This window comes from Elgaria multicarinata, chromosome 3 (assembly GCF_023053635.1).
Source record: "Elgaria multicarinata webbii isolate HBS135686 ecotype San Diego chromosome 3, rElgMul1.1.pri, whole genome shotgun sequence".
NCBI classification, from domain to species: Eukaryota; Metazoa; Chordata; class Lepidosauria; order Squamata; family Anguidae; genus Elgaria; species Elgaria multicarinata.
Window position 1 is genome coordinate 26,106,307 of NC_086173.1, and position 144,179 is coordinate 26,250,485.

General features: G+C 45.0%; 1 protein-coding gene across 2 annotated transcripts; it reads right to left on the bottom strand.

Moving 5' to 3' along the window:
- Window positions 1-2,822: 2,822 nt before the first annotated feature.
- On the bottom strand, window positions 2,823-69,194 carry CTDSP2 (CTD small phosphatase 2). 2 transcript variants are annotated; one of them, XM_063119694.1, is made up of 8 exons: window positions 68,668-69,194; window positions 17,433-17,581; window positions 15,861-15,899; window positions 12,152-12,253; window positions 10,605-10,661; window positions 8,461-8,553; window positions 7,160-7,345; window positions 2,823-5,842 (listed from the first exon to the last, which is right to left on the bottom strand). In XM_063119694.1, the coding sequence occupies exons 1-8, from the start codon at window positions 68,729-68,731 to the stop codon at window positions 5,717-5,719; spliced, it is 816 nt and encodes a 271-aa protein (XP_062975764.1). In that variant the 5' UTR covers window positions 68,732-69,194; the 3' UTR covers window positions 2,823-5,716. The 2 variants fall into 2 exon arrangements, with proteins under 2 accessions (XP_062975764.1, XP_062975765.1); XM_063119695.1 differs by lacking the exon at window positions 15,861-15,899.
- Window positions 69,195-144,179: the final 74,985 nt, after the last annotated feature.

A 144,179-nucleotide genomic window follows, 5' to 3' on the forward strand; every position in this document is an offset into this window, starting at 1 on the left:
AACTATATCCATCAGGTCATCTTGACATCCATTCTTTTAAGTCATGCCTGGATGGTCCTCCCTCTCTTTCCTCCTCACCCCCACTCCACCCGCCCCTTCCTCTGCATTCCTTCGACCACCCATAAATCAAGCAGCACTTGCCTGGGTTTGCTTCTCCCGGCCCAGGGTTGAAGAGCACAAGCTGTCAAGCAGAGCAAATGGGCTCCTCCAGCACTAAGTAGCACATCAGTCCAGAGGATCCAGACCCACTCACTAAGATTTGCCTGCATTTGCATCTTGCCTACATATCAGCTGCCTGGGCCAATCATGGCCAGCCTAGCCCAGTGGATTGGATTAGTTTAGGGAAAGTAGCTATTTGTTTCTCTTGACAGCCCTGAAACGTGAGGAGATAGAGATGCCAAGGCTGCCTTCTAGCTCTCCCCCCACCCCCCATGTCTACCGCACCCATTTCCCATTGATTTTTCTTAAGTGCAGCGGTATATCAATAATTCAACAAAATGGGGGGCAGCAGAGGATGTGGACCTAACCACATTAGAGTGGTTTGCTCGGAACTGAGGAGCAAAGGAAAGATGGTAGAATGAGGCAATGGCTTTGTCCTTCAGGGGGAAGGAGTCAGCAGTCAGATAGGATGGACATTTTCAATGCTTCCAACAAATATTTAACTGGTGTGCAGAATTTCAGGTGTTTCCTTTACCCACTGAGCTCTGGTAATGAAAGCAGTAGGGTGGCCACTTATGTATAAAGAGGACACAAAAGTGCATGAAATTTAGAGGTAACTATTATAGTATAAATAGAAATATAATGCGTCTCACTACAGTGAGGAAGACAGCGACCTGTGCTCTTGCTCAGTCTGCTGCCATTACTGTTCAGAAGCAACAAGGCCCTGCTGTCCTTCTTTATGGTTTGTTGACTTAAAACCAGAGATGGTATGGCCAACCCATGAAAGAGAGGATGTCTTCATATAGAGGACTGTCCTTTTGACAGTTCTTCCAAAAGAGGGCTGTCCTCTGTAAAGTAGAACACCTTGTCACCTTAGCAGGAGTCAGGAACCCCTGGCCTGTGGGCCAAATGTGCACCTCCAGGCCATACAGTCCACACCTCTGGAGTCTTCCCAACCTAACCCTCTCACTGGCCTTTCTCCAGGTTATTGACATTATCTACTCCACCCCTCTCTGTCCCCCCAACTACAAAACCAATGGAGAATGTCTGGATGCAAATGACCCCAACCCCTGTCTACCTGTTGTATGCTGGACAAAGTCACATCCATAACATCACCCATGTTTATTTCTGGCCCCAACCATTGCTGGAATGCAGACCCCCTACAGACTCAACTAAGGTAATTTGGACCTCAAGAGGGAAAGTATCCCCACCCTGCCATATAGGGCTGGCTCCAGAGAGTGACAAAGTCAAGCATTTGCTGGGACCTGAAGGACTACATAGGGCCCACTGCCCTGGTGTTCTCACTTTAAAATGGACCACCCAAGAGGCTGTGACAGGGAATAAACGGTTTGCATACCTTGCCTCTTTTCTAGGCCAAGGATGGCTGTCTTGCCAAAGTTACCACCAGCAATCAACCAATCAGTCCTGGAGCCAGTCGAGTTATACCCAATCCATTCCTGCAGCTGCTCAGAGTTAGTTTGCACCTGTACGCTCATTGTTTGAAGACCACAATATCAAGGGATGACTTGTGTGAACAACGCTTCACAGCTCAGAAACACTGCTGATAGATCACATCACATTACTTATCTCACCTAATTCTGAAGATAAAAATAACTCCTGCTCTTTTCTTGCTATCTCCATGAACATTTGGGTGCAATCCAGAAATGTGCCTACCTATATGTTATTCCGGGGTGAGCAACTTGTAGGCAAAAACATCTGGGGGACCACAAGTTGCCAATCTCTGCCTTTGAGCCTAATAACACACCCACATCGCTGACTGCTTACTTCATAACTGGCAGCTGAATGTGCAAACTGACTCCCAAGAACAAGAATTTGGAGTGCTCCTGGGTGACATCCAATGCTCTTTGTGGCAATTTATTTTCCTAAGCATGTCATTGACTGATGTTGGAGTCATCATGCGTGAACCCGCCCTGTCTGCAGAATTTGTGGGGCATGCTTCTTTCGGCAGCAAGGGAAGAAAGTTTTACCTCACGGATTACCTGCTCAGCCACAAAAGGCTATTCTTTCCGGGCCCAGTCCACTCCAAGGCTTGAGGGGGAAACATAGACATATACTTAGTCTTTTTTTATTTCTTTAATTGCAGTTAATACAAAGATTCCAAAAATAGAAAGATCGAAACGGCAACAGTGCCGGCTTCAAGTTTTGGGATTCATTTATTTTTTCAATTACAACAAAATTAAGAAACAAACAAAAAACCCAGCAAGTGAGGACATGTGACAAAGGCAACTGATGTTTTTACACTTGTATGAGGTGGGCGGAGAAGGGGAAAACCCACAGCTCTTGCTACTCAAAAGCCACCAGTGACCACTCCCTATATGAAATGGGGTCACCAAACATAACTGGATACAAGAGGTACAGCAAATATCAGTATATGTGGTGGCTTAGTGGGGAGGGGAGTTGTGGGGCACCCCTAAAAGGCACATCCCTGGTTAAGTGCTAGGGGTGCCTCTAGGCTGGTATTTTACCTTCATCACCAGCTGGGTTTGATCAAGGCACAATCCCAACATTGGCAATTGGACCCAGGTATCAGTATGGCTATTAAACTAGACTTACAAGCCTGACCCTCAGACTGGGAATGTGCGCTAGTGGGCAATGTGGCAGTGGTCCCCTTAGAATAAATTCACACAACCAATTTCCCCCCCCCCCTCCAACAGGATTGTCTGACAGGATCCATCACCAGAGATATTCCAATTCCACATGACTTTCAGCAAACAAGTTTCCACAGCTTGATCAAACTGTGGGGATATCCCAAGTTTATCGTGTTCTGGCCTCCTTCAGATGAAACAAATTCCACCCAAATCCCGACATATAGGGAGTGCAACATTTTACCCTGCAATGTGGGGAGGGAGGAAAAAAATGGCCGTCCCAATCCAATGTTTGGGGCTGAAGAGAAATGAGCAATTCTGGTGCAAGTGTAGAGCACAGCCTTGGGGGAGTGTGGAAAAACAGGAGTGTCATTGCTAGTGTAACATTTTCACCTCAGGTGGAGGGTTCTGAAGCTTAGCGCAGTGGAGGAACTGACAGCCAGTTTTACATTGAAGGGCCACACCAGCCAGCCCCTGGCAGAGAGCACAAAGAGGTGGTGGAGGAGGAGGAGGAAGAGGGGGAGATGATTTCTCCTCAGCTGCCAAAGGGCAAAGCTGTGCTCATGGACTCAACCAGGAAGGAGAAACAAAGAGGTGTTGTTCTTTCAAGCATTCATTATCTTTGCAACCTTCAGCTACGTGATTAGCATAACATGTAGCCTGGCTCATATTGAAAGTGAGGCAAATAGTGGGAGGGAGGAATCAGCAGCAGCAGCAGCAGCAGCAGCAGCAGCAGCAGCAGCAGCAGACGCCTTTCAGGTTGAGGCCTACCCTCACACACCCAGGCCAACTAGCAGCCAATCAGCAGATTTTTAAAAAATGATGAAACAGCACATCAAGCAGGACATTGGCCAGGCTAAGCGTTGCCTGCTCACTCAAGCAAAAGCGAAGCTTGAAGCTTTGGTCCTTTTGCCCTTCCCAAACAGGATGAGATGACATATAACCCGCCCCGCCCCCAGATCCAAGCCAATGAGGCAGCACCAGAAATAAATAAGAAGAACTCTGAAAAATCCCCTCCACCCCCAGCTAACTCCACAATGGTTAAACATGGCGTCACTTGCAATGTATTGCTTATGGGAAGGAAAGGGAGAGAAGCAAGCTGACTTAGTTTATCCATTTGGTTGTCCCCACCATGGCATTTGGAAAGCATTTGTTCACAGCATGTTGAACGTGACTAGGGAGGGAAGCGTACCATACCAATGGGAGGAGGAAGGAGAGAAAAGAGTGGCAGCCGCAGCTCCGTGTTATATAAATATTAAGAAAAACCCTGTCTACGTTTGGTTTCTCAGAGCTGACGCCGCCTGAAAATGCTGAGGGAGAGCATGGTGAAAGACCCGAGCTGGCCCAGCTACTTCGCCAGGGCTGGTTCCCAGGAAAGCTTGATGAGAAAGAGGCCACAGTCACTTGCTGTCCGGCAGCTGCAGGGCAGAGAAATGTGAAGGCAGTCGTAAAGTCTCCCCTCGCTCCCCCGATAACATGACACATAGCAGGCTGTGTACACATATGAAATAACGGCCCCCCACCCCACCCTACCCCAGCTTCTATTATGCTAGTCCATGATTCCCTGAGGCCACCTGAGGGGCTGGGCTTTCAAGTTATGGCGACAGAGCCTAGAACGAGTCCTGAGTGGGAAGCCAGGTTACATTTCTGGCATGACTGGGAGCCATTGAGGGAGGTAAGCCACCTGTGCACCCCACCCCCCAAAGTCGCATCCTCCTATCCTTCAGGCTAGCATTCACACTGAAAGGGAGTGAAAGAGTGGACAGTGCTGAGGCATCCCTGTTGGTTTTGGTGTGGCCTGCCAATTGGGTGCAGTTTAAGGCAAGGATGCTGCCTGGTCCCCGAGAAACAAAACTAGGCCAGAGTGCAGGGACATGGGCAACTTTGCCATGTCGGTCCTAAACCAATATGGAGTGTGGGGTTTGGGTGGGCCAGTGGACTTCACCTTAGGCCTTATCTATGCTGTGTCACTAATATTAGAGGGGATGGGATTGCAAGGGTTGCTCTCCCTTTGGAGCCTTGCCTTTTGCCCACAGGCATAAGCCAGTCACAAGACAAGGTCTAAAAACATGTTAAAGGCTTTCCAAAAGCCAATGGGAAAATTAGGGCCCAAGACCCCTGAAAACATGGGCTTGACTAGTCTGAAGCGAAAATGCCGGAAGGGAGCAGGACAAAGGAGGCCTCACAAAATGGCTGTGCTAGAGAGATTTCCTTTTTCTAGCCACGTATCAAAGGCAAGGCAAGGCTTTCCTCCAAGACGTCCAGTGGCCTGAGCAGTTGAAGGACAGCATCCCACCTGCCAACACCTGGCTAGGACAGACAGAAGTATCTGAGAGCCAAGAGGAGGTATTCTTGATGCCCTGCCCTGCCTGAGAGATGATAAGGCGTCAAATATGCTGTGTCCCAGTAGGGCCTGGGTAATCAGCACTCTCAGCATCTAAAAGGGAGTGGGGGACATATAGTTTGTATGTTTGTTTTTCGTTTTTAAAAAAGAATGGGCCAAATCATTTGGCATTGCTTTAGGGTTGCAAAGGGAGAGGGGGTACAAACAGCCTGAGCTGCCCAAATACAACCAGAGCGAACCATCCTGCAGCAAATGGAGGAGGGGCAGGAGGAAGCAGAGCCCTGGAGAAAGGGTGCCTCCTCTGGGTGCTCCCTGTGTCCTCACAGTGCATAGATACGAGTGCTATTGGGGGATGGGGTGTCCAACGTGGATGTCCCTGCTTTTGGTGGAAAGGCTAGAGGCTCTGGCATCCAGCCATACCCTGGTTGGAAACCGCTCTGGCACTGCCCAATGGGTTTAGGCCAGGCAGGTTATTGCCTCCCAAAGTGCTTGCATCTGCCTTGTAGTCAGGCTATTGGGAACAATCGCACTGTTCCCCTTCCCTCCTGGCCAATACTGAAGGCACTGAGTGAAAAAGTTCCCCTGTGGGCGTAATGCAAGGAGGGCCTTAGGGTGCCCTCAGCTGGCCAAGGCTGGTATAAACATCCTCTGCTTCACTCAGCTCCTCAAAGATAGGGATCAGGTTCAGCAGCTCGGTGTCCGCCATGTCATCGAACCAAGACTGGACTGGCACCTACAGGGAAGTCAGAAGCACAAAGAGACGTCAGTCAGGAACACTGGGGTGGGTGGGCATGTAGGCAGGGCACAAAGGCATAACATTTTGGAAGAGTTTGAAGTAACAAAAACCAAGAAAAAGTTAGGAACTTGGGAGTGGAATTAAAATGCTTCAGTAATTACTTGACTCCTGGCTAAATCTCCCTGGATTTAGGAATAATATGAAAAGTCAGATTTCCCCTCATAATCACGCATGTACAAAGGAGGCCAGTTTTTTTAAGAGAACAAGCTGCAAAATGAATGCATTCAGGAATATATCCCAAAATATTGTGGTACAAAACTTAATTTTAAAGAGTTTGCAAAATTTAACAGTCAGACTATACTAACTGAAAAAAATAATCACCCCTTATTATTACAATTACTGTTGCTAATAGCCATCTGTGAGGCTTTTCAAGTGTTCATACCCCTGAGGAATAAATGAGCTCTACAGCCCAATGTTACAAGAACCCTTTTTGACCTGGAGAGGACTGAGGACTGTTTGGAGTTGTGAGAAAAAGCGGGTAAAATAACCTCAAATGTTAAGGGGAAAAGGACGTGGTACAGTCTTCCTGGGACTATGCCACTTCAGAATGCAGGTGTGTGCTGTGGTGGGGTGTGATCCCTCACAATAAAACTTCTCTGCATGTGGTAAAATACCCTGTCAGGAAGCAGAGTTCCAGCTTAGGCAGGTAGGCAAAGGAGAGGGACAGAGAAGAGGGCACCTCTGGCATGGGGCCTGAGAACCCCTTGCAATGCAATGAAGAAAGGACAATGCTGGTATTATCTGGTCATCTGCATTGTTGTTGTTGTGGTGGTGGTTACTAGTACTACTACTACATTTAAATACCACCTCATCTGCTAAAAAGCCATCAAGGTAGTATACAATGGTTTAAAACACAAACACTTTAAAACATTAAAAACAAGAACATAACTACTGCTACTGCTATACAGTGCCCTGAACAAGTGCTATCTCCCAAGAAGCCTTTCTCCTTCTCTCTTGCTCAGGAGACAATGTCTCTTTCTGAGACAACCATCTGCCATGTCCTGCAGGATGGACAATGGTAAGAAGAGGGAAATTCCTCTTTACAGAGGTCACCTCCCAGCTGCTATTGATGTAACTGTACTTCTTTCCTTAACTAAAACTAGTCCAAAAGGTGTTTAACCAAAACTCTTCTTATGAGTTAAAAAGCCTTTATGACTTGCCTACTAAGGCAAGTTAACAGGCAAGCTCAGCTACTTCTTAATCTCCAATCTCACCAATAATAACCATTTACGGGTGACCCCAAGGAATGCTCACCGCATTCTCCGGATGGAAGATGTAGGAGGCAGGAGAATTGTCCAGGATCAGGGTTTTCCGTAGATCACGACCTAGCCGGCTGAGGTCCTTGACATAACAGCCCTGGTGGAATACGCATGACTCCCGGAAAAGGCGGGTTCGGAAGACTCCACACTTGTCCAGCAGGTCAGTTACTGGGTCAGCATACTGGGCAGAATGGGGTGTATTATTAGATTGGGGCACAGCATACAAGTAAAATATATAAACATTGGGGGTGGGGGGAAAGAGAATCAGAAAGCTAGCAGGGCTCTGTGAGTTCTACCCACCCATAACCAGATCATGCAAATGCAGAATTTGAAATCTGGCATAGATTTATTTTTATTTTATTTTTAAAAAATATTCAAATATTTATGGATTTTGAGATCAAGCTGAAAATATATCAATGATGTCTTATAGAAGCTCAGATGCCAGAGAGGGGCTGGGCAGAATTTCCAGTGCTCAGTTGGTGCGGAAGACCTCTGTGCTCTGTGTGGTTCCTCACTCCTCCCCAGGGCGGGGAGAAGCAAAATAAACTATGGAAAACAAGCAAGTATATGCAAAAATGCTAATTGTATAATTTATTCAGGTAGCAGTATTTAGCATTTTGAGGGCATTTCTTTTAAATGCACAAACAATACAGAGCTCTGAAGGTCTAGCAATTCCCCCAAAAGCTTAGGCCAAGACACAGCTGCTACCAAGAAAGTCTAAAACTATAACCTGTCCACAGGGCCGGCCCTACCATGAAGCAGGAGGATGCTGGTGCAGCAGGTAGTGGAGTATGGGAAGAGCGGTGCTCTCCCCCTTCAAAAGGTCTGCTGCTTCTTGGTCCTGCCGGCCACCTGCATGGAGGGCTAGCCAGCCAGCCACACAGTCAGCCAGCAGGACCAAGAAGCAGCCGCTTCCTCGTGGGCTGCGCCTTCCCTCCCGCTCTGCTCGTGCGCCTCCCAACCCTGCCCACCTGCCTGGCTGCTGTCTGACCAGCTTACTTTTCTTTGCGCGCTGGGTAGGCGGGCACACATCCATGTGCAAAGAAAACGAACCTAGCCGGTGTGCAGTTGAGGCACATGTGCATACATGTGCAAAGAAAAGCGGGTGGCGGGTAGATCAGTAGGGAGGGGAAGTGGCAGTAGGTCCCAGCTTCGGGCAGCAACTTGCCTTGGGCCGGGCCTGCCTGTCCATCTCACAAGATGGAAGCAACATGACATCTTCCTGCCCATTTGTGCCTTCGCTGCAGACAACTTTCCAAACCCAACTCCAGGTTAGACCCTCCTCATCCCTCTCACCTTAGCCAGGCTGGCAGTGAACAGCACACACTCAAACAGCTCCCCCATCCGCCTCAGGAACTCATCTACAAATGGCCTCTTCAGCACATACACCTAGAAGTTAGCAGCAAAGGTGAGGAGATGCCACAGACAGGTTACTTATTTATATCTATAACCCACCTTACAGCTGGAATGACAGGCTACAATGGGGGGGGGGACTTGAGTCTGGCATCACGTTTGCTAAAGCAGGCCACTGCAGGGGACATTTGTAGGGGAGAAGCAGTAGGTGGGAAAGGGATGCTAAACCCCTTCTCTGCCCACCGCTTTTCTCCCACTGCTCTATGTGCTGAGCGCCACAGGGGACACAAAATATGGATCCAAGCAACCTGCTGTGTATTATCTATGAAGGAGGCTCACAAAAATGGACAAAGGAGAGATACGACATTGGGCCTCCTGCATCTGGATTACGGGTGCTTCTAGATGATGGACTCCTAGCACTACCAGTTAGAAGGCATTGCTCAGCTATCCTGTTTCCCCCTTCCTCCTTAATGGATTTTCTGCAGTAAGAAAAAAAAGGGGGGAAGGTGAGGCAGGAAAACATCTCTCCCAGGCATTCAATGGCATATGCTGAGTTTTAACTGACTCCAATAGCTTTGGCCTGGCTGAATGTTTAAAATTTGTTTTAAATGTTAACTGTTTTTTATGCTTTTATGTTTTTAAATTTTGTATATTGATTTTTAATGTTCAGTCTTTTTAATCCAATCTTTTTAATCTTTGTAAACTGCCCAAAGAGCTTCGGCTATGGGGAGGTATATAAATGTAATAAATAAATGAATAAATAAATGAGTGAAAGGTGTTGTCGCCTACATTTCCCATTAAATTCTGTGAATGAGGCAGGGCAATAAAAGCCTCGTCTGCAAGCACCCTTACTCTTTTTGGCTCAGTCTTCAATTTCCCATTGCCAGTAGCTCTCCACTCTTTTGGGAACTAGCTGTGTGGACAGTGTTCTCATTATGGAGAATGCTTTTCCAATTCACTGTTTCCTGGCAATTTGCAGGTTAGTGTCGTGTTTCTCAAAACCTGCTGCCTTCTTGGGAGACAATAATGAAGCCTGCTAAGTAATCCACAAAGCTTTAATTAAGCAATAAATATCTCTTCCCACCTGAAGAGAGTCTAATCTCTTGGAACTTTCCCCTAGGCAAAACTATGCAAAGTAAGCGAGACAATTGTCCTTTCTTCTGACGTAATACGATCCGGGCCAACTTTCTCTCGCTTTCCTTTCACTCCGCCCATTTTAGTCTGCGGCGTACTCTAACATAGGCTAACCTGTCCATGCTCTCTCCTTCGGAAGAATGTTGGCTTCTCACTGACTGTGTATTGTTTGCCCTTAAGGGGATAAGCTCTGGAGAGGGTTCTCCCCCACTGGTGCAGGCTAGCCAGTTTCTGGCCCCAACTCCTCTACTTCAGAGTCTGATTCTGATTGATCACCTGAAACACCTTCTTCCAACCCAGGGGGAGCAGGGCTAGACATGACAGTTAGTCTCTTCAGTGATAACACCTCCCCACCACCCCCACTCCTATTGTTCATCCTTTCCCACAGCCAACATCCTTTTAACCTGAGTTAAAGGATGCAAGTAAAATACTGCAGAGCGAAATAACGCCCGCCCTTGCTCACAGATACGGAAGTAACTGCTCTTTTGCATGGTTTAACTAACCCTAATGCATTCTAATGAAAATAGCTGCAAGGTTGTGTGTTAATAACTGCGGCAGACGTTGAAGTGAACGGAGTACAGAAGCAAGCATAACTAGCCTTCCTCAGGGGTCCCCAACCATCTTTCATCCGGCTGCACTTCTCTTTTCTGAAGCTCCTGCTGCCACGCCATCCATCCAAGCTGTTCCTTCTAGTATCTCCATGACAAGGGGCTGCCTCCTGAAACAAGTAATCAAGAATAGGCCGTGCTGCCTGGTAACAGCCTATCCTGGATTACTTGAACCAGGCCGAAGCCTTCACAGAAGGGTCTTCTTCCTCTTCTCCTTCGCAGAACCCAAGTGGAAGGTTCTTGGCTCACGAAATGGGGCCAGCCACTCACTTCCAGGACAGATGCTAATGAGAAACCAAAGTGGCAAGCAAACAAACAAAAAACCCTCCCCCAGTTACAGCTTACCTGATGGGTCGTCCCTTCTATTTCGACAGGCACTATGAAGTCGGCATTGTTGATCGGCTGAAAAAAATTTTTTTTAAAGGTACAAGTTAATTTCAGAAGTGAACCCTACACAATTCTCCCCCGCCCCACTGATGTTCCTACCCCAGTCTCTGTAAATAATTGTCAATCTGCTTCCCAAACCTCTCTACAGAAATAACATTCTTGTCACGCATTGAGTTTTGCTTCTGTTTCTATTGCTAAACGATACATTTGGTCCAATTTTTGAATGACTGCCATGACCATATCAACCAGAGGTAGGAAACCTGGTGCCCTCCATTTTTTTAAAAAAAACTTCAACTCCCATAATCCCTTACTGAATGCGGCTGATGGGAGTTGCAGTCCAAATCATTTGAGGGCATCGGGTTGCCTACCACTGACTTAAATGATACACCTAACAAGCAAATCATTGCTTAGTCAGGGAAGTAATCATTTAATCTCTCCTACTTCTGTTTACCTATTCAGACCTTTTACAGATTCTTCAAATTTGCTGGTCAGGATCAATGATACAAATCTAAAATGTGCTGGTATTCTTAGTATTTTGGCCCCCGCCCCTTTTTCCCCACCTATCACTCCAATGTGTCCCCCCAAATGCATCTCCAAAATAGAATTCAAACCTTGAACTGAAATAGTATCCCCCCCACCCCACCATCCGATTTAATGGCTCAGGTGGTATCCAACTAGTGCTCCTCCACCAGCAGATTAATTGGTTCACGTGGCATTCAACTGATGTCCCTCCACCACAGTGCTTTCCACGGCAGCTGTGGAGATGGGAGGGACAGGGGAAATATCCTCCTTCAGATTTCCCCTCCCGAGGTCATAGGAGTGTCTTTAGCCTCAGGAGGGGAACTCTGCAATATCCAATGGTCCCTGGCACGCTCTCCCAGGGACTATAGGATTGCTTTAATTTCCAAACATAGACCTGTCCAAAAATGTGGAATCAGTAGGGATGCCATGAGTGCCTGACTGGGTCCGGGAGTCTGGCGGACACCCCTCCTCTGCGCCCAGCCCCCACAGACCCAATCGGGTGCTCCCGACATGAACGCGGACCCCACCCGAGTGCTTGCAAGGCCCCGGCGCCTTTATCCTTGTGTCAACGGGGCCTTTAAGGCCGCTATGGGCACAGGGAGTGGGGTAGTGTGCAATTTACGGAGGCTCAGGAAATTACGCAACTCCCCCGGATGCGTCAGTGGTGGTCGCCAAAACACGTACATGATTTCAGCATGCCAGCGGGTGGCTGCCGGGCACTCAACGGGACCTTGCAAGCCTCTTCTGAGGCTTGCACGGCCTGGCGAGCAGAAGCAGGCAGTTGTGGCGGCAAGACGAGCATGGGTGAGTTCATCTACCCTTAGGAATCAGTGCCTTGGAAAGCTTGTTCCACGAAACTAGGCCATCCCTTTCAAGCAGAGTGTCCCTTTCCCCCTCTATGCCCTTGGCATTTCCATTGTCAATGTGCCTTGCCCTCCACCACCTGCCCTCGCAGAAAGTAGGAAGCATTCCTAGGGTTTCACCTTGAAGGAGCTGTGCACTAAGGTCTCATCCAGATCAATCACCACACATATTCGGCCCCGATCTTGCTGAGTCACCTCAGGGAGAAGGCACGTCCCAGGAATCTAGAAAAATAGCAGCAAACTTAGCTACCATCAACACAGTGAACCATGTTACTGGAGGTATATTTAATAAACATGATACTCAGCCTTTTGAAATGGACTTAGTTTTAGCAACTTATCCAGCTTAGTCTGCAGAGAAGGATGGCACAGGCAAAATGACTAGGAATTGTATACATAAACTTTCATGTGGCCTAAGGCTCCAGTCCTCATGGATCCTTCTCTCCACAATGAGCTTCATCCTGTACTTTTCAAAGTCCCACAAAAGTTGTAGGATGTCCATAGGGAAGGCTGCCCCTTGGAGGCCCGAATGGCGCCAGCACTGACTTTGTTCCGGTGCCAAGTGAAGACATGGCTTTTTAACAAAGCTGTTGATGGCTAAATTCATCAAGCTTGCACATTGTTTTAACTGTTTTAATACATTTTACTGCTTTTAAATTCTATATTGGTTTTAGCTTGATTAATGGTTTAATTTGTTTTTAGCGGTGTATATTTATTGTTTTATATTGTGTCATTTCATCTGTATGCTGCCCTGAGATCCTAGTGATATAGGGCGGGATACAAATGTTTTAATAAACAAATAAATAAATAATCCAAAGCTGCTGTCAGACCTCAATTAAGCCACAAATTTGTGGGGCTTTGTTTTTCTTTTTTTGTAAATTAGGCTGATGGTTAAATTAGAGTGATGGTCAAATATAATTTTTTAATTGTTTATACTGCAAGGCTACAACAATATAGAGACGATACTTTAGGCCAGTCTTGCAAACCATAGATCCTCAATACCTTATTCTGATATACCCTTGTCCAAACTCAATAATTCCAAACATGTCAACGATAAAAGATAGTGACAGGTTAAAAGCCATTTGTGCTAGTGACAATCACAAGATAATGTGGCAGGACATTCTAGACTCCATTCCATTCTGTAACCTTTATAAATATAACGTAAATGGCACCATGCATGTCATTCTACATATGGATGAACATCAGACTTTTAGTAAAACAGTATTATGATTGTTCCTGTTTTATTGCCAATCCTGTTTCTAATCACTGATTTTGCCTTGAATTTACATGCTGAATTGATGTCTTCGGTAAACTTTCTACTGACCCTAAGTTCTCTTTCCAGGATAGACACAGCAGGCAAACACATTTTTATTTAGATATATCTTTAGTTCATAAACTGACTTGTAAATATATTGCAATTGGTTTAAACTCTTTTTATTTATTAAATTGACGTTTTCCCTGCCCAGTTTTATGGGAATTTTAAACTTTGTTATTGCTATTTTATTTTAATTGTATTATATTATGTTATATTTCATTGTAATTATATTATTGCTGTTTGGTGGAAAGGTAGGTTACAAATCTAAGCTGTAAATAAAAATATGAAAAATGAGGGAAGGGGAGCGTTGTTCCAATTCTGCATACACGATACTCTGCAACAATACTCCCCTCCCTCATTTTTCATATTTTTATTTATAGCTTAGATTTGTAAGCCACCTTTCCACTAAACAGCAATAATACAATTGCAATGTAACATAATATAATAAAATACAAAACCCTCAACACAAACTCCTCTTTTATTCATGAGGAGACTTTGCTGCTTTCTTACAGGGAGACATTGTTCTATAGATTATTCCTACATAAATATTACAGGACTACCTTAGCTGAACAGATCTTTCTGGTATGGAAGGGTGGTTTTAAAAGAAACAAATACTTGAGGATTTTAGTACCTGAGAAATGCATGTACCAGATCTGGTCAAATGAAAACCACCTTGCAGGGTAGAAAGATGAGTTAAAAATTCTAAAAAATAATAATGAATAAATAAAAGCCACCGGGCAGGCGACTTTAAATTGCCCCAGATGGTAGCTGCCTCCAGGTGGCAATGGGCTCCTTTCTCATGTGGCTGCTTGCCAAGCAGATTGGGCAATATTCTTCTCCCTGCTATAATCCTTTTTTACAATCCTATGACACCAATAATGCATGGTGGACTGTTGTGTGTGCGTGCGTGTGTGTGAATAGCTTCTCATGTAGAGGCAGCTATCACCATGTGACTGTTTAGTGGGCACCTGCTACAAAAGAGACTTTACAGTGAGGAGGGTGCAGTAGTTTGTGTTCAAGGGGATGCACTGCAACTCCCAGACAGTTTGTGAAAACGTCACCACAACAGGGCCTCCTCTACCCTGTCTTAGGCTGCCTCTGTGGCCTAGTTCATGCACAGCAGCAGATGAGCTGGTAAAGCTCTTCTTGGGGGCTGTCTATATGCCCTGTAAACTCTATGGTGGCTGCTCAGTGGCACAGCGCCGTTTACATGACACAACTGCCAATTTGCAGCCAACATGGGCTTTTCAGGCAAAACGGTACAGTAAAAAAAAGCTGGGTTTTCCGTTTGCTGTGAGGTCATCACCTCCTTCCCGCCATCTGTTGGTGGTGACCTCGCTTCGCACTGAGGCTGGAGGGCATTCCATGGGTGGCCCAAAGCCCACAGTAGGCCAGGATGTGTGGGAAGGTCGGGCAGGGGGCGGGCCCGATGAACCTAATGACTGCCAGCACTGTTCAGACAACCCACGCTCCCTCCTTCAGTGGAGTCTTGCTGCTCCCACCCCACGGCTGCAATGCCGCAGGGTTTTCAACAAATGAGTGGCAAAGCAACACCATCTAGACGCTCTTCTGAGCGTGCCATTTCTGACTGCAGGGTGGGGGAACGTACGTGCATAATTTGTCTACCTAGAGAAACAGACATCAAGAAGACTTGCAGCCTAGCCTTCTCCTTGTCACGCTAGTTTTATATTTGCAAGACACTCCCTTCCCTGCAAACGGGGCAACATTCATCTATGCAATCCCTCACCTGCAGCAGGAAATGGAATACCCTAGGAAGAGTTTTGCCAACTCATCTGCTATTTGTATGAATTAGACCTGTGACTGATCTCTCTCTCACTCTGCCTCTCCCTTTCTAGAAAGCAGACCAAAAGAGAATCCCACTTCAGCAGGGCAGGAAGACAGATTTGCTTAACAAGTGAAATATTGTTTTCCCACCTCACTCATACATACAAACATGAACATACATGATCACATAGACACACACAAGGCAGGACTGTGCATACATTGTGCATCCAAGATTATGCCACGCAAGCATGGAATTGGGTATTTAGTGCACAATTTGGCATCCTAAGAATCAAGATTAAGTTAGTCATGATTAAATCTCACTGAAAACATTGGAACACTAAAAACAGTGGGATTTCAGTTAGCCATGGCAAACTTGTTCCATTTCTTTCAGTGGGAATTAGTCATGGCGGCTAACTTTAGCTAAACTGTGGCTAACATGGGCAATCCCTGCTAAAGTTTCAGCAGCCATATTTGAGGGGCAGGTATAAAAGGCAGCGATCAAGATGTGGGGCTTTCTCTGCGTCACTCTTTGTTTCCTATGGTGAACAGAATAAGAAATGTGCCAAGTAACCAATAATGAGCAAATTTGCTTGCCCTTATTTTGATGGCAGAATCCGCCATTTGAGTTCATCTCAGTTGAGAATTGTGCGTGCAACTTATACGCACAGGGTAAACACAGTCATGTCTAGAGAAGAGATACAGATCTCCCTCAACTTTGTAACAAAAACGTACCTGGTAAAACTGGTATTGAAGACACTGCAACAGATCAGACTAAAACGGGGGGAAAAAGAGGAGAGCAAAGATGTAGGCATCATGAAAAAGGCGAGACTGTCATACTACCATCAGAGATCTCAGCAAGCCTCGGGATTTACCCACCAAATTTTAAGGAAGCTAATCCTAAGGGCTGCTTCACACATGACACATTCCCAGCCCAGAGAGTTCTTCGGTGTGGGAACAGTGGTGGGAGTGAACGTGAACGGCCAGGTACAAAGTACCCGCATAAGGCACAGAGGTGGGACTACAGGTTACAAAAGTTTGGATTTCGTTCTAGAATGCTTTTGAGGGAGGTGGGAAGAGGGCTTCCATTTTAAAGAGAAGTTGCCTGACTCAGCTCTAAATGGGAGCCAGGCTGTTTCCCCTGCTCCTTAATTCGAAGTGTGTGTGTGGGGGATAGGTGGCAGAAATGCAGTGGTGAGGGAAATGGCGCTCTGTACATGATCAGAGGCATTTTCTTTTAGTATGTAACTTAATATCTATTAAACAGTGGGGAGGGCACATCTATGGACAGGAGGCAATGTGGCTATATATATATATATATATATATATATATATATATGTGTGTGTGTGTGTGTGTGTGTGTGTGTTTAAACAAGGGATGGGACCATAACACCAACATATCTACAAGAGGTTTTTTTTTCTACATACACAACTGTATAGTACGGGGAAGGGCAACACACAGGCTACATGTGGGGGGGGGCTGGCCTTTTTTGAGGTCCAACTAATTTGCAGCTGAAATTAGGTGGTGCAGGGGAGCAAAAAGAAAGAAAGAAGTGGTGATTTTGCTTTAAACGAGAAGTATGGGGAGCACTCACCTTGTTTTCAAGCAAAAATGCCTGGTGTGTGTGTGTGTGTGTGGTTTTTGTTGCTGCGGCACAACTGAATTATAGAGGTGCAGGCCCCTGACCCACAGAATTTGCCCACCCTTAATATATAGAAAACAGACTCAAGCTCACTTCTAAATCATACATGTTGGCATTTCACTGTATGTGTTCACACCGGGCTATGACTTCCCAGCCACGTACAAAGAGTGAAATGCACATATGTGCAATCATTGTAAGGGGTGTAGCGCTATTTCCTACATGGCAGCACTTCCCCTAGAAACATGTAACATGTGAAACAGCCCTAAGAGCAATTGCTTCCAATCCAAAGCTTTATCTATCTCCCTGCTGAATTAATTTGAGAGGGAGCCAGTTAGATGTAAATAGAGACTCAAAAGGATTATTGTGAACACTCTAGTGAGTAGGGAGACTACTTGCTTGAAGTTAAGGAGTTAGATGCAGGTAAGAACAGGGTCGCAAGAAAGAATAATTTACACGCACAGGGACACTCACACAGATAGAGACAATTTCAGCATTTCAGTGGCTGGTGGCCTAGGACAGAATTTACATCCTTATGAGGCACACCTTAAATACAGGATGCCAGAATAAAAACAGAATCTGCAGAAAAGTGGCTCTGACTCCACTAGTTCTGCCTGTTAAACTCTCTGGGTGTATTCAGCGATCGATGGCATCAGCATTTGCTTACCTTGGCAATGGTGCTGGTCTCCTCCTTATGCGGGCCATGCTCTCCACCAAAGGCTGACTGCCCGACATTCTGTGCACGGAGGCAACAGAAAAGAGCCTTGAAGATGTTCCGGCCACGAGGCTTCTTTGGGGAGGATTTGGACACCAAGACTGAAAATGGAAGAACAACCACAAAACCTTCATTAAGACCTTTTTGCACTCACACATAGCTGAAACATGGGGTGGGGGTGGAGGGGATTTTGACTGCATCTGAGTAGGTGCTTGTGAGTTCTCAAGTGGGTAAACTTAAGGCCCTGAGGAGACGTAGTTCTGTACAGCAGGGGTGGGCAGAATGTAGATTTCTAGATATTTGGGACTTCAGCTCCCAGAAGCCCCTGCCAGCATGGCCAATGGAGCATGTTCAGAGGAGGGCAACCAGGATGATTAGGGGTCTGGAAACAAAGCCCTATGAAGAGAGATTGAAAGAACTGGGCATGTTTAGCCTGGAGAAGAGAAGATTGAGGGGAAACATGATAGCACTCTTCAAATACTTAAAAGGTTGTCACACAGAGGAGGGCCAGGATCTCTTCTTGATCCCAGAGTGCAGGACACGGAATAATGGGCTCAAGTAACAGGAAGCCAGATTCCGGCTGGACATCAGGAAAATGTTCCTCACTGTTAGAGCAGTACAACAACGGAACCAGTTACCTAGGGAGGTTGTGGGCTCTCCCACACTAGAGGCATTCAAGAGGCTGCTGGACAACTATCTGTCAACTATGCTTTAGGGTGGATTCCTGCTTTGAGCTGGGGGTTGGACTTGATGGCCTTATAGGCCCCTTCTAACTGTACTATTCTATGATTCTAGGTGCTGACCAGTAGGGGTGGCTCCTCTCCTAGAGCACATATTGAATGACCCTGCAAGCAAATTCACCCTCTCCAAACTAGTTCTGTACAGTAGGGGTGGGCAGGACGTAGATTTCTAGATATTTAGGACTTCAGCCAAAACATCTCCTTTCTGCCCACCCCTACTGTACAGGAAGTTGTTTGGCATTCCATTCCTTGGGTACTTTACTTGCCCATGTGGCATTTTTACCTCTGGTTGGGTATCAGGTATTTTGCTGGAAAAACCAGGTGTTTTGAGCTGGGATGTATGGTAATTTGTTTCCCCCTATTCTAACGCCTTTTTATGATCTGACAGGTTCCACCTTCCTAATATAGCAAAAGTCTTGCCCCCGATCATCAAAACTCACCCTAGCTCTATTCCCCAGCCAGATTTTTTTTTTTTTTTAAAAAAAATCATATTGGCATAGAGTCAAGAAATAAATATATGTTTTTAAAAGCCCGTTGCTTTCTACTCTAATTGGCAGCATCCCTCCACTGTTTCAGGCAAAGCCCTTTCAGAGTTGTTGGGAACTGAACTGGAAATCTCATGGCCTGCAGCTGGGACCTAGACAAGGGAACTCTCCAGAATGTGGGCATCGTGATAGTACTGCAAATTTTTTACAAAATAAGGACACAGAAGACTGCAGTATGGAACAAAGGCAACCCTGTTTAACACTGTGCAAGTCTGACTGCATTGGCTGAACTCAAAATGGCTGCCGCCCTTGGTTTCAGGTTCACTGCTGGCATTCCCCAGAATGTTCCCCTCCCTGTACCTCTTCTCACAGAACATAGTGGTGTGTGGTTTTTTACTATCATTAGAGTCTGGACTCAGGCCTCAGAGCTTTCTTCAGGCTCACAAGGGAAACAGGGCATCCAATATCAACTCAAGCAATTGGCAGGGAGCAGTATCACCTCATTGGCAGTTGCCTCTGGATTGGTTAGCCGAAGGTTAAATACTAAGAGCCCAGGTTTCTCCTGCTGACTAGTCAGCAAAGCAGCATCTTCTGCCCGTTGCCCTTTTGGCTCTAGCTTCCTCAGCATCAGCTCTAGCAACTGACTGAAGAACGTAACCTGCTAGGGTTTGGGGGACAGGGTATGATGAGCCCAGCTTGGCCCTGCCGGCTCCAAGCTCTACTGCTAGTGATTATTTTAAGCAAAGATTCAAAGTATTGATCCTAGGACATGGATCCCCAACCTTTTGGGGCCAGTGGGCACATTTGGAATTTTGAGTGTGTGTCACGGGCACTCGTACAAAATGGCTGCCATGGCGGGCACGGTCAGTGGCAAAACATTCATTTCTCAGAAGGCATACTGGGGAAATGAAAAGAAAAGTAATTTACCCAAGATCCTTACTACAAGGCAGAGGGGATGTGAGCTTCAAACCGCAAAGTCATTCTTTGGAACCCAACTAAAGATGACTCTGGAGGGCAGTTCTTTGTTTTACAGTATGTCCACCTCTGGGGTTAATTTCCTTTCTTTTTTTTAAAGCGATAAAATAAAAATCAAGAAGGGCAGGGAGCTTGTGGAGCACCAAGAATGTCCATGGACACACTGGTATCCATGGGCACATGCTGGAGACCTCAGTCCTACAACATGGCAATAATGTCCAAAGCCTTCTTCCCCTGCCTGCATCTTTCCACTTGCCTGGGAGATCTCTCCCTCCCCACAAGAACATCTCATAACGTTTCAGGGATCCATGAGATCTTATTATCTTTTGTTTGGCTTGCCCTAGCCCCAACTGAACTGTCTTTGTCTTTCCCTATCAACTCCTACAAAGGGCTACTGTTGCATCAGCTCCTGTGCCAGAGGAACCCAGTAGGAACTGTTGTTTTTTATACTGTTGTTTTTATGTTTCTGATGTTTTTTAAAATTTTGCATACTTTTTAATGTTTACCATTTTTAACTGTTGTAAACCGCCCAGAGAGCTTCGGCTATGGGGCGGTATATAAATGTAATAAATAAATATATAAATAAATAAATAGGCATCCTGTGGCAGATCTGTATGTACTCAATGCTAAAAATATAAAGTCCTTTGCCAAGATAAGAACCAAATTCTGCAATCTGCAAAGAAAAGCAACGTAAAAGGAGCAAATTTTCTTGGTCTTATTTGCATAGATTCACTGAGCGCTGCTTGCTGTTTCGCATAATTTATTCTGGTTTTTCTAGCCATGGGAGGACAAGGACAGTCATGCCTACTAACATCTATTTTACTATAAGATCAGGCTGCTCGTTACACCTGGGGAGGCCAGGTGCAGTATTGACACCTGGCACAGAGAATACAAAATACCAAAGGGACAAACGTTTGCAGAGTTTAAAAGGATGTTTACTGTAGAATGGGATCCAAGAGAAACTGCTAAAAAAAGGAGCTGAGACGGGGGGGGGGGGGGGAGTAGGTATCAGCACAGATGGCTTCAAATGTGAGATTCATATCGGATATCAAGAAAATTGGTTCTAAACAGCTCTGTCAGTTTTGCTTCTCAGCCCATGCAGATTGGTGCATTCATTATAAGAGGCCATTGGTGAAGGTTTCAACAGCTCTTAGCAGTTTATATATAGAAGCGGTAATTTCTGGTTTAAAGCCAAATAATTCTTCAACTTAAGTTCTGAGGCCTTGATCCAGTTGCCTCCACCTTCAAAGCTGAGCTCAATGGCTGTTGGGAACAGGGTCTTTTCCAATGTGGCACCCCAAATTTCCAAATCCCCTTCCCAGCTAGATTTGACAGGTGCCAGATATAAACATTACTCTTTGCCCAAGCTTTTGGCAACACCTGATACTTAGATTATGTTTTTGTCATTGTTAGTTGTTTGATCTGCTTCTTGTTTCTTACTTCCTCATTTTACTGTAATATATAGTGTTATTATTATAAGTTTTTTAGCTGCCTTAGATAAAGTGACCATATGAAAAAGAGGACAGGGCTCCTGTATCTTTAACAGTTGTATTGAAAAGGGAATTTCAGCAGGTGTCATTTGTACATATGGGGAACCTGGGGAAATTCCCTCTTCATCACAGCAGTTAAAGCTGCAGGAGCTATACTAGAGTGACCAGATTTAAAAGAGGGCAGGGCCTCTGCAGCTTTAACTGTTGTGATGAAGAGGAAATTTCACCAGGTTCCCCATATATACAAATGACACCTGCTGAAATCCCCTTTTCAATACAACTGTTAAAGATACAAGAGCCCTGTCCTCCTTTTCATATGGTCACCCTACCTTAGAGACCTAGGTTCGGAAGAAAAGGCAAGAAAATAGGTATTGAAAAAACACCTCATAAGAAAATTAAAAGTTTAAAGTAAAGTGAATGAATAAATTAAATTAGAAATTACATTAAGCTTTTTAAAAGGCACAAAATGGCATCAAAGCAGCCTTGAAACTGAGAAGATCAAATCATTGCTATAAATCAGCAAAATGTCAGTGTTTTTCAAAATCACCAGCTGCCTCAAAGCATGGCCTCTAGTAGCAGGACCCAGGAACCTTACTTGACATCCCAGGGCTACAAAACCTTTTTAGTTCTAATAGTACGTCTTATGCACAAGGTTACTGGCCAAGAGAGCTGCTGGCCTGTTCTCCGCTGTGTTTTAGCACCACCACTTCAGACGGCCAGATGATGGTTTCGCAACTATCAGCTCAACAGGGATCAGGTGACACAAGCACCCAACAGCTCCACCCAGGGAAGGGCCATGGATTAGTGGCAGAGCACCTGCTTTGCATGCAGAAGGTCCCAGGTTCAATCCCTGGCATCTTCATGTAGGGCTGGGAAACTCTGGAGAGCCATTGCTGCCAGTCAGTGTTGACAATACTGGGCTAACAGGACCAGTTGGTCTGACTTTATATAAGGCAGCTTCCTCTGTTCCCATCTGGTCTGGTTGATGACTCTGCCTCTGGCCTGGCTCCTCAGCGTGAGCTGCTTTGGGACTGCCCTTTTCTGTTTGCTTCAAACCGCAAGCCCTGACTCTACAGCTAGGGTTGTAGAAACTCCAGGTTTGGGAAAACCTGGGATCATTTGGAAGGCAAGGCGACAGTGCAGGCCAACACATCCAGTATTGCTCTGCCAACTGATAGCCATATGGAAAGGCAGACAGGGCTCTTGTGTCTTTAACAGTTGAATTGAAAAGGGAATTTCAGCAGGGGTCATTTGTAGGCATGCAGCACTTGGTGCAATTCCCTCTTCATCACAACAGTTAAAGCTGCCCTCTTGACCAGATACAAAAGAGAACAGGGCTGTGATAAAGATGGAATTTCACCAGGTTTACATGCATACAAATGACACCTGCTGAAATTCATTTTTCTATGCAACAGTTAAAGATACAGGAGCTCTGTCCTCCTTTCCACATGGTTACCCTAAGCCTAGGCCTGTTGTTTGAGGCTTCAGAATCTCTCTGCAATCATGTGGACTAGAGACTTTTTTTAAAAAAAGCTTTGATATTCAGAAATTCATCACTTTCTAAATTCTGTATCATACTCTGTACACAAGTAGACAGACTATCCCTGGGATTAAAACACTCTGGAAATGAAGCAGCACCCTCCCCCCACTAACCCATAAACATATCTAACTCCTTTATGCGTTCCATAAGTCAACTACGACCTGTGGGAAATCGCCTCCTTTTGTTAGTGTGAAACCAGCAGCCTGTTCAAAGAATGAGGGGGTGAGAGGAAATATTGTTTCCATTTGCCACAATGATGAGAAGTCACCAGCAGGTGGCAATAAAGGCCCACAAATCTATATTATCCATCCCTGTACCACCATTACTAAAGAGGTTAGAAAGACCCAATGAACTGGGTTACACACACGCATACACGGCAGGGATCTGCTAACTGAGGAGGGTGGGGTGGGGAGAAACCTAGAAAGGGTATGCTCAGATTTGACATGCATTTGGCTGCAACCGCTGCAGCCTATTCAATTTCACTGCAGACAGAACACCCAGATTGGATAAACAACAAAGAGGAGGCAGGAAACCATAAGGTCTCCAGTGGAAGGAAACTGGAGAATTTCACAAGAAGCCAGCAGGCAGCCCACCCAAGGCAGGGCTTGGCACGCATGACATTTTTTTGCAGCCTTCCCTCAAAAGGAATTTTGCCATCTGTCTCTACAGTGATTTGCCCCCAGAGCATTCGTTCCCAAGCAGTGTTACAGGGTTCCCTGGCATCCCTCAAAAGCTCATCAGGGGTTTCCTAAATGGGATGATTGGTAATGGTGGGTAGACAGCGTGACCAATCATCTCTTAAAATACATGGTTTCAGGGGACCACTGGGTGTGTTCTAGGACAGGAGTGGGCAGAATTCAGGCCTGCGGGATTGATGTTGTGTTGTTGATTTTTTACTAGGATCCCCAGAGCCTGGTGCAAAAGACACACACTTAGAATTAAACCATTCTGATTCCAGGGATTTGTTTTCTGTGTATGAAAACTAAGCAGAGCTCCAAGGCCTGCCATGCACAAAAATTTTCTCCTGGTAACCCCCAAGCTTCCTTCCTTTCAGCAGTATAATTTAAGGCCAAGAAGTCATTTTCTTGTTGCTATTGTTCAACACCCAGGTGACAAAAATCCTTCCCAATCTATCTCCTGCGCACCCCTGCTCAAGGGCACATTCCAAGTTTATGCAGGGTAACAGTGAAGCTCAGACAAGCCTCACCATAGCCAGCACCCTTCATTAACTATGTGCATCCTAGAAACCCTCCCAGAATCCTCTGCATGCAGCATGCAGAAGATCCATGAGCAGACAGGTGGGAGGTTCTGGGCAGACAAAGAAATGTGGCTTGGAAACTAGAAAGGGACTTGCTTCTCCCTTCCCCACAAAAGAGATTATCCCTAGGTGCTGCTTGGGGACTTCTCATTCCTTCTCTTTAAGGCAGCCTTTCTCAACCTGGCACTCGTGCTGGCTGAGGATTCTGGGAGTTGTGGTCCAACATATCTGGAGTGCACCAGGTTGGGAAAGTCTGCTTTAAGGTGTAAGAGCCATTGCTTATGTAGCCAAAATGCCACCACGAACATACAAGGGGAAAGTACAACAACAACAACAACAACAACAACAACAACAACAACAACGACAACAACGACGGAGGAACCTCTAAACATCCCAATAAGGACCAGCTGAAAACCAGCTGGGAGAGCAAAAAGAATGGGGTGGTTGGAATCCTGTAGCACAGTACTCTACACTGCAACATTTTGTTGCAGGCCTCCCTTGTAACTCCCGAGTTTCCCTTCAGGGGAACTACAACAGTCAAGAGGTTATACATTTATACAAGCTGAGAGATGGCGCCAAACTTAGATGGAGGATTGGGAATACAAATAAAATGGCGGGCTGGAACTCATCTCCTGTGTAGGCTTGTTGCCTTTGGGAATGGCCTAGCAACATTGTTGCGCATGGGTAGAGACCAGAGGTGCAACGTGAACAGGGCGAAGCAGAGAAAAGGCTCCATGTAGTATCTCCGCCTTGCCCCGCCTGCCAGGAAAAGCCCCAAGCACAAAGGTTTGGTTTGCAAATAATGTTGGACGGATGACAGTAAAAAGTGAAGGAGCATTAAGGAGGAGTATCAGGGCCACAGCCTGCCATACACATGCCTTGTTACGACAGAGGAGTCCAGCAGAGATCATTATCTGAAACACAAATGTCCCAGGAGCATTTCCTTGCTCAGCTGTGGATTCCTTTGTGCCTGGATCCTGGGTAGGTGGCATGAATAGAAGTTCCACAGTAAAATGTTGCACGTTCAAAATGGCGTCCACACACGCTTCACATATGTCACAGCCTCACCCATGGATTAAATAACCCATGATGGGCTTTTGTGCCGTGTGAACAGCCTCATAGTTTATTATTCCAGTACCTCAAAGATAAGCTAAAATTCATTTATTTGTATTTCTTGATCCTATTCTGCTCTTATTTTGCTGTCATTTTGAAGGATTCCTCTGCAACCCACGAGGGCTAGAAATCTTTTTTTTTTTTTAAGAGAGAGAGAGCTGAGAATCTCAAAGGCATTTTTAAGACCACATGTTCCTGTACATTGCATTAGAAATTGACTATTGTCATATGCTAGATGCTTATTTTAAAAACAGGCATCTTCTTCATTTTATTGGAAGGCTGATTATTTTTAGGGGCTATACCTGCCCTCCTTAAAACCAGGGCAATTACAGTGCAATCCTACATTTATCTGCTCAGGAGTAAATCTCATTGAGTGCATTTGCCCTTCACCAGCTGCAATCCCCTTGAAAATTGCCCCTGCAGTTTAGCTGAGAAAAACAACAACGTTCCATTTCCATGAATGGACATTTATGGCTCTGGGGAATAGATTTGCCCATGCCTGGCAATGCCCCTGTGCTTAGCCACTACGCTTCCCTTTACCTCAGCCTTCCAGATGTGTTGACTACTGGCTGGTGGGAGAATATTGGGAGTTGTGGTTGAAGAGATCTGGAGGGCACCAGGCTGGGGAAGGCTACTCTAGCTGTTAGTAGAATGATGGAGAAAATGCAGCAGATGGAGCTGACCAAGGATTACTGCACTTTAAAAGGACACACAACGTTGCATTCTTTTCTAATGCTCCGTTTCAGTCAAGCTTGGGCACAAATGGAGTGCGGAAAGGGGATACAACATTGGCTTCAGCTGCTGCATTCCTCTGCATTGTTGGTGAGCTACCAGAGTGATAGGAAAGGATCTCTCTAAAGGGCTTTTTTTTTTTGAAAATTCTGCATCAGAAAACACAAAGCCTGCAATTAGAATAAGTGACCCCCCCAATCGGGCTGTTTGCCTTTCTCCCACCCCACCCCGCCCACCCGCCCGCCCCGAATTAATTCTGAACATACCTTCCCACTGCTCTCAGGGTGGCTCTGAGGATCAGACACACTTTCATTCAATTATCTACTGCTCAGGAATTTAGATTTATAACACAGTGAGGAGCATGGGATAGAGCAATGTAGAAACATGCCCATCCTACAAGCTCTGATGGTTGCTTCTGGATTTCCACGGGACAGTTCCAGCGTATCCTTTTGCTTTCATATGATGAGCTTTGGAAGGATTCCCTTGGATGGGAATAGACATGTTTCTGACAAATCAACCATGTAAACGTGATGGAAGACAATTCTGCAAACTGGGCCTATCGAGAAACACAGCTCACAAGGGAGCATCTTTTGAGCAACTTCCAGGAATGACCCATTGCAATTAGTAGGGATAAAGGGATCAGTCTATTTCTGGTAAGAATGTCTTCCTTCTTAGGTGCACTCTGACCTGTTTCTTCATTCACCTCCATTTTTTCCAAATCATTTAAATACACATTTTCTCACAAAATATCCATTTCTAGATCTATTTGCTCTAGAACATAGATTTTTTAAAGAGCACTTTGAGTCAAGAATTGCACTGCAAAATTCAGATAAGTGCAAAATGTATTTGTGTGTTTAAAGTAGTTTAACCCAGCTCTTTAGCCAAAAAGGCTCCCAGAACAGATTACAAATATCAGTACTAGGACAGTCACTGCCCCCAGGCTTACAATCTAAAAGTCATGGCAGACAAGGAAAAGGGGATGGGGCAGCAGGAGGAAAAAGTATCTGAAGGATAACTGGATTCTGATCCTCACCTTAGTCTGGGAGATACAATTCAGTTTGAATCAGAATTCACAAAGATCAAATTCTTTGAACATCCCTACCAATGAAATATCTGTGTGTGCATTCAGCCACATGAAGCATCTACCAAGAATTCTGTGGAGGGAAGATGCTACATTAGAGCAGGCAACAGCTAAAGTAGCACAGTAGCTAAGAGACCAAGCCGTGAATCAGCATGTCCAGATTTTAAGCCTTTCCTTTTCCATGAATTTAGCCCTGGAATGAACTCATGCAATAGAATAAGGTGATAAAATGGACTGAAACCTTTCAGAATGCAGGTAGATGATCGGTTTTCAATGCGCTGCTACCTCAATAACTCCCTGCAAATAGAAACCAAAGCAGGCAAAAAGCTAAGCATGAGCTTTCCTCTCTGATGTGCTAGTTTTCTTTTTGCAAGGAGGCAGGTTGCTGTTGTTGTTTTGAACAACTCTAAATGGCTATACAAATGCTGAATAACAATACATTGTTTGCGTGTCTTCTCTACCACCATGAGTGCTAGAAACCTGCTCTCTCTTTTAAATGATGAAAGCTGAGATTCAAGAGTTTTGCAAAGACGGTAGTCATACTTACTCTGCGAAACATGGAACGATCTTTTACAGGCTGGTAACCAGGCCCCTGTTTGTGTATCAGCTTATGGAGAGGGATGGAACAGGAAAGTCTATGGGCACGTTCGGATGACACTTTAGTCCACAGAATGTGAATAGTCCACTCCACGGATGACTATTTGCATGTCGCACTTGGGCAACACAGAAGTAGTGCTCCATGGAGTAGAGTAGTCACACTCTGTTGAGTAGTCACCTCTCCCCCGTCCCCCTCGCCTTTCCCACTGAATGGCGGCGCTGGTTCCTGCTTACCTTATCGGGGCACCACCATTCTGTGGGGAGGGGCGCAGTGGGGAGAAGAGACACAGCGGACGGAGACGCACTGTGGCCGTTGCTGGAGCGACGGCAGAGGCGACGCATGGATCCCTCCTCAAGTCAGGAGATGGGATTCCTCCACCACCACTTCTTTCTCCAGATACAGCCACGGCACGTTTTTTGCAGTGGCGGTCGCTGGAGAAAGAAGTGGCAGAGGAGGAATCCCACCTCCTGACAGGTAGTGGAATCAATGCTCGGTCGCTTCACCTCCCCTGACAGAAGGCGGGATTCCTGTACTGGAGCTTGACGACGTCCTGGAAAGGACCCACTAATTTCCATAAATGACCAATAATGAGTGTACAATAAATTTCTCACGTAGAAAAGCCCATAATCCAAACCATCTGGAGGGCGCACCAGCTGGCGAAGTCTTCTCCATACTATGGAGAGAAGAGCTGTCCCCACAATCAGCTTGATCCACAGATGATCCCCTACTACACCCCAGCATCACCCTCATTCCAAAGCAGAACAACGTGCTCACAGGTCCCACTGTACCTCAGCTTCTTCACAAGATCATGGTCTAACATTCAGAAATACACACAGCAGCTGCTGATACTGGGCTTCACTCACGCTGGCCCTTGGAGGGCAAACGTTGCCCCCCTCCCTTCTGGATCTGGGCTTTGTTCATGAGAAAATGTTTGGAATGCTCTGTCAGGAATCCAAAGAAGAAAGAAGGGGTGGGAGAAAAGAGATGGGAGGAGGAGGAGATCCTAGGGAGAGGGGGATCTGCAAAAGCCCAGGAGTAGGGGGAGGAGGAGGAAAAGGAGGAGGAGTGGGCAGCACATAAGTCCATTAGTAGATTACTGGCCAATTTCTGATGGAGTACTATAAGGGCTCTTACAAAGAACTGAACTGAATGGACCTTGCTTTGACCCTGTTCTTAAGCCAGGGCTGGATCTACACTACTGCTTTAAAGCGCTTTATAACAGTTATAAAGCGCTTTAACTGCTTTAAAGCGCTATAAAACTGTTATAAAGCGCTTTAAAGCAATAGTGTAGATCCAGCCAGGGTGGATATTCCTGGTCACTTAACCCAGAGTAATTATGCCTTTCATTGCTAACTGACTTGACTATGCCCTCTTGCTTTGTAAACGTAACATGCACTAGTGCACCATCCGAATCCCAGTTGTTTGTTTGCTTGTTCAAAAAGACCTACCAACATAGGCCACACAACGCCAGAGTCAGCCTCCTTCTACCATCCCGTTATATAAAGTGAAGTCATCTTGCCTTCCGCTGTTTAAATGTTTTCAAGGATAACAAGAAAACCAGTTATTTACTCCACCATTGTAGAAAATATCCACTTTCAGAATTGCTGGTGCCCTTGACTAGAACCCCTAGAAATATTTATTTATATAGTGCTGACAGCATACAGCAGACTTCTCCAAGCCAGCACCTACCTGAGGCCTTGGACTGCAACTCCCATCCTCCCCAGACAGCATGCTAGCTGGCAATGATGGGGGTTGTAGTCCAACATATCTGGAGGGTGCCCGGTTGGGGAAGGCTGCCCTAGAGTTTTAATGGAAAGGCTACGTCAGTGGAATTTGTGTGTAACAGCTGGAGCCGTATTAGAACTGGAGGGAAGTGGAGAAGGACAGTCTTCCTTTCCCTTCTCCCATCGCCATCTCCTCCTCCTCTTCCCCCTTCATCACACCCTTGCATCTCCCGGCCAGCTGTCAGGAGCAGCTGAGGGACATCTGTTGCAGATAGCAGAACGAGCAGCGACCAGGAACCCTGGAGCCTGGTTCAAACCGAAGGCTAGGGAGGCCCAGACACACTGGCCCCATCCAGAGCCTTAACCGCTCTTTCCAAGACCTGTCTTGCTGGATTCAGAGCAGGGCGGAGGAGGCAAGCCCAGAGGCTGCTGAGATCATATCAGATCATTGGAACTAAATGGGAAGGAACACTCGGCAGCCAGGCAGGAGGACTGATAAGCACAGGCTATTCAGGGACTCATAGGGAATCTCACTCAAGCAGAACACCCCACCCCACCCCACCCCACAACTGCTCTGATTGCACTTGGCCAGGTAAAGGGGGCTGTGTCGGCCCTATGCAAAGAACACCCAAATTCTACAGGCTGTCTAGGTTAAGAGCGCTTGGCTGCATTTACCGTTTTTGCAAAAAAATCCTTCTGCTTCTCTCAGCCAGTGGGAAGAGCAAAGAGATCGCTGTGGAGCCAGCATGGTGTGGTGGTCAGAAAGTGTCAGACCATGACCCAGGAGATCCCAGCTCAAACCTCTTTCAGCTACAAAGCATGCTAGATGACCTAGGGCGACTCACCATCTCTCAGGCTATCCTATCTCAGACACAAACACCCGGCCACCCCAAGCTGCTGTTTCAAAGGGATTTTTAAAAACTGGGATTTTATCAGGGATCTCCTGCATTGTGACTGGGTTGTCTCTCAGGGATGGTCCCCACTGAGTAGAGCAACTGCAATCAGGCCTGGCCCAAAATATTTTTCTGCCTGAGGCAAAGAACAACATGGCTTACCCGCCCACTGTATGTTCAGAAGCAATTGAATCTTTCTACAGTATTAGTGATGGGCCAGAATCCTCCACCACACCTGAAGGCAGCAAGCTAGCTTAGGGGGCACAAGGCAGGCCACTGGGCACACAACTCTCTCCTCGAACAACCTGCTGCTGACTCCCACTATTCAGCACCTGAGGCGACTGCCTCACTCTGCCTAATAGTAGGGCCAGCCCTGGTAGCACTGCAACACAGCTTCTCCCAGAGGCGGCCCCAAAGACTCAGTTCCTCGATATGCAGGAGTCAGAAGCAGCACCATGTGTGCTTAGGAAAATAGACTGGAAATTCTGAGTCAGGACAACCTGAGTTCTTTCCCCCAACGTCAATTTCTGTGTATTTCCACAGGTTGGCTTCTTTTGAACTGTGGTCCTCCACTATTTATTTATTAAAACATTTGTATCCCATCCGAAATCATTGGGATATCAGGGAGGGATACAGACAAAATCAATTCAGACAGTGTAAAACAATAAATAATTTGCACAGCTAAGATTGAGTTGCCCCTCAACCGTGAAAAATAATCCCATTTTGCATCACCCTTGAGAAATGGTTGGGTTTTGCCCCAGTGATTTACTTAGAGCATTGTGTGAAGTAAAGAGCTTGAAGTTCATTTGAATGCTGGGAATCAAAGGGGGTGGGGGTTGATTCAGAAGACATCTTAAACCCTGCTGGTTGAGGCTTTTGGTTAAGCACCAGGGTTTAAGGTGCCTTGTGCGATGTGTTTTGCTAAACCCTGCTCACTCACTAACCACAGTCAGACCCCATCTGCATCAGGGTTAGCGGCTGTACCCATGGCTTAAAGTGTTGTGTGCGACAACACACCTCGTGGTTAGTGCTAACCCCAAAGAACCACAGTTTCGCTAACCACAGCCGTCTGAACAGGCCCAAAATCGTTTTAGAGTTGGGAGAATATACATCAGAGATGTTGAACCTCAGGCCCGAGGGCCAAATCCCAGTCCCAGCCCATTTCCCCCAACCATTTGGGGGGGGGGGCGGGTGTTCCCAACTTTTGTGAAGTTTTTCCCCATTCTGAAATGCCTCTCCTATGTGGCTTATTTACTTGCAGTAAGAGCTTAGAAGCTAAAATAGGCTGATATTTGGGTGTTTTGGCCCCACCTCTTTTGGTGTTTTGACCCCACCCATTCCTGGAATGTGTCCCCCTAGGATTTCTCCATGATGGAATTCAGCCCTTGGGCAGAAAGAGGTTCTGCATTTCTAAGCCACATGAAGAGGCTTCCCCACCCCACCCCCCATTCACAGGGCAGAGTGTTCTCGGCTGGGAGGGTTGGGGAGGAATACTTCAGGCCTGCGAGATCTCCTTGGATTTTTTAAGGGAACCATGCGATCCACCAACAGGAGCTGGATGCAAAGGAATGCCTTGGCAGGTGAGGTGAGCACACTTAAAATTCAGGTAGAGTGTACACCTGAGCACATGCTCAACCGAAGAATTTGTTTCCAGTACCACAACTGAGCTAACAGTCCTTTTGCATAAAAGTCTCTCAGACTTTCTATGTGGTGTAATGGTTAAAGTGTTGGAGTGGGACTCGGGAGATCAGGGTTCTAGTCCCCACTCGGGTATGAAGCTCACTGGGTGACTCTGGGACAACCACTGACTCTCACCCTAATCTACCTCACAGGGTTGTTGTGAGGATAAAATGAAGATGAGAAGGAGGATCATGTATGTTGCCTTGGAGGAACGGCAGGATAAAACTGTAATGATCTACCACAAATCACCAAGAGATCTATCAGGAGCTCCCGCTCTACCCTTGGCAATGCCAGCCCACCTTCTTAGCAATACCACATGACAAAAAACAGATGCTCGTTCAAAGATTGTTTTAGCCACTGTCAAACGACTACGCAAATGCAACTCTCAAATTGAGATATAGTACTGTCTGAAGCGCCTTGAGAAGAATCTATGGGGCGGCATCAATACCTCCATGTTAGCCTCCTGCAGCTTAGCCTTTTGAAACACACACATACGATCCGCTTGGCATCACCTGGGATAATGCTTTCATGTTAGCAAGGCCAAGTCTAACTTGGCTGAAAGAATCCAAGCCACGCCTGTCCCACCCTGGTGACCACTTCGCTGTTCTAGGGGCAGGTGTGCAAGTCCTTTGCATTACTCAACAAGACCACAAGATCAAGTGAGGGCCTGCACGCATGACAGAGGCCTTTGCTAGACCAGGCTATATCCTGGGCTGATACCCGGTATCATCCCTGTGCATCCAGATGACGCACAGGGGATCCAGGGATCAGGGAGGGATCATCCCTCCCTTGCCCCAGGATACAGGCCTACCCATTGGCCCCGGTTTTTCCTACGTTGAGACCACGAGCATATGGCCCATTTCCGCGGCTTTACCCGGCTCCCGGGAGCTGTGCCCATCGAGGTTAGGGTGGGGGGAGTGGGGAACTCTTTTTTTTTTTTTTTAAAGACTCACTGTTTGTCACTGGAGTGCTCCTGCGCTCCTGTCTCTTTAAAAAAAATGGCGGGCGCGACGCCTCTCTTTTTGAGGTTGTTGCGCCTTGCATGTAAAAGAGGGCGAGATCTCGCGTGATTCACAATGCGAGGTCTCCCCTCCTCTCCCCCGGAACAACAGGTAGGTCTAGCTAAGGCCTGAGCCAGCACTACGGCTAAGACAGCTCAAAGAGAACCTGTGTTTCACCCGGCAGTCACAAGGCTTTTCAACGGAGTTGGTTCACACATACAGTGACCTGCCTTTGGCGTAAATTAAGCACAGAGAATTGCTCCGCCATCTTGCCCTGCCGTGCAAATGAATGCATGCTCATCTGCGGGTCACCACCTCCCAGATCTCGTTGGCTCCAACCTGCAAGCAGCTCCTATAGAAAGGAAGCTAGAAGAGGCTGGGAGCAGGCTAGCCGACAGCTTCTGCTCAGAACTCCTTGCCTTGCTCTGTCCCGATGCTCCCCCAAGCCTGTTTGGTCTGTTGGATGGATCCCTACCCTTCGCTTTCCTCCTGATGCTGTCATGCCCACCCATGAGCTGGCTCACCTCTTGACAGCCAGGGATGCACAGGCATGTGTGCAGCCCAAGTCTCAAAGCAGATTTTCTCCCATGCTGTTTTCCCTAGGATTGTACAAATAGACTGCCCCGTGCCACAGCCATCCGTAAGTCTATAGAAGCAGCAGACATTTTTTCCGCTGGGGGCCACACTTCCTTGCAAATTAATTGGTCAGAGGGTGCACCTTGTCCATGGGCAGGGCTGAAGGCAGCAGTGGCCAGAGCCAAAGGTGGGTGGGCCACCCCTGTTCTTTCTTTTTCTGCCACCCCCTTTGTTTTTGCGCAGCGGGCAGCCAGGGAAGAGACAGGTTCGCTCCTGCCAGGGTTCTGAACAGATCACATGCACAGGGGCTTTCGAAATTATGCAGAAGGCTGCATGAAATTAGGCCAAGGGCCGCAGGTTGCCCACCCCTATAAGAACATGGGGAGCTGCCTTATACTGAGTCAGCACTGACTAGCAGTGGCTCTCCGGGAATTCAGGCAGGATTTTTTTTCCAACTCTATCTAGAGCTGACAGGGATTGAACCCAGGACCTTCTCAAGCAGAACCTGTGCTCTCCCACTGAGCCACATGCTGCCATATGACACTCTTCAGTGGATACTAAGGGCATGGCTAGACCTCCCGGCATTCCAGGAGGGAGGGGGGAGGATCTCACAATTTTCTGATTGCGAGATCCTCCCCCTCCGTCTACATGTGGCGCGCAACATCCTGGGAGGAAGAGGACGTCGCGCCCACCATTTTTGTTTTTTTAATTGAAAATAAGCGCACAAGCGCTCCAGTGACATAGGTAGGGGTTTTTTTAATTTAAAAAAGATCCTGCTCCCCCCTCCCACCCCTGATGGGCACAGAACTCCTGAGGAGCTCTGTGCCCCATGCCCGGTTCATGGCGGCTTGCGGTTACTCACGAGGAGACGGGACAAAACCAGGATGGCAGCCCACACCTCCCGCGGTCTCAGGATCATCCCGGGACCACGGGAAAAAGTGAGAAAAAAGTGTAGGGCAATATCCTGGGGAAATGCAGGGATCTTCCCTCCCTGCTCCCAGGATCCCCTGTGCGTCATGTGGACGCACAGGGATGATCCCAGGACAATCCCCGGGATATCGCCCCATGTAGATATGCCCTAAGAGACAGAGTCGTGAAGCTAGTTCTGATCCTGAATCTCCATCTCATTCATATGTATATATATGTATGTATCTGCATTTGTGTATTTTTAGTAGTTTGTCTGTGACCGTAATTAAGTAAATAAAAACAACAATATGACACATAGCAGCCTGTTTAAAATAGAGGCCATCCAGCAACTTCGTTGTCAGATTTATTTCGAACTCAGGTTTATCTTTGTTTCATTTTCTGTCCAACCGAACCATGCTCAGGACTTCACCCCAAGCTTACAGGCAATACTGGGAAAAAACTGCAGAAATTAGCAGGTCTGTTCAAAACTCACCCAGCTCTTTGCTCAAAGTAATGAATGTATAAATTAACACATGCCAATTTACTGCTGCTGCTTCTTTCTTTCTTTTTTACCAATGTAGTTCAGGGTTCATGTTTTATTCTGAACACATATTTTAGTTTCGCTAGAATTTCGAATGGGGAAAAAAATGGGTAGAGTGGTGACAGGAAGAAAAGGTGTGGATGAGAGGGTACCAGTTACCTTGAGGAGGCCATAAGCAAGGGACAGGGATGCATGCAGAAACTGGTCACTAAACTCTTTTTGTACAGTGGTATATCTATCAAATGCATCCTCAAAGCTTGGAATATTCCACTACAGAGAGCAGGTTCACCCACACACATCTACATCACTTGATTTCTTGTGGATGAACATCTGAAGCAACCCCACTGAAAAGTACTGCATCTGACAAGATGTGGAGCGATAGGATAAGCCTGTCTATGGCATGACCTGTGATAGGTGATTCACATATGCAAAGCGTAACTTGATCAAGTGACAGGCATGCATGCCAGGACCAAGCAATCAGTTGTGCGCTCTCTCACTCTCACTCTCTCTGGACTCAAACACCAGAAGCTACGTTTCAGATGGAATTTTGCATCTGGACAACAAGCATCACATTCATAGCCCTTGTCCTTGAATGCCAAACATTTTATATCAGCCTTCCCCCAAATGACCAGAGGATTGGTGGGAGATTCAGGACAGATAAAAGGAAGTACTTCTTCACACAGCACATAGTGAAACTGTGGAATTCACTTCCACAAGATGTAGCAACAGCCACCCATTCGGATGGCTTTAAAAGGGGGTTGGATAAATTTCTGGATGAGAAGACTATCCATGGCTACTAGTCAAGATGGCTATGTGCTACCTCCAGTATCAGAGGTAGTAAGCCTCTATACACCGGTTGCCAGAGAATACGACTGGAAGGGTGTCGTTGAACTCATGTCCTGCTTGTGGGCCACCTTAGATAGATAAAGCTTTATTGTTTCAACCAGTGGTTACAACAAGCACAGTAAAAACAATGGTAAAACAAATCATACATTCTGCAAGGAGAAATTTTGCTTGTGAATGGAGTGCTGGACTAGATGGACCCTTGGTCTGAGCCAGCAGGGTTCTTCTTACGTTCTTATGATCCTCTGAAAGTGAATACGTAGCTAATAAAATAAATGTCCTACTGCCCTTCCCTATTTTCTTTAAAAAATGGACGAATATATGGAACCTAAGAACAGTTAGCTGCAAGAATCCTAAAGGCTCCCTATCTTCATCCAGGCATCCTCAGGTCTACTCGCCATGCCTTCTGGTCAGCACCACACAGATCCCCTCCCTAGAGGATCCATTTCCACTGCCTGTTGCTTATCTTCTCCATACAACTAGGGCAATTGAGGGAAGAAGCCCGCCTCTATCCGTCCCAAGCCCTCTTTGCATGCCACCTTCTCAAACATCCATCCTGTGATGTGGGGTGGAAATTTTCCCAGTGCTTTATTTTTCCAAGGATCCTCCCCTCCCCCATTGCCTCAGTTCATTAGTAAAAATGAATGTGTGTTGATTGCAAATGTCCTATTAAGCAAGCTTGTCAGTTTCAAAGTTGAAGAGGAGGGCTAACGTTGTCCCTATTTGATCTCATTTTTTGATAGGATAACCTCCCTTGTGGACTGTGGGAATGCTGTGGACGTCATATATCTTGACTTCAGCAAAGCTTTTGACAAAGTACCACATGACATTCTGATTAACAAACTAGCTAAAAGTGGGCTAGATGGAACAACTATTAGGTGGATCCACAGTTGGCTACAGAATCGGACTCAAAGAGTACTTATCAATGGAACCTTCTCAAACTGGGGAGAGGCAACGAGTGGGGTGCCGCAGGGCTCAGTCCTGGGCCCAGTGCTCTTCAACATTTTTATTAATGATTTGGACGAGGAGGTGCAGGGAACGCTGATCAAATTTGCAGATGACACAAAATTGGGTGGGATAGCTAATACCCTGGAAGGCAGAAACAAACTTCAAAGTGATCTTGATAGGCTGGAGTGCTGGGCTGAAAACAACAGAATGGAATTTAATAGGGATAAATGCCAAGTTCTACATTTAGGGAATAGAAACCAATTGCACAGTTACAAGATGGGGGACACTTGGCTCAGCAATACTACAAACGAGAAAGATCTTGGAATTGTTGTAGATCACAAGCTGAATATGAGCCAACAGTGCGATATGGCTGCAAGAAAGGCTAATGCTATTTTGGGCTGCATTAATAGAAGTATAGCTTCCAAATCACGTGAGGTACTGGTTCCTCTCTATTCGGCCCTGGTTAGGCCTCATCTAGAGTATTGCGTCCAGTTCTGGGCTCCACAATTCAAGAAGGATGCAGACAAGCTGGAGCGTGTTCAGAAGAGGGCAACCAGGATGATCAGAGGTCTAGAAACAAAGCCCTATGAAGAGAGACTGAAAGAACTGGGCATGTTTAGCCTGGAGAAGAGAAGATGGAGGGGAGACATGATAGCACTCTTCAAATACTTAAAAGGTTGTCACACAGAGGAGGGCCAGGATCTCTTCTTGATCCTCCCAGAGTGCAGGACACGGAATAACGGGCTCAAGTTAAAGGAAGCCAGATTCCGGCTGGACATCAGGAAAAACTTCCTGACTGTTAGAGCAGTGCGACAATGGAATCAGCTACCTAGGGAGGTTGTGGGCTCTCCCACACTAGAGGCATTCAAGAGGCAGCTGGACAACCATCTGTCAGGGATGCTTTAGGGTGGACTCCTGCATTGAGCAGGGGGTTGGACTCGATGGCCTTGTAGGCCCCTTCCAACTCTGCTATTCTATGATTCTAGGATTCTATGATTTTTCAGGTGATTCTCCTAGCAAATATGTGAGGGAATATATATATATATATATATATATATATATATATATATTTGAAATACATGTATGTCTCAGTGTGAAATGGAACTAAATAAGTAATAACAAAAGTGAAGGTATCCCAACAGTCTTAATGGAAGAGAGTTGAACTCTGTTGAAATAGAAGAGGGGTTGTCAGCAAATCATGCACAGTTCTTTCTTTGGGTTGCTGAAACGTATTAGGGTGTCAATAGTTTTCAGTGCCTTTGTACATTCTTAAATTTAAACAATGTTAGGAAAGTACATGCTGGTGGGTTGTTGTTTTTTTAAAAAAATGTTTGCAAGTATTCCATGAAAACGTTCTAAGTAATAAAACACGTTAAATGTCCTTTAATCTTCCACTTCAAATTTTCAGGTCAAATAGTTGTGCTGTATTGGGACAAAAAATTAACATGATCTACTTTTTTAAAAAAAGCTTTGTTGTTTACTAAATACAAGTAAACAAATATGCTAAATTAGGTCTCTCTAGGGCAGGGGTGGACAACTTGTGGCTCTCTAGATGTCCCCTCAGCGCTAGCCAGCATGGCCAATGGTGAGGATGATGGGAGATGTAGGCCAAAACATCTCATCTAGGACATCAAAATGTTTTCCAATGTAAACTGAAAATTTCCCCATGCAAACAACTCTATGCAAATTATTATTTTTCTGATACAAACCGATTTTTTCCTATGCAAATGATCCTATACAACTTAACCTAATTTACATTGGAATTTTTTTCTGGAAATTTTTTCAAGTTATTATTTATTTATTTATTTATTTATTTTATTACATTTATATACCGCCCCCCAGCCGAAGCTCTCTGGGCGGTTTACAACAATTAAAAATAGTAGACATTAAAAGTATACAAAAAATTAAAAAAACATAAAAACAGTATAAAAACAACAACAGTATTCATTTAAAACAACAATTCTGGGGTCCATTAAAACAAACTTAACGTTATTAAATGCTGTTAAAATGCTGTTAAAATGCCTGGGAGAAGAGAAAGGTCTTGACCTGGCGCCGAAAAGATAACAACGTTAAAGTTTTCAGGGGGGGAAACCCATCACGGCTTCCACCTAAAGGGTTTCATGCAACAGACCAGCCAAGTTCGGTCATGAGCTTTAGAAAGCCAAGTTCTACCCCCACCCGCCCCGTGCTGACAGCCTCTTTTCTATCAACTTATCACTTCTTCAGAGGACAGTGCTGCCTCTCCCTCATACCACAATCAAGCGAGACAGTGAAGGGTGTATGTATGAGTGTGTGCCTTCTCTCAGGGACAGCAGCTAAGGATGAGATAGGGAGAATGGAATGCTGTTAGAAAGCCCATGCATGTACGCGCATGCCCATCACAGACACACAGGCACCCTGTGCTAACTCCACATTCACAAACAGACAGCACGTTTTATTCCTGGAGCTTCATCTTGACTTTTCAGTAGACTAGGAAGATACCAGCTAAAACTATGAATGCACAGTGTAAAGCCAGGAATGAGCAGTAAATAGATCTCCAGAGATTTTGGACTTCAACTCCCAGTATACTTGACCATTGGCCATGCTGGCAGGAGCTTCTGGGAGTTGAAGTCCAAAATATCTGCAGAGCAACTTGCAGTCTATCCCTGGTGAAAAGCCCTAACAATCACAACCCAATAGAATCCACTTATCAGGAATTCTAAAGAAGCGTTCTTTCCTAAAATTAGTTCTCCCTTCAATAGCTTATCCACCCATTTTGTTTCTCTCCTTCACCCAGCATTTCTACAGCATCAGGCAGTTCCATTTTGTGATTCCACAAGGCTAAACAGCAATGATGTGTTCCAATGTAGTCCAACACATCTGGAAGATACCAGGTTGGGGAATGCTGCTATAGGTTTTCAATAACATTCCAACTTAGATTCGCTGCACCAAAACAACTTGGCATCCAAGTTATGATTTCAAATGGCAAGCATACACTAACGATCCTCCAAACAGCTCTGAGCGCAAAAGGGCTAGGTAGATCAGGCCTCTATAACCTGCAACCCACCAAACTAAACACAGTCCATGAGCCCAGGGTAGAAGCACTTGTTAAAACTCCTGGGCTTTTGTTTGTGCCAGAACATGCGGGGTGGCCAATCCACCTTGCTGCGGCTTCTGGCATGTCACCAGGTGTCGCCCACATGTTTTCACACTTAACTGTACAACCTTAGGGTCTAACCAATTATTTTTTTCTGTTTTTTAAATTATCCACAAGATTCTGAATTCTAGACCCAAACTCTACATGGTGAAACTGCAGAACACACAGAGTTCTGCCTCCAACACTAAGTTTAAGCTGAAAATGGAACTTACTGCTTTCCATAATCATAAGAAACTTCTCCTACAGAAACTTCTCCTACTGAAAGGAGGTCATACAGGTCAGATTTCCCTAATTACCTTTGCTGGCATGGCTTGCAGTGTCACCCAAACACAGGCAACATGGCTTGTTCAAGTGGGCAGCAACCCTCAAATAACCCATGGGTTGTTGTTAGATTATTTAAGTGTCGTTGCCTCCACCTCCCAACAAGCCATGCCACCCTGGTTCAGATGATACAGCAAGCCGCACCAGTGAGAGTAATTAGGGAAATCCAGCTGGGATGTGCAATGGGAAAATAAAGTACAATGGCTTATTTCCCTCACTGCAACTGACTCATGCTGAGAGGCAACAGGAAACCTCCTTTGGGGCACACAATTCTATTGCATGATTCAATCACTCAATGTAGAGATATATCAGCACTGCTCCCCCTTAGAAAAAGCCACCTGCTTTGGATTCACCAGAAATTTTATTTGATTTCCTTATTTAGTAGCTCAGAATATTAGAGGAATTATTAGTTTACCAGGGCCTTTTCAGTGCTAATCCCTCATTTTCAGCATGCCTTCCCAAAACAGATTGGTGGAGAGACACCACATTGGTGTTCCCTCTGGAGGGTAAGTGAAGTCCTTTTTATTTGCTAAGGCTTTTAAGAAGCCATTTGTGTCTCTGTTGCTTTTCTCTCTCTAATTGTTTTTGCCAACTGTGGAGGTAGTGTTTATAGATTTTATTGGCACAGACCTGCTTTATACATGATTGGGGCAGACCTGAGCTTAAATTAATGGGTCTGCCAATATCAGGCATAACGTGAGCAAGGCCTATGGCTCAAACTTTCCCCTGAAGTGTCCTCTTTTCTTCTGCTTCTTCATTTCCAAAGCAGCTGGAGAGAGGCGACTCAACCTTTCTCTTCCCCCGTGCCATTTTTCAGGTGAAAAATCACTATTCCTGAGCTGCATTTTCATCTGTGAAGAAAAGATATTGGGGAATCCCATACCTTTAGCCTCATGGGTGAAAAAAGGCAACTTGTGACTAGAGATGTATGAAAAATCCATTTGGACAGTGACAACTCTATAAAAATTTGGGGGGTTTCTATGGTGGGAATTTGCACAATTTGGGGTGGGATCTTGAAATCTGCACAAATAATTTTTTTTTAAAAAAAATGGGTAATCTTGTGCAAGTGGGCACAATCACAAGTCCACCTGTCTATGTAAATACTTGTCAGTTTCATCCTCTCCACAAACTACTTTATTTGTGTTTGTGGTCAATGAAACAGGCTGGACGTCGGCTGGAGCGCAAATGGCGCAAGACTCGAAGTGAAGATGACCGAGCACGCTGTAGAGCGCATAATCGTGCCTATTGCGTGGCAGAGCGGGCAGCAAAGAAGGCTTATTTTGCTGCCTCCATTGCGTCCTCGAGTAGCCGTCCAGCGGAGCTCTTCCGGGTGGTCCGGGGGCTGCTAACATCCTCCCCAGCAAATGGGGCCCTGGCTCCGTCAAGGACCCGCTGTGACCTTTTTGCATCACACTTTGAGGACAAGATCGCTTCTCTCCGCAGCGAGCTTGACGTTGTTTTTAGTGCAGCTCCAGTTGAGGTGTCCGATGCCACCATCAGCCCAATTTTGTGGGATCAGTTCCAGTTATTGCGGCCTGATGATGTAGACAAGGTGCTTGCAGCAGTGCGGCCGACCACTTGCCCTCTCAATCCCTGTCCCTCCTGGCTTATAAAAGCAAGCCGAAGGGGTCTGACTGGGTGGGTCCAGGGGGTGATAAATGCTTCTCTCTGGGAAGGGGTGGTCCCTGCTGTCCTTAAGGAGGCAGTAGTGCGACCACTCCTGAAGAAGCCCACCCTGGACCCGATGGTATTAGGCAACTACCGCCCAGTTGCTAACACTCCTTTTTTAGGGAAGGTACTTGAGAGGGTTGTGGCGGAGCAACTGCAGGCACTCTTGGAGGATACTGATTATCTAGATCCATTCCAGTCTGGGTTCCGATCTGGTTACGGGACTGAATCAGCCTTGGTCGCCCTGATGAATGACCTTTATCGAGAGAGGGACAGGGGGAATGCAACCCTGTTAATCCTGCTCGATCTCTCGGCGGCTTTTGATACCATTGACCATGGCATCCTCCTGGATCTCGGGAACCACTCACCCACAGGGCTTCCGTCTTGCCAGGATTTAGTCTCAGTTTATTGGCCCTCATCCAGCCCATTACTGAGTCTAGGCACTGGTTCAGGACTTGCACAGCCTCACCTGATTCAGTTGTCACAGGGAGATAGAGCTGCGTGTCATCAGCGTATTGATGGCATTTAGCTCCAAATCCCCTAATGACCGCTCCTGGATCGACTCTGTGGGATGGGCATCGGAGGCACTGTTTTACAGTGGTTCCGGTCCTACCTACGGGGTCGTTTTCAGAGAGTAGCATTGGGTGACCAGTCCTCGGCCTCCTGGCAATTGAGCTCTGCCTCTGAAAGAACAGGTTCGTAGTTTGGGGGTACTCTTAGACCCGTTTCTGTCATTGGAGGCTCAAGTAGCCGCCACGGCTCGGAGTGCCTTTTACCATCTTCGGTTGGTTCGCCAACTACGGCCTCTCCTGGACAGGGATAGCTTGACCACGGTGGTACAGGCATTGGTAACCTCAAGATTGGATTACTGCAACACGCTCTATGTGGGGCTGCCCTTGAAGCTGCTCCGGAAGCTGGAGCTAGTGCAGAATGCTGCAGCTCGGCTGTTGTCTGGAGCTGCCCCTTTCCAGCATGTAACTCCTCTGCTGAGGGAACTGCACTGGCTGCCTATTCGCTACCGAGCCAGGTTTAAGGTTCTTGTACTTGTGTACAAAGCCCTAAACAACTTGGGACCAGGATACCTGAGAGAGCGCCTTCTCCCTTACCAACCTGCCCGGTCACTGAGGTCATCCGAGGGCCTGCTCCTGGTGGTTCCACCTAGATCCATCCTCCGATTGGAATCCACCAGGGGAAGAGCCTTCAGCGTGGCGGCGCCCCTCCTGTGGAATTCCCTGCCTCTGGAGGTCAGGCAGGCTCCGACCTTGTACTCCTTTCGGCGCCTCCTGAAAACATCTTTATTCCAAGAAGCCTTTTTTTTTTAACATGCAGCCTTGGATTTCTGTGTTGTTGTTGTTTTTTGCTTCTTTTTAAATTTTGTTTTAACTGTTTTATTCTGTTTTTATTTTCATTTTACCTTGTACACCGCTCCGAAATTTTTTCAATGAGGAGCGGTATATAAATATTCTAAATAAATAAAATAATAAATAAAATTTAGCCAAGCAGAGCCATATTCCATATTTGTCAAAGGATTTGTGTGTTTCATCCTCCACTTCAGCACTTTCGGGAGGGGTGGAATTGACAGGTTCTTTGATAAGAAGCTAATTTTTTTAAAAAAATTTTTTTACAAATGTCAAGAAACCCCCCCCCCAAATTTGCCCAAATTCTAATTTGTGTAAATGGTGTAACCTGGGGGGGGGGGAATGCACGAATTTTGTTTCAAATCACAGGGGGTGGGATCCACTACAGTCTGCCACCACTTACCAGAACAGAAATGCTACAGAATCCCATTGGATTTATAGAGAACAGAATTCCCAGTATTGCACATCCCTAGTGGAGAGTGATTTTGAGCTGAAAAATGGCAGGAGGGGGAAAGGGCTGTTCAGCCTCTCTCCGATATGTTTAAACACAATTTGGATTTTAAAAAAAGAAGTGAAACCTTGTAGGGAAGAATATGGAAGTCAATATAAATATATAGCTTCAGCCAAAGTCTCTGGCGTCTCTACTTACAAAGATAGAAGAGAAACCATGCAGGCAAACTATTCTACCCAATTGCCCAGCAAGTTAAACTAGTTTTGGGTGTTCCCAGCAACTAGTGCAAAAGCATTAGGATGATTTAATATTTATTTGTTTATTACATACTTATCCCATCCTTCCTCTAAGGAACTACAAAGGTGTTAAAAAAAATGGGGGGTTCTCCCGCAACACCCCCACATCATGCTCACAAGAACCAAGTTTCAGAGGACAGAAAGCCATTGGCCCAAATGTGCTTCATGGCCGAGCAGAAATTTGCAAGCTCTTGGCATATATTTTTATTAAAGTTATTTAATAAGTTGCATGCCACAACTCCAAAACCATCCGACAAGCATTGTGTCTTATGTTTCAAGCTGATTTATAATGCCTTCCCCGCCACACACACCTTTCAGTGTATCTTTATGGTTCCTCCACCACCACCGTCACCACATGTTTGGCTCCAGGGTACAATGCAAGACAGATTCCCCATCAACTGCCACTCCCCAAATCAGTCCGTGCAATCCAGACCAATGTGTCACAAAAAGTTCCAGTCACAGTTATGAATACTTTAGCACCGTTGAACTCTGGAGGGCTTGATCAAACAAACTCTGAATTTAGGATAATAGCTAGTGGGCCTTCCACCATCTGGTGCCCCCCATTGTGCGAGTTGTAGTCTGGTGGACATCAAGCTTGGGACTGGCTTAGGTCTATAAAGGAGGGGTGGGGAACTTGTGGTCTTCTGGATATTGTTGTACATTGCAGTGTTGTAGTGCAGCCACAGGGACACAACACCAGCCCTTTTTTATTAGCAGGGTCCCTGATTTTATTTTAATAATAATAATAATAATAATAATAATAATAATAATAATAATAATAATTTCTTGCCTGCCTCTCCATTTTGATTGAGGTGGGGAACAACAATAAACGATAAAATACATAATACTCCATTAAAACATAATATACATTGTTAAAAACATCCTAAAAAACATCCTAAAAACATTTTAAAAACATCTTAAAATTCCACTGGATAGGCCTGCCGGAAGTGATAAGTCTTTATAGCTTTCTTGAATGCTAGTAGACTGTTAAGTCGACGAGTCTCCTCCACCAGGCCATTCCACAGTCCTCACAACAACAACCCTGTGAGGCAGGTTGGACTGAGAGTCTGTGACTGGCCCAAAGTCACCCAGTCGGTTTCCATGGCTGAGTGGGGACTAGAACCTGGATCTCCCAACTCCCAGTCCAACACTTTAGCCACTACACTACACTGGCTCTCATCTGCCACCTCTCTCGGGACTTCCCTGTCACTTCTGCAATACGTGCAATCCTCACACTTTGCAGGGCAGCAGCGTAATTTAATGTTCCCTGATGTAATGCAAAGTATTTTGGAGTGGCCTAGTCTTGAATGGACAATTAAGACCCTTGAGCTTTACAAAAGATCTATGCCTGGCAAAGATGAAAACTATTACAACTGGTTTGTTGGTATGGATCAACACAGCTGCCTGCATTTTGGGCTCTCAGAATGGGCACCTGCACTTCAAAGTGCACTTCTTACAGGATGCACACTGGAAAACAAAAGGCTTCCCACAAGACAAGAGCCCAGATTTGTTTGGTCAAGAAAACCATAGTCAAGAAAAGATTAGAGTTGCCTGCAGCCCTCACTCCCTGCTCTCATTTGAAAGCATCCATTTGAGCATCATAATTATAATGCAAATAGGGGAGGGAACTCACTACAATGTATCTCTCTAGGACAGGTCTTGGTCACTACACTGCATAGCCTTGGTCACTACCCAAATGGCTGCATTCAGCTGGAAACAGGAAGCGCCAATCAAAATATATTGCAATTGAGGATCTTTGGCTAAAATGATATATTTGAATATGCATCCATCTGCATGTCAAGGGGTCCATACATTATGTCTGGGCCTAGCAGCAAAAAATATTTCTACTAGCCAGCAACAATATAGTAAAAGCAGAGCACATGCAGAGTGCTTTTCCCTTTCCACCCAGCAACTGGCAGTCTGCGCCTCCCACAGAAATAAGGAGATGGGCTACTGGTGCTGATAACATTAATTCTTATCAGCCTGCCCTTGAAGGTCTCTTTCTGAAAATTAATAATTGCCTCCACTTCCTTGGCAAGTCCTAGCACAACACAGCAAGTATCAGTTTTCCAAAGACACAGGCTTTCCTTCTCTCTGAAAGAAATCCACTTCAGATTTGTCTTCCTTCCTTGCAGCAGCTCCCCTTCACAACCCAGCCTATGTGTTTGCTTGCTTGCTTGTTATTATATTAATTAGGGAGCTTTAGCTATTGGGCAGTATAAAAATGCATTAAATAAATAAATAAATTCCAGATGAGGCTTCTATGGCACCATCACCTCATTCACAGAGGTCTAGAGACGGAGGTCCTGGTAATGTAGATGTCTACTCACAACCTTCCTGTGTTTTCTCATCACTTCTCCTGTCTAGTGCTAGAAGAGAAGCCCTCCATCTGGAAACACCCTCAGTCTTATATGGAAAAGGAGGAGAGAAAGAAACCAATTGCAAGTGGGTCTTGAGTACTGAGAAAGACAGCAGGGCTAGAGATGCTGAGAGAAGTAAAGGGGAGATTGGCAATTGCCCACCGCCTTCTCCCATTCACTCAGTCAGTCAATTTACAAAGCAAACCTTCATGACGTGCTTCTTTATTTTTAAAATCTACCTGCAACTGAAAAGCTGTCAGGAGCTTGTTGGCTGGAAGATATTTGGGTGGAATATATTCTCAGGATAAGGATGGATTCTGGGGATGTAAAGGTGGAGGATAGTGCTAGGGAAGGGAAGCAAAAAAGATGGGGACACAGTTTTGCACATGGAGAGGGAGAGAAACTAAAATGCAATATTGAGCAGCACCAAATTGAAAACAGTGCAGCCAGTTCCCAGTGGTATCCCAATCAGATCTGCAGTATTCCTGGAAAACAGAGAGTGGGGAAGGGGAATAATAAACCCTAACCAACATCATTCATAACAAGAAAACATAGACTCTCTCCCAAAAATCCACTCCCAAAAATCCACTCCACATTTTTTCTGGAAGCCTACTTTAGCCATTGTAATGTAACCTCCCTCCTTAAGCATTCTTGCTCTCCAAGACTTGCCCCAGGCCTGCTGGCGAGTGGGTTTGTTGAAGGTTGTGCATGCGGTCAAGCAGATCTGCAGAGTACAAAACAAACAAAAAAGTAGCTTAAGTCTCTCTGTTGAACATAGCCTCAGGAGAGCATGAAGTGAATTAAGAACCATTCAGTCTAGCTCAGTGGGGGCCCCCGTTCCCAACTTGCACAAAACCTTGGACAAGTCCCTTAATCAGATTCTGCAACTCCAGCTGGACATACGGCCACAGCACAGCTCTTCTTTGTAAAGCTTTTTGGAAGCCATGAATAAAATCTGTGTATGTTTATAGAGATGGCTGATAGGACTGGAGACGAAGAGAATTATAGCGCAAGTGCTCTCTATTGCGTTGAACTCATCTTGTCAGTTCTATCTTCTGATCTAGAAATAAAGCCTTCTTAGGTCACATTCACACAAATATTTATTTTTGCTTAACAGACACTCTTATTAGTCTGTATGTCTCTATGGGCTGCTTCACACATGCATGTGTGTTACTTGCTTTTTCTATACTACTATATATATTTGACCGCTGGCTCCTGAATGTGTGAACCGAGGAAACTCAAGTTCTGCTGGTGATGCTGTCTCTGTAATGGTCTATTCCAGAGATAGGCATCCTGGTGGCCTCCAGCTATCTTGGGACGACATCTCTCATAATCCTTGACCATTGGCCGTGCTGGCTGGGATTGATGGGAGTTGTAGTTCCAGGCATTTGGTCTCCTTCCTAGTCTATTCACACATGCAGGCCATCATTTGATGCTGCAGCCATCAAGAGATCAACATGCATGTGCGAGTAGTCCTAACTCGAATGCTGTTTGCACACATAAATAGTACAAGAGTACAACCTCTTTGCATTCTTCCCCTTCCCTAGTTGTGTCTGTTCATCTTAAGGTTTTTAGCCTGCTCTAACCAGCAGGCTTCAGGCCACAAAAAATCATACAGAAAAATGACATATTCCTACATTATCCCATACTAGGACAAGCTTGGTCACCAAAAGCCAAACCAGACATAGGGTGACTCACACATTATGGGTGGCATCCAATGACATTTGTGCAGCAGGACTTCCCCTTTCTTCCCCCCCCCCCCCCCGTTTCCAGGAACTTCTTGTGTGGGGGTCCCCCCTGAGAAGATTTGGGAGGGTAGAGCAGGAACCTGCAGGGAAGAGGTAGATTCCATTCTGCTGGCGGATGGACACCAGTGGATGGAAACTAATGCAAAAGCACAGGAGCATAAAGCATCCACTGTAATAACTTGCGATGGAAGGTGTCACACATACCCACCACTTGGAGATGTCCAGCCTGCCACCGCAGTAAGTGCCCACACATCTTCCCTTCTGTAAGTTATGCCAGAGGCATGGAAAAGAGGAAGCGTGACTCATCTGTGTCTAAACACACAAAGCTGCCTTTAGAGCACATTTGGGAAATGCTTGGGCTCAGACCAACGGAAAGGTGGCACATAATTGCGATACCACTTTTTCAAAACATTTTCAAAGATATTTTCAAAACGCTTGCACCCTTAATGCTTCCCCAAAATTGGTGTATCTGCTGAGAGTGCTAAATAGTTACTCTTATTAGTCGTTGGTCTGGGAGCTAACATGTTACTTTGCCACAAAGAATGACACCCTCACACGCAGTCACACACACCACAACAAAGTTGATGATGTGCAGAGCATTATTTCACACACACACAATTATACATTATATTATATTATATTATATTATATTATATTATATTATATTATATTTTTATACTACCCAATAGCCAAGGCTCTCTGGACAGATCACAATTAAAACCATAAAATACACCAATCGAAACATAATATAAAGCTTTAGGGTGGATTCCTGCATTGAGCAGGGGGTTGGACTCGATGGCCTTGTAGGCCCCTTCCAACTCTGCTATTCTATGATTCTATGAAAAGTTTAAAATCTACAGAAGCGTTACATTAAATGTGCAAAATCTCTTAAGATTTCCCCTTCTTTTATTATAGCAACCAGAGGCCAAATCCAATAGCACCTGGGTACGGATCCAGTCCATGCTGCCTGCCCATGATATTGAACATGATGTAAAAGTGCCACAGGAACCTGTGAGAAGTAATACTGGCTCCGGATTGAGACTAGATAGGAACGTGGGAAGCTGTCTTACACTGTGTCTGACCATGTTCCAGGCAGGGTTTTACCAGCCTTACTCGGAAATGCCAGGGATTGAATCTGGGACCTTCTGCATGCAAAGCAGGTGCTCCACCAACTGGACTATGGCCGCTCCCCAACTAGAACAAGCATTTATATAGCCACAGACAGGTACCTTCACACTCTAAAATGTGAAGTGGCCCCAACTGAGTCCACCTATTGGTTCTATCTAGCCCAGCAACATCACAGTAGCTCTGCCCAGCTTGAGGAGACCCAGAGGTGGCCCCCTACACCATGGCCTCCCCATTCATGATATCCTGGTCACTCAGTTCCTCCTCATAGTAAAAAGTGAGAGGGGGGAGGGGAAGGTCCCAGGCAGCATGAAAGAATCAAAGAGGTCCCTTTTCTGCTTTCTATTTTTCCACAGATCTTTCAGCCTGGAGCCGATACTTCCAGCAAGCTTTTGAAAACAGATGCAGAAAATGGGACCAGCTCAATCCCTTTCCACAGACCACCTGGTCAGTTATCCCCACACATAACCCCCCCCCCCCCCACAAACCTTGCCTTACCAGGTGGCAGCTGCAGTTCCTGCAGTGTCTGTCCTTTTCTCTTTAAAAAAAAACTTTGTCAGGGTGGATATGCTGGCTGCTGAATAGTAAAGCTCCAGACAGTCGTGCCTGCCATCTTCATTTCCCAGAATGCCTCTGGGCCCCACGAGGCTCTCTGGGAAATGAAGATGTCACGACCATATGGAGCTTCGATCTCCAGCACACACGACCTACCAAAGAGTTACAAAAAAGGGGGGAAACGTTGTGGCAATTGCCACTGACAGGACGCTGTCATTTCGGGGCCCTCCAAGCTGTGGGTCCCCAGACCAGTGCCCAGTGGTCTGCCCCCCACTCTGTGTCCACTCCAACTGGAAGAGGCTGTCTAATGACTCAGACGGAGGTATTATCTGACATCCTTTTCAAGTTGAGATTGCAGGGACTGAACTTGGGACATTATGTATGCAAAACACCTGCTCTACTGCTGAGCAATGGGCCCAATAAAACAATAAAGGTACCCACTGCAAACAAACAAACAAACCAGAACAACCTGCCACGTCTTTAATAAAAAAAACCAACAGCAGCTGCCTTCCCAATTAAAAGCCTTCCAGAACAAATATGCAGTTGCTGTACTCCAGGCCCTCCTCCTTGTGGCCACCTGTCTCACCTCAGGGGACAGCTGGACCCATGGCAGAGCCTCCCCAGAGGCTTGGGGATAAAACAGAAATAGTGACACATATTCTTCCCCTTCTAACCCTGTCTTCACTTCCCTCCTCTTCCTCTGTTGTCTCCCCTGTCTGAAGTTATAGATCAGCCTACCCGAAGCTGGCTCCCTGCAGGTGGGTTCGACTGCAAGTCCCATCATTCCCAGCCAGCAGGTCGGGGAAAGCTGTAACTCCCTGGAACATGGATCCATCATTTATTTATTTATTTATTTATTTATTGCATTTTTATACCACCCAATAGCTGAAGCTCCCTGGGCGGTTCACAAGTGCTATGCAAACGGATGGCACAAACTTATTATTAAGAACTTCTTGAAGTCTGGAAGGGCACATAGAGGAAGACGCATGTAGACATGCAAGGCACAGACTTTACAGGAGGGTTTCCCAACACGCACTGCAATGGCACCCACCAAGGGGTCTCCAATGTGGCAGCCACAGGCAGTCACAAAGCTGTAATTTTTTAAAAAAACCTGTTTTTAAAAAATATACTATGTTTTTTAAAAAATATAACACTGATGGTGCAATAATAATAATAATAATAATAATAATAATATACATACATACATACATACATGGATTTGTATATATCCATAGCAGTGAATACATATGAAATACCTATATAAAATACAACTTTCTAGCAACTATACATAGCCCTGCCATTTCTCTTCACCAATCCCTTTCCTTGCTATTTCGCCCCATTCCCCCGTCCCTAGCCGCCTTCTTTTGCTCCCTTCCTAGCCCTTAGCCTTGCTCTTTCTTTCCCACTCACCCCTTTATCTTACTCTTTGGCTATGTTTGGACAACACAATAGTCAATGGTGAGTTAATAGTCAACTCACAGTTGGTTATTTTGCGGGTACTCCCCACACAACAGGTTCCTACACAACTGTGGAGTGGTTGGAGCTGGCGTTGAGTGGACCCAGCCAACCCAGCCCTTCTCCCTGTCCTCAGTCCTCCCAGTGCTATACCAGCAGCCTCTGCGAGTTGTGCCAGCGGTAACAGAGCAGCCAGCATGGTTTTGGCCACTCTTGCCCAGGAACTCTCTAGCCAGCAGAGATAGTCCACTCAACCCTGCAAAATAGTCCACTCAGCCCGACAGACAACACGCTAACCAACAGTCTTGCAGATAGCCAACCCTGCAGAGAGTTGTGTTTCTCCATTGGTTATTTTGAGGAAATAGTCAACCATGGGATTGGTTTTGCCCAACAGACAACACAATAACCAACCGTTGACTACTCAACTAATGGCTGACTACTTAAGCCACCATTGGTTATCGTGTTGTCCAAACTGAGTCTCTCTCTCCACATCCACCCTCTAGCTTCACTGATTCTCTCCCTCACCTCTTTACCTCATTGTTTATCCCACCTCCTATCTTCCAGCCTTGCTCCTTCTTATCCCTCTACCCTTTTGCTGGGCTATTTCCTCCTCCCTCCCAGCCTCTAGCCTCGCTCTTTCTCGCTCTTCTACCCTCTTGACTTGCTAGTTATCTCTCCTGCCCACGTTCCAGGCTTGCTATCTCTCCCCACATCTTTTGACTAGCCAGGCCCCTATGGCAGCCATTATGTGACTAGCTACATCCTCCATGGGAGCCATTTTGTAGTCGTGCCCAAAGCAGTTTCTCAAATTCCCAAATGTACCCACTGGTCCATAAAGGTTGGGGACCCCTGGTGTACAGAACAGTCCTAAGAACAGAATTCAGTGAGTGATTAAACAAGCAATGCATTCAGAGAGGAAGCCTCTGATGCCACTGTCCCTAGCTAAATCATCAGCTCAGGAGATAGAGGTTTGTTTCCCACTGCTCCCACCAAACCCCTGCATAACACAGGGACAATTGCTGAAAGGTCAGCCCTTTCAGGTGCCACCACCACCACTTGTTCCCAGACTCACACAGGAATGCTCCCCTGCCCCAAGCTGTATTAAGCAAATTGCAAACAGGGCATCTCAATCATCCATCCATAAAATAGGCTAAGCAGCAGTGCCTTACAACGGTATTGTGAGGGCAAGTATAGTACAGGATGGCTGCATCTGGACAATCTTATATAGGCTTAGGGCAAAGTCTTTTGGCCATGTACACAGTCCATTCATGCAAGCTGCAATTAAACTAGTTAGTCTCATATTAACCTTAGTTTCCCCTTTCATCCAAACCAGGAAACTATCATTACCCGCTTTGGAACAAACCTGGATCCTAAGCCACGGTTTGAATTTGGTTTAGGATTCTGGGCTTGTTCCATAAGCCAGTAACCATGATTTCCCATTTTTGAAACACAAGGGGAAACTAACATTGATTAGAGATGTTGCAAAGGTAGGAGCAAAGGGGCTGCGAATCCAGGAAAAAAGGCTCATTTGTATCTCAGCAATCCAATATCACAGCAATGGCAACACCTTGCACCTTGCTTCCTTTTGCCATTGCCTGGGCATAATGCCTTATATTTAAAACTGTCAGAGAAAGCAGTTGATCGCTCTTCCGAGCCCATTTCTACACCTAAGGATTATCCCAGGCAAATGAAGGGATCGTCCCTGCCTGCTCCTGGGATCCCCTGTGGCCCTTTCTACACCTAAGGATTATCCCAGGCAAATGGAGGGATCATCCCTGCCTGCTCCTGGGATCCCCTATGTGTCATGTGGATGCACAGGGATGATCCTGGGACGATCCCGGGGGGAAAGGCAGGTATAGAAACGGCCTAAGTTAGCAAGAAAGATCCACAGGTTTTGGGCGAGAGATACCTCATCATTTCAAGGGATTTTGTTACCATTTTACCAATGCTACACTGGGTAATTTTATTCTAGTCCCAATGTCAAAGCTCTAAACATGGCATTACTTTATTGAGGTGACAGGCGATAGCTGGTATGAAGGGCTTAGTATTGCTGGTTAACAATCAGTAATGTCATGTGAACCCAAGTAACCTTTTCAAACGTGCAGCTCATTCTACTTGGACCATATGCAGCTTTCTGACAACCCTGGCAACTGGTCAATCCTTTTCTTCAGCCATCTCAGCCTATCACCAATTACTCGCTTCCTAGGAAGAGAACTTGGAGGTCTGCCAAAGTAAGAGCCTGGGCATATTCCAGCAGCAAGGCAAGTCTTCTTTTTTCTTCTATCTTTTTTAAAGTTAAACATGCTTTTAGTTGTAGGGGATGGATCCAAGGATATTTCTATAGTTCACGTTCAGTATTTTTATATTTTTAAACTGTCTGTCACCAGTCCTCAATGTACGCAACAGGATAAGAAACTAAAATTTAAAAGGAAATATATACCATTCTTGAGTGTAAGTATCAACAGTGTAGCTAGGGTGGAGAAATAAAGGCTCCTAACCCATGCCGGACAGAAGTGCAAATCATTAAATGATGATGCAATATCAAAATAATGTTAAATTATGTAATGTCTTCTTTTCTGTATAGAATACCTAAGCATGCTTTCAAGATGAAAAAGCAGAAAACACCTTTTGTTCAGGGCACAATCAGGCTTAGGGTGCAATCCTATGCATGTTTGGGCAGAAAACATGCATAGGATTGCACCCTGAGCCTATTATTGTATTTTATGGTTTTAATTGTTCATTGCCCAGAGAACCTTGGCTATTAGGCAGTATAAAATGAAATAAATAAATAAATAAAATAAACAGACCTACAATTCCCAGCCTTCCCAGCTAGCATTTTGTCTGTCTAAACATGCTTTGGATTGCACCCTTAGCGAGCAAGATCAGAGGACAGCTTCACAGCTTCTCATAGAATCATAGAATAGTAGAGTTGGAAGGGGCCTATAAGGCCATCGAGTCCAACCCCCTGCTCAGTGCAGGAATTCACCCTAAAGCATACCTGACAGATGGTTGTCCAGCTGCCTCTTGAATACCTGTAGTGTGGGAGAGGCCACAACCTCTCTAGGTAACTGGTTCCATTGTTGTACTGCTCTAACAGTCAGGAACTTTTTCCTGATGTCCAGCCGGAATCTGACTTCCTGTAACTTCAGCCCGTTATTCCGTGTCCTGCACTCTGGGATGATCGAGAAGAGATCCTGGCCCTCCTCTGTGTGACAAGTATTTGAAGTGTGCTATCATGTCTCCCTTCAATCTTCTTTTCTCCAGGCTAAACATACCCAGTTGTTTCAGTCTCTCTTCATAGGGCTTTGTTTCCAGACCCCTGATCATCCCGGTTACCCTCCTCATTGGCCCTCTGTCTGCAGCCTAACACAGCAAAGCCGATTCAGACAATGAATCTAGTATGTAAAAGTCATGCAAGAATGGGCAACAGGAGGGTTTGTATTGATGTTATGGCACAACAGCTTCTGAGCAAGAGAAGTCTGAGCAACGAGAACTTAGGCCTAAATCCAATAGCTTTGGGAATTCTGTTTCTTCTTCACCTCATTGTAGCCTCTCTCTCTCTCTCTCACACACACACACACACCCAAAGCTGCTGCAGGGGGTTTCCTAACCTCCTGGGCAGATTTAGGGGGTGCAGGGGACTGCAGGGCTAGGAGGGAACCATTCTGATAAGGAAGAAAAGATGGAAGATACATTGGCTCCGTTCAGACAGCACGCTAAACTATGCTGCTTAAACACAAAATGGTTAACGGAATGCATTAACGGAATGGTTAACGGAGTGGCTATGGCCCCGTTCAGACAACCAGGATGTTGTCTGAACAGGGCCATAGCCACTTGATCGATAGCATTAGGAGCCCTGCATATGGAAGCTTGTCATGTTACATGGACCAGGGCGGCCTAACTTGATGGAGGGGAAAACACTCCTCCAATAACCCATGGACTGTTGTAAGTAGCTTGTTTTGATTGTGTGAATCAGTTGACAGGTAGGCAGAGGGGCATGTGTATGTTTGCTTTATTTAGTTTAGTGTGCTTTTGGTTTGTTCATTTATTTGCAATATTTCTAGGCCGACTTTCAGGGCAGGAGCCCTCCCAAAATCTATTAGTGCCATAAAATCCTTTATAATAATAAAACAAATTGATACATAATGACACAGCCAACTTTCATACAAACAACAAAGGGCAGCATAAAACGTCTGTTCTAGACAGTACTAAAACCCCACAATGCAATTGCAGCTACAACCAGAACGGTCTGGTAAACATCATCAGGAGAAAGCTGGAGGAGAGAAGTAAATCTTCAGAGCCTTCCTAAAAGCCTGCAATGATGGGGCCTGATGGACCCCCAATGGCAATGCATTCCAGAGGTGCGGAACCTCTGGCATGTGTGTTTATACATACATGTAAATGCACCCAAAAGCAGACACAGTTATACAGGGAGGGAATATAAACAGTAAGGCCGAATGACCATGCAAGTAGTCTGTTTGCAATAATTCTATATAAAGCTTAATCATTATACAGGATAGGCTGTAGCCTTCTTGGTACCGGGAGTTCAATTACAAGAGAAGATATCCTAGGCCAAGCTTCCTATTATGCAAAGCATAATTGTAGTAGAATACAAATTTGGGCTACTACCATGCGGTGGGGGGGGGGGACGACATATGGCAGCTGTACTCCTTCAGGGACATTTGTGTCCCCATATAGAGAACAACATGCAGGACGTATCGTATGTAAAAGTAAATCCTGCTCCCAACTTCCAGTGCTTTAACCAATGAGTACAGAGGCACTGGGGTGACTGACAAGAACCTGGCACTGTTTGTTTAATTAAAGTGATTTGCAATGCCATTGTATGCCTACCCAGACGCAAGTCCCAATGAATTCAGTGAGACATCAGCCCTTTTCAGGTGTTCACCTCTGCTCATTCTCAGGATGCATGGAGGGAGGAGTAGGCCATGTACGCTACCTGTGCTCCCAATGTACTTCCTACATACTCACCAGGAGCAGATTCACACCTTCTCACCTTGAGCAAGAGATCTGGAAAAGGTGAGGGGAACCTCCAGCACGCTTAGAATCCTCCATGCCTTTGGGAACATCAGTCATGCAAGGTTCCCGATTGCTTAAAGCTGCGTTCCCCAACCTGCCACTATGCAGATGCGACTACAATACCCATCATCCCCCTACTATGCTGTGTTTTAATCCCCATATAACAGTATAAATAAAGGAGGAATTTGTATCCTGCCTTCTCCCTCACCCTAACCCCCACTCCATAAGGTGACTAGGGGCATGTCTACACCAGCCCTATATCCCAGGATCATTCCTGTGCATCCAAATGCCACACAGGGGATCCCGGGAGCAGGCAGGGATAATGCGTCCATTTTCCTGGGACAACCCTTTGGTGTAGAAAGGGCCTAAGAGCATCATAAAAAATATTTTAGAAAGTTATGTGCAAGAGCTAAAATCCAGAAATGGTGATAAAAGCCAAAGCCCTTGTATCAGAGATGCATACCAGTCTAGTAAAAGGCCACCAGGGGCCACCACTGAAAAGACCTTTCCTCTTGTAGCTGCCTTCCTAGCCTCCGTCCATGCTCATTCTCTGTGCAGCTTCCACCAACCTGGTGCCCTCCAGTTGTGTTTGACTGCAACTTCTATCAACCCCAGTGAGCATGGCCATTGGGGGTGATTGGGATAATTGGCCATGCTGGCTGTGGAATGACAGGTGTTATAGTCCAACACATCTGGAAGGAACTAAGGGGTATCTTGACAGTGTAGCTTTGCCGCTTGTTGGTGGAAACCCCAGGGCAATGCAGTTACAGGGTGGGGATGGCCACTACACCGCCAGTGTGGTGTAGTGGCTAAAGTGTCGGACTGGGAGTCGGGAGATCTGGGTTCTAGTCCCCACTCGCCCATGGAAACCCACTGGGTGACTTTGGACTCTCAGCCCAACCCAGTTGTGAGGATAAAATGGAGAGGATGATGATTATGTAAGCCACCTTGGGTTCCTTGCAGGAAAAAAGGTGGGATATAAATGGAATAATACATACATACATACCTCCACTGAGGGAGGGAGTGTAGGTTTTCCAGACAGTGCCAGCAGCCATTGGGCCTGCCCTCTGCCTGGTCTTCCCGCACGTCCCCCTAACCTACCATGGGCCTTGATCCACCCCTGGAATGCCCCCCAGTGTCGGTGCAAAGCAAGGCCACCAGTGACAGATGGCTGGAAGAAGGTGGTGACCTCATGCCAAAAAGAAAAGCTGAAGTAAGCCAGCTACTCCTTTTACCACGCTGTTTCACCCGAAAAGCCTGTGGTGGCTGCGAGTTGGCCATTGCGTCATATAAACGAAACAGCGACACTGTGCAGCCACCACAGGTTTACAGGGTGTATAGACAGCTCTCAGGTTGAGGAAGGGTGACTTAAAGGAAGCCAGCCCCATCCAGGCAAATGCAAAAAGTCCTCCCCTTCAGACCTTCCTCTCGACGTGCGAAGGTATGAGGCTGCAGCCAGTGGGGACAAGGGCACTGGGGGTCAGGGTAGGGTAAACACACGCAGCCCCACCCCTCCCTCCACACATATTTGGCAAATGCCTGAACACAGGGCTTTAGTCCCAGGCAAGGGTGGACAGCAACACGGCCACTGTAATCAATTACGTGACTTTAAACCTAGGAGGTTTGCTTGTGATCAAGGTTTTGCATTTTCTTATGTGTTTCCAAGCATCCCTTTAGGTTTTCACTACTGAAATATTTCTGGCTCGGGAACTCTTACAAGCCAACCTGCATTGGTGTGGATGATGCCAATAGAGCTTCGGATCCTGGGAGGTATAGAAATGTAATAAATAAATGCCTGGAGGAATTTATTAGGGATTTTTTTAAAAAAAATATTTAGTGGTATATAAATCTCACAAATAAAAAAGCCACTTGTGGGGGAGAGAGCAGGAGCGGTAAAAGAAACGAGGCTTTAGTACGAAGCAATCTGCAAGTCAGCATTTTTTTCATGAAGGTAACCCACCCAGCTTGCCTGTCAGGCAATGCTACAAAATGACATGCGTACAGAACTAATTTCTGTAATAATTACCAAGAGACCTGTTTTGCTGCCACTCATTCACGATAAACAGGTTCTCTCTCTACCTCTTCTTTCAACTGAATATAAGGAGAAACTCCCTTTTAAATAGATTGGGGGGAAGGGCATGAGCAATTCTTGCACACCAAAGCCCCATATATATTCTACCCACCCCATCCCCCCCACCCCAAAATCGAGGCTTTACTATCAAGTGCTTAGGCATCAGCGGTGCAGAGAGACGGACAGGAGGAAGGAGTGCAAATTCTGAGGCATCAGCATCCCATTTTTATGTGCTTGGTTTGGTTCCCAACCAGTTCATTTTGTTGTTGTTAGGATACTTTTAGTATGCTTTTAGGATGTTTTTTAACAGTGTATACTATGTTTTTAATCAGTATTTTATGTATTTTATGCTTGCTGTTGTTCCCCGCCTTGATCCAATCAGAGAGGTGGGTAAGAAATATATTGTTGTTGTTGTTGTTTTAAATTGATCTTTAAATTCAGAAACATGACAATGCCTGCTAACCTAAACAACTTTTTGTTGGTGTTGTTTTTAAAAGGAAAAGGCAAATTTATGGAGGATAAGGTTATCAAAAGCTATTGGCTATCTATGAAACTTCCATGATCCAAGGTGGTATACCTCTGAATACCAGATCCCGGGGATAAAACACAGGGCAAGGATAGACCCTTCATGTCTTGCTTTGTGTGCTTCCTGAAAACCTCTGACTGGACATTGGTGGAAACAAAATGCATAAGTAGGTGGACTCTTGCGGACTGGTCCACACAATATGCTAACCCACACTCAGTGGTTGAGTGTGGGTTGTTTCGAATTGTGAGTTGTTTGTTGAACCAGTGTATCATCTGAATGCAGCAAGTTTTCCACAGGGCAAGCGATTGTGTTGTCTGAACGCAGCCAGGGTGGCTTGTTAACCATGCAGTGTGTGGCTTCTTAGCCACCCTGAACAACCCAACCAGCTGGACATCAGAAAAAACTTCCTCACTGTTAGAGCAGTACGACAATGGAACCAGTTACCTAGGGAGGTCGTGGTCTCTCCCACACTACAGGCATCCAAGAGGCAGCTGGACAACCATCTGTTGGGCATGCTTTGAGGTGGATTCCTGCGTTGGACTCGATGGCCTTGTGGGTCCCTTCCAACTCTACTATTCTATGATTCTATGAAACCATGGGTTCTCAGGGTAGCTTGTTCCAGAAACTAAGCCACACTGCATGGTTAACAAGCCACCCTGCTTGTGACATAAAAACCACCATAAATGTAACAACAAAAATAACACAATACAATTAATCAGCAATAAAAACACACATGCTTCTTGGCTCACCCCCACCCCACCCCACCCCACCGCCCCCAGTTTTGGGATTATCACAGTAGGGCCAAAAGTTACACTGCTGTCCTGTTCCTTTCTTTCATGAGTTGTTGTTTCCTCACTCACTAAGTTTTAAAATTCAGGGGAGAGCAATGATGCAGCTAGGGCTGTATCTCAGGGATGAAATCCAAGATGGTCCTGCTCCTCCTCAGACATCACCCAGGGAATGGCAGGTCATAGGAATAATAGCAAACAGGTCCTGCATCAGCACGTGGGCCACTATAGAAATACTGAGGCCCACCAGAGAGAACTCTGCTCCCTGCAGTATCCTTACTTACTTACTTACCTTTTTTTTAAAAAAAATTATAGTCAAGGTGGGATTTACATATGCTCAATTGATTATTTTTACTTTACAAACTATCCGTTGTTGTTGCTTAAAAAAAGGTAGTGTTTATTCCCAAATAAATTAGTTTAGCAGCAGAAGCAGACTCCATTTTATTCCTGGAGTTATGATGGTGCTATGCTTTTTACAAGTTTAAAATGTGGAACTGCACATGCTCAGAGAAATCAGGCTTATCAAACGGGGGTGGGGGTTGTGTGTTTGGTGTGTGTTTTTCATCTAAATATTAAGAGATTAATATATCAAGAAAGTACAAGCAGCTGTAAAGTATGAAATTGTGTGGGCAGGTGGGAAGAAGATAAATGTTTATTGTGTGTTTCACAACTGGTGACCACAACATGGTCATCGAAAGGCCCCCCGCAAAAGACCAGTAAGGCCGTAGCTAGACCTAAGGTTTATCCCAGGATCATCCCAGGTTCGTCCCTGCCTGAGCGCTGGATGCCTTGTGTGGCACTTAGATAAACAGGTTTGACCCCAGGACAATCCTGGGATAAACCTTAGGTCTAGCTATGGCCTAAGTCCAGGGACTAAAATTACCCAGCTTCACCACTAAATGCAGTAAACACCCCGAAAGAGCAAGAGATCTTAGAGAAATCCTAAGGAATAAATAAACTCTACTTTACACATAAACATGCCTTTCACTCACCAAAACTAAGCCTGGGGCTTGATAAATCCTAGTTCTCCTACTTGCGTAGATCCCAAACAATTATATGCTGGCTTTTAGAATGTGAATATTTCCTCAAATCTCTATTGGGCTGGCCACTAAACATTTGAAGCACGCCCTAAAAGGTTAATAATTTACTCCCCCTCCCCTTCCTCACAATTTGTTCAGAAAATATTTTTTTCAGCACATTAATTCACAATTTGGACACAGGGATGCAAACACCTTCCTTCTAGGTTGTGGGGGATTCAGCGATTGCAGCTCCTAGCAAAATGCTGTCTCCTCTCCCCCCGCCCCGCCCCCCACCGCCCCAGCCCTATTAGAACGGTTAATTCAAGAGTGAAGTACAATTGTGACCTTCTCGTGTAACTGTCATGAACACTTATTGAATAGTACCCATGATATAAAATAGAATTCTCCCACCTCACCACAGTGTAGTTTTTACATTTTAAAAAAATATTTCCAGAGGCTGAGGAGGCATTCTGTAAAAAAAAAAAAAAAAAAAAGATTACCCACTGTATTGCATGAGTGCTTAAGCATCTAAGGAGGGGGGAAACATGTGAGGCAACCCCTATCCTTCTAAAATGCCCCCACCAACATTTACTCTGTTTTCACACACACACACACACACACATCTTTGAAGGCTTTAGCTCTCAACCCTATTGCTGAAGTTCCCATATGATCTATGGGGGAAGCTACACCCCTAACGGTAGCAATAACAAAACCATGACTGTCTGTACAAAATCAGCATTTTAAAAATGTGTATATTCAATCCTAACCCATAAATCAACCAGTATGCTTGACTATCATGAGCTCTGTAGCCAACTTCAGGATAGCAGCCTCAATTTCTCACACAAGATAGGAAAATAAGGGGAGTTGTTTTTCCTTTAAAAAAAATGTGGCAGGATCCTTGCACACAGTTATAGAACCGCAAAACATTTTATATATATTTTTAAAATTCCATGGAATTTAGCTATTTTCAAGGTTACAGTCCTTGTTTATGAAACACATATACATCCATGCTTCAAGATGTGCATTTGCTTTTCTTTTTTCTTCGAGTTACATATGGCATGACTTAAACAGAAAGGAATTTCATTCCAAACATTCCAGTACGAATTAAACCAGCGTTTCTTAAACTTTTCAAACCTGTCCCCACTAAACTTCCCCTACCTTTTAATGCCCTTGTCCTCCAGCCCACTATCAGACATACTTTTAGCAGGCGAACTTACTGAAACCTCACACACAACTACATGTATGTGGCTTACTGCAGTATGTGCTATGGCTTTGTGAATCAGGGCATTTCAAAAGGACTTGTACAGAGCATCTCAAACTCCCCCTCCTAAAACCAGCTTGCTAAGGGAGGGCGCACAGGCTACTGTGGTCAGAAGCACCCATAAACTGGGTGCGTTCAGACAGTCTTGTGGGAGGGTAGCAGATCCATGGAGCGGTGTGTGTGTGTGTGTAAAGGAACCACAACCTGCACACACACCCTCCACGACTGTGGAACATGTGGGGCAGCAAGGTTCCCTTTCCCATCTCCATTCCGTGGTTCCATCAGCAACTTCCTACCACTACAGCCATGTATCCCAGCAACCACTGCGATGGGAATGGGGTTGTACCGGCTGCTCCAGCCATCACTGCATGTCTGCTACCATAGATTACCTGCGTGGGCTAGAGTGTCACCAGGACTGCTGGACACTCTAGGCAGCTGTCTTGATGGTCACCATGATTTATCCACAGAGAGCCCACCACATGATGCAGTAAGCCACCCCGGCCCCATATCCACTCTGCAGAAGGTGGGTAACTTACCTATCATGGGTGGGAACCTCCCCCATGACAGGCTAACCCCTTGTGGTTGCTCCCAAACATGACCCATAAGGGGTTAGCTTGTCATTTCAACCCAACTGTTCCTTACCTCTCCACCCAACCACCTCTCCACAATCTTCATGGTTAGCATAACAATTTGAGTGGCTGAAAAACAAGGCTGGCCCTACCATTAGGCAGAGTGAGCTGGCTGAACTGGGCAGTAGATGCTGGGGAGTGGAGAGTGGAAGTGAGGTGCTGGAAGGGGAGAGCTGTGTATACCATAAGGCCTGTTCTGCGCCTGCTACTCTCAGGTATGGTAGTGGATGCTGTGTTCAACTGCCTGTCTAGTTGTCTTCTGTACACAACATATGGGGTGAGAGTGCCAACTTGTCCTTCAACACAAGCAGTAAAATCTCTTGGCCCAGCCCTGCTAAAAAGAATAGACGTAGGTTTTCTGGGAAATTTTAAATTGGGGTAATTTACAAAGGGCAATTGCACTGGAAAAATTTATCCTAGATCACGAGTAGGCAACCGCCCGCCCTCCAGATGTTTTGGACCAAATTCTCCATAAACCCCATCCAGCATGGCCAATGGGCAGAGATTATGGAAGCTGTAGTCCAAAACATCTGAGAAGCACCAGATTCCCTACCCCTGCCCTACGGAGTGATAGAATCGAGCATGTTTATTTTATTTATATTTAATAAATAAATCCTTAAGAGGTACCCCATTTTAATATTTTGTCCCCATACATCACAAATATGTGACCTGAAATATCTGAGGAGAAAACATTAAAGCACTCTTTGAGCTAGTCCTCCTTTCTGGGAAGCAAACCAACCACCTGGTGCCCTCCAGTCGATTTAGAATACATCTCCCATCAGCACCAGGCAGCATGACTACCAGTAAGGTATTGTGGGAATTGCAGTCCTAAACCTCTAGTTGCTTGCTCCATCTCTACAGCATCATTCCTTTTCTCTACTCCTCTGGGTACCCTATGTCCTACAGTTTGAGGACCACCAGATTAAACATTATTTTTTTTCCTACAAAATGCAAGAGAAAGGACAGAATCATGAGAAAAGTCTCACATACCCACAGCCTGCCATGCAATAAGAAATTGCAAAAGACATTCACCTTGACTATAAATAAAATAAAATATAATATTGTGATACACACATTGCATAAAAGCTGGCTGGGGGATACTGGGAGTTGTAGTTCAAGATACCTGGAAGGTACCAATTTGGGGAGGGCTACTGTATAGCATACGCTCAGTAGGGAAGGGACCAGTTTGCCACTTAGTAAACGCAAGAACAGAAATGGAGCTTGCTGGTTATCACCTAGTCCACCATGACTCTCAAAGGTAATAGCAAAATGGCAGCTCCACAAATTACCCAGGCAGTGGGTTCTCCTGCAGAACTCCAGCATCTAATACACTACTCTCTGTACTTGGGCATTAGAACTAAATAGCTCAGTGCAACAACCAATGATCATCCCTACCCCTGGGACAGGCTCCCATTTGATGCCTCCCTACACCCACTTTAGCCCCACACCCAGCTGGCACCACATAAATTCAGAAATATAAACAAGAATGTAATTGGTACAAAATATAAAACAGATATTGCCCTGGATTGATCTCTCTGATTAGTCAAATGTGGAAAAGTTGAGAATGGTTGTGGGCCTTGAGAGGCACTGGTATAGAAGGATCACTTCCCCTGCTGGCATTATCTAATAGTTGAATGCACTGTACTGTGTTAGGCTGCAGGTCAATGAGAAGCTGCAACACTGCCACTATGCCTGCCCTCCTATCTTCACTAAACCCATGCAAGCTCATATCTGGCTTTTCATTTACATGCCTAATTATTCTGAACGCCAAATAAACCATTATGATATTGGGAAATGATAGTGAGAAATGACTTTCCCTCTATTATATAACGCTTCACGCATGCTTGTCCAGATTGTGTCTGGAGTGGTGTTTCCCTCCTCATCTCTACCCCCAAATTCCTATTCCAAATCCTTGTGGTGCCAATTGAAGGCCTTTTAATTTTCCTAGTATTTTAGCATCCTAGTCTTTTAGCTCTGTTGTTTTAAATCTGTATTTTAAAACTCTGCATTGCTGCTAGGTTCTATTCTGGTTGTACTTTTATACTGTGGTTTTAAGCTTCCATATTTTATGCTGTATCTTATGGTTTTATTATTTTTTGTGAACTGCCCAGGGAGCTTCAGCTACTGGATGGTAAAGAAATAAGATGAAATAAATAAAATATATCTATTACAGCCCAGATTATATGTTTTTCTAAAAAAGACAAGTGTTCCAGGAATTACCAGGTGCATGACCCAGAGTAAGTCAGAGCCAAATTCATTTTAAACATGATTCAGTAAATATTGGTTATATTATTGGATCTTTGTCTAGGTATTTTTAACCCATTTGAGATTCTATGGGCCCCTGGACTGTGCATTAATAAATCTGACTTACACTGCTGAACTTTCATAGATGAAGGAGAGATGTCTTCCTTACTAGCTATGCTGCGTATACTTCCCTATATTTGTTTCCTGTGTTCATCTGCTTCTTCTACACAAAAATATACATTTGTTTATGTTTCTCTTTCTATCCTGCCTCTTCCTAAAGCTGAAGATGGCTTACAACAATTTAAGATTTAAAAAGGATTTTTTAAGAAGTATACCCAATTTCTGTACATAACATAGAAATTAACCTGTTTGATCATAACTCCAGTGTTTAAAACTAAGTCCAGACAAGAAAACAATCGGGACTGGCTTTTTCCGGACTTGCAACGGAAGGGAGTTCCATAACTGAGGGGCAGCTAGTGAGCACAATAATTTATGAACATGTTCTCTCTTATCTTGCTGGACTTCCTTTTTAAATAGCTGAGAACAGCCAACACTGTCCTTCCTTTATAATTTTCCCCACCTAGGCTAAACATACCCAGCTCTTTGTCTTTCTGGATAGCTATTAGATCCTGCCACGCTCTTTAGAGATCGCCTCGGAATTATTTCCCATCTAGCAATACTAAACTTTGCTTCTGTTGTGCCTTTTTGCAAATGTAAATCATTGGGATGACAGCACCAAAAAGAACTAACCATGCTAGCAAGGGAGTCAAAACCAAAAAGGAACACCATTCCCATGACAGGAGATTTTAGCTAAGCACTCGAAATTCTTGTCTGTTTGCTGATCAAGGCAGTAAAAGTTATTTGCATTCCCTCTGTGGTGCCACCCACAGAGACTGCACCTACACACACACACACACACACACACAGATGGGGGGGGGCTGCCTAGACGCTTCAGCATATCAACAGGTTTTCATACAACCTTCATTCAAATGCCTTGACCACGAAGACAGCAGAAACCACTGCCAGGAAAATACTTCTTATTTTCCTTCATTTTACAGGGGTAACCATTGGTACAGGGAGCAAGCTAGAGTCATTAGGAATCTTCTTTTTCGCTCTGTCCCCTAGCTGTCTCTCTTGTGTGCATATACACAGACCCCGCTGGGCCCCTTGCTTGCTTTGCATCTCGTTTGTCCACAAGAGGATTCCATATCCAAGTTAGTCCTCTTCTGGGTGACTGCCATCAAAACCTCCATTTTCCTGAAAAGGGACGGGTCAAAAAAGCCCAGAGAAGGGACAAGCCTAGGAACACTGGAAGAGCAACTGGACCCCTTCCAAGCAGCAATGAGAAATAGGCTTAACATAACAGGGAAAGAAACCGACAAGGAAGGGACAAATAAGACCAGAGAAGTGTCCCTCATGTTTTTAGATTTCCCTCCACATTTTTAAAAAAATTAACAGTCCGATATTATGCATGTTTGCTCAGAAGTAAAATCCTTAAAACCTGCTATTTTCACCTCTCTTGGGCATGCATGTTGACTCAGGGCCTACCGAGTTCAATAGATCTCACTCCCAATTATGTACACATAGGATTATTGCTGCCTAAATCCTCCAAACGAGCCACTTTCACTTCTTCTTAACAGGTGGTGGGTAGAGCCCTTCACTCAAGCTGCATTTTAAGCTCTCAAGTGATCAAGGAGGACCTAAGCAAAGCATCCCAAAACATATCAATACTCTTCATTCCGCATCATCACACTCCACAGAACTTAAAGGACGTCCCTCATTTCAAAACACCTCAATTCCACCCCATGTTATAAAACAGACGCAACCTATGCAGCATTCCAGATCGTTGAAATTTTGATCTGGCAAAGCTTTTTTGAGACCAGTGGCATAATAAGGGAATGCTGTTATTTATTATTATTAATAATAATAATAATAATAATAATAATGTGTTATCAAAGCAATGCTATGCTTTGCATAGTTCCCACAGGCAAACAAACAGCAGAATAACAAATGATCAACATTCAAGAATCAAGTGTTCCATGCTAAGGTTTGAGGGGGGGGGGCGCAAATCTGACACCAATTTTGGCAATGGCATTCCATAAACTCTTTCAAAGTGTGTGTGTGTCCCCCCAACCATTTGCAAGATTGGGGGTGGGGATCTTGTCTTGCAACAGCTGCTTATTGAAGACACTGCCCCAAAGTAAAAACATTGTGCAGAAGTAGAAATCCCATTTTTATCATTTTATTTGGCATGTAGATCTATCCAGTCCCCAAGAGCACTCAGGAAAATCCCTTCATATTTAGCTAAACGAACAAACTTTTGCAGCTTGAGTTATGGGGTTGGGGTGTCTTATGTACAACCCTAACCATCTTGCACACACTTACTTGGGAGAAAGCCCCACTGAATGGAATAAATAAATATGATAGGATCAGGCTGTCGAATATCAAGAGCAGAGCAATCCTTGATACCCCAAAGAGGAGAGAAATGTTGCCTACTGCTCACCCCCCCCACCCCCACCACATCATACTTAGGTTTTAGAGACCCTTTTTGTCAAGAACACAAAGGGAGGGGGAGTCGCTGCCCAATAGTGAAGCGGCAAAGGCTGGTAAGCAAACATCAGCTGAATAAACACAGGCACAAATGAAGGAGGGGTGGGGGGAGAGATCAGAGCGATATAAAGAGATTTGGTGGCAAAGGAAAATCCCAGTGCTTCCAATCAACTCCTGTGGGTACCTGCAAGGAGGAAACCGATTTATAAACACACACGCCAGAGAAAGGATTGTATCAAGGCCTTGGCAAGGGGCATTTCATCACTGAGGCAATTCCAAGCCAAACTGATTAAACGGTGGAGTCTAAAACTACTCTAGGGGAAACCTGCAAGAGGCAACCCAGTTTCCTTGGCACAGTAACTGCCAACCTCAAACGCCCTTATAGTACTACGGCTCGGCTCCCTGGGAGATCCTAAGCACGGGAACGCGGGTTTTTTGGTTGGGAAAAGGCGCGCCCGTGCACGGCAAGATAGAAGAAGTACGTCGATCATCTTTGACACCCCCAGTGCCTAGGACTGATTTAATAAATTATTATTTTTTGAAAAATAAAATAAAAGCTTCGCTTTCATTTCAGACTAAAGGGCGGAGGATCTGGCAGCTGGTCGGGAATTACTGAAAGTGACATTTCAGATTTTGTACTTGAAGGGAGGGGGCAGAATAAACACGCTCCATATTTTGATCGTTTGAGGAGCAAAATGGAAAAAATAAAGGGTTCCCCCCCCCCGTGAATGTTAGTTACGCACGCGCGCAAAAAAGAAAGGGGGGAGATTTGCGAGGGGAGCTAGAGGAGGTCGCGTGAAAAACAAGCGCTGGATGGCTCTCCTCCCTTGCCATAGGTGTTTATGAAGAAACCCCCCCCCCAAAAAAAAATATCTCTCAAGACAGGGAGTTGGGGGGTGGGAGAGCCCGTGATGAACCGATCGAGAGCAACAAAAGCAAGCCCATCCCCGGTGGGGGGAAAGGGGGCACCAGCGAAACCATGATGTCTCGCTCCCCCACCCCCCTAAAAGGGACCAGTTTATTCAAGACCTACAGGAATAGGAAGAGGTGAGAGGAGAGATATACTTCAGAAAATTGACGTCGGTGCCAAAAGGAAATATGTCGGTATATATTAAATGGAGGCTTGACAGCAAGCGAAGTGTTATGGATCAACCATACGGAAACGGCGTCGTAGAAGAGGAGGCGCAGCCCAAGAAATCGGGAGAAAAGTGGATTAAACCACACGACGCACGCACATTCCCCATCCACCCCGAAACCGCAACGCTGGGGTTCAAGGGATCCCTTTTTCTTTTCTTTTTTTATTTTGAAGGCACAGGTCGAGAGTAATGTGAGGAAGCAGTCGCACACGCGCGCGCACAGACCCACTCGCTCGGTGTTTTTGTCTGATTGCAAAAAGCCAGGGGGTACGGGGGACGGACAAAAACCAACAACAACACAAAGTTTCCAACTTCAACTCTCCCCTTACCTTGTTTTGAAAGCACCAGGGCTTCGTCCCTCTGCACTTGGGTGATGATAGACCGGCTTTCCATCTAACAATCCCACAGACCCTGGGGATCCTTTGGTTAGGAGGAGGAGGAGAGGAGGGGGTGGGGAGGAGGGAAACGTCCAGGGAGGAGGAGGAACAGGGGGGGGGGGAGTGCAATGGAGAAGTATGTCGTCCACTTCAGTTGCAAAGCCCTGGAGTCAGCTGCATGCAAAGGCAGCAACGTAGATGCTCCTTAGATCGGGTCCAACATGGAGAATCCAGGGCTGGAGCAGGGGAGGGGGGGGGAACCCGCGCGCACACACACACACACAAGCGCGCGCACACACGAGAGGAAATGGGACACAGGCGGTTTCCAGTCTCCCCGCCTCCTCCTTCCTTCAGATAAACAACCGGCCCCCAGTTCGGCTTCTGCAGCTCGCCGCTGCTCGACAGCTCCCCACGAGCGGATGAAACGGGCGCTCCGACGCGCATGGGGCTAAACCCGGAGAGAAGCGGCGCTGGGGGAGCCCCGTTACTGTTGCAACGTTCGATGCTTTTGTTATTTTTTTGCCAGTTCAGGGGCTCTCTCCACACAGAGAGTAGCCTTGAAACCGCTCCGGCGCTCCGATTGGCCCGGCGCGGCGGGTGGGCGTGGCTAAAAACTCTACTATGCGGTGTTTACCTAACAAACATTCCAGCCGCCGGAGGGAACCGAAGGGCAGAGTCGGCCACGCCTCCTCCGGGGCTGGCTGGTTGCTTCTCCCACCGGGCATCGCGGGCGAAAGGAGAGAACTGAGCGGAGAGCCCAGTGTTCAGAAGCTGAAGCTTTGAGGGCAGCAGCGGTAATAATGGTGTCCCCACCCCCGCCACCCAAATATAACAAAATAAAAATTAGTTTAAGGAGCATACACAGCTCTAAGGAGATATTCTTGATCATCACCATCCCGTCTTTTCCCCAATACTGGGTTCATAACCAATAAGGGGTTGTTGTTTTTGCCATAAATAGTAAATATGGATTTTGAAAAAGAAATAAGCAAGGAAAGAAATATCATTTATGACCCTCCACAAAGAGATAGATAGAGATCTTCTCTAAAATTAACAGGGATAGGTGGTTCTGGTTTGTAAATTGGCTATTTTAAAAAATGGGAAGTCATTACACTTTCCCTGCCCACCCCCACAAAATAAATAAATCAATATGTCCAATGAAAGATCAAAGTCCAATTAGAATCATACCAAAAAAGAAAAAGAAAAAATGCACCTTTCTAGAATAGGTGGTTGGGTGTGGAGGGTGAAGTAAATTTATCTCCTAGCATACACTTCTCACTGGACATCATAGAAGAACCTAGACCAGTATGCTATTTTCAAAAATCTAGTTCTTACGTGCTTTACACTCCAATCCTAAACATTTCCTTAGTGCATCTTTCTGTATTGCCAACATGTCATCATCATCATCTGTATATGTCATTTTATAGCAATCTATGTCTGCTTCTGCCTTCTCCTCTGGAATTGTTTCACCAGTAAAGAAACTCAGTGAGGAAAGCACAACAAGGTGTTCTATATATGTATATTTGAGTGCCTTTGCGACATGAGAAGTCAGTAGGCCAATCCCAGCCCTCTACTCACACCTATTTACGTGATTACAAACACCAACACCATGACCGAAGAACATGCAGCATCAGCATTTGAGGAGAATGTAAATACAAATGTATGGCTCAGATATTAAAGACAGATTCCTGGCAGATAATACCCAAATTCATATTTGTACTAAAAATTCAACAAGCCTGAATTCCATCTGACAATTCAAGCAAAACTGAAATGCTTTCAAAATTGGCTGCTGTAAATCCTAGCAGACCCTGTTACACAGGTGTATGAAGGAGTGTCTTGCACAGACCGCAAATCAATTTGCTGTCTTATCATGCCAACTTTTATTTTAGATCTGCATTTCTGCGATTATGAAGGCCGGATGGAAGAGAAGCATGAGCAACATGGCCGGGGAAGGAACAGCCACTACAACCGCTCCAGCTGGTTGTATGTTGTTAAAGATAACATTGCAAATGCCTGGGTGGCAACCTAGCAGTCTTTGTAGACTGTGCAACATACACCAGCTGCCTCAGGACACTGCTTTCATTCAGCTTCCCCAACTGCTGCCCTCCAGATATTTTGGGGTACAACTCCCATCAGACCTAGCCAGCATGACCAAAGGTGAGGGGTAGTGGGAGATTGTCCTACACACATGTAGGACAATAACTCCCACCTCCCCTGACCAGGTTGGAGAATTAGCCTTTGTCATTCATAAGCTGGCTCAACCATGCCATTCATAACTGAAGCCCACCACCATCATCCAGCCACTTCTTAGGACTGGGGGTGGGCTGTCTATATGTGATAAAAGCCCCAGGGAGGGTGCATGGTGGCACAGCATCAATTATATGATGCAGAAGCTGCCATGCAGGCATCCCAAAGCTCTGAAGCAAAAAAGTTGGGGACTTACCCCAACTTTTTGGTCCAGAGTGCAGTGAGGACGGTGCATCGCCATCTGTTGCTTCACTCTGAGGTCACAGAGTAAGCATGGCTGGGCATATGGCGACCCCTGATTGGTCGCCATCCACCCAGGCCGGGGGGGGGGGGGGTGAGCTGGCAAGCTGAATGGCCGCCGGAATGCCCCTGCGCTGCCTATGGGTAGGGAAAAGAGCCTCCCTTTTACTGGGGGAAAAGTTCTCTGAAAAAGCCAGGGAGGGACAGGCAGTGGAGGTGGCTTCTCCCACTCCCCCATGATCCATATAACCCCCCTGCTCATTCCTGGGAGGGAGGATAACATGGCGCAACAAAACAGAAGCGAAACTGCAGAGTTTTGGAGGCTCATGGTGCCAAAGTGCTGTTATTAAGACAACACCCCCAGTCAGAAGCACCAACGTTGGAACATTCTTTGCTCATCAAGGAAGCCTGGAAACACCTGATGGACAGATCCTCTACTTTGCCAGGTGGAACTGTTCAATTTCTTTTTTGGACATTAATTAAAAATCTGATTTTATCAATATGACCTTTGTTATATTTCTTTGCCATAGTTCTGTGGTAGAGCACCTGCTTTGCATGCAGAAGGTCACAGGTTCAATCCCAAGCATCTTCAGGTACAAGACTCCCATTGGAAGTCCTGGAAAGTCACTGCCAGTTAGTGTCAACGATACTGGGCTAGATGGACCCATGATCTGACTCAGTGATCTGGTTCATATGTAACAGCAACCTATCGGTTTAAAAACTGATGGGCGGTCATGAACAAGCAGGCATGATGCCTACAGTGCATCTGCCTGCCACATTTATACAACAACGGTTCCTGCTGAGCGTGACATCTGAATCCAGACCACTAGGTTTTTTAGAGGCTAAACAACCCAGTGGTTAACCCAACATCACACTTGGACGTCATACTCAGCAGGAGTGGGTTGTGGAGTAAAGTAGAAGAGGTGGGCACTCTGCAGGAAGTACACCCATGAATCCCCGACAACACATCAATTTTTAAAACAATGGGTTGACATTACAGGTGAACAGCTCCAGTAACCTGGTTTACACATAAGGACAAACCATGATTTAATTAACCATGATTTGTTGAATTATGGCTTGTTCTTATGTGTGAACCCAGAAATTATAGGGTTGTTCATCACAAACAACACACAAAGAGAACCATGGTTTGTTGTTGGATTATGAACTGTGGGTTGTTCAAACCATGGGTTATTACGTGCAAACTCAGAACTGTGGGTGGTTCATGGGTTATTTCTCCAGGCAAGAGTGATAAAAAAAAACAGTCTTTTTACATCCCAGTACTGCAGTTCCAGAAAGGCAGTTGGAATACTGTGAGAGAGCAGACAAAGGGGGAGTGAAGCCTACAATCCAGGGTCTGAGAAAACAAACCATGGTTTGTTTGTTGTATCATCTGCCAGACAAACCCTAGGTACAAGACTCTTTGCTATTTTTACTTGGTGGTAAGTCACATCGAACTCAGTAAGACTTCTGAGTAAAGATGCACAGAGTTGCACCGCCAGTCAAGTCAAATCTATTAAACTAATGCTTCTGTCAAGCAAGCGTGAGAAGTGTGTGCACGCTGTCACAAACAGAAAATAAGAGTGAGTGAGACAGAATTATTTATTTATTTATTTATTTATTTATTTATTTATATAGCACCATCAGTGTACATGGTACTGTACAGAGTAAAACGAGGGTACCAAACTTGGGGTACCAAAGAGCCTAACGCAGATCATGGCAATTTCACTAGAAATGTAGTTTTAACACTTGTTCCGGTGCGAAACCCTGTCTGCGGTGTGGGGGTGTGAGTGAGTGTGGGATCGTATGGAAGATAGTGGGGTTTATCATCTTTACCTGTTATTTCTGCCCTCTTTCCTAGCTAACACATCTGGTGCTGCCATTGGGCTACATGGAACAATGGGCTTTTCCAGTGAGGCAACAAGCCCGGTTTTTCCTCTGGCCTTTGGCCTCATTGTCAATAACAGTTACATAGCTAGAGCAAAGGAACTGGCCTGCATGACCCGGGGGACACAGATGGGCTTGTCGCTGCCATCTGGAGAAGAATGAGGCGCAGTATGGAGCCAAACGGATCGTTTCTGTCCCTCCTCCTCCTCCGCTGCCCCTTCTCTCCCCTGCCTCCTTGACCCCTGAGTGCTCACGCTCCTCCTTCTGCCTCAACCCTTCTGTCTCATTTTATCCAGTTGCAAAACAGTGAGGTTTACCCTTGTATTTTGTCCAGAGAGCAAATGACAGCTTTCCTCCTCCTCCTCCTCTCCCCACCCACCCCAGGGGTCCCTATCAGGGTTTTCGCTAGCTTCTGTGTGCATTTCCCCAAGTTTACATGGAGAGGGAGGCATAAGGAACCCTTCCCCCTTAAACGTACTTTTTTACCACCGTTTTGTAATGACAAAGAGTGCATATTTTTGTATGGAGCGGCGATTCTAAACTACATGAGTGGCTACAGAAAACAGGGATTATGTTCCAGGTTAATTAACAATGAACTTGTGAATACACTTCTGATTTAATTGAAGGACTTGGCGTCCTGCTTCCTTCTCAATGTTACGGGTTTTTTTCCATTGAACTTTCACTTGAACTGTGAAGTTTACATGAGTTGTTCCTGCTTCAGCCCCTCTTTCCTTCTTTTACAAACTTGGGAACGCTTTACAGAATGTTCCAACTACTATTTTTTATTTATTATGTTTATATACCACCCCATAGCCAAAGCTCTCTGGGCGGTTTACAAAGATTAAAACCGTGAATCTTGTGTGTCATCAGTAAAGTTCAATGACATGACTTACTGCGGCCTTCCCCAAACTGATGTTTTGGACAACAACTCCCATCATCTTTGACCATTGGCCACGCTGGCTGGGGCTGATGGTAACAAGTCCCACACATCTGGGAGGCACTAGGTTGGGTAGTTTTTAGAGTAGGGTGACCATATGGAAAGGAGGACAGGGCTCCTGTATCTTTAACAGTTGAACAGAAAAGGGAATTTCAGCAGGCGTCATTTGTATGTATGTAACACATGGTGAAATTCCAGCTACATCACAACAGTTCAAGATGCAGGAGCCCTGCCCTCTTTAGTATGTGGTCACTCTAACTGTGATTAAGAGGGAATTTCACCAGGTGCTGCAAACACACAAATGAACATCTGTTGAAATTCCCTTTTCTATACGACTGTTAAAGATACAGGAGCCCTGTCCTCCTTTGCATATGGACTCCATATTTTAGAGAGATTTATTAGAAGCCCCAATCTCTAGAAACTCACATGTAAATTGGTATATATCCCACTGGTTGGGTCATGGGGGGCAGCAGATAATTGACTCTGCCCCCTGAGCATTTTCTATCTGGCTCTGGTTGGTAGACTTCAGCATTCAGTTATTTATTTATTTCATTTTTACACCACCTAATAGTCGAAGCTCTCTGGGCAGTTTACAAAAATTAAAACCATAAAAACCATTCAAAATAATAATAAAAAAACCAGTATAAAAGCATAATATAAAATACAATATAGAAACACAACCAGGGTAAAATCAAGCAGCAATGCAGAAATTAAGACAGATTTCAAATACAAATTTAAAACAGCAAAGTTAAAATGAAGTTGCTAGACTGTTAAAATGCTGAGAGAATAAAAAGATCTTCAGCTGGCATCTAAAAGAGTATAGTGTAGGTGCCAGGCGAACTTCTTTAGGGAGCTCATTCCACAGCTGGGATGCCACAGCAGAGAAGGCCCTCCTCCTGGTAGCCACCTGCTCACTTCATTTGGCAGGAGCTCACGGAGAAGGACCCCTGAGGATGACCTTAGGGTTCAAGCAGGTACATATGGGAGGAGGTGTTCCTTCAGGTAGCCTGGCCACAAGCCGTTTAAGGCTTTGAATGTAAGAAACAAAATAGATCCCTTGAAGTCTGCCCACCCCTGCACTAAGCTTTCCGTGTCACCCTCCAACTATACAGCTTGTCCCCAGCATGCTGCTATGCCAAGGAACCAAATCAGGAACAGTCCCGTACAGATGGAGCTGCAGGATTATGCAACTTGCAGGCAGCTTGGTTCTCTCTTTCTTCCATAAAAGTCAATGGCTGCTGTTCATTCCTATGCGGAAGAAGTGCTGGATTTGGGGACACTGCTGTGGTAAGGGTGGAACTGTCCACCAGGCCTAAGACTAGGTAGCTTGGTGACCAATGACACAGACACTTTAGGAGGGGGGGTTGCAAACGCACATGTGCATGCAATGTGTCTTTGAGCATAGACCCAAACAAGGTCCATGCAAATACAAGCTCTCCCTCCCATGCATGCAGTGATCGCCATGCTGCTAGTAATGAATAAATATAAGCTTTCTTTTCTTTTCTTTTCTTTTTTAGAAAAGGGAAATAAATTGCAGAGGACATCTGATTCTAGTTAGTTGTGTTTCCTGGAGGAAAACACTGTTTTTGTGTATATTTGGTACTTTAAGTTCTCCAGCTCGTGGGCAAGAGGGAGGTGGGAAGGAAAGATCAAAGTTGTTGTTTTAGTCATGGCTGAATTGCAGGAGTACTTTGTGTTCCAGGAATATATGTTTGTAGTATTCTTGCTATAAGATTCCCGGTCTCACTCTCTCTTTCTCTTCTTCCTTCAGAGACGCATTCACACAACACACAACACACATACACAAGCCCTGTCTTCCAATAATAATTAATGAACAAAGAAATATGGCTCTGTTCCTTGCAGATTGGAGAGGTCCATTCTTTATGTCATGTAAAAATACAGCATCACTCGTCTGTGCATTGGGACCATTTTCCTGGGGGGGGGGGAACTCTGGGGGGAGGTCAAGGGTCAAGCACTTGCTGGAGCCCCAAGACTGGTAAATAGCCCACTGCTCCCGTCAGCTGTGTTCTTCCTAGCATTCATTTGAGACTCTAGTGGTTAGTTTGTCAGATTAGGACCACTTAGCCATGAAGCTCATTGGGTGACTTTGTTGTTAGGATAAAATGAGCTGTGAGGATAAAATGAGCTAGGAGCCATGTCTGCTGCCCTGAACTCCTTAGAGGAAGCATAGATAAAAAGAAGAACAAGAAATGAAATCAATGCATCTCACATTGTACCAAATACCCAAGAACGTTAGGGGCAGTGCAAAGGAATTCTTGGCTTGCATGCCCTGCCTTCTCTAGGGTTCCTGGCTGGCGGGCGAGGTGGTGCTGGTGGGCTTCTCAAATCCTGGAGGCAGCATGACAGAGATCTACCATTGTCGAGAGCCAGTGCAAGAGGAAGCAGCTCAAGTGGCCGACCACTTATGCATCACCACAAAAGGGGGCACCTATTTGCATTATATTACTATAATTATATTACTATAATTTAAATAGAAAACAATACTTCTCACCATAGTGGGGAGACAGTGATCAGGTGAGCTGTGTGCCTGCTCAGTCTGCTGTCCAGGTACTAAGAAGCAATGGGCAACTTCAAGGCCCCTCCCTACTCTCCCCTTCTTAGGGTTCTTTCTCTTTAAACCAGAATTGGACCGTACAGCCCTTCAAACAGAGGACACCTTCAAACAGAGGACTGTACTCCATAAAGGAGGACATCTGGCCACCCTAGGGTCTTGAGCCTGACAGCTGGACTTCACCCATGAATGGACAATCACTTTCACCACTGAATAGAGTAGGCCTATAAAGAATCAGTGTGTAAAGTGAGGCAAGAAGCAAGGGTATTCAAGAGGTATGCAAGTCAAGTGTTGCCTTCCTGCTAAGAAGATTCAGACAGCAATAATACTAACACAAATAATAGGATTTATACAGCACTTTCAAGGTCAAGCATAGGCATGGTCGGGCATGTGGCAAGGGCCCACACCCCAGCAGGGGCCCACTGACAAAAGGCCCACTGGAGTTTCTCCTCCTCCCCACCATTGCAACCTGCTTATTTACCTGCCCTTTGCTCTGTCCCAGACAATGGTGGCGGCAAGGAGGAGGAGCAGCAGATGCCACGGCCTTCTTGCTCCCTGGCTCTCTGCCTGCCAAGCCAGAAAGTGGCAGCCATGAGGAGGAGGAGGAGGAGGAGGAGGAGGAGGAGGAGTAAAAACAGCTGCTGACAAAGGCGGTGAAAAGTTACACGCCCTGAGGGATAGGCCTCATTGAGACTTACTTGCCCAAGGGCCCTCCGAAAGCTGGAATCCAGCTGTGTTTATTCATTCATTCCATTTATATCCCACCTTTTTTCCTCCATGGAACCCAAGGCGGTGTACATAATCCTCCTCTCCATTTCTATCCTCACAACAACAAACCTGTGAAGTAGGCTGGGCCCAGCCCAAAGTCACCCAGTGAGCTTTCATGGCTGAGCAGGGACTAGAACCCTGATCTCCCGACTCCCAGTTCAACACTAGCCACTACACCACACTGGTAGTTCAGAGCCCTACTTCTACATTACTATTTTCTAATCAAAGAAATAACCAGGCCACAGTTATCCATGCTCTAGTAGCATCCAGATTAGACTACTGTCCTGTGTGTGGCTGCCTTTGAAAGCTCCTCGGAAACTTCAGTTGGCCCAAAATATAGCTGCTAAATCAGCCTTCGCCCACCTGGTGCCCTCCAGATGTTTTGGACTACAGCTCTCATTATCCCTGACCATTCATTGGTCATGCTGGCTGGGGCTGATGGGAGTTGGAAAGGGCACCAAGTTGGGGAAAGCTGTGTCGGCCTGTTGACCAAATTGAACATATCCAGCCTACTTCTTAAATAATATTCACGAGCTCAGCTGCCAATCAATTTCTGAACAGAATTTGAAGTGCTTTGAATTCCTATGCTGCTCAGGACCCAGATATGTCTAAAGGACAACCTGTTCCCACATGGACCTACCCAAATATTAAAAGTCATCCACTGAGGCCCTTCTCTGGGTGCCCTATCTTCTCAGGTTAGGAAGTAGCAACCAGGGGGAAGGCCTTTGCAATTCTGGCACCACATCTATGGAATGTTTACCTGGCATCAAATGTTACATTTTTCCAGCAGCAAGTACAGATCTTTATGCTTTTTTATTCTTGATTGTTTTAAGTGTTAATAAGAAGCCACCCTAGAAGTTGGGAATCTGAAGCCCTGGGCTTAAAATGCTTGTTTTAAAATAATACATAATTTCTTACAACCCTGTAAGGCAGGTCAAATTTATTATCCCCACATTGCAGATGAGATAAGAGGCTGAGGCCAAGAAAGGGAGATTTGCCTAAGGCCATGTCATGCAAGAGTGGACAGACTTAAGGCTTGCAGGATCTACTCTTGTGTGTGTATTTTTATTTGAACCACCAATCAGAGCCAGATGCAAAATAGCGGCTCAAGGTAGCAGAAATGCTGCTGAGTACATGCTCAAACCTTGGCTTTCATTATCAGAGCTGAGTTTTCAGTCGTTTCCCACAGAAATCCCCTCCTCCTCCTCCTCCTCCTCCTCCTCCTCCTCCTCCTCCTCCTCCTTCTTCTTCTTCTTCTTCTTCTTCTTCTTCATTCCAGCAGTCAAATTCAGGCAACAAACCTTTACTGGTACAGTATTTCTTCAATTCTAAGACACACTTTTCCCCCCATATAAACATCTCTAAAAACGGGGTGCATCTTAGAATCGGGGTGCGTTTATTATTTCTTAGAATCAAAGCTTTTTTTCTGTTGGTGGTACTGAAATTAGTGTGCGTCTTACAATTAATCGCATCTTAGAATCAAAGAAATATGGTAGTATTGTTAAACAAAGAAGAAGCCAAAAAAAACCTGCTGGTCTACAACAAATCACAAAGACCTATCAATAAATTCCAGTTTACTTTCTGACCAGTCGATCTAGTAAGCTCTTGCAAGAGTGAGAATTAAACCAGTCAATCCCTATTTCTGTACTACTGTCCCTTCACCCAGTAAAGGAATTTGGCGATTTCAGGCAACACATGACCTGTGTCATGTCCAAGATTAGCTTAGCGTTATCTCCTTGAACTGGCTCTCCAGAGCAGCTTTACCCAAACATGGTGCCCTGCGGATGTGTTGGGACTGTAGCTCCCATAATTCCCAGGCAGCATGGACAATGGCCATGCTAGCTGGGGATTATGGGAGTTGCAGTTCCAACACATCTGAAATGCAAATACACCAGGTTGGGGAAGGCTGCTCTAAGGTCTCAGGATACGTCCAGACAAGGCTTTTATGGTGCCGTCACCCTGCCTCATTCATGGAACTCATATTCGTCCATGCCCCCACCCTGCCGCCCCATATCTTCCCATTGCTTCTTCTGTCTTTTTTTCCTACAGCAGAAATGAAATGAAACCTTTATTGCTAAAAGCGATAAGCCATCACAATTTGATATAATTAGAAAGATAGAATACAAGTAATAAGATGAGCTAATGTAAACACTATAACAATAGTGAGTTTAAAATTAAAAATGGTGAACAAAAATACGAGAATATAAAAATGCAGGATCACATTAGCATAAGTTAAGAGCTCCCCTATGGGGTAATAAACCAAAGTATATAAAGACACAGAAAAACAAAACAGACTTGTTTCGCAATGGCTTCTGGTTGATAGCTTGCCTATATGCCCTGTATACCTCATTGGGGCTGTGCAGTGGCGCTGCATTGTTCAAATGACACAGCTGCCAACTCACAGCCACATCGGGATTTTCCCTCTGAAACTATGCTTTTTTGTGGCCTCATTTTACCGCAATGCTTTCAGTCGCTCCGAAGCATCCCAGGCAGGCAGCAAGTGGCAACGCATCCTCAAAGTCACAGCATGCTTCTGCTCTCCGTTCCAAAGGGGACAAATGTTTTAGGAACCTCCGTGCCACCCTCCACCCAGCTAAATCTGATTCTCTTCCCCATTGCCGGGGGGAAAAGATGAGGCTCCAGCTGAAACGGCTTCCTGCCGTGTAACTCTATCACTGCTGCAGGGGTTTGGGGGAATGGGTAGGCAAAGCAGCAGTGTGTAAACATGGTCCAGGAACCTTATGTCTGGAAGCACCCATCAGGCAGAGGCCCACCTCATCACCTGCTCTCTGATCCTTTGCCTGGATGTGCCAAGAATGGACTCTGGCACTTTGGCCATGCAAACCATGTGCTCTCCCACTGAACTCCAGCCCCTCCATAACAAACACAAAAGGGGCTGTACATCTATGCATCATCATGAGAGATTCTGCAGTGTACTGACTCAAAGGCAGAGGTCTACAAGGAAAGGTTACTGGGTAGGGGTGGGGGCAGGCACATGCTTGCTGCCAAAAGCAGCAGCTCCATGTGTCTTATCTTCTCCATAACAACTCATCGTTTTAAAAAGTATGACATTACATCATCATGGTGTTACCATTTCCCCCACAGCCTCTCCATGCATCTAGCTGCTGCTTGTGCGGGCAGAGAAGCTTGCAACGCAATGACAGCACATTACACCGTTTTTAGTATTAGCTGTTATGGAAGGGGGATGAGGAAAAGACATGGGCACTGCAGCTGCTGCTTTCAATAGAATACCCACCATCTCTGTAACAACCAGCCTTTGAGGTGCAACCCCCAAAAAATCACTGGTTCAAGGCTTGCCTGTGCCCTAAACTCAATACAGGCTAATTGTCATGCAGGGCCAGCCCTACCATTAGGGAGAGGGACTGCAAATGCTGGACAGTATGATGGAGGGAACCATCAGTAACCCCATACCCTTGAGCCATTCTTCCTGACCCCACCCCCAGCCATTCCTCTCTGCTGGAAGACAGAACTGTATGTGTCATTCAGCTGCCTTGTAGCCCCTAAGCTAGCCTATGCTAGGGTGGCCACATGTCCTCTCTTACAGAGGATAGTCCTCTAATTGAAGGGTTGCCAGAGGACAGTCCTCTATTTCCAGATAAAGATTTTTTAAAAGCATAAGAACTGTTGTCCATCCCCAGTGAGCTCCTGGAGAGCCGACTGAACGATCAGGCACACAGGTCTCCTGGTCACACAGTCTTCTGCACTATGGTGAGATGTACTGTATTTCTGTTTAAATCAAAAGAATTATTTCTAAATGTCAATCTATACTTATAAATTAGCATATGCAAATCAACATCCTCGGTTATTCTGTTTTTTTGGTGATGCATGTCTTCTATTTCGGTGATTCATAAGTGGCCACCCTACCTATTGGCCTCAGGTTCAGTGGAAGACCACATCCCATCACAGGTGTTTGAAGCATGACATAACATTCAACTTCCAGTCTGCTCACCTTCTGTTCATAGAGGGAGGGGGGGTACCATCTTGTCCTCCTAAGGCATAGAAATGCCTCGGGAACCCTCATAGGTGACCTAAGCCATGCTAATATTTCTTAACCTATCCCTCATCCCAGTCTGCAACATGAAGATAATAGGATATGGGTAGGTGAAGAAGCTGGATCTCAGGAGAAGGACAGCCAGATCCCATTTAGGGTACCCAAATAGCCAGGCCGTGTTCTCAAACTGTAGAGTGGGCAACTTGTGACCATCCAGTTGTTTTGGCCTACCACTTCCCTCAGCCGTAGCCACCACAGGCAATGGTGAGAGATGATTGGAGTTCTAGGCCAAAACATCTGGAGAGCCATACATTGTCCATTCTTGTTACAGAGTCTGTGGCTGCATCTCACCATCTTATGGACTTCTCTCCCTTTCCTCATGTAAAGCAGGCCTCCTCTTCTCCTCCCAGAATGCATCAGTTCCATTTAGAAAATGCAAGCAAAAGGGTAAATGCCATGGAAATGCACTATGCTGGGCTTCAGTTAGAGAGGTTTTTCCCTTCCTTAAGCAGAAGGGTGGAGACCGTAATGCTTTGACTCCCTTGGGGCAGTGGGGGTCAAAGTGTCTCCCATCAATCAGCAGCAGTTCCTCAGGCCAATAAACAGTGTGACTAATGGACTGTGAACTTTAGAACCATGAGGCCCAAATGACATGTTATGTGGAGATGTGTGGATGCCGCCCAACCCACATCTCCCTGGTAACATGTGGCTGAAGAAAAAAAGGTGGGGAGAGGGGAGCGCATGACATGGCCTCATCAAATTAGCATTTCCCCACTCCAGTTCATTGGTTACTGCTTGTGGAGATCCACCCCGATCCATCAAACATCAAAATCTACTACTATGTGGGGACCTGTGGCCAAAATTTTGAACACAGAGTAAGCACTCTGTTTACAGAACTGTCTTTCTTTACCTCAGATTTGACAAGTGATTGGTTTAAAAAAGAAAGAAAGCGTCACTGTAAGATTACCAGAAGAGAGGAAAATAACACCATCATCAATAAAATGCATTTATATCATCCACACAACATGTATTCCACATACGTTATCTTCACAATACCAAGGTAGTTCATAGGTAACATCTCCTGTTTTGGGGTACTATATGTTTTAACTTGTATGCCACCTTGGAAGGGCTCCATCCTTAAAGGTGGCCTAAAAATAATTTGAAATAAATTTTAAAAGTAAATAAAATACTGCTGAGGCTAGATAGTGGGGTGTTTTTAGTTTGCTCAGTTGCTTTTAAGGTGAGATGTCAAACAAGGACTTCCCAGGTGACAGGATACAAAACAGTCCTGAGATGGTCCAGTTTAGGCATATCAGCTGTGCTGCTCTTATTTACTCTAGAGTGGCTGACTTACTTTCTAAGCAGTTCATGAGCTGAACACTTACACAAAGGTTGACCAAGGCGCATGGCCTGGCCTGTTTGTGTGTTCCCCGAGTCCAGGACTGCCATGCACAAATGGAGAGGAGGACAGGGTTCCTGTATCTTTAACAGTTGTATAGAAAAGGGAATTTCAGTGGGTGTCATTTGTAGGCATGCAGCACCTGGTGAAATTCCCTCCATCACAACAGTTAAAGCTGCAGGCGCCCTGCCCTCTTTTGTATCTGGTCACTCTAGTATAGCTCCTGCAGCTTTAACTGTTGTGATAAAGAGGGAATTTCACCAGGGGCTGCATGCACACAAATGACACCTGCTGGAATACCCTTTTCTATGAAACTGTTAAAGATACAGGGGCCCTGTCCTCCTTTCCATATGGTCACCCTAGGCAAGCATTTTCTGACAGATGAGCAAATTCCAACCAGTGCTTATTAACCTATTTGCTTCTCATGCAACTTTTTGTACTGTTTATAAAGGTCATATAAAATAAATAAATAAATACATAAATAAATATTTTTGTGCTAACTGTAGTTTCCAAAACAAATGTTGTGCCATGAATAATGCATTGCATTTGTCCACATCAACCAAATTTTCATGCCCACCATTTTCAGAAATGGCAGCTAATGCAGAATTAATGTAACTGAGTGAATATATCACATACAGAAGTCATCAGATCCAGAAACACACGCAAAGTTCAACATCTTTATGCAGTTACATTTTTTTTATGGGGCTGAACTAGATGGAGAAAACAACTGGCAAAAATGGGACATTGTTTTCTTGCTGGCAGAAAGAGAGTAGAAATGTTTCCTTATGGATTTCAATGGGCAAAACAAAACATTTTTAATGTCTCTTGACCCAGCCTACCTGGATTATACTCAACAGCAGTACATCCACTGGTCCTGAGGAAGTGAACCAAATGAAACAGCAGATCATCAACCGGGTGACTCCATCTCCTAAACAAATGCCCCCACTATACAAAATCATGAGATAATATATTTAAGAGAAACGTCTTCATCAAACTTGATTACAAAAGAAGAAGAAGAAGAAGAAGAAGAAGAAGAAGAAGAAGAAGAAGAAGAAGAAGAAGAAGAAGCTCCTCCTCTTCCTCCTCTGTGAGGTGTATAAACCATTCTATTTCCTTAGTCAACACCATTATTGAATCACAAATAACAAAAGTGTCTCTAGCCAAGTTTGTCGGGGTTTTTTTCCAGTTTCTTGAAATGTATCCTTAGTGTGTGGGAAGAGAACCTACCATTTCCTGTTTGATGAATAATGACCTCACAATGGTATTGTGCGAACTGTGCAAAGTGAAGAAAAGCTGATATAAAAGGGTAAATAATAATAAATAATAACTGTAAGTGAGATAATGTGGGGCTATGTACATCCTGCAATCCTATGTCTATGGGAGGAATTTGGCACTGGGTGTAGAACTCAGCATCCTATAAATCCATCAAATTCTACTTAGAAATGCTTACATCAGAGTAATAAAATGGCAAAGATATATACATGGCTGAGGGGAGAGGCAACAGTTTATTAAGTGTCAGCATCAGATATGTACACACAGGGTGAACCATGGGTTGTTTGTTGAACTGTGGATTAGTGTGTTGTCTGAACCAAGGACATTTTCTGCAAGGTGTCTTATTAACCACACAGTATGACTTGTTAACCACACTGAACCATGGGTTCTCAGGATGGCTTGTTCAAGAAAAACAAACTGCACTGCATGGATAACAAGCCACCCTGCAGTAAATGTCCTGGGTTCAGTCAACACACTAACCCACAGTTTAACAACAACGCACATTCAACCACTGAGTGTAGGTTAGTGTGTTGCGTAAACAGCCCCAATGGCTATGTTCGCAGGAGATAGAACTCTCAGTCAACCCAAAGTCTGCAGTTCTGTTAGTACCTTTTGGACACTGAATGCATATGTGTTATTAACATAAAGCAAATAATAGCTGTTAAATGAAGAGGCAAATTTTGGATTGTTCCTGGGTCCCTTTATACAGAAATAAAGCACTGCAGTATAAGGCTGCAGTCCCATGCATACTTCCTTTGGAGTAAATCCCATTGAAAGTGGAACTTACGTCTAACCATGCTTAAGAGATCACATTTCACATGCAAGGAAGGGTTGCAAGGTTTGAAAATCAAGGAAAACGCACATGGGTTGATCAAATTGTGAACATGATGTTTCACCTATCTCTTCCTAGTAACAGTATTCCTGGCAGTCATATGATCTAATGCAATGGCTGCATTTTCCTTCTGGGTCTTTGATTCCATACTGCAAAGCATCAGTTAGTGCGCTTCATTAAGCTTTGTGTACACTTTCCCTTTCTGCTGCTCCAGTGCAGAATCAGAAGTACTGCTAGCTAGCAAGCTTCTCTCTCTCTCTCCTTCCCTCTTCCCACCCCTCATCTCTTCTTAAAGGGAGGAGGAATAAGTTTGCAGATCTAGGAAGCACACTCACACAAGCAATCACCCTTTGGAATACAAGAACAGCTTGGATGCTTCTGGCTGGTTAACACATGCACTTCCATGACTTGATTTCTTCACTTCTGTTCATACACGTCAGGACTAGCAGCCAGATGTGTGGATGTATTTCACTAAAAAGCATTGTGTTTAAGATGATGTGACATTCAGTCAAAGTTATATCTTTCCGATTAGAACTATGCTAATCCATTCATGCATGCAAGTTACCAAGTGACACACATGCATGTGTGAACCAACCCTCTTTCAGACAGAGAGGGCTAAACAACACTAGCCACTTTTCAGAAAAACCAGCAAAGCCTAACAAACGATAAGATTATGAAGAGTAGAATGGGGGGGGGGGGGCAGCTGAGTTGACAGGTTCACTTCTTCAAAGCACGGCTGTTTGAAAGTAGCTCCGTCAGCCTCCCAGAAGTACTGGAGATCTATAAATTGGATCCTGCGTAGATGCATGCAGCCCCCCCCCCCCCCACTTGCTATGGGGAGTTTCCCCTGCATCTCAAAGCACCTGTCTCTGAGGAATGGTGCAGGATTCTCAAGATTTGTAGGTCTAGCAGCTGCACTCCTCCAGAACAGCTGGGACCAGTTCTGCTGACAGAACTATTTTGAGTTGATTGCAGATCTCATGCTCTGATGTGCTGAAACCTTAGTGCTTCCTTGCCCTGTCCTCCAAGACCTGCCATACACTCTTCTTTCTAGCAAAGAGCATCTCTTGCATGAATTGGCATGCATCTGTCAGCTACTGTCATGGAACAGATTTTCTGCTCTTCCTCTCCCCCCTGGTACATTTCCAAGCAATTCTGCCACACTCCTCCTAAGGGGTGAGCAGTTTAAAGTATAGCTGTGAAACTTTGTTTACATATGAAGCTGCCTTACACTGGAGGTGGGATGGGGCTGGATCGTTCCCTGCATATATTCCATGTGATGGGGACATGAGGCTGCACTGGCAAGCCTTGTTCCTGCTGCTAGTATATCTGCTGGCCACACAGGCTGTGTTCAGAAGGCACCTTAAACCACAGCTTTAACCATGGTGAATAAAGCAAAAAGCCTTATTCACCGCGGTTAAAGCCATGGTTTAAGGTGTCTTCTGAGCACAGCCCAGCTTTCTGGCTTAACCACTGTGGTTAAAGCCATGGTTTAAGGTGTCTTCTGAACACAGCCACAATCTACAATCCACACATTTCACACTCATGAGGAGTTCTGTTCGCATACTGGCACATGTGCATAGAGATCCACCACATGTGGGGATCCTGACCCAACCAGGATCACCTCTTGCATGGTGGAGCTCTATGCTCGTACTTTGGTATGTGCATAGAGTCCCTTCTCATGAACGCTGAACATGTGGGGAGGGGAACATGGCTGCCAGGCATGTCAGGGGCAAGGAATGGGGTTTGCCCACACAGCTCACACACGCCCGTTGTGTGTTCCTTTAATGCAGGGGTGCAAAAAGCATGGACTGCATGTGGCTTGCCAAGCCATTTCTGGCAGCTCGCCAAACCCACTACTGCATCCATGTTGGCGGCCCTGTTAATCTCTTCCTTATCTCTGACTTCTGATACTTGTCTCGTCAGAGATCAGACAGAAGGGAAAGGATTCCCTTGCCAGCGCTAGCAAGGGAAACCCCAGGGATTCCCTTGCTAGTGCTAGCAAGGACATCCCTTCCTTTGTCTTTGTTCTCCGATGAAAGGCTGGTGATAAACAAGGAATTCCCTTGCTAGCATAAGCAAGGGAAACCCCAGGGAATCCCCTGGCTTGTGTGTGTGTGTGTGTGTGTGTGTTATCTGTGTGTGGCCCCTGGAGCCATCCAGCTGAGGCCGTCCATTGGTCCATCTAGGTACCATCTAATCTAATTAGTAGCAGCTCTCTAAAGTCTCAAGTGGAGGTCTTTCACAGGGCCTGAACTAGAGATGCCAGGGACTGAGTGTAGGACCTCTACGATGAGTGGTGTTCTATGGCCTCCTCCCCTGCAGTAACTAGATATGGCAATATTCCAAGAAATTTACAGATTCAGACAATTACAGCTGTGCTGGGCCCTTGAGTAGAGTCAAAGTAATTAAATGGATGACCAGACTATGGCCTGGTTCACATGTAATTACAATCCAGAGTATGGGCTGAATATGGGTTCCCATTCAATCATGGGTTATCATTGAATCATGGGTTATGTATGAATACTATGGTTTAAGTATGGGTTGTTAACTATGAGAGCAATCCAGGAAGAGAACCCATAGTTGAGGTTGACAACACATAGTTAAACCATAGTGTAGGGTTTGCATGTAATGACAAGCCACGATTCAACAACCCATGATTCAATGATAAAACATGCTCAAGCCCTACTCAGCCCATGCTCTGGATTGCTGTTATGTGTGAACCAGCTCATTCTGAGAGCTTCCTTCTTAGTTTTCTACAATCACATTCTGTTTTCTTTAACTTTCACTGCAACTTGGATGGGTGAACAAGAACTTCCCTGGGTACCTAAACTTGCATTTCAAACAACGTGTTGGACCAACCAAATGTGTGTGAGTGCTTCCAAATAGACGAGTCCTAGTTTTACCAATGAGAAGGCACTGTGCAGCTAAACTGTCTTTTCTTCCTTCTCAGATTTTCTGTGATAAGAAAAAAGACGGAAGTGGTGGGAAAACATGGGAGTGAGGGCTATGAGTGAAAGTCATCGTGTGGTCCCCCGTAAAATTCTGTGAACGGGGCAGGGCAATGGTGCAATAAAAGCCTTCTTCAGAAGCATCCTGTGTTATTTCAAGTATACTATATGAAGGAATTCATAGTCAAATGAAGAATCTCAGGCTGTTTTTCCATTTGACAACAGGGTCCATGATGGTTGCAGAGCCAAGTCTTTATGTGAGTCTGCCCCAATCACATGTGCAATGGGATTGGAGGGAGGATTAGAGTGTAAAAGGAATGCACAGGCTGCTTCTCCCTGATACAGGATATTCCCACCCACAATTAGGCTCTAATTTTGGAAGTGAAAACAGCTCGGGGGAGAAGATGCGTGGAAACTATGGTGGGCAACAGAAGGGTTTGTTCATAACCCCTTCCCCACCACCACCTCTGTACACCACTTTTGCACTTTAAATCAAATTTTAAAACATGGACCTATTACCATCGCATGTGGCTTGGCTCTAAAAGCATGTTCTCACACGTTATTTGTGCAACTACCAGTTTTGAATGCACAACAATCAAAGTTTTAAACTGATTAATGACTGTGCAAAAACGTTGACTTACTTTCACAAAGAAGTCATGACAAAGAACATATTTGAGTTGGCGGACATTAATTACTTCTTGTCCTTGTTCAATAGTTTGGGTCCAGGGTACCTTAGACAATGGTGAATGCAGCTTCCCGTATGAGTCTTGCTGTGCAGTGCCTATGATCTTCATTGCCTGTAGGGAGGTTGCCAAAACTAGGAGCAGAGCCTTATGAGTTGTGGCACCTTGCTTCTAGAATGCTCTCCTTTATGCGGTCCATTGGAGCTAGCTTCCTTTTAGCCTTCAGGGACAACATTTGTGTATTCCAATCCAGAAGGTAGATTTTTGCCACTCAGTGCTGATTATATGGCTACTTCAGAAACTGTACATTTTAGCATATTTGTCCAGAGTTATCTGTAGTTTTCTTTGTAACCGCTTTGCATTGGACTGTTTTAGAGATTTATTATTGTAAGCTGCCTTTGTGGACCTATTTGGTATACATGAATGAATTAAAAACTAAACTACTGCTCAATTCCCCCCTTTCTCTGTTGCCCCTCCGTACATTACCATATTTCAGTTTGTAGGTTTATTTATTATTTATCGTTTGTTTGTTTGAAGCATTTTTTTAACCCTGCTCTTCAGCTGGAAAAGGCTCCCAGAGTGGTTTACAAAAATCAATGTTAAGACAATGCTTGCCCTGAAGCTTATAATCTAGAAGTCATAACGCGAAAGGAAAAGGGATTGGGGGGGGCAGAGGGGGGGAAGCAAACGCAGGCACTAAATCTTAGTTACAAAGTTCTTCTAACGATCAGTTGAAAAATCAAAACAGTTTCAAGAGGAGGAAGAGCCAAAAGTTGCTGGTCTTTCAGTGGAGATGGAGTGGGCCTGATTCCCTTCTCTCCTTTCATTATAGCCTGATGGAATGACTGCTACCATTCTACCATGTAATCCAGGGTTAGCCAGTGTGGCACTCGTGGGCACCGATATGCCCCGGGACACCTTTCTTCATGTCCACTGGGATGGCTGTGCATGTGTGTGTGTGTCAGGGTGAGAAAGTGACAGGGAAAATGAGTTTGCTGGCATAGAGGCCAGGGGAGTATCTTCAAGGCGCTGCGTCCCTTGAAACCCCCACGCTTTTCCTCCCCCAGGATTATCTGGGGGAGGATTATCTGACGCCAAGGAGAGAGTGTGAGGTTTCTGGGTGGCCATCAGGGACTGGAGCTGCCCCTGCCCTCTTCTTGGTGGATGGTGACCAATTGCAGGTCGCCGTCCACCAGGCACCGCCCAGCCACGCCTCCACTGCGACTCTGGAGTGAGGCGAGGGGCTGCCTTGATGCCATCTTGTGAGTCCTTGCCTTCCTCCAGAAAAAAAAGTCGGGGTAACGTCCCAACATTTCCCCCCACAGGTTTAGCGGAAAGCTCTGGGGGTTGGTGCATGATTTCAGTGGCATCATTTAATCAACGCCGCACCCCACCCCCCACCCACTCCAGGGCTTTCTGAGCATTTAGACAACCCCCAAGGGAGAGAGAAATTTTGCCTTTTGTGAAATAGGTTTCTCTTGGCACTGAAAATTCTTGTTTCAAAGGAGTTGTTTAGTGTGCTGGGGCTCTGCCTTGTACTCAGTCTTTTGGGCAGGTTACTTGTCATTTACCACACTTCCTATGGTAGCCATTTTGTGGTGGTGCCCAGGGCAGTTTCTCAAAATGGCCAGATGTGCTCACAGGCCCTCAAAATGTTGTGTACTGCTGATGTCATCTATAATAATAATACACAGTAAAATGTGCTTTGTACATCACCAGGAAGCAGATACTCTATACCAGAGGTTCATTACAAACATATCTCCCACACTATCATTCTTTCCATCCTAGGCAGAATGATGGGGCAGTGTCTTCTGCCACCCAACGTGGCAGCCTTAGAGTGACAGAAGTGAAGACACTTGAGAATGGAGGTAATGAGAGCCAGCTGGAGCAGTGAAGACATCATTACTCCGGGGATAATTCATAGTATTTTGGAGAACACCCTTGGATTCTCCTCATTACCTGCAAACGCTGCTATGATGCCTTAAGTATTTGGGGGTAGTTATGTAAACTCAACCACAGTGCTATTGCACACTGGAAGCCAGTAGACTTTGAAAATCATCCCCCCTTTGAACCAATTGCAGTGACCTTTGCTTTTTTCATGACTCTGAACCACTTCTCTTTTGCAAGAAATCTGATGTCTCTCTCCTGCTGCTGAGGTCAACAATCGGCCTGTTCAGAATACACCACCGTGGTTAAAGCCTCAATTCCTCATATTGAGGCAGTAGCTAAATCCTGTCGTTTTTTCCTGTATAATATTGCCAAGATTCGATCATTTTTGTCTGTCTCTTCTGCCAAGACTCTTGTTCATGCACTGGTTATTTCTCGGTTGGACTACTGCAACCTTCTTCTCTCTGGCCTTCCTTCTTCTCACATCAGTCCGTTGGTCTCTGTCCACCACTCTGCCGCTAAGATCATCTTCTTGGCTCGCCGCTCTGACCATGTCACTCCACTTCTGAAATCTCTTCATTGGCTTCCAATCCACTTCAGAATCCAATATAAACTTCTCCTGTCGACCTTCAAAGCTTTTCACGGTCTAGCTCCTTCCTATCTCTCCTCTCTCATCTCACACTATTGCCCCGCTCTTGCTCTTCGCTCCTCTGATGCCATGTTTCTCGCCTGCCCAAGGGTCTCTACTTCCCTTGCTCGGCTTCGTCCCTTCTCTTCTGCTGCCCCTTACGCCTGGAACGCTCTTCCAGAACATTTGAGATCTACAAGCTCAATCGCAACTTTTAAAGCTCAGCTAAAAACTTTTCTTTTTCCTAAAGCTTTTAAAACTTGATGTTGCTCGGACTTTATACTGTTAGTTTTACCCTACCCTGTGCCTGTTTGCATTCCCTTCCCCTCCTTATTGCTTTACTATGATTTTAGTAGAATGTAAGCCTATGCGGCAGGGTCTTGCTATTTACTGTTTTACGCTGTACAGCACCATGTACATTGATGGTGCTATATAAATAAGTAATAATAAATAATAAAAAAGCTGTGGTTTAAGGTGTCTTCTGAATGGGGCCATCAACTTGTCTGCCTCAAATTAAAATAACAACAACAACAACAACAACAACAACAACAACAACAACAACGCATGTGCAAAAGCACCCCACACAAAAGCACCCCACACTTCTTTACATGCATTTTAAAAAAATGATGTTTGTCCCTCTTTACTTGAACTGCCTCTGACACCCTCCCCATGTCTCCAAAATTCAATAACAAGCTTAGTATCAAAGAGTTTAAAACAAAACCAAAAAAGCTTGGGGAGGTGGGGTGGGGTAGAGAGAAAGAGTAAAACCAGGACAGGCAGATTTGTAAATTATAGTGTTTAGAGAGGCATCAAATCCAAGGCGAGGGACGGGGGGAAGGGGGGGACAAAAAGCAAGCGTGAGAGAGCGAGAACGCGTTTAGAAGGTGCAGAGCAGATAGCCTCATCCAGGGCAGGCCTCTCTCGGATCAGGATCCATTTTCCCGACAAAACGAGTTGCATAACAATGACGCTGAACTGGAAGCCCGTACAAACAAGTCCTTTGGTGAACCCACCTCGCAGAGAGGAAGGCGGCGGCCGCGGGGGTGGGGGAAGGGGGGGGGGTGAATGCACAACAACAGCTGCTTCACCCTGCCCTCCGCCGTCCCCCCACGCTAACGCTCAGCCACCAAAATCCTATTCAAAACAAAAGGTGGGGTCCAAGATGCTTAATGGCATCTCTGAATATAGATGCTCTTCTTCTTTGGCTCTGCAGATCCTGGGGGAAGGGGAGCGGGGGCGCCGCTGTTGCTATTCTTCCCAGCCCCAATGCATGAACTCCAGGGACAAATAGGAAAGACGCCGGCCTTAAACGACCCTTTGAGTTTCATCAGGATGGCAAAGTAACGATTTTTCACGGAGCCAAATCCAAAGGGTAGGAGGAACTCGGTTTGAATAAAGAGATTAACCAGATTGACAGTTGTTCTCATGCCAGAGAGGGACACAGAAATCTCTCTCTCTCTCTCTCTTTTTCAGTGTGTCACTCACACAGAGGAATGTTTTCTGCAGTTTTGAATGTGGCCTTGGCCACAGGAATCAGTTGAACCACACGAACCCAGGTCAATTTGACTGTGACTCCAGAACAAAGAACTTCTCTGTTGAAGAGGAACGAAGCTGCACTCTGGAGCAAATTCCACTGGGGAGGGGGTTGGGGTTGGGGGGGATTTCCCCCCCCCCCCATGAACAGGCTTCTCTGGAACAGCCATGCAGCGCTAGGCACACATGTACCCATGCAAGAGTTGCATCCAGAATTGCAACATGGCCTCTGTGGCAGCACCCACCTTCTGGAAAACCCTCCCTCATGCTATTCGGGAGACGGAAAATGTAACATCCTTCAAATGCCTCCTGAAAACATATCTTCTTACACAGGCTTTCCCTGTGCTGTAACCTATTTTGGTTTTTTATGGTATTTTAAACTTGCATAACTTTATATTATATTACATTATATTATTTGATTTGATCTATTACGTTTATATACTGCCCCATAACCGACGCTCTCTGGGCGGTTTACAAAAGTTAAAAACAGTGAACATTAAAAAGAATACAAAATTTAAAACCATCAAAAACATGAACAGTATAAAAACAACGGTATCCATTTAAAACAATAGTTCTGGGGTCCGTTATTGTTAAATGCTGTTAAATGCCTGGGAAAAGCGAAAAGTCTTGACCTGGTGCTGAAAAGATAACAATGTTGGCGCCAGGCGAGCCTCATCAGGGAGATCATTCCATAATTGGGGGGCCACCACTGAAAAGGCCCTCTCCCTTGTTGCCATCATCCGAGCTTCCCTAAGAGTAGGCACTTGGAGGAGGACCTTATATGTTGAGCGCAGTGTACAGGTAGGTTCATGTCGGGAGAGGCATTCCATCAGGTATTGTGGTCCCAAGCCGTGTAGGGCTTTATAGGTTAAAATCAGCACCTTGAATTGGGCTAGGAAGCGTATAGGTAGCCAATGCAAACAGGCCAGAATCGGTGTTATATGTTCAAACCTCCTTGTTCCGGTTATCAATCTGGCCGCTGCATTTTGCACAAGCTGCAGCTTCCGAACAGTCTTCAAAGGCTGCCCCACGTAGAAGGTATTGCAGTAATCTAATTTGGAGGTTACCAGAGTATGGATGACTGAAGCTAGGTTATCCCTGTACAGATAGTGGTGTAGCTGGGCCACCATGCACTCCATATGTCATGGTTTTAATTATGAACTGCCCAGAGAGCATCGGCTATTGAGCAGTATAATATGTAATAAATAAATAGAAGCCAATCTGGGCAGATGGGTCTATTTGTTCTGGGATGTACCGGAGAACTGCTGTAGCCATGGTGGCTAAGAGAGTCAGCCGTGAACCAGCAGGTCCAGATTTGTGCACCTCAGCTAAGCAGGATATTGCACTAAGAAAGTGGTATATAAAAGGCAGGAGCCACACCAAGCAGTATATAGCACTATGAAAGCAGTATGAAAGCAGCATATGGGATGTGTTAATGGGCCCCAACAGTTGCCAGTGCACTTCAATACCACTATAAAGCAGCAGTGTGGCTCCTGCCTTTTATACACTGCTTTCACAGTGCAATATCCTGCTTAGTGTAGATTAGGCACTTGCACCATTCCCCCCCACCCCCGCCGCCCCCTTCGCCATTGACTGTAACAAGGATTTGAACCTCGATCTCCATATCAAATTTTGGCCAATGCCAAATATTCACATGTTTTGGTTTTGAGTGAAAGGGGCTGCTTCCAGAGTTGGAGGTGGGGAGCAAATGGTTTCTAACCCCCTCTTTCCACCATCCACGCCCTCCCAAAGTAAATTGTATTTTCCCTAGAGAAATGATACCAGCTAACCAGGGATCACGTAGCAATTATAATGCAAATAACAACTTGAAGCTAATTCAGGGTAATGCTTTCGGGTTCAGTGCTGCCCTCGCTCTGAGTGGGTGGGTACTTTTGCCCTCGAAAAGGATAACGGGAAGGCAGCTTTTGTCTCTGACAAATGGCAAAAAGCAGGCTCCCCTTTCCGCTCAGCCCTAATAAAAACTGGATGCTACCCAATGCACCATTAATACAACTCAGGCCTTAGCTAGACCTAAGGTTTATCCCAGGGTCGTCCCGGGGTCGTCCCTGCCTGCTCCCGGGATCCCCTGTGTGTCATTTACATGAACAGGGATGACCCAGGGATGATCCCAGGATAAACCTTAGGTCTAGCTAAGGCCTCAGAGATCAGATACCCCCTGTGAAGTGATCAGGCAGCTTGTTTAACACAAATCAAATCCCCACCCCACCCCAACCCGCAATTCACACAGCAGAGTTAAGTTCTGGAACTCGGTGTTGTGTGATATTATGAAGAGCAACATAATCAGCTCCATTCCAAAAAAATAAAATAAAACTTTTAAAAATAGGCAAACTTATGAAAGACAGGGACATCAGTGGCTGTTAGCCAAAGTTTTATCAGGAGATGGAAACTTGTGCAGCGCAGCAGAGTGAGAAGGGCGGGGGGCAGCCCTGAATGTCAGAAATAGATGGGACAAGGATCCCAGCAATTCATCATGCCTCTATTTCCTGTTCACTTCCTTTTTAAGCATCTGGTCCCTGCCACTACTGGAGGAAGGATACTTTTAGGTTTTGACTTGTACCGGAAGATCTTTTTTTTTCCAGAGTTCCTATGCCTGAGGTTAATGTCCAAACTTCCGGATAACCTTTCTACCTCATTGGCCTTGAAAACACTGGCCTTAAAGGCCATCCTGCCTGCCGAGAACAGTTTCACAATCTGTAATCTGTCTAGTAACTGATTAAACTGCTGCTTATTTAGCTGTAGAGCACCATTGGTGGACTATAGGGTTGCCAAGTTGCATGCTGCAGAGGATGCTGTATCTTTAAATACTCTCCTCATGGAATGGGGACTGAGTAGCCACAGTTTCTCCCACATATTAGGGTTTTGGGGAGGTATCTGCCTGCATTTATGTGGCATGCCTGGAATCCTGCTAGCTAAAGAAGGCAGGGGAGGGGACCATCAAAGGACGGGTGGCAGGGAAGTAGGCAGGAGATGGTACAGCTGCTGTGTTTCCTGTTTTATTGGTAGTTTTAAAGCACGGATGGGATTTTTTTTTTCTTGTAAAGGGCCTTTGACTCACAGGAAAAGTCAACCTGGACCCTATAGCTGCTGGTGGGAGGAGTTAGATCTGAGGTGGGTGGAGACAAAGCCAAAAGAGGCCAGAGTTTGCAGCACTACCAGATTTTATTGCTCTTTCTCTCTCTGTGCCACCCCTCCCTTATACACACACACACACACACAGCATTTCCCAGAGGGACAATCCAGAAAGCAAGACTGGGCCAGCCCAATGATGCTGACTATCAGGATTTTATGTGACTGGGCCAGCCAATTTCAAAAGCTCCCTACCTCCAATCAATTCAGGACTCTGGCAAGAGTGGTTTCCCCCTTCCCTGGCAGCTTGCTTCTGGGAAAAAGGAGGGAGGGTGGAGAGAGAGGGAGAGAATGGGGTGGAAGAAAAAGAAAGAAAAGGAGTGATCCACCCACTTTTGGCCCTACTCACTGCGGGCTTCTGTCCTGCCCACCAGTGACGTGTAGCTCCTGCCAGGTGACTCACAAATGAATGCAGCCCAACAGACAAACAAAAAACAAAAAACAAAAAAACCCACAAAAAAACCCAGGTTGCTCATCCTCCCAAGGGGCCAGGTTCCCCAGGCCATCCCAGTTTTGAAAGGGGCTGAGTGACTCTCTCTGGGTTGCAGTCTGGCAATCCCATTAGCAGAAGAGTCAAATTTGCCTCAGTAGGTGCAGGGACCCTGCCCTCTTTTGCATCCTTTGTGACACACCTGGAGGCCTGCTTGCTACAGCAGATGTGGGAGAGGATGGACACAAGGGCATGTGTAGAGAACAGATGGGGGAAGCCACATTCGCTGCATCTCCACTTTAATTGGTAGTTGTAAAGAGAGAGGGCAAATCATCAGGTCATGACCTGAAAATCTGATTGGCTGCTGCATCTTGGAGAAACTTTGGAAGTTTTCACCAAAGGCTAAACTAGATGAGGCCACAGAGATCTGTGGCTGGATCTCCATCAGGCCTGGGGGAGAGAAAATTTAACCCTTTCTCCTCAACTGCCATTCCTTGTAAGAGAAAAGTTACATGATCAGCCCGTGTACATGTAGATTTCTCTTAAGGTGTGTGGGCGTGGGAGTGAAAAGTATGCTTTGGGAAAGGGATTTTAATTGGGAAAATGGTGATGGGGGTTATTTTTTAAAGGATGTTATTAATTTTCCAAACATACAAATAAACAAAAAAGAAAATGACATCAAGTTCAAATGTTATTGACAGAGAGTAGTATATTTAACCGCTCCCCCCCCCCTTTACTTTACTGGCAAAAATCCATTGGCTCCTTAGAGATTTTCTTTATGATTCTTCATAATAGCAAATTATATTTAGCCCCCTTTCCATAATCTGAGGAAAGGCTTTGACAGATGTTGTTGCATATGTGCCTGATGAAATCAAATAATATATTATGTAAAAATCAGTTATTTTAACTTTGCCTTTAGTTAATTTAAGTTTATGCATAATTTTTTCTGTCATGGCTATTTGCCACAGGTCCATGTTCTAAGATGTTAATGTTAAAAGTGCTGCAGTTTGCAGCTTTCTAAGTTTTACCTATTATTCTATGAGCTACTGTCCGCATAAACATGGTCAATTCTTTAGGTATCACTTTTGCATTTTGTTCTTTCCAACTTGTTAATAGATTCAATGCTGTTGTGACATATAGACCTGGTTTGCACATAATGCTATGAGATGTTGAATTCTGGGACGTGTGAATGCAGCCGTGCCAAGAAATCATGGTTTGTTAATCTCAAATAATCCGTCAAGAGAACCCATGTTTTGTTATTAGGCTGTGAACTCTGGATTGTGTGAATGCAGAACCGTAGGTTGTTTATGGTTCTTTTCACCAGGCTAAAGAAGTCTATAGTGGAAAAACACACATCCACTTTACATGCCAGAACTACAGTGCCGCAAAGGAATTTGAGGTACAGAGAGGGAGCTGATGAAGGAGGAAGGAAAGAACCCAGAAAACAAACCATGGTTTGTTCAATTGTCTGGGGAGGACAGCAAACCATGGGTTAAATAAACCACTGTTAATGCTATGTGTGAACTAGGCTATATAATTTGATTTGTGATGGGGGAAAGTGTTAACCCTCATTGTAATCTCAATCTGAATCCTCCCTGGGGCTGCTATTTGCCAAAATTTAAAGAAGGAAGGTCTAATCTCAGCTGTCATCTTGTCTAGTGCGGCCTTGAATTTAAAAACAAACAAATTATGCATCTTAGTTTAGTAGCTATCTATTCCCCAGTTTAAAAGTAATAGAACTGGAGCGGTTTGTAAAAGGACTTGACTAAACCCACTTAATGAAGTCAAGCCTTGGAGTGAGCGACAGAATTGAGGAGCACTTGCCAAGCTCTTTTCTAGCCCATCCCCTACTGTGATGATCCAAGCTCAGCATAGAAATTGCAACCCCAGGGGGCCGCCACTCTATGGTTGCCGCTGTTCTCTTTCATGTTCTGGTTCAAGCTGTCCTTGTCACGGCAAAGACAATTTTGGAATCTGATTATGGTTCCCAGAAAAACACACACATGCAATTCCCAGATTCCCTCCCACTGTGCAAGTTCTTCAAATTGTGGCATTGTTTTTCAAGAGTGTCTTTTAAGTCACAATTTTAAGAGTAGTGTTATGACACACTGACTCTGGCTACTGTGGAAAGGATAGCAACTGGAATGACCTAGAGCAGTAGGATGTTCAAGCAGTGTCCCAGGGATCATTGGAAGGTTGTTTTTGGTTTCTCAACGGAAGAATCCTGACCACCGTTGCAAGCAATGCGCATCCACAAAGGGATGTTGTGGGTGTTCTAAGGAGAACATATGGACTAAGAATACCCATGCTGGATCTAGGGTGGCCACATCTCCCCTTTTACAGAGGACAGCACTCTATTTGAAGGGATGCCAGAGGACTGTCCTCTATTTGAAAAGTGTCCTCTATTTGAAAGGCTGTCCTGTCCAAGTCCTGTATAAAGAACCAACAGAAGGCAGAGCTGAGCCTTGACGTTGCCTATCAACAGCACCTGGACATGCCGAGTGAGCAAGGCACACGGGTCACCTGGTCAGAGTTTTCCACACTATGGTGAGTCTAACTATATTCCTATTTAAAATATAATAATTATTTGCACCTGGACATATAAATTAGCATGTCCAAATTTAATGCAAAATGGTGACCTCTCTTTTGGTGATGCAAAACTTTTCTCTTTTTTTTTAAAAAAAATCATTGTATCAACAAACAAAACAGAAAATACATAGTGAAAATGGGGGGGGGGGGGAACCACAGATTGTGTATATAGAATTATCATCATTTCCATCATATGAACCGTAAAAAAAAAGGCGGGGGAGAGAGTTATACAAAGGTTTCAAGAAAAGCAGACCAAATATCCGTATATTTATCCACTTGCAAGTTGCATCTATATAACACTCATTCAAAAGTTGATAATGTTATTAGGTCCTCGATCCATTGCATTATAGGAGGTGTGAATTTGTCCTTCCAATGTGATAATATAAGTCTTTTGGCTGTCATAAGGGCTCTGAAGATCCATCTGCGCTGACAATGCGTTAACTTCCAAAAAAACGGTTTTGTTTTTTGTTTTAAATTTTTATTGTTCTCTTTTTGGGCAATTCATAAGTAGCCACCTTAGCTGAATCAAAGAACTACTTAGTCTAGCTTTCTGTTTGCTCAGTGGCCAATCATATGCCTAGGGGAACACTGAGTCCACAGTAGCCAAGGAGCTAGGCCCAATAGGCCTGACCAGGGCCTTGCATGAACTGAGCCATAGGATGACCCCCAGAATGCTCTGCAGCGGATCAGGATTTGGTAGCAGACCAGTTGTCATGGGGAGCATTGTTCTAGATTTTCGTGGCTGTTTTATCTAGTCCTGTGTTGTTTATTGTTTTGTTCTGTAGTTTATTATCTTTAATTATTTTTATGGCATTTTAGTCTTTTAACTGTTTGCAATCAGTCTGGAGAATGTTGGTTATTCAGTGGATTAAAATTTTAATGAATAAATTGTTGTTTTGGCTGCAATAGCCCTAATACAGCGATCCCCTGGATTTGTGGCATGTGGGGAGAGGGAGTTAGTTTTTTTCAGACTCATTGATTGGTTCTTATTTAAACTCATAGTCCTGACGGGAGCGGCCCTTGGAGACCTGTAAAACGGGAATCCCTGTAATCTGGTTTATAGAGCAGGCAGTCCTGGGGCATTGCTGAGAAAGGGAAGCTGTGCGCTCTTGGTGTGTGTGTGTGTGTGTTTGTGTGTTCCTGGATTCATGCAGCCCCCGGGGCTCTTCTGTATCCATTATCACTATGAGAAGCCTGCTCATCAAGCTGACATGGCAAAGCTAAGGGGCAAAGCCACTCCATGGGAGGAGCCTGATGGGAGGTAACTACTGCTTAATGCCTTGCTGAAGCATCCTCATAAACACAGTGCAGGGATGAAACCCAATCCGCTCGCGCTGCTGCTTCCCTATTTGGGAGAATAGGCTGGTGTTTGATGCTAAATTAACTCTTGACTCCTGGGGTATGATGTCACATGACCTTTATAGTGTAAGGTTACCATTCATTCCAGCAATGTGTCCAATGGGAAGGCAAGCATCTGATCTCATTCCTACCTACCCTTCCTTATTTATTTCTGTTTATGCTTATCTCTAAATAACAGTCAAGCTATAATTTCCCACATGGCGTTCTATTGTAAGGGGGGGGGGAAAGCCCCATCCCAGTTTCCTTCCCCCTTTGTTCACCTTTGCTGCTCTGTTTGTGATGTGCATGGATACAGTCGCTTGTGCTTTGTTATAGAAACACAATGTGTTCAGAACCTTGATGTGCAAGGAGCTGTACAGTCCATATACTGGATTTTTATCCTGTGTTTTGGGGCACATTGGAAGCTTGTCAAAGATTCCTCAATTAGAAGACTTTGTTTGTTACGTTTTTAAACCACCCTCCCTGCTCCCGGGATGCCCTGTGCGTCATGTGAACGCACAGGGGTGATCCCGTGATATCGCCCCGTCTAGCTATGGCCTGAGTTCTTGCCATGTTGCAGTACACAGTGCCAGGTCTGCTTTCAGCGTTGCCAGCTCCCCTTACAAAAATGAAAACAAACATTCCAACATCCTCTGCACATTTCAGGGGTACCCTCTCAGTCTGTTGAGCAATGTCCTTGCCTTCCCACTGCCTCAAGCCCCCCTATGGCTGCAACATCTGTCACCCAACTGCACATGAATTACACTTCTGGATGCATGCAATCTCACACGCACACAAGGATGCCTCTGCAAGGAGTGTGCATCCAGAACCTGAGGAGGCCCATGTGGTGTTCCTTCACCGCATGCACACTGTGCAGAACTGGCCAAGCAGCCGGTCGGTGCTGTCAACTGACAGTGCCAATAGGGAATAACCTATCTGACGGTGGCAAGATTGATTCCAGGCACTCCCTCCCCTCATCCCCTTCATTGAGTGATCAGCACTGTCAAAAGCTTTTAGTATCAACTATCTGTTTGGTGGCAAAGAGACAGGCAACACAGACCCGCTGCTGCACATGTGGCCTTTTAGATCTAGGCCTCTGTGCATTCATTTTGTTGTTGTTCCCAGTTCCTCCCATCTTAATCATAACAGTTAAAGATGCTTTAACTGGGGTTTCAGAAAGCTAATAATGCGCAACTGACACAATCCCCAGCTTTCTTTTTAAAAAGTAGTCTGCTAGTCCTCAATGATTTTACTCTGAACATTTTTTTTTAAAAAAAAATTGCAACGCATGTTAAAAGCTCCAAGACAAGAAAATACATGTTAAGATGCCAAATTATATTATTCAATCCTCACTTAAGGAATAATAACATCCCAGTCTCATCACATGAGGGTGATGCGTGACTTTAAAAAAAAAGTAAATTTGGCACCTGTGATATGGAAATGTCATAATTCCATCTGACTAAAACTGCATACTTCTCTCTCTCTCTCTCTTTCTCTCTCCTCTGTTGGAAGTGATTTATCTTCCTCTGAATGCTTTTTAGGCCATTTGCTGTACAAGGGTACTCAAGCTTTCAGGAAAAATACACTACATTATAGGAGATCCCATGAGATCATTCTAGAGCATGCTGTCCTCACCATGGCCCCTTCCAAATGTGTTGTGCTACAAGACCCATCATCCCTAGCCAGCTGTCTGGAACTCAGCTCATAAGAACATGTTAACTGGGGATGAAGGCATGGCTATTGTCTTTATGCCATCTTGGGAAGCATTTCAGAGACAACTGGCTGGTCCCTGCTAGGTTAAATCAGTCACCCCAATCCGGCACCCTCCAGATGTTTTGGACCAACTCCTATCAGCCCCAGCCAACATGGCCAGTGGTCAGGAATGCTGAGAGTTGTAGTCCAAAATAGCTGGAGGGCACAACCTTGACGAAAACTTGGCTAGATGGAACTTGGTCTGATACAGCAAAGCAATTTTTATATATTCTTATGAGCTAGTTCCCTCATTTACTACTGGAGTGGTCAAAAAAGACTCACAGGACACAGCTAGACCTAAGGTTTATCCTGGGATCATCCAGGGTTCGCCCCTGCCTGAGCACTGGATCCCCTGTGTGTCACCTAGGTGAACAGGTTTGACCCCTGGACGATCCAGGGATAAACCTTAGGTCTAGCTATGGCCATAGTCTGGTTGTTGTTTTTTCATGCCACATTCTCCACAATACATTATGCTCAAAATGTTTGGGGGGCACAAAGTGGACATGCATTGCCAAAGCAAGAGGACAAAACAGGGCACCGGGTTGCACAAAAATTGCATATGCTAATTTATATCTATAGATGCACATTTAAAAATAATTACTGAGATTTATATACAATATACAATATATCTCACCCTGATGAGGAAGCCTGTGTGCTTTGCTCAGTCTGCTCTCCAGGTGCTGAGTGTGGAAAGGCAACCTCACAGTCCAGCTCTTCCTTCCGATGGTTCTTTGTCTTTAAACTGGACATGGACTGGACTGCCCTTCAAAGACAGGACATCTTCAAATAGAGGACTGTCCTCCGTAAAGTAGGGCACCTGGCCACCCTAACTTTAGAGACCTCAGAGCTTCAGGCCATTACCACTCGTTACAAGAAGCACTGGGGGGGGTGTGGAAACAGTGTGCAGGGATTACACCTCCTCTTTTCATACTTCAGCTGTTAACAAAAGATCTGAGGAGAGAAGGAAATGGTGCATTTCTCCCATGGAGTTATGTGTAACTAAGACCCCACATCTCTGCTGTGCATGTGTTTCTCCATGTGGGAGATGCATAGCTTTTCCCCTTTGGCATGATATTAGAAGCACATAAATGCACAATTGCCTCACATGTGCTTGGACATTGTTTGTTTTTCTTTGTATTTGATAGCTGGGAGCTGGAAGTGTGAACTGACTCCTTTGAACGATGTAGTGTTCGGAGGGATTTTAAAGTTGTGTTTTTGGCATAAGATCCGTGATGGTGTGTTCACAGGTTCAGGGTATCACTTGACAGTGCATTTATCAAATGATGAGCATGGAGGTGAACAGGGCTTCCCTGGCACTTCCTTGTAACCTTTGGTTGAACCAGCTGGGGCTCTGACAGTGCTGTCCTATACATGTCTATTGATAAGGAAGACCCATTGAGTTCAGTGGGCTCCCATGTACATATAAAATAATAATAATAATAATAATAATAATAATAATAATAATAATAATAATAATAATTTTATTTCTTGCGCGCCTCTCCCTCTGGATTGAGGCGGGGTACACCACAAATGTAAAACACCATAAAATACATATAATTGAGAAAAACATATAAAACTAATACATTAAAAAGCAGCACATTATTAAAAGGCATCTTAAAATTCAACTAGGTAGGCCTGCCAGAAGAGATTGGTCTTTATGGCTTTCTTAAATTCCGGAAGACTCTTAAGTTGATGAATCTCTCCCAGCAGGCCATTCCACAATCTGGGAGCAGCAGAAGAAAAGGTCCTCTGGGTAATAGTTGTCAGCCTTGTTTTTGCTGACTGGAGTCGACCCTTCCCAGAGGACCTGAGTGTGCAGGGTGGATTGTACGGGAGAATGCGATCCCACAGGTAACCTGGATCCAAACCATATAGGGCTTTAAAGGTAATAACCAATACTTTATATTTCGCCCAGACACCAATTGGCAGCCAGTATTGTGATTTTAAAGCTGAAAGCCCATTGGTGCTGCTGCCAGGGGATAATGGGAGATGTAGTTCAACACATCTGGAGGGGCCAACTCCAGGTTTTCAGCCTAAACTTCTCTCTCTCCTCTCTCTCTCTCTCTCTCTCTCTCTCTCTCTCTCTCTCTCACACACACACACACACCCCATTCTTTATTCCCTATAATACAAGCATTGCTTAAATATTTGCTGTTTCCTTCTTCTTCAGATCAGTTGCCAGAAGCTGATTTAGCCTGTTATTTTGGAGGCTTAAGAAGGGATTACTGATGGAGCCCACCAGCACTGAAGAGAGACTTTTACCCACAGACATTTCACACGCACACAACATATATAAAAGGTGCACAACATTTAGATTGTAAAATAATATTTCTTTAGCTTGTAAAGGCAGGAACTTGTCTTTTTAAATATCTATATCTCTATATCTTTATGTACACGTACAGTGATGGTTTTTATGTGTTTTCGCTGTTGTTCCCCGCCTCAATCCAAGTGGAGAGGCAGGTAAGAAATAAATTATTATTATTATTATGGTGATATATATCAATCACCATCAGTATAGTATACATAGTGTTAATGTCTACAGTGGTGTGTGTATGTGTGTGTGTATGTGTATGAATAGTTACAAACTGGAAACTCCTGCAGGGCAGGAGAGGATCTCTGTTCGGAGCTTCCTGCCCTCACTGGGCTGCAAGCTTCTTCACTCCCAAAACTGTTGTGGACTGAGGGTCAAAAAAGGAAAAAAGACAAAATGATCAAAACGATGAAAATGACCACTGACACATTTGGATATTTGAGGAGTAAAGAGCTACAAAGTGCACAAACCTGTTAAAAATTCATATACATATTTTATATATATAAAATATATAAATAAGCAGTGTAATGGCTACTCTAAACAAACGTGCATGAAATGTCCATTGATAGCTGCTCTAAGGTAAATAAACATGAAGCACTTCATATAGAAATGACTTCCAGAGGGTAGCCATGTTAGTTTGTTGCAGCAAGAACATCCAAAAATCTTCACAGAATCATAGAATAGTAGAGTTGGAAGGGAACTATAAGGCCATCGAGTCCAACGTCCTGCTTGTGGCATCTTAAAGATTAATGAACTTATTGTGGCATAAGCTTTCGCTTTTTGTTGTTTAGTCTACTTCTTCAGATGCATGGAGTATTATGGAGGGTTTCAGGAGGGTTTTTTGGTGTGTGTTTTTTACAGTACATCGGGGCTTCAATCTTACTAAGGGCATGTCTTCATGGGGTATTTATTCCGCTGTGGCTGCGAAATTGTGCGCCCTTGTTTAGATGCTCCACAACAGTGATGCTGCAGGGTTTTGGAGGATCAGCAGTGAAAGCAGCCCTGTGTAGATGGCGCCTAAGAGGGAAGGGGAAGCCTGTCATTTCCCGGTTGCTGTGGGACTAGTTGCCTGAAATGAAGTAGGAAAGGTGTGTGCGTTTTTGTGTGTAGGTAGGAGCTAGGTTGGGGAAAGAGTGGGACAGTGATGTGTGTAGGACAGCCAGTGTATGTTGGCTGTGGATGATAGGAATCATAGTACAACACAGCCGGAGAATGCCTGTTTGGGGAAGGCTGGTGGAAGTAGTACATGGGAGAGAGGCACAGGTGTATGGGGGAGCAGGCGGGGTACATATGATCCAAGCCCAGAGGGAAGAAATTATCCAAGATGTGGATGAGGCAGGTAATTTTGGTCGATCTGGTTTCTTGGCATGGAGGATGGGGAGGAGAGGTTTGAGGGATGTATGGCATAGATTAGGCTTCTCCAACCTGGTGCCCGCCAGATATTTTGGCCAAGCTGGCTGGGGCTCTTAGGAGTTGAAGTCTGAAACATCTGGAGGGAGCCAAGTTGGGAAAGACTGTCATATGGATTAGAGTAAACCTAGAATGTTGGGTGGTGAAATCTCATAAAGCTTGAGAAACAATGACATCGGTGTGGATGGGGGGTGGAGAGAGTATGTAATGATGGATTTGTAATAAACAGCCCCTTCCTCCTTCCCGAGAGAGGCTAAGAGGGGGGAATTATGTCAGTGGGCGTGGCCCACTGATGTCATCTGGCCCATGCAAGGTCTGTAAGGAGGAAACTTGCCCCCCTCCAAATATCTTGTTCCGTACCTTTGCTTTATTAGGACCAACCAAATATTGTGGGCAAGCTTTTGAGATCACCAGATCTCTTTGTCTGGCAAGATGTTACGCCCTGCCTGATGAAGAGACCTAGGGGCTGCCTACACAGTGGCAGGTTGCCACCGCGATAAGCAAATCCTGCACTTTTGCTGCTTTGGAGTGGCAGTGGCTAATACCAACACTGCAGCAAAACCACAGGGTTTCTGTTGGCCCAGCCCACCCCACCCCTTGCCCTATGCCTGGGTGGATGGTTACCAATCAGGGGTTTCCATCTGCCTGGCCACGCCTCCGCCGTGACTCCAGAACGAGGAAAGACAGCCGATGCACCGTACTCGCTTTGCTCTGGAGAAAAAAGTCCAGGCAAGTCCCTGACTTCTTCACAGCTTCTCAGGGAAGCCGTGGGGTGGATGCACGGTGTGCGCTGCATTATATAATTGACACAGCACCACAGCGCACCCACCCCGGGGCTTTCCTTGTGTATAAACAGCCCCCTGGAAACCTTGAAAGCTTTCCACCATTTTGTGCCTATTTGATTGGTCTTAATTGGAATCCATCTTTAGCAGGGGTTTATAGGCAAGTGCATTGACATGATTAGTCCATTTCGTGATTTGTTGGGGGACTGAGCCTGAGCAAGAAAAACAGCTGCCAGAGTTGAGCCCTGCTTCAAACGAACCTTGGCTTAATTAGATGTTCAAGCACTCTTTCCGACTGCACTTTTCATTGTTCCGAAGACGTATTTTCCTCGGAGGAAATCTCCTGTCTATCAGCAGAGCTTGGCAGACTTAACAGGATACTCGCTTCCTGATCCCCCCACCCAATCTTTGCCGCCACCATTTGAAACCACGATGGTTGCCACACCCCAGGGGCACAACTTTCCTTAAATAAGTACTGATTAGTCTGTCTGGGTTGGCCCACCCAAGCTGGCCTGCGGAAGTAGTCAGCCAGTCTTACCCGAATGTTTGCCTGTGCTGGGACTGTGAGAGACCTGGCTGCAATTGACACATATTAGAAGGTTTTAGACAGTAGCCTTGTGTGGCACTTCGAAGGCTAGCAAATTTATTCTGGCGTAAGCTTTTGTGGACCGTAGCCCACTTTATCAGATGCATGGCAGATTAGGGAGAGATTCAGGTTTATGCACAGTACATATGAAACCTAGGAAGCTGCCTTATACTGAGTCAGGCCAGGGGCCCATCTAGCCTGGCAATGTCAACACTGACTGGCAGCAATGGCTCTCCAGGCTTTCAGGAAGGAATTTTTCCAGCCCTACCTGAACCTGGGACCTTCCGCATGCACAACAGGTGCTCTATCACACTGAGCCACAGTCTCTCCCTTTATATGGTGTGTGTATGAGAGGGGGGGGCGGCAAATGGTTAGGTCAGAAGGAAATTAAATGTAGAAAGTGACAATCACATTATTAACTGCGGTCATTAACTGTGCAGTTGTTACTGATAATGCAAACATCCTAGCACTCGTAAGCCAATTAACACATGCAGCGTGATAAAATTCCTCCGTCCCAGTTCAAGCCTCTGGTGATAGAATTAAACCTGTTGATGAATTCTAACTCAGCAGTCTCTTGCTCAAATCTCCTTTTGAAGTTTCTTTGCTCCATAAGGGCCACTTTACGGGCAGTAACAGAGTGTCCTGGGAGGCCGAAGTGTTCTGCCACTGAGTTTAAAACATTGCCATTTCTGACAACAGAGTTGTGTCCATTTATTCTTAAGGGGGCCACTGATGCCTGTCCCATGGTCTATAAAATGAGGTGGTACATTGTAAGATGGGTGATGGATGTGGAGGTTGAGTTTATGCATAAATTGGCCTGGGGTGGGGGTGGGGGTGTGCAAGAAGTTTCAAACATTTTAGAGTGTTAATCCCAAAGCACTAGGCATTGGGTGTGTTGTAGCATGTGGGGAGAGCTAAGGCCTTACCCTGCAGCTGCGGCCACTCTTGAAATTCACCCTGACGCAGGGCTGGGCAGAAGGGGGGGGGCAGTTGGCATGGGTCTACGATTTTGAGAGGGCCTACTCCAAGTCCCCCTGGAAAAAGTTGCTTGATTTTTCTGCTATTGATGATGAATTTGCCCAAAGAAAAGCATGTAAAGCATTTCTGAATGTTAAGAAGTGATGTCTTATATACATCTTGAATAAAAGTGCTTGCCATTACCTTTTTTATAAATCATTCTAGTTCATAGAGCATCGTGTGGCGCAGAGTGGTAAGCGGCAGTTACTGCAGCCGAAACCCTCCCCACGGCCTGAGTTTGATCCCAGCAGAAGCTGGTTCTCAGGCAGCCGGCTCAGGTCGACTCAGCCTTCCATCCTTCCGAGGTCGGTAAAATGAGTACCCAGCTAGCTGGGCGAAAGGTAACCATGACTGGGGAAGGCAATGACAAACCACCCCACTACAAAGTCTGCCAAGAAGACGTCAGCGAAAGCAGGCGTCCCTCTAGGAGTTAGCAATGACTCAAGTGCTTGCATGAGAGGTTCCTTTCCTTTCTAGTTCATATGTGTTTAGAACTGATTAAAAAAAACTTAATGAGCAGTTTGAAATGGGGCCTACGTTTCCCATCTGGCCCAGGTCTACTACCAGCTTTGCCCAGCCTTGCCCCGACGTGACAACTTAGCTAAGAAAAAACAAAAACCCTTTCCATTGGCACCAGTGGATGCTCAGGGCTCTGGAGAGTAGATCCGGGGCCAGGCCTAGCAACGCCCCTAGGAATAGGTCTATTCTCCTGGCCCCTCTACTGGCATCTGGCATGCTACCTGTCCTGTCAAATATGCAAAGCAGCATCAATTGACAAAGAGGAAGATGCATTTCCCATGCTTCCCTGTTGCAATTTGATATTGCTGTGTATATTCACAGTAGGGTTTTTTTTTGTGTGTGTGTGTGTGTGTGTGTGCGTGTGCGTGTGCGCGCGCGCACGCACACAATAATAACAGGCATTTTGCTACTTTATGATAATGCTGAAGTATCTACAGGATTTACAGAGACCCATTTTTCACGTGAATGTTGCTTACATTACCTCCCACACAGTTGAGCCTGTGCCACTGTTCCTTGTTGCTTCCATGCGTCCTCCAATCACAAAACGCACAGGAATGGGAAAGGTCTTGTCCCTTTTTAAAAGCAGCAGGTCAAAGACGAGAGATAAGAGCAAGAAAGATGCACCATGCCAGACATGCTTACAAGACTTAAGTATGAAGAGATTTGGAGATCTTGAAAGCTTGCACATTTGTTGTGATCTTTTGGTTAGCCTAATAAAGGTAGTATGCTAATTTGGATTTTGAAATGTTACCTATACCCAACATAGCTAACTTTGCTTTTTATAAGACTGAGGCCATAGCTAGACAGGGCAATATCCCGAGGCGATCCCCGGGATCGTCCCTGTGCGTCCACATTGTGCATAGGGGATCCCAGGAGCAGGGAGGGATGATCCCTCCTTTTCCCTGGGATCTCGCCCTCACCTTTGAGCCCGCTTTTTCCACGTTCCCGGGCTGATCCCGGGCAAGGAGCCAGGACCTGCAAATAGGACGCAGAGCTCCTCAGGAGCTCTGCGCCCATCAGGGGTGGGGGGAGCGGGGAAAATAGTAAAAAAAACCAACACCTTACCTTTTGCATACAAGCGCTCGTGCGCTCCTCTCCTTTGAAAAAAAACAAAAACAAAATGGCGGGCACGACATCCTCTCCCTCGAAGGTCGTCGCGCACCGTGTATAAACAAAGGGGGAGATCTCGTGATAAAAATATTGCAAAATCTTCACCCCTCCGTCACACTAGACCAGGTAGGTCTAACTGAGGCCCAAATATGTAAACAACAACAGCAATCCTAAAAGCCTTAAAAGAAGTTTATTGATGGCAATGCTGATGCAATCTTTCCTCTCAACATGTCTCAGTTAAACATGGGGAATAAGGAAGGTGACACTTTTTTGCAAGTCAGATGCAACATGTCCCTCAGTACCGCTGCAATGTATGGCCAACCACTAACCCCACGGGGACTATGATTGTATTTGAGCGTAAACGCTGTATGTTCTCAGCGCTCTTCAAGATTATACAACTCACCAAAGGGTAATTAATTCAGCCTAATTTATCATCTGCAATTACAAGTTCATTATTTACCCTTCATTTCTCGACTGCCATTTACAATCCCAGCTTTATTATGCATTGTTTGCATTAGAATCCTCTTCAGTCAGTCTAATTGGTACATATTGATGAATATTCCTGGGACGCAAGAGTGCATTTGTATGACCAAATAAAACTATAAATAGAGGAGGTGGGTATTTCATGTTTTTTGTTTTTTTTAAAAAAGGATTTCCACAAATTAATTTCACAATTTATGAGATGGAAGTATTTTAATTACTTAAAACGCATCCACTATTTTCAAAAACTATTTAAAAGTCACCAAAAATATGCCTCTTACAGTGCAATCCTAGTGATTTATTATTTATTAGCACTATCTGTATACCACTTTTTCATTTGAAACAAATCCTGAAGCCATTTACAAAAGAACTAAAACAAACAAGCCACACACACAAACGTATCATGACGTTGATTCAAAGGGCTTAGCTATACTAGCATTGTTGCGAAGGCCTGTGTGGGTCTGTGAGGGCAGCGGAGGCACCTGTGTCTGGCCCTCATGGGCCCAGGTGGATCCACCTGGCGCTAAGAGGAACCCATGTTCACGAGCCTTCAAGCGCGCTTGGCCGTGGGTTGCAGTGCCCCCTTTGCCCCACTGCGTTAAGGGCAGACGCCATTAATGTAGTGGAGGAAAATACGCAATTTTCCCAATGCTGGGGAAATTGCGTATTTTCTCCCTCCACTTGGATGGCATTTCTCCCCCCACCCACTGATTGGGGTCTTAAAGACCCTGTTAAGGCCCCCAATGACAGCTGGGAGAGGGGAGAAACATGCAATTTCCCCAAGACTGGGGAAATTGTGTATTTCCCCCCTCCACTCTAATTAGAGTGGAGGGGGGAAATATGCAATTTCTCCAGACTTGGGGAAATTGCGGGTTTCTCTCTCTCTCTCTCTCCCCGCCCCCCGGGCCAATGGGGGCCTTAAAGGCCCTCTTAACGCAATTGTGTTAAGACGGCCTTTAATCGGGGTTGGGGGGGAGGGAGGGCAAATCATGCTTTCCAGGACTCCAGAAAGTGCACAATTCCCCCAGTCACGCTCCTGAGCTTTCGGCAAAGGCTTGCACAGTCTGGGTCCTGGAAGTGGGGCCGTTTGAATAGGGCTCAGCGAGCTCGCAGGGCAGACCCTGACTGTGACTGAACTCGCCTAACCCTAGTCTATACACACTGTTTAGCCCTTCTGGTTGTTGCAGTGGCACCGCATTATTTATATGACACAGCCACCAGCTCGCAGACACATCAGGTTTCTCTCACCAAAACTGTGCTTTTTCACAGTGTCTATTTACCGTGATTTCTAAAGTTGTTTCGAGGTCACCTATTCTTTCCTCGTCTGTCAATGATGGCCTCGCTTTGGGTTTAGCCAGAGGCAGATCAGAGGGCGGACTTGGTGAGCCAAATGGCCGTCGGCGCTGCGGCTTTTCCGGACAGAGAGCCCGCAATCCCTCCTGCCATCGGGATTTATCGTTCCCACACCACAGCTGCAAAGTGACATTGTAAAGACATCCCCAAAGATAATTCATGACTGTACGATCTTATGCGTTTCTACTCATAACTATGTTTCCAGAGAGACCATATCTGAAGCACTTCAAGTATTCTAAAAGAGCTGCATTATTATTATTATTATTATTATTATTATTATTATTATTATTATTATTATTATTGATTTTACCAAAGAATGGTGGGCCATTTTAGTTAGTGATCAAAGTTCAACTGACCTTCTCTGTTACCATACTGAAATATGTTATGTTTTTACTGTTTCCAACCCGTGGAAACAGAACATGTGACTTTCAGGTTTCTCATATTCTCCCTGCGAGGGATTGGATGTTTGTTGCAGTGAAAGGCTTTTCGGCTGTCAAAACTGACACATCTCCTGATAAAGCCAGTGCTAAATCTGGAGCCTTCTTCACATCTTGCTCTTCCTCCGGATGCCACTGGAGACCGGGGCTCCTGAGGCTGAAGACATCACTGCTTGTCATTCATCTCCTTCCAGCAGCCTGTCCGCATTCCACTAGAAACAACAAGCCGACCTTCCCAGTTCCCTTGTTGGCTGTGTTCCCCAAGGCGCTGGGAGTGGAGCCTTCCTATATGAATCCTAGGAGAGACGCCACATGATTAATGAATGCACTGTTACCTCAAGGCATTTTGCAGGCTCCACTCACCTCTGAGTTTGCCCTGTGAGATGAAGTAGACTGAGCAATAATGGTACGGTAAGAGTCTAAAGCTGCTGAAGGATAAAACAGATTGGTGGATGGGATGGGCTCCTAAATTGGTTAATTTTTTGTAGCCATGTATGCCAGTATGTAACGCCCTAGGTAGGCCTGTATATACTCCAGTCTTCCCCGAGCTGAAGCCCTCCAGATGTTTTAGACTTCAACTCCCATCAGACCCAGCCAGCATAGCCAATGGCCAGGAATGCTGGGAGTTGTAGTCCAAAGCATCTAGAGGAAAGACAGCTATATTCTATAGTACAGAGTCTATATTATCCCAATTCTGCACCATATCTTCTGCCAAGAGAAACAAGTTTTCAGGCTATTTTGTACAGATTTGCTTATTTTATATAATTTATTTTGCCTCTGTTAAACATAGAAGGAAAGGAGGACAGGGCTCCTGTATCTTTAACAGTTGTATAGAAAAGAGAATTTCAGCAGGTGTTATTTGCATGCGTGCAGCACCTGGTGAAATTCCCTCTTCATCACAACAGTTAAAGCTGCAGGAGCCTGGTCCTCCTTTTCATATGGTCACCCTAACACATGTGGATGTTGATACACAAGCTACAGAATTCAACATGTCTGCTTACTTTAGCTTTCAGTTCAGAAAGAATAGTAAGGGTTTAGCTTTTCTGGCTGTGAATGCAGTCCCTAATGAAATTTCAAAAACCAAAGGTGTATATGTGTGTCGCCAGGTGTGGGCAATCTGAGCAGTTTCCCCAGTGAGCAGGGGGTCTAGGGTTTTAATGCCACCTCCCCGCACAGCTCTTTGTCCCTCTAGCTTACCTGTCAAGAAAAGAATATGGCAGCTAAGTTACTAAACGGGACTGGGTATATGGCCACCTCACAGCAAGGGATCCTCTGGGGCCATTCCGCACTGTAGGAGTGTACACACATTTCTTTCAGTTCACGCAGGCAGGGGAGTAGGGTTGCACCTACTGACCCTTATATATGCAAGCATATGCTCTCCTGCTGCGCTGTGGCCCCTCTATGCGCAAGAGTCCCAGCTGTCAAAATGTCTCTGTGGCAAAGCATCGAAAAAAGGGGGGGAGAAGCAGCCCAGAAAGGTAAATACTACCCATTTCTTTACTTCAAGGCTGGAAAAAGTTGATAACCCTGTCTCTGGGTATGTCTCTAACAGTCTCCCCCCCACCCTCCAGGATATATCCCAGGCCATCTCAAGAATGTCAGGTGCAGCATGCACCTGGTCCCAGGTAGTATCCATGATTAAAGCTCTATTTTAGGGGTTTTGTCCTAGGGAAATCTGTACCACATTAAAGAGTCAGTAGTTTTCCCGCAAAGTTCCTGGACAGATATCACAAGGAGCAACTAGTCCTTTCATGCTTACCACTTGTCAGCTGGCATCTTTACACATGAGTAAATGTACCAGTGGATACATGCAATTTGTCCCTCATTGCATCCCTTGTCCCTTTTTATTCATGTGTGGATTTTAGTGCATATGTGAAATGCATATATGATCTACATAGGAGCAAACATACAGGCAAATCAAAACGAAACGGAATTCGACAAGGAACAATGGTAGGGACATGCCTTAATGCCACTCTGATTTTGCGCATATCTCTGTGCATCGGCTCAGAAATGCCATTTCTCCCTAACAGCCCATGATCAGAGAGCATGAAGAAGCCTGCCCAGGCGCTCCCTGCATGAGTAATAAATTAAACTGAGCACAAGCAAGTGCCGGTAATCCCAAATACAGGAGTGTGCTTTTCCAAATGGGAGCTCAGAAAGGACTGGGGCGGAGCAGTGCCCCACTCACACACACTAACTGTTGTGAAAGCTAGCAGGACTGCCCTTGCTGCTGAGGTCTCGGTTAGCACCTCTCTGGTGCCATGCATGTTTTGGTGGTGCTAAGCAAGCAAATTGGCAAAGTACAGAGGGATTGGCAGGCTGGATGCTTTCATTGCCCTGTGGAATTACCCTGCCTGCCTGCCTGCCTGCCAGCCCCCTTGGACTAGCCCGGCTCAGCTCATTAACACACATCTGAATTCAGTCTGCAGATTCCTACGGCTAAGGTCATTTTGCCCTTTCCTCAAATGGGGCTGATCGTGAAGGCGAGGCATTTGGATACAGATATACTGTAAACACGCCCATCTCCACCGACAGAAACAAAAATTAAGGAAAATACAGGGCTCTTTAATACAAATAAATACAAAGTATATGGTCATAATATGATTCGTATTGATTTATATTAAAGAGTCCTTTATAGAGGTACATATTGTTTACCTTAATTTTGGTTTCCGTTGATGGCATATTTCGTCAAGGATATTCTTTGCTCTATTGTTTATTGCAACATGAGAACCCTGGGGCAATTTGGGATGCCCCCTCATGTGGAAGAGCCCTGTGTGTGTACAGCTCCTTCACACTGAAACTGAGTTATGCACGGCTGGCAGGGTGTGTGGCCAGTGCATCTGTCAGTGCGGTAGGCAGGTATCAAGCTTTGCAGCCATGATCCTGCTCCCTAGTCACACAGTCATTAATGCTCAGAGGGTCGTGTGAACCCGCCAATTTTTATACTCCTTGTATTTACACATCACTATGGCCAATTAGCAGCTTATTTAAATGTTATCTTTCACGGTTCAGAAAAGGGAAATGGAAGCTGAGGGCAATCATTGAAACAATCTGTTTATTAGAGCTTGGAATTTGAATCAACTAGTACATATTTCAAAGAAAAGGGATATTTCCATTGTTTTTAGAGGATTTATGCCTACATTGCAGCAGACGCCATCTAAGAAGAGGACTTCTCCAAACTGGCTCCCTCCAGATGTGTTGGACTACAATTCCCATGCTGGTTGGGGATGCTGAGAGTTGTAGTCCAACATATCTGGAGGGCACCAGATTGAGGAAGGCTGATCTAAGGAGAGGCACTCCCTCCTGCATATGAAAGAGGGATCCCTTTTCTAAGATGGCATCTGCCATCCACAGTTTTTGTATTTAAAATAATTAACTTTTTTTAAAAAATAAAAAAAAATGTGTTGCCTGATTATTCACAGTATGTTTGTAGCCAATCAGAATGTTTTCAGTCGACCAGATGCTGGATTTTCTGATGTATTTATTTTGTATCCCCCAGCTCTTGGTTCGGCGGCTGCTCTGCAATATCTTTGGGAAGGAGTTTTGCAGCAGTCTGAAGATGTTGTTTACATTCAGTCTGTGTTTTGAATTCGCTGCCCCTTCGTGGCCCCCACTATAATCTCTGAGGTTATTTCCTATTGCTGTCACATTGGCTATGCATTCCTGAGCGTTGAGCAATAACTTTCCCCCATAGGCAGATGTTATGGAGCCGCAGCAGACTGTTAAGTGCGCAGGCCTGAAGCAAATTTCTCTGTTCAGGGTGGAAAAATACCATTACACTTAAGATTGTACCTTGAGCCTGAAAGAGCTTCATTGATTATTCTGAATTGCCTGCTCTAGAATCACTATTTTTTTCTCCTGTTGTTCTGCTAACACACATTTGCAAAGAAAACAAATGATCCTTTGTGTGTTGAGAGTGGAGGGGGAAAGAAAGTATACCCAAAAAGCCATTAAGCTAGCATCATCATCATCATCATCATCACAGTTTGTCTGTTTCTGCCAGGGCAGGTTTATAGAAGGAGGTGTATGGAAATTGGGGTGTGTGTGTGTGTGTCATTTAAAGCAACTAGAAATTGTGTGCCAGGGGACACAAGAGAACTTATCAGCCCTGCTCACTTGCAACCTCCCCACATGTTTAGCGAGTGGGTGAGAGGAAGCTGGGACTTATGCGCTGGCCACACACACCAATGCCAAAGTGCTTCTACCCATGCCCCTTCCTCCAAGAGCTGCATGATCAGCACTTGAGGGCATGACCCACGGGCACAGTCCGGGTCCCTTCTCATTCTTTCACTGAATACAGGAGCGGTTATGTGTTGCAGCCCTCAAAACCTATCCACTGAAGAAGGTGCCCGCTGCCACTCTGTGGAAAATTGGAAAATTCCCTACTTTTCCAATCGGCCTCTGCAGGGAATAGGTCAGGCTCCTATACCTCTGTATTGGATATAACTGGAATACTGAAATACTCACATTGTAGAAATACAGTATCATTACTCATCCTCAGAGAAGCACCCCCACCCCCAGGGTAGCCATGTGTCCTCTGTTACAGACCTCTATTTGAAGAAGTCCTCTATTTGAAGGGCTTTCCTGTCCAATTCCAGTTTAAAGATAAATAGCCATAAGAACTGTTGCCTATCAACAATGACCAGATGGACAGCAGATTGAACAGGTAGGTATATAGGTAATCAGTTCCCAGTCTTTCACACTATGTTGAGATCTACCGTATTTCTATTTAAGTTATAATTATCTCTAAATTTTCATTTATACATATAAATTGGCATATGCAAATGTTATGCAAATTGATGTCCTTTTTGGGGGGGTGATGCATTTCCTCTTTTTTGGGCAATTCATAAGTTGTCACTCTTATGTCCATTGAGGAAGCATCTTTAGTTACTAGCAAAGCAAATCCCTACAGAAAAGCTCATCTCTTCACATGACACAACACAATAGAGTTCCTGCTACACTGCAGGTAGGAACATTCACTGAATTACAGCCTAACAAGTGTTTCTTACATGCCTGAGGCTGCATCATTTCCAGGGTGGGAGCTAAGGGTACCCCGCTCCCCCTGCCCCTGATTTCCCCCCCCCAATGTCTGATGCCCCCCCGCCCGCTCGCTCGCCCATCCTCCCCCGTCCACCAGGCCTGTCTCCGTCCTTCTTCCCCGCCCCATCCGCCATGGCTGTCCCCATTCCCGTCCTTCTTCCCCCCCATCCGCCATGGCTGTCCCCATTCCCGTCCTTCTTCCCCCCCATCCGCCATGGCTGTCCCCATGCCCGTTCTTCTTCCCCCGCCCCCGATGCCCGTGCCCGTTCTCCCCCCCTCTCCTGCCGGGTCGGTCTTTCCCCCGGCCCCATCTGCCCCCACCCCCAGTAAGCGAGCAGCCGGGAAAAGCCACGGAAGTCGCTAGACTTTCCACAGCCCCAGCCTGAGGCCGGGGCTGCGGAAAAGCCGGGCCATAAGTGAATCCGCTTATCCCGGGTTAAGGGAGGTCTTAGCCCGGCCTGACCCCGGAATCCCGTGCATCATCTGGATGCACAGGAGGGAGACCGGGCCTCACACTGCGCTAACGCCTCATCTAGCAACGGCCATAATCCCTACTAAATTGGGCTGCTGAAATCAAGAAAGGCTCTCTTGTGTGCCACAAGAGAGTAAACAAAATATGTTTAGGGAGCAGGTTAGGCAAGACACTCTGTGGGGTATTTTGTTTTCTGGACTTATTTGCAAGGTTGTCAAATGCACACAAACACACATGTTGGAAAAAGAAAAGAAAAATAATGCCACAAAGCTCCTCCACACTGTAAAGCAATGCTTCACCATTCCATGATAAAATTCTTTCTTTCTTTCTTTCTTTCTTTTAAAGTTTCCACTGAGCAGAGTGTGTTTCCCATTTCCTGCACTAGAGCTAATTCTCTTGGGTTTAAAAATATTTGTAAAGGAGCAAACAGGTTCCCCACTCCTGTATCAAGACTCCTTCCCTCCCTCATTACATTAATCTGGTTATTCAAGTCCCAAACCAGGATTAGAGGTAGACCCAGGGATAGTAATGTAGGGTATACCAATCTGAAAATGGTATACCACCACAGTCCGCATGAGTGATTCATTTTAGCGTTAATGTTCTGACTCAGTTTAGATCCATGAGCCAGGAATATTATTAGAAATTTGACTTTATGCTTCATCTGACTTTATGCTTCATCTTTATGTTCAGTTCACACATTATGAAAAACCACATTTGGGCTTCCCACCAAACGAGTGTATGCTCAACAGGAAAAAAAACAGTCATCCTGGCTTCCTGATACAAATGTTCGCAAGTGCTTGTTGGTCACATTCACACTTTTACTTTTCAACAGGTGTATGTAAAACCTCTTAGATGTACAGTCATGTAAATATGTGCAGTGAGCCTCCAAATATAGCCCAGTCGATGGACAAGCAGGAAGATTCCAACATGAACCTAACAGCAAAGCCAATTACAAAACCACTGGGGCATGCAGCAGCCCCTGGAAATGTTTTTGACAATCTTGTACAGGTTAGTTGCTTCCTGGCCCTCATCTATACGACAGCGGAATTGCTTCTCATTAAATTTTAACCCAATGTTTAGCTGATTGGAATTAGTCAATGAATGTCACACTGCAACAACAGCAGCGATTTATAAAAAAAAAATAGTGTACTTGATGCTGCACACATTCACACATCCGCAATGAAGGAGGGCCGAGCAAAAGAATAAATTGTATATGTGGAGATCCACATATTTATATCGGTGAAAGGAGAGGCCAGTGTGCTTTTGCCCTGCAGGGTCATGCCCCGGGTTGCATCCCAGCTACCCCCCAAGGGTCTTCCCCCCCACCCCCTCCTCCCACCGGCTGCAGGTCAAGTCTTGATGTTATCAATGGGATCAGCAGAGCCACCTTTCTTATGTAAAATGTATGTAAACCTTTTAATAACTGTCACTGAGACCTGAGAAGATGAGATGAGGAACCGAGTGGGGGACTGCTTGCTCCCTGCCCGTTCGCCATCTTTGTTGTAAAATTGAAAGTGAAAACGGTGGGAAGGAATGAGGCAGCTGATAGGTGGGAAGGCGGGACATCAGCCAATCACATCAAAGCTACGCCCACATGTCAAAATGCGATTTAGCTCCCACAAGGACACATAACCACAATGCGATGCAAAGTCGGACGTTAACCTAAAAGTCGTGGTAAATAAGAAATGTGAATATGCGCATTATCAGGGGTAAAAGCTGCTGCCGCTGCAGCAAATGAACGGCTGCGTCGTGTGATCTAAAACACATCTGTGCATTTACTTTGGTGTAAAGAGGCCATGTAGATGTGCCCTTGGTATCTGCCAAATCTTGTGCAGCTTTCACCATGTGCAAGATTAACCACAAACATATAATCTGCCTGGCATTGAGCAAGAAGCTGCCTTGCACAGGATTTTCAAGTGCCTCCCACAATGATAATTTGAATTGGCCCACTCTCCAGGAGAAAATTGCACATAGAATTAAAAAGGAAATTATCATGTTGAAGCTACAAAATCCATTCTAAAAGTTACAATAGAGCTATGCACACTGGTATTACATAAACAACAACAACAACAGTGTTCCAATTATTTTCCAGAGGTACTCATCATTCAACAACCATCCATATTTACAAATCAATACCCACACACGCAAACATTGGAGCAGGGAACTGTTAGATGCAGTTGAAATAGACAAAATGACAGTGCCAGGCCATCTCCAGAAGGCTACTTGTGGAGTGAGCTCCCCAGAGACGCGCCCCTTGTGCCTGCCTCATGCTTTTTCCAGCGCCAGGTGAAGACCATATTTCCCCCTTTCAACTTCTGTCATTTTAAATCTCTTACTGTATTTTAAATCTTGTACTACAGCTAGGTTTCATTTTGTTCTTTTGTTTTTATTTTATACTCTAGTTTTAAACTCTTATAGTGTATTCTATCATGCTGTATTGCATGGTTTTGATTGTTGTGAACCACCCAGAAATGTAATGAATAAAATTAAAAAAATATGTGGGTATCTTTTTGTATTTTGGTGCCACCCCTTTAATAATAATAATAATAATACATTTATTTATTACACTAAATAAAATATAATACATAAAATTAGTTAAAAGAGCATATAAAACCAATACAATATTAAAATAACAATCACAACATCTTAAAAATCTTAGGTTTAAAATTCATCTGGGTAGGCCTGCCGGAAGAGACTAGTCTTTACAGCTGTCTTAAACTCAGAGAGAGTACTAAGCTTATGGCCTCACCTCATTGTGCTTTCAGCCCAGCCCAGTCACTGGAATGTGACTCCAAAATGGAATTCTGCCCCTCGGACTTCTGGGAAATGGAATTTGGCCCTCGGGCTGGAAGAGGTTCCTCACCCCTGCCTGATGCCTCATCAGGGATGCCTGCCTCCTTAGAGACTGGGATTTGACAAAATAATGTTATGGGTTCTTAATGGCTGGGAATAGTCCCCTGAATGGGCGAGTCACCTGCAGGGAATATGGGTCTGAGACAAGTGCTTGTGGGTGGGGAAAAACGCAATTGGCAGTTTGGAAGACACAGGGTGGAGAGAGAGAGAGAGAGCAAGGCAGAGAGCCCGGAGCTGGTTGAAGGCAGCTTGCAGTGTCATGCTTCTCTCCAGCAATCTGATCATGATGGGGGGTGGGGGAGCAAATCTGCTCCCTTGTTGGGATGTGTATCTGCATCCATTTATGCTCTGCTTTATGAATAAAGCAATAAAGCACCAGTGTTAATCTCCAGTGAAATTGCATCCAAAGGAAGCTAAACCTGGTGGTGCCAACCCTAGCAATACTTTTCACCAAGCAAAAAAAAGTGGGCGAGCATGTAACATACCAATATATATTTGTGGCATAGATCTCCCTTACGAGTCAGCCACAGAGGCTCAACGGAACAGCATGGTGCAATGAGTGAGGCTGCATGAGCATCCTAAAAACAACCACCACGCACCAGCAGCTTCCTCGGTGTGCAAATATATGTGCGTAGAAGTTTAAGAACTACCTATTTAAATGATCAGGCTATTATTTCACAAAAAACTACCCCCTCTTCTTTGCACTTATTGAACTCACCCCCTCTCTTATTGATTTGCAAGCGTGTCGGACACACATGCTATCACAAAAGGCTCACAGCTGCACAGGACAGCTGCATAGGCCATGCAAATGACTTGAGCTATTCAAGCACAAAGTAAGCCATATGAAATATACAGACATCTCAGTTATGTGCTAGGGGGTGGGGGAAGAATCTATCACACACTGCACACATATAATCCAAGGCCTGGCTTGTGCATAAGTGCAAAAGGGAAACTAAGCATGTTCTACAGCAGGGATGTATGTGGCCTCCTCTTTTCAATAAGGACATGAATGGAGCTACAGATTTTCTCATTCCTGACTGGAGTGTTAATGCTTTTTCCAGCTGGTTTGGCTATTGACTTCTCTCCATTTCCTCTCAGTGCTGCAATATTAGGACATCCTGTGTCATTTTTTTTGGGGGGGGGATTATTATATCATCATCATCATCATCATCATCATCATCATCATCTCTTTCTTGCTCATGGCGATTTTTCTAGACGAACATGATGGGCTTTGCCAAGTCATGCTGTCTTTTACAGATTCAGGAATTTCCTGACAATTGAGCATGTTTTAATTATGACTGTTTTCTGGAAGTTGGAATGGATGTATTTTGGTAGGCCCAGTTTCTGAACATTTTCGGTGTAGTTCCTTGATGTGATGTGACTAACAGAATATCATCATCATCATCATCATCATCATCATCATCATCTTCCAAGGAACCCAAGGCGGCGTACATAATCCTCCTCCTCTCCATTTTATCCTCACAACAACAACCCTGTGAGGTAGGTTGGGCTGAGAGTATGTGACTAGCTCAAAGTTACCCACTGGGCTTCCATGGCTGAGTAGGGTCTAGAACCTGGATCTCCCAATTCCCAATCCAACACTTTAGCCATTACACCACACTGGCTCTCTATGTGGGCATGGACCTTATCTACACCAGTCATTTATTCCAGAATTACATCGAAGTCGTCCCTACCAAGCCACATGACGCACAGCTGATCCTGCTGTGATCTCGAGTCTACCACTCAGTTATTCCGGGATATCCCTGAACTGGATTTGTCATGTTTTTCCTCCCTCTTTCACAACAATCCGAAGGTCTACGACCAGTGTGCCCCTCCCCTCGCAAAGTTGTTGCTGTTTGTTGTGAGTTCACGACTCAGTGAACAGCCAACCAGATCTGAGAGGAGTCTGCATGGTTATTTGAGGTGTGCGGGAGTTACCAATTGTGTGTGTGTGTGTTTACACTTGTGCGCATCCCTCACGAGAACTGTGCCTCATACCCATCTCCCTACTGCAATGGCAGTCCTGTAATTGCAGGGAAGATCAGTCACATGTACCCCGTGAGCGCTGATCGTGGAAGCAGGAAAATTGGGAAGCAGCCCTCTTCCGTTGCGAAAGGGCTGCTGGTGTAGATTAACCCATAGTTTGGGGAGTGGTAGTCTCCTTGGCGTCCTCACCTATCTCTTTCTAAAAGCCAGCTCAAAACCCCCCCACTCTACTACCCACAATATGCATTATTGACTTTTCATTAAGTACATATTAACCAATGAGATGCTTGCCTGCCTGCCATTGTGCTAGGTGGCATAACACATATGTTGCAAGGCTCAGTGGGTTGTATCTAATTTTAGTCCTACTTAGAGTAGACCCATTGAAATGAATGGGACTTAAGTTAAACTAACTTTGGATACAGCCCCCAATGTGTTACATCCTCCATGGAATCCATACAGGGGGTAATGGAGGCCAGACCATCAATTATCATAGTGTGGAATTTTCCCTCCACTGCAATACGACCCAAGTGCAATGTTTAATTTCCCCTATATGAGTGTGTGGAAACTACATATAGGAGAGAAGGCTTCTTCACGCGAGCACAATAAGGTACGCTTGTGACTGGCTTCTCATGGAAATTTGCTGGTCCTTTTGACACCATTGGCAACCTCCTGCACGTCTCCCATGCTTTCCCTCGGTAATTCCGTTTTAAAACAAAAACTGTGGTATCTCAATTCTGCTAAAATATCTTGCGATTTCCTACCATGTACAGGGGAAGTTGAGCTACAAAGAACCCACTAGAGGGAACTGTCCCATTCAATATTATGAGAAGTGAGTGGAGAGGAAGTTTTCAATAACAGACCACATGGTTGCCCTTCTTCACCCATGTAATGCAGCCCCATTACAATAATGCAAGAAAAGCAGGAAGCAAAGCTCCGGTATGAAGACGTGATTTCCCCTTAATCTAAAGAACCCCAGAAATTCATGGATTCCCATCAAAGACATTCTGGTGGCTCCCTGCTTGTGGTTTATGGATTTAATGCAACATTTGCTCTCAGCAAAACTTGCAGTTTTGAAGACCAGCCTTCAATCGACATTGAAGTTTGTTGGGGGTGGGGGTTGCAAAATAGTAAGTAAAATCCATTTGCCATGAACAGGGAACCGCAGCCACCACTACCACCACCAGCAGGGTGGTGGTATGTGCGGGCCCACTATCTTTGGTAAGAATTGCACAACTGCATATTCATGTGGATAAACATGTAGGGTTTCCCTCCTCTTACCTACATAATCAATAAATAATTCTTAGAGGACAATATATATATTTGCAACAAATTGTAACAAGAATAGCATCTCCGTTCTCCCTTGCAAAACAGCCTTTGGAGGCAGCAGTTTCCATTTGCATCAAGGGAGGGAGGGAAGGGAGTATTTAACCCTTCCCCTGCCAGTCACTTTCCCCTGGAACTCAGCCCCACCCCACGCCAGCTACTTTTACTCCCTCAGTATCTCAGGCTCATGTTGCAAACATGGGACTGGAACCCATTGAGTATAACAGAGGCGGTGGGGAGGGATGACATCCAAGAGAAAAATAAGCTAGCAGGAGAAGGGTTAAGCACTCAGTTCTCTCCCACCCTTTCCCCCCCATGCAAATTGCTCACTCCTGAGGCCACTGTGCAAGGGAGAGGGGGCTTTGGGAGCTTTCGGAGGGAAGGCTCCCTCCTAGCACGTCTGTTCAGAAGGCATTGTGCAGCAATCCTGTCTTTTCCCCCTTAACATTTGCTGTGCAGTAAGAAAAAAGATGGAGGAAGTGACAGGAAAACTTGGGAGGGTTACAAGTAGAATAGGGTGACCATATGAAAAGGAGGACAGGGCTCCTGTATCTTTAACAGTTGCATAGAAAAGGGAATTTCAGCAGGTGTCATTTGTATATATGGGGAACCTGGTGAAATTTCCTCTTCATCACAACAGTTAAAGCTGCAGGAGCTATACTAGAGTGACCAGATTTTAAAGAGGGCAGGGCACCTGCAGCTTTAACTGTTGTGATGAAGAGGAAATTTCACCAGGTTCTACATATATACAAATGACACCTGCTGAAATTCCCTTTTCAATACAACTGTTAAAGATACAGGAGCCCTGTCCTCCTTTTCATATGGTCACCCTAAAGTAGAAGACATTGTCGTGTAGACCCCCTATACCTGTTTGTCAATGAGCCTCATCTGGAAGCGCCCATTGTCACACACCGATCCCTGCACTTTTCATTCTTATAGAGCTTTCAGGGTATTTTAAGCACATTGCACATACATTTCCTCACTAATACCAGCTACAAGTATCCTGTAAATTAGGTCAGTTTTACTGACTTCATCACAGGGAATTGTCGAGGTGCTTTAGCAAATTTGTACAATTGTGCAAAGTACAGTCAAGTAGGGTGACCATATGAAAAGGAGGACAGGGCTCCTGTATCTTTAACCATTGTATTGAAAAGGGAATTTCAGCAGGTGTCATTTGTATATATGGGGAACCTGTTAAAGCTGCAGTTAAAGCTGCAGGTGCCCTGCCCTCTTTTAAATCTGGTCACTCTAGTTTAGCTCCTGCAGCTTTAACTGTTGTGATAAAGAAGGAATTTCACCAGGTTCTCCATATATACAAACGACACCTGCTGAAATTCCCTTTTCTATGCAACTGTTAAAGATACAGGAGCCCTGTCCTCCTTTTCATATGGTCACCCTACAGTCAAGCAATGTCCCACTTTGAGCTAAGGGTCAAGGCATCCAATGAGCTTTGTTCCGTTTCACCTGTTTTCCCATCCCTCAGATAATAGGAATGCAAAAAACTACTTTTAATTGTAAACTAGTGCAATAATAAAAGGGAAGGAGGGATGGAACCTACCAAAACAGGAAGGCAAGTGGGTGGAAGCAGAGGAATGGAGGAGTTTATGAGAAGGGAACGACAATTGTGAAGAATAAAGTCCTCTGTCTGACCAGACCATTATAACCCCCCTGTAACACTGCCTTCACCTTTGCATGCCTATTTCCACCTGTTCCTCATTTTAAATTAAAGAATCTGATAGAAGGACTTGATAGTGTTCTGAAAGTAAAGTACCAGCCTGCACATTTGATGCAGTAAATTAGTCGCTGTGGGCATGACAGCTTCTGAAAAACACGCTAGATCTATAATGTGTCCTTTTTCCTTCTGCTTGCACTATTTGGAGAAAGGGGGATCTACACTACTGCTTTTAAAGCGCTTTAAAGCACTTTGAAAACGTTTTGAAACCTGTATATGCAGTGTGTCCTGGGCCCCAACAGTTGTCAAAACTGTTATAAAGCACTTTAAAGCGCTTTAAAGCAGTAGTGTAGATCCCCCCAGAGGAGCAATAAATGAACCTTCCCAGTATCATCTGGTTTAGACAATTCCGCTGTAGAACACAGAGGACCCAGCTGGTGAATAAAGCCTCATAGCATGCAACCCATGAACATGTGGCGCCTTGCACAACATTGCCAGCAATTGGCTCTGAATCAGCTGCCCATCAAATGAATGCTATGGAAGTATGGACTCACACACAGAGATGAACCCAGCTGCTGAAAACAGCAAGATTAAAATACCTACATTACTACAAACTAGCAAAATGGTCAGCATTGTGGCATGTCATTCCGCGCAAGGTGCTCAGCCATTCACTTATATGGCAGAAAGTTAAGGGGTGCATTCAGAATAGGGTGACCCTATGAAAAGGAGGACGGGGCTCCAATATCTTTAACAGTTGTATAGAAAAGGGAATTTCAGCAGGTGTCATTTGTATGCATGCAGCCCCTGGTGAAATTCCCTCTCCGTCACAACGGTTAAAGCTGCAGGAGCCCTGCCCTCTTCTGTATCTGGTCACTCTAGCTATACTAGATACAAAAGAGGGCAGGGCTCCTGCAGCTTTAATTGTTGTCAGGAAGAGGGAATTTCACCAGGTGCTGCATGCATACTAATGACACCTGGTAAAATTCCCTTTTCTGTTCTACTGTTAAAGATACAGGAGCCCTGTCCTCCTTTCCATAGGGTCACCCTATTCTGAATGCACCCCTTAACTTTCTGCCATATAAGTGAATGGCTGAGCGCCTTGCGTGGACAGACGCACCACAATCCTGATGCCACACTGCAGTGTGATGAAAACGTGTGCTAGAATCCAGGGAACAGCTATTGAAGGGGGAGGAGAGATTTTGCAGACAAGGCTCTAGCTTTACTCTTTCTCTCTCCTCTATCCCTTTGCCTTGCTATTTCCCCATCCATCCCAGCCTCTAATAAATAAATAAAAAATAAATAAAAATAAATAAATAAATTATGAGGACAGGTCTAAACGTTCCATGTGGCTTGCGTGTTGAGCTGGGTGATCAACTCTCATCATTCCCCGCCGGACAGGGGATGATGTTAGTTGCCATCCAAAAATATTGAGAGTGCCAGGTCGGGGGAGTCTGATTTAGATGGTTACATGAAATTGCTTTTTTCCATACTGTTCTGCGTATTGTTATGTACTGGGTTGCCATGTTTGATGGGAGGCACGCAGGATTGCCAAGTGGTGATGGTGGCACAGATATATCTAGGTCCTATTGCACCAAACACACCCTGAAGCAGTAGCTTTAAAAAGCCCCAGTAATTAAAAAGAGAGATCAAGAAGTTTTTCGTTTATAAAGAAAAGCAGGGTAATAAATACATTTTTAAAAATAAATAAAGCAAGCAATAAATACACAGTTATAATATATGTATGGTCACTTTTCCCTGCCTGCTTCCCCTCTAATTAATGAATTCAGCAATTGTGACATATAGTTGAAACAGATAATTAGACCTGATGATAAGTATAGAGTTAATTCTTAATTCTTCAACAATATGATGCAAGAATTACAATCAGACATATTTAAATTATTTTAAGGCTCCATGAGTTAAGAATTTACCAGCCCATTCTCTATATGTACTCTTTATGCGTCTTTTCCACTGTTTTTTCTCTCCTCTTTTCTTTCTGATCTCCTTTTATCCATTGTGATACAAGCAATCCACTTTATAGAAGCTTATTTTTCTATGCTTAAGAAGCCCAAACCCCAGTCATACTACATACTCAAAATGTTATCAGAGTGTATAACAATGAGGGATTTGCTCATTTAACCATGTTACTATGTAGCATGGCAACCCCATGTAAATTCTATAAAGATCCAATTAAAATCACTTTAAAATATTTTAGAAGAGCAGTTTTAAAAGAGTATTACATAAAAGTCTAAAAGATTAAAAGCCCACAACCCTGGCTATTAACTTCAAAAGGGTGATGTGCCAGAATTCCACTTTCTATTGTGCAGAAAGGTAAGAGGGTATTTGGTGTAAATTCCAAATAAAATCAATAAAATCAATCTAACTTATCCAGTTAAATGTTAGCTACTTAAGTAGCGTCTTGGGTCCCAGAGCCTGTGCAGTGTGGTCTGAGAGAGAGCATCTTGACCTCTGGGTAGATGTTATATGGAAGGCTCTCAAGGAGAGAGCAAACTCTATTTCTGATGTCAGTGGTCTAGCCAGCAAATTAGAAATTAGAAAATTACTTAGTGCCAGGACCCACCTTTGTAACAATGCTAAACTTGCATCTCAAACGAGTCAGCCAGTATGAAAGCTTCATCCCACGTACCTGCTTCCCTCAGATTTTCCCCGTAGCAATAAGCTTTCGCGGTTGTTGTTGTTTTTGCTGCCAGGCGACAGCGATCCTTTGCATACCAGGAAGTGAGTTTAAGGGGGGAAATGTAAAAAATCATTAAAAAATCAACGGATGACCCAATTCAAGTCAAATTTGGTATGCTTAAAGCTCTCCCTAATATCTATTACTGTGCCAATTTTGGTGTCTTTATCTTTAAAGCTTGTGCAGATGTAAGCATTTTTTAAAAAATCCTGCTCCTGCACCCCAGCAGCAGCTCGGAAGATACGTTCAAAATGTAAGGGCTAAATACAGCGAATCTTTTTGCTTTATTGCACAATTAAGGCAGGATGCATGGGAGTACTTCACAATCAAAGCAGATTACTTACGAAATATTCTAGATGGGACTGCTGACTTACATCAGAGTATAGAATATATATCAAAACATGTATTAGGCCAACTCAAGGGTCAAAAAATACTGTGCAAACTTTCAAATTCTTCAGTACTCTTTACCAGGGAAGATGGTAAACAAAGCAACGAGAGACAGGGAGGAAATAATTTCTGATGCTAAAAGCCACAGAGTTTGCATTTGGTCCTACTTTCCACCTTAAAGCTGTACTCAAATAGCTTTAACATCAGGCATTTTTTTCCTTCCACTTTCTTGATTTGTTTGTCATCTTGCTTGAAGAATAGGGGGTAGCAAGCAACGTGGTACCCATAGTGCAAGAGTGGTCAGTATACCAAGATGGTACATTTACCACTCTCAAAGAACAAGTGAGCAACTTATTCATGCTTATACTATGAAGTAGTTCAACAGAATCCTCTCTGTGAATTGTACTTCTGTGAGGGAGAATAATAATCAAAGAATAGCCCTGCTAGATTAGACCACGTAATGTCCCACAATGGCCAACCAGATGATGCCCTCAGGAAACCCACAAAGCATGAAGGCAATAGCCCTTCCCTGCTGTTGCTTCCCAGCAAACTAATATTCACTGAAATTCCACTTGGCCATCCTGGCTAACAGCTGCTAAGACAGAGTTCCATGCATCCCAAAATTATAGTTCCCAGCATTCCTTTGACAAGCCGTGACTAGTGCTGCAGTGTAGGCAAGGCCATAGCCACACAGAAGGGCCCTGCTGGATCACACCAAGGGCCCATCTAGTCCAGCACTCTGTTCACGCAGCGGTCAGTCAGCCATCGGCCAGGGATGAACAAGCACGACAAGAGTGAAACAGCACCCTCCTGCCCATGTTCCCCAGCAACTGGTGCGCACTGGCTTCCTGCCTTGAATACTGGAGATAGCACATGACCATCAGGGCTAGTAGCCATTGATAGCCTTTGCCTCCAGGAATGTATCCAACCCCCTTTTAAAGCCATCCAAATTGGTGGCAGACCATTGTGGGAGCTATCTGTACGATTTCTGTAATGGATCAGGCTAAACCTCCTAGTCTGCAAGTGTCCTCCTTGGAAAGGTGCTACATCCGACTTGAACTGGCTCACAGGAAGACAGCAGAATATTTATTTGTTTTCCTGTTCAGTCAATCGCTGTGGCAAGTAAGCAGGCTGGGCCTGTGGAGTGGGGATCCTCATTGGTTTCTCTCACACTGCATCCTGACTCCTCATTCGTACGGAAGTGCCGTGCAGACTGCAGCCATACCAACCAGATCAGAACAGCACACCGCGTGCTGAACTTGTCCACTCGCTCCTCTGTTAAGAACTGGCTTGGTTACTTGTGACGCAAGCCCCCATCTGTCACAGCCTTTTCAAGTACTGCATCGAGGAGTTTGAATGGTCCCAAATCTTTCTCTCTCTTTGTACCCCTGGGACATGCCCTGTAATTGAGATCACAGCTCCTACTGAATAATTCAGGGAGGCGCTGAATGTCAGGTTTATTATAAACACACAGATTATGGTGGGCTCACTTTCCTTAACAGCAATGAGGAAAGGATCAATAGCCAAGCCTCTCCTCCTGATTCCACCCCACCCCTCTAAAAAAAAAAATGCTTCCTGTATCCAGCTCTTATTCCAAAGCCACCTGGTTTTAAGTAGCTTTGCTGTTCAGCAGCTCGCTCCATCCGGAGTCATATTGGTATTCTTTTCAGTGTCTACCACCTTGAATCTACTGGCCTTAGTCCATTGTCTTTATATCCAGCATCTGCCCATAGTCCCTGAAAAGCCTCAAACTCTCCCTGACCTCTCTCTGCCCTTGAAAAATCACCTCGTCACTATGTTTCTGACCCTCGGTCCCTTAATCCTCTCCCTCCCTTGTCCAATAATACAATGCAAACCTCTCCTTCACAGATGAAACCACAGCAGACTTGTTCACGTGCATGTTAAACCTCTTCCTGCTGCCTCCCTTCAAGGGGCCATATAACATTTTCCAGTGTTTTCAAAGTAATGAACGTAAGCCTCGTCCATATCAGAGCAAGGGATGGTAATGCACATTCAAGATTAATGAAATTCAGCGATATTTCAGGTCTGACAGCCCTATTTCTGGCAGTCCTGGAATTAATGCGCTAGGCGGTTTGCTGCAGCTGATATGAGGAATCTTCTGAGGTGTCCCCCACCACCACTCCTAATGTGAATAAGGCTTCCAGATCTTTAGCTCAAAGCACTGCATCCATTTATCTTGCTAATACATTCATCATACTGGGTTTTCATTTGGAATTTCAGAGGCTGCCTTTGGAGAAGAAGGGAAATGCAGCACCCAGCAATGGAGCACGCCAAGTATGCTTTAGGCATGCATGCCGGCCCGTAGCCAAAAATGTTGCAACCGAGTGTGTGTGTGTGGGTGACTGAAAGATTTCACTGGAGTGGGAAAGCTTCAGAAGCTAATGCAAAGCAGCAAAAGCCAAAATAAGAAGAGTCTAATCAATTTTAAACGAGTTGACAAACAAAATACCATTTCGATTTTAAAAAAATTAAGAAGCAAGAACCAAGTGCTTGTCAGTCACCCGAGTGCTTTTGCACTTATTTGCCAGAGCAGGAAAAAGATGGAAACAGCTTTACTTCTTACTGAGACTACATTTTTTTCTCTTCCATCGCCATTAATAAAAAGTTTCTGGGGGTCAGGGGACAGAGTTCTAATGAAAGCAGAGCATTCAAGGAAAGGATCTGCATTACCTCTGAAGGGTTCAGTTCTCTGCATCCCCCAGCTATAGATCTGTATACATAAAGGCAGCAAAACTCCCACATTTCCTTTCTGGGCTTTACAATGTTCTAACTTAGGGACGCCCCCACGACAGATCTATTTTACATGCCTTCAGATTTCCCTTCTGTCAGATTGAACTTTCTTTCTATTTGAAAACATTCTATATTTATTTCCCTATTGAGAAACGAAAGGGTTGTTTACGCCAAGTGGTCCATAAATTTGTATCCACCCTATCTTTGGAATCTCGATCAAAGGACGAGGGAATAGGGAAGCTAATACCATTTACTATGAAGAGATTCACAGCCAAGGCCCTGTAAAAAGTCTGATATTACAGCAGCAATGGACAGCACTACAAAGCAGCAACACATCTATGGGGGTGTAGAAGAGAACCAGAATTCAATGTTCCCTTTGACTCCAGGGTAATTTGGATGTTTCAACTTCCCTCAGAACATTAAGAAACAACTATGGTTGGAAGCAAGTCATCAGTCTTGAAGCACTAATGTTTTGTGGAGGAGTACAATTATTCCAGTGCAAGTGGATACAACTTGGCAGAAAATAGTGCACAAAGAGCTTGGTTTTTGTGTTTTTGTACCTTTCTCCTGCATCGTTTACTTATTTAATGAATTTATATATCACTTACCATATCTAAAAACAATCTCTAAGCAGTTTATAAAGAAAGTTTAAAATAATCATAATGAATACAAAAACATTTATATAAAACATTTATGCAAATATTAAAACGAAATACTCAAAACACCATTGTATATAACACACTATATGAGCTCCATCAGCTGAGCGTTTTATTGCACACTCATTGCTGGGCACTTAAAGATTTTCGTGGGTCTCCCTCATGACGACGTCTGCCTCCTGCCCCTTCCAGCCTTCCTTGTGCCACAAAAAAACACCCAGAAAGTCTGATATATTTTCTCCATGCAAAATAAAAGTGCCCTTCCGTCCCATGTATTGCTGTCCTCCCGCTATGTTGCTTTCATTGAGGGCGGTCCTGCTGATGAAAGAGGAGGGTGGGGCGGTTCTCCTCCAGCTTGCTGAGTCTGTCAGTCGAATGAATGGACTTGTGCTTGGCCGGTCGAACAGTCTTTTATTTATTTTATTTTATTTATTTATTACATTTTTATACCGCCCAATAGCCGAAGCTCTCTGGGCGGTTCACAAAAATTAAAACCATCATAAAAACAACCAACAAGTTAAAAACACAAATACAAAATACAATATAAAAAGCACAACCAGGATAAAACCACGCAGCAAAATTGATATAAGGTTAAAATACAGAGTTAAAACAGTAAGATTTAAATTTAAGTTAAAATTAAGTGTTAAAATACTGAGTGAATAAAAAGGTCTTCAGCTGGCGACGAAAGGAGTACGGTGTAGGCGCCAGGCGGACCTCTCTGGGGAGCTCATTCCACAACCGGGGTGCCACAGCGGAGAAAGCCCTCCTCCTAGTAGCCACCTGCCTCACTTCCTTTGGCAGGGGCTCACGGAGAAGGGCCCCTGTAGATGATCTTAAGGTCCGGGTAGGTACATATGGGAGGAGGCGTTCCTTCAAATAACCTGGCCCCAAACCGTTTAGGGCTTTAAATGTCAATACCAGCACTTTGAATCGGGCCCGGACCTGGACTGGCAGCCAATGAAGTTGTAAAAGGACTGGCGTAATGTGATCTCGCCGGCCAGTCCCTGTTAGTAAACGGGCTGCCCTGTTTTGTACCAGCTGAAGCTTCTGGACCGTTTTCAAAGGCAGCCCCACGTATAATGCATTGCAGTAATCCAAACGAGAGGTTATCAGAGCATGGATAACTGTAGCTAGGCTATCACTGTCCAGATAAGGGCGCAGTTGGTATATCAGCCTAAGCTGATAAAAGGTGCTCTTTGCCACTGAGTTCACCTGTGCCTCAAGTGACAGTTCTGGATCCAAGAGCACCCCCAAACTACGGACCCGATCCTTTAGGGAGAGTGCAACCCCATCCAGGACAGGGCAAACCTCACCTCGCTGGACAAATGCTTTTGCTTCTCCAACCCCAGCCACGTTGCCTACAGAAACAGCGCCCAGCTGATTAAACACTGAATCAGTAAAACCCTAGACAACGAAACCAGAGTGAGCGGGGGAAGGCAACCACGTCCATCACCTGACAAGAACCATTGAACTGGGTGGGTTGGGGGAGAGAAAAGGGGCGGGGGGCACAACAGCAGGAGAGCAAACAACACCGGCAATCATGTAAGGGACCAGAGTTAGCCACACTAATGACATGGAGGTCAAAATTCCAGGGGGGGGGGGAGTAGGTGTGATGGAGCCCTATATCACCTTTTTTTCAAGAAATGCAGAATACGTGGCTCTTCCCCACCTCCTATTTTATTCTCAGAACAACCCTATGAGGTAGATTAATGTGAGAGATGGTGCCTACCCAAGGTCATCCAATGAGCTTCATGGGTGAGTGGGGATCAAATCCAACTCTACTCTGACACTACTCTACTCTAACCACTATACCACACTGGCTCTTGATTTCACTGACCATTCATTTATTCTCAGGTAATTTTGTACTTTCCAACCTCCGTGATTTCTGTCGAAGGGAAAAGGAAACAGAGGGACCAACTAGGGAGTGCAGGGAGGGTGGCATCCTGCATTTCCTCATGTTGCTGACCACATGCGATTATTCTTCAGAAGCACCTGCAGCTCAGGCCAACAAAGGCCTGAATGAAATATGATGGAGTAGCCACCTATGTTTTATTCCTCTCTGCTCTGTTCACGTACAAAGCAGTAGGGCGGTAAGGGTCTGTTTATAATGATGATGATATTTTTATTATTAACAATAACAATAATAACCCTAATTTTTCATGTAATGGTGGGCTTTTCTACACGAGGCATTTATCACGCACTTGAGATTCTCTACTCACAGTTGTTTATGAGTTCTTAAGAGAAGACATCATAACCCTCCAGTTTTGCTTCTGTATCTAACCCGCACTTTCAGCGAGTTTTTTAGAGCAGGGAAAATGCAGCATTTAATTGTGGAAGCAAAAGAAAGCACAATTTCCTCTTGTGTACCACAGTGTCACCTAGAAGTTATGTAGTGGAAAAGTAGGAAAGAAAACACCCCTTGTGTAGTGCTTGGATCTCAATTCTCCGATTAAAAGCCTCGTGGAGTGTTTTGAAGAGGGGAACAAAACAACCCCCCTTCCCTCCCTGCACTCTAAAGTTTGAAGCAATTTTCTCCCATTTTGGCTCACTTGCAGTTTCAGAGTTGGGTGTCTGTTTGGTTTTTTTAAGTACATTTCATGTGAAAGATAGACACCATCCCCTATTCACCTCTCAGTTTATACACAAATGGGTCAAACATGTGAACAGACACACAGAGTTGCCATACTGCATCTAGCTTGGCCTGGAGTTACAATTGTTAAGAATTAAATAAGCATATGTGTAGGGTGACCATATGAAAAGGAGGGCAGGGCTCCTGTATCTTTAACAATTGCATAGAAAATGGAATTTCAGCAGGTGTCATTTGTATATATGGAGAACCTGGTAAAATTCCCTCTTCATCACCACAGTTAAAGCTGCAGGAGCTGTACTAGAGTGACCAGATTTAAAAGAGGGCAAGGCACCTGCAGCTTTAACTGTGGTGATGAAGAGGAAATTTCACCAGGTTCCCCATATATACAAATGACACCTGCTGAAATTCCCTTTTCAATACAACTGTTAAAGATACAGCAGCCCTGTCCTCCTTTACATATGGTCACCCTACATATGAATGCCAATGGCCTAGAAGGTGTGTGTGCATGTGATTGATAACCTATGCAGACAACAATGTTTGTGTGTGTGTGTGTGTTTCAATTCAAATATGAATGTATATTTGTCATTTGTATGCATGCAGCACTGGGTGAAGTTCCCTCTTCATTACCACAGTTAAAGCTGCAGGTGCCCTGCCCTATTTTAAATCTGGTCACTCTAGTATAGCTCCTGCAGCTTTAACTGCTGTGATGAAGAGGGAATTCCACGTTCATAGTATTTGGAGCACTTGTTTAGGTAACTTACACTTATTACAACAATGGACAGTAATTAGTATTGCTGGCAGGCCCCTTTGATGAGGAGGAGGCTGTACCAGGGGTTCAACTCTTCTCTCCCCCTCCCCCCAGCAAAGTTTCTGTCCTGTTTAGGCCAGGTCAGGCTAAATGCTGTGGCAGTCTATGGGGCAAATCCACACAGCAAGGTCAAAAGGAAGGCAAAGGAAACATATCTTTCTGGAAGAAAGGGAGGCCAAAGCAGGGTCTAGGTTAGGGTTACCATATGAAAAGGAGGACAGGGCTCCTGTATCTTTAACAGTTGCATGGAAAAGGGAATTTCAGTCGGTGTCATTTGTATGCATGTCACACCTGGTGAAATTTCCTCTTCATCACAATAGTTAAAGCTGCAGGAGCTATACTGTGACCAGATTTAAAAGAGGGCAAGGCACCTGCAACTTTAACTGTTGTGATGAAGAGGGAATTTCCCCAGGTTCCCCATATGTACGAATGACACCTGCTGAAATTCCGTTTTCAATACAACTGTTAAAGATACAGGAGCCCTGTCCTTTTCATATGGTTAGCCTAGTCTAAGTCAAGGCTGAGGTCAACCATACACACAGAGTCAGTAAAGTTAGGTTGCAAAGTACCAGGAGCTGAAGGAAAAGCACCGTTCCAGCAGCTAGCAGGCCTTCATTGAAGGCTTATAAGCTGGAGCCTCCACAGCCCCACTGGCTGCCAGGATCCAACTGCTGCATGACAGAGGCTTCTGAAAGAAGTCTTCCTCATAAATAGGACCCTACTCACAAGGAGTCCTTTATTAACAAAGTGCCCTCTTTTGCAACTGAGCCCTCCTTCTTATAGGGATCCCATTGTCCTGCCCATTGAGATGACAATGCTCTCAGGAGCTAGGTGGTCGTTCAGCCTGTCTCTGAGGAAGTTCCCCTTCTCTTTCAGGGCTGGGACTGGGGCTATTTTCCCTCAGGGCCCAGAGTCCACCTGGTCTCTTAACATGGGCTGCTCTAGATCCTCCTCTTTGGAGGATACTTCCAGCAGGGGCACAGCAGCTAGTGTCATTTTTATAGCCACCTATAAGCCATCTATATCCCTCTCTCACTTCTGGATTGGGAACTAGAGGGTCAGGTTTGGCCCTGAGCCACTGTTGCCAACCCTTAAGGTACTGTCTCTCTTGCTCGCTATAAATTACTGAGTACCTGATGCAGAGGCTCGATATGAAGAAGACTTGCTAAAGTCTCACCACTCTCACATGCAGTGAGAGACAAAGCCTGCTGTCAGTTTAACATATCCACAGTGAAGCGATGCGAAGGAGAGCTGCTCATATGTAACTGAAATTTGACAGTAATAAGGCAGGAGAGGGAGGTGTTTGTACAAAGCAAACCTATACAGTTTTAATTAATGATTGAGGCTAAGAATCGCCTCAGAATCCCACATAGCATGTACCTTGGCACAGAATCTCTGAGCAAGTTAGCCTGAAAATACCATAAGCATATCATTTCTTCCAGCTCCAAACTGTTATTTTACTAATGACTCATTATTATATTTATAGCCATTCAGGGGGAAAAATGTTTAAAAGTCGTGTTTTGTCACCTGTCTCTTGGTTCCTCTCAGCAGACACTAAGGAAAAGCTGTATTTATCCCCAGGAGTGGTTGACACTAATAGAATGGCTCTCCGAGAAACTACATTTCATTTGAGTTTTGCCAAAAGACTCATACACATTTATTCAGACAAAGTCTTTCTTTCAACATGTCTTTATGGGAAAGCTCCCAACCATAAACATGTGGTTCTAAATTGCACATATAGCTTAATGGCATGCCTGTTTCAGAGGCAGAGACTGGTAGGTGAAAGCAGCAGCCCTGTTTTGATAATGGTGAAGATTGCTGGAAAGTTTAGAGTCATGATGCATGGCAGATTGGTTGCATGAGAGGTTTTCTTCACAGAGGAAAAAATACATATGCATACTGCTGTAATTCTTTTCTTTCCCCTCAGTCAGTCATATTCAATGTTTTCTTCTCACTTCATTTATGCATTTAGATTTACAATTTCTGTCCTTCTTTCTGGCCCTCCACAGGTCTTCAAAGTGTTGTTTTACCTCATCAAACAACATAAAATACCATAATACCATTACAAATGAATGTAAAAACAAACAAAAATCTACACACACTTGTGCATAGCCATTTAAAGTTCAGCAAAAGAGAAACACCTTCACACTGATTTTTCGGGAAATGCCCATAGGGTTGCCTCAGTGTATCTGCCTTGGCATCTAATCCTTCTTTAACTGGTAAGATCTGTGTGGCATTGTCATATTTTCTACTTTTATGTTACCTCATAAGATGTGGTGTTTGTGATGGATGGTTGAAGGCATTATTGTACAGACACAAACACAGTATTTTAACATGGAGTAGGGCTTTTCCAAATATGTTTTGAGCAGTAAAAGAATGGCTGTTACTCCTTTGTTTTGAAGGATCCTCCACATATCTTTCTTCAAGGCAGTGTCTCACATGGTGGTGATGCCACATTTGGCCAAGTTTCAAAGAGCAGTATTTTGACATATAAGAGAAGGCACCAATGAACTGTTATTGCATAATAATTATTCACAAGAAATCTAGATGCTCAGAAACTTGGATAAATCCCTGGAGGAAAAGGCTATCAATGGCTACTAGCCCTGATGGTTATGTGCTATCTCCAGTATCCAAGGCAGTAAGCTTGTGTGCACCTTGTTGGTTCCACACTCTGTGTGAACAGAGTGCTGGACTAGATGGACCCTCAGTCTGATCTAGCATGACACTTCTTATGTTCTTAAACATGTATCTTAGGCTGCCAGGTTGCAAACTGGTGATTTCTCCCTAGGTCCTTTTGTGAAACCTACCTGCTGGGCCCCAGTAAAGAGCAGGGCCCCAGTAAAGCTACACTACAGGAGGTGAGAGAGGGCATGAAAAAAGTCAGAAAAGGAGAGAAGCTGTAGTTTCTTCTTCTTCAGGTACAGAGGAATTTAGAATTTAAAGATACAGGGGGAATCTGAAGGTTGCAAATTAGCAATCCTACCTATCTCCTCGGTCCTATTAATCTAAATGGTGGGGGAGGGGGGACACTTCTTTTCTGTACAAGGAAGTTCTAACAGAAGGAAACAAATTGCTCATCTAGCTGTGTATTTATCTTGTTGAGATTGCCACTTTGTCATTCACTGATATCATTAAGGAACCATAACGGCAAAGAATGAATAATTGGTTATTGGCTGAATATTTTAAAGTGATAATATATGTTTAATTTTTCATCCAAGAAAGTGTCTTTCACACAACAGATTTTTCAGAATCAAAGTCTTCTGTTACCTCGCCATGCTATGCCTATGTGTAGGCATTCATGCTAGAGGATGAACTTGATGTGATGTTGTTTGCAAGTCAAATGCAATCCCAACACTGAATGACTAATGTGATATTGTATCATGGTTCCTGAACAAACACTTGGGAAATGGATGCAACCAATCCAAAAGCACATGTGAAATGACTGCACCCAGTTTTTCTTAGTCCAATTTGAGTGAAACATTTGTAGGCATCTCTACCTATAAACCTGAAAGTATATGTGTGGGATGTATGTCCTGAAATGTTTACCCTCTTCCAGATGAATTAAAAACTTGAAATTTGGCACACTGATAGGTCTGGCTATACAATGTACCAGAAAAATCTAAAACTACAAAAATTTGAGTTTTAAGTATTTTTAAAGAATTTAATAATAATTAAAAAAAACCTAGGCTTATGCCTACAAATCCCAGCACGCCTTGGGTGGCAGGCCAGACTGACTGCCTTTGGCAGCCATTGTGAGTGCACGGACAGGTGGTCGCTGCATGCCTTTCACAACCCAGACTCTTAAGGTCAGTCTCCAGTAGTCAACCCAATTCCACATAAAAGGAAACAACCCACATAAATGGGCTGCATCCATTTGCGGTGCCTCCTCCCACCCGCCATGTGTGGTTTTAAAATCATAACTAGATACATCAGTGTGACTTTGAGAGGTGGGAACCGCTCTGGTTGCGAGGGGGGAACCTAAGGAGCAGCTCGAGTCTGGATTGACAGAGCCAGATCAGCTGACTTGTCCGAGATAAGGCATAAGATGGGGCAGTGAGATGAATCATTGTCTCCCTTGGGGTCCTCAAGGCATGGAGGATGCATGCTTGGCTACCTGAAGCAGGAGGCCCTACATGGTAATGCATAGCACAGAACAGCTAGGATTTCTTGTTTTGCTTGGTTGTAACTGTGAATGGCTCTCTATTTTACCCTGCACTCTGCTTTATTGGATTTTTATTGCAGCACTATTTTTTACCTTGTCATTCCTTTTAAACCTAGTTTTATCCCTTTTAACTTTCCTCCCTTTCTCCCTTTAATAAACTGCTTTAAAGCCTTAAGCAGGTGTGGTTTACTTCAGGGTAACTCCTGGTGCTAAGTCCAGTGTTTGATTGGTTTCAGGCGTGTGGCTGGGTGGTCAGCTGGGACTTACATGGTCTACCTGGCAAGGGACAGCATATTGATTACCCCCGCCCTTCATTTGAAAGACTTCTCTATGCTTTTTAAGAATTGTTGTGCCAGTCACAATTTATTTATTTATTACATTTCTATACCACCCCATATAGCCAAAGATCTCAGAAAACAAAATTTAAAATCATAAGATACAATAACATAGTACAATATAAAATGTCCTTATATTAGAACAGGAATTACCCACTTTAGAATGTTTCATCCACTATTTGTATTTATTTCAGTGTATTATAGGGTGGCAACTTGCTCATCAGTCAAAAAAAAAGAAAAAAGAGGAAATGCATAATCAAAAAAGAGAGCAAAAGAGAGCATGCATTTGCATACACTAATTAATACGTATAGGGAAGGCAGCACAAACTCAGTGTCGTAAAGACAGCACCTTGGACTGGACAGCCCTTCAAGTAGAGAAATGTCTTCTTTAACATAGGGCAACATAGCCTCCCTACTTTACTGGTCACTGGTACACCTAGGGGTGACCACATTACACCAATTTTAAAATCTCTTCACTGGCTGCCAATTAGTTTCCAGGCGAAGTATAAAGTGCTGGTTATCACCTTTAAAGCCCTACATGGTTTGGCTCCAGGCTACCTGTGGGATCGCCTTCTCCTGTACAATCCACCCCGCACACTCAGGTCCTCTGGGAAGAATCTACTTCAGTCAGTCAAAGTTAGGCTGACGGGTATTACTCAGAGGACCTTCTCTTCTGCTGCTCCCAGACTGTGGAATGGCCTGCCGGAGGAGACTCATCAATTTGACAGTCTATTAGCATTCAAGAAAACTATCAAGATTGAGCTCTTGTGGCAGGCCTATCCAGGGGAATTTTAGGATGTTTTTAGAATGTTTTTAGGATGTTTAACAATGTATATTATGTTTTTAATTCAGTTTTATGTATTTTATGTTTGCTGTTGTTCCCTGCCTCGATCAAAATGGAGAGGCGGGTAAGAAATAAATATTATTATTATTATTATTATTATTATTATTATTGCCTGTCCCATCCCAAGGGCTCAGGGCAGATAATTATGTTGATCACAGAACTCCCAGTTAATTGTTAGGAAACCTCTGAACACACAAACAGCCAATTTCAATTTTAAAATTCTTATTTATTCATTCATTCATTCATTCATTCATTCAATTGATACTCTGCCCTTCAATGGTCAATCATCATACCTGGGGTGGCTTACAAAAGAATAAAAAAAATACAAATATTGCTAAACATGTAAAACAATACCACAGCACAACATACCACTCCAATCAATACAAATCCACAGCAGTTTAAAAGAATTAAACACTTCTTACATGATTTCTGGAAATTAACAGAACTACACATTACCCAACACATAGGTGGCTCCTGCCTAAAAGGTCAGCTGTGTCTTTCCTTCTCACCTCTGCTGTAATGTTTAGTCTAACTTTTTGTCCTGACTAGGGTGACCAACTGTCAGGATTTCCCCGGATTTGTCCAGGTTTTTGTTCTTTCCATGGTGTCGGGGGATTTTCTATAATTTTCAATAATGTCCTGGAATGACACACCTTCCCCTTTAAGGCTGCCATTAGCATGGCAGGAGGGAATGACATGCTTTCTTGAGGCACATCATTCCCCCACCCCGAGCTCCAATTGAGGTCTTAAAGGGGAAAGTGGGTCATTCGTGGACATTATAGAAAAGGCCCCAATTGGAGTGGATGGTGGTGGTGCAGAATGAAATCCTTTCCCTTCCTCCACTCCAATCGGGTTCTTTAAGGTGGCGGGGGAATAACGTACTTTCTGCAGGACTCAGAAAGCTGCTTCCCCACACACACACTAGGTGTCCTCTTTTTGGGCTTCCCAAATATGGTCACCCTAGTCCTGACTCATAATGCTGTACCTGTATATTTCCCTATGGATGGGGAAATGAACAATCTCGTGCTGTGACATGAGGTAAGTTGTATCAGATGGTACAAACAAGAGGGAAAGATCAAGACACTCCACTGTTGTGTATGGCAGTAGCAGCTTGCTTCAGAAAATTAATAGTTTCAGATCTAGGCTTGGTCTTTGACTCGTCTCTGGAAGAATGGACTTCCATAGTGGTGAGGCAACCAGTGGGAATGTGCAACTTTCTGGTCCTGGCCATATAGAAATAGTGTGCTGGATCCAGACCTGGTCATTCTTAGAGCAGACACATTGAAATCAATGGGACGTAACTTATTCATGATTACCTAAAGCCCAATTGATTTCAATGGCTCTACACCAAGCATGATTCAGGGGGGATCTACACTACTGCTTTAAAGCGCTTTATAACAGTTTTGACAACTGTTTGGGCCCAGGACACACTGCATATACAGTTTTCAAAACGTTTTCAAAGTGCTTTAAAGCGCTTTAAAAGCAGTAGTGTAGATCCCCCCTAAGACATGATTCAACCCATTAAGTTTAAGCTGGTTGATCTTAAAGGCCTCTTACCTTGGGTCCAGGTTGTGTATTTCCCTAATTTCTTCTCTACATGCTGGAAGATACTTTGGAGCAGTATCTTCACCGCCTCTGTCCTCAGCGGTGTGAGATAATCCCGATGCAGAGGAGGGAGAGCAGGGTTTCTGGGTAACCATCTGGGTCCCAGAGCTGCCCCCCTCTTTCTAGAGGAAGGCAACCAATCACTGGTCACCTACCACAAGACTCCACCCCAGGGTTGGTCCTGGATTGGCAGTGGAGCAACATTACACAGCGGAAGCCTCGTGTAGACGTAGCTCCCTTTGGAAAAGTCAAGGTAAATCCCTGATTTTTTCAAATTGTTGCATCACAGGGAAGCACCATGGGGCACAGAACCACAGCCATCGCAGGGCTTTCTCCGCATGTAGACAGTCCCTGACTATCAGTCCATCTAGCCCACTATAGTTGACACTGAGAGCACCATCACACCCGTACGTTTGCCCTGATTTACCCTTGAATTATCTGCCCACGTTTCCACAGCGTGTGAAAGTCTGATCAACTTACATCTTTGTGCTTTTATGTTTCATTCATTTTTATACCTCTCCTCTCGTGAACACCAGACTATCACTGTTCTTGCGTTGAGATGCACATCCTCCACAGATCTCCTCTGTACCTCCCCCTACAGTTCATTAGCTGGTGGTAGTAGTCCTCCCTATGTGGTTATTCCATTGCCTAGGCTACGCCCTTTCCTCTCACCCTGCCTGGAGGCTTTGGAGCATGAACATACTAAAATCAGTTGCAGGCTTACCTTTGAGAAAACTCTATTGAACAGTGAGAGACTTACTTCTGAGTAAACAGAAGTAAGACCTCAGAAGTAAGCATAGGGTTGCAGAACACTTCTTTCCAGTTTGCTGTTTTAAGACATAAAAAGAAAGCTTCTAAATGACCACACTATTAAAAATCAGTTCTATATGTGTCTAGTCAGAAGTAAGTCTCTCTCTGTTCAATGGGGTCTTCTCAAAAGGAAGTATACATGGGATTTTATATGACTGGGATGTAAATGCAGTTGAAATCAATGGGATTTACTTTTGAGTAAGGGAACCAGCAGATCTGTAGTTTATGAACTTGAAGATGCACAGCTTCTCATGACCAAAAGAATGGAAGATTGATCCTTTGCGCTAGTGAACTACCAGGAAAAGGGAGGGATTTAAAAAACCATTAAAAAAATCAAGGGATGACCCAATCTGGTTCAAACTTGGCAAGACCAAAGCCCTCCTTAAGAGCTATCACTGTGCCAATTTTGATCTCTTTATCTTTAAAAATGAGGTCACTGCTGGCAAGAAGGGTACATTTTCCACATTTCTTTTAAGGTGAAAATGCCTACTCAGGAGTAAGAACATAGAGTTCAATGGGACCTCTTCTTGCTTATAACCCACATGCAAATTTAATCCATAGATTAATTGATTAATCAACTAAAACTCCTATCAGCTGCCACTGGAGGTTGCATAGTGTTCCCCTTGCCACGCACTTCCAATTGCATGAAAGACCGCAGGTGCATGGGCATCCTGTTTATTTCAATGGGCTCAAACCCCCCTCCCCCTTTAGATACTGAGTTGATGGAAGGTGAGAAGGAAGGGATGGTTTGCTTCATGGGAGGGGGAGCCAGGCTGCGATCCTGCATGTGCTTACTTGGGAGTAAGCCACATCAGAGCCTTGGATTGAGGGCAACTTGCAGCCCTCCCCCTTTTTATTGAAAAGGATTGGGGAGAAGGTGAGTGGGGGTGCGGAGGATCCCTGGCTGGGTCATGCACAAGGTGGTCTGCCTAAAGTGGGAAGAGCTTGTCTGACAGCCCCCACCCCCGCAGTAGAGGTGCTTCTACTCCTAAGCAAGCGTGACTTAGCTGCAGCCCAACCCAAGCTGTGTTTACTTGGAAGTAAAGGGCAGTTAACTCCCAAGTCTGCGTGAATTGCTGGAGGCTTTTGGGCTGTGAGAGGTAGAAAAGAGACGCAGAAGGAGGGAGAGAGAGGGAAAGGGGAGGGGAGAGAAGCTATGCAACCAGCCCAGTCCAGCTTAACGACTTGGTGGAGAAAGGAGCCCAGAGAGCATGCCAGGTAGCCTCTCCCAACCTCCTAGGGAATGAAGGAGAGGAGCACCCTCCCTCACTCCCCCCATCTCTACAATGTCACCAATGCATGCCCCTCTCGCTTCCCCGCCCACCCAAAGCAAGTTATAAAGCAAAGGTCGACAAATGAAAGTACAATAGACCAT

What these genes read in the sequence shown, in the direction of transcription:
- CTDSP2 (XM_063119694.1), bottom strand. Translation starts at nt 68,731, where the DNA reads ATGGAAAGCCGGTCTATCATCACCCAAGTGCAGAGGGACGAAGCCCTG. An exon ending in AGACCAGCACCATTGCCAAG is followed by an intron (nt 15,900 to 17,432) that starts GTAAGCAAATGC and finishes CCCCCGTTTTAG; the next exon opens with TCTGATCTGTTGCAGTGTCT. An exon ending in TCTTCCATCCGGAGAATGCG is followed by an intron (nt 5,843 to 7,159) that starts GTGAGCATTCCT and finishes ACTTCCCTGTAG; the next exon opens with GTGCCAGTCCAGTCTTGGTT.